Below are 144179 nucleotides of genomic sequence, written 5' to 3' on the forward strand. Positions count from 1 at the left end.
ATTGTTGTGGAGAGAGGTTTCTCTTTAGGTTGGAAAAAGATCATGTGTGATTCTGACTCACTGATTGTTGTTGATATGTTGAATAACTAGAGCTTGGAGAATGTTAATTGGCGATTAGCCTCTTTGGCCAGACAAATACTGAGTTTATGTAGTTCCTTGGACTCTATCTCCTTTTGTCATATCCCTCATGAATGGAACAGAGTTGCAGATTGTTTGGCGAAGTGGGCTTCAGAGAACGTGGATAGTTGGGATATTAATGGAAGGGATGAGTTACCTTGTGAATACCGTGAGATTGTTGATCAACTAATATTGGAAGATAGGAATATATAGTGTTGTTGTGGGCCTCTGGCCTTTGCTTTGTAATCTGGATTTGACTAAATAAATTTTTACCCCTTTTTTCAAAGAACGTGTTCTTTATTTTAAATCCATTAACAAGGTGGCACTTTTGGTAGTGTTCTAAGTCGTCTAACAAGGATACTCCTAACAGGTTAAAGCTCTTAACAAGGATAGAAGTAAATCCCTTAATGAGGTGTACTTAATAGTGTCTTTGTAAACTCCTAACAAGGTTAAGCTCCTCATAAGGAATACTTTAGAAGAGTGCACAATTTTATGGGTACTAATTCCCACCATTGTTCAACTAAGTTGGATTCCACGAGACCAAATTTTTGTGTCAACTATTTTATTATATTGTGGATGTTCTTATTTGTTTGAATTTTTCATCTATTGCTATTAAGTTGACCCTGTGATAGGGTTTGAAAGTTGATAAGTTGCTAAATTTTTAGATTATTGATTTACCCCTAGTGTCTTATCTCTTAAGAATAAAAGAGAACCCATTAATTGAGAAACTTTATTACGAATTGAGCCTCATTTTAGTGCTCTTCTTTCTCTTAGATATATTTGGCCTTGATTTTCCTAATTATTTGTCTACATCTCCCCAAAATTTCAAATGCTTCTCAGATCCCACACCTTTCAGCTTGAAATCAAAACTTCTTGGTATAGGTTGCCTTGAGGTGACCTATACCTTGAAGCTCTTATTTCAAAGGGTTTTAAGGCCTAATGCCAAGTATTTTTAATTTCCTACCTATTGCAATCGACCTTCCTAAAAATTGGCTTTGAAATCACTATAAACAGAGGTGTCCTCTCTTTATTTTCTTACACACAAAAACTACAAGTTATCCACTCTCAATCTATGTACATTCAAGGAGTTTGATAAAGAAAGAATTTATTGAGGGCGTTCATTCCATTCATTCTTCAAGCATTAAAGAATTTCCTTCTTTAGATATAGCTTCTCTCTCCACAAGAAGAAAAGGAGTTCGGCTATGAAGGGAAGAGATCTACATTGTTCTTCTTCCTTATTCATATTAAGAATTCATACATACATAATAACTGAATTAGACAAGTGTTGATTTATTTCATAAGTGAATACATCCTACATTCTACATTCCTACCTTCAACATACATACAAGAAAGTGAGCATATTTGTGGTGTAAAAGTCTTGGATCCATCCACAAGGGTTTGACAAGAAAGATATAATTACATTTATCTTGCTTTACATTATTTACTTACTTCTTTTCAAGGTCAATTCCTACGCAATGACTTGACCAAGGAAAGCCCCTTCCCCCCCAATAATTTCCCCCTTGTGTGCAGGTGAAAACTTGTGGAATTTTAGATCCAAAGAGTAGATTCAAAGCTAGAGTTTTAGATCATAGTACGAAGTCATCTATTTTCATCTCTCACATATGTCTCCCCAATTTGATCTATATAGGTACAAGTTGCCCCAAGTTTACTTGTTCCTGGCATCTTGATATTTTTCAATCGGAATTTCCAATTCTAAAAAATGACTATTCTAGTAATTCCATTGTGTTATGATGTGTACCTTTGTACGGTTAAATTGTTTTGATTAGAATTTTGGAAAATGTGTACAATCACATTACATGCATAGGATAAGATTATAACATCTATATCGATCCTTATCAGTATATCATCAATCTATTTAATTAAGCATGTGTATAACATTTTTAAACATCAAATCATGATGTCATATAAGATAATCTAATCATGCATGATAAAAGCATGAGGATACAAGATGATACATTCATTGCACCAAGCTGTCATCCTTATCCCCTAGCCATATTGGGGAAAGGGGGAAATTGAGTGGGCATCCCCCTATTGTCTCTAATACCTAATTAACCCTTTGAGAAAAAAGTTGTTTGCCTCTGCACCTCTATATGAAACTCAAAACAATATATTTAAATTACAAATGTATGAGAATTAAATTTATGAAAATCAAAACAACTATTCTAATTTCAAATGTATGAGAATCAAATGTAGTCAATGAAATACATATTAAAAGTTACATCTATTTAATTTTTTTAGTCGCACCAATTTTGAATCTTAATAGTATGCTTAAAATTTGTATTTTTGTGTTTTAAAATTAAATAAAGTTGTACAATTTTATTTATTTATATGATTGTACTTTATGTTTGAAACTATTATCAGAATTATTGATTGAGATTTACTATGTTGTTATACTATTCTCATGATTTATTTACATAGTGATATTGGTGTTTAAGCGCTCTCTCTCTCTCTCTCTCTCTCTCTCTCTATATATATATATATATATATATATATATATATATGTATGTATGTATGTATGTATGTATGTATGTATGTATGTCTAAGTGTGTGTGAGTATGTGTACGTGTACATGCATGTGCATGTGTATATGTGTGTGTGCCTAAACTAGTATACTATTTTCCACTAAAAATGACCCTCTAGGAAATGTCTTAGAAACATGTTCCCTATCTACATCCATCTCCATCCCTAAAATGTCATGAAACATAGTAAAAGCATCCATAACATATATGAAATCAAATGCTAATATCCACCAGAATTCATAACAATTGAATCAAAATATGTATATGTATATCATCAATGTAGAAGTATCAATATACATGTGTCACATCAATTTTAAAAATGTGATGTTTGTATAAATGTATGTAACTATAATTATCAAAAAGAATGTTATGCATAATTAGATATATAAAATATCACTCCATATCAAAAATGGGTATGCAATCTAATGATTTTCCTACTTTGTATTTCCCTAAGCCTATTAGTGTCATTTGATGTGGGTTTGGCAGTGTTTTCATATAGAGCTTAATCAGATGTATAGGTTATTGCCCCCACTTTTATTGGCGTAGTTTTCCTGAAAATTATTCAATGGGGTTTTTAGGGGCAGGGACCTTGAAAGCTTAATTAAATTTTATTATTTTACAAAGATGTTAACTTTCTATTGGCTAATGTATTCTAAACCTTTTTTTGTAACTAACACAAGTTACAATTAGAGTTTTTCCCGATTAGAATTGGGTCACATTGTAGTGGTATTGAGTTGCCAAGTTGTTGATTGTAATTGGTTTGATTTTATAGATAATAATATTAGACTCTATTTGGTGGATGTAATCCAAGATTGGGAGAGCCATGTTATATTATTTATAGCTTTTTTTCATTTCTCTTGTTGTGTTTTATTCTTTGATTTTATTGATTGAATCTACATTGAATTGTTAGATATGTCTTCTAGTCCTAACAAGTGGTATTAGAGTGAATTGTATTTAGTTATCCTCTATAAAATCTGATCATTGAAGGGGAGTCTCAAAGTTGAGTGGGAGTAATGGCAGACGAGGACAAGTTAAAGGATGAGAAGTTTAATGAAAATAATTCTCAATTATGGAAAATGCAAATGGAGGAATATCTGTATTAAAGGATTTATAGTAGTCATTGGAAGGAAAATTCAAGAGATTCACAACTATGACCAATAAGGAATTAAATATTTTGGACAGAAAGGCACTTGGAAGTATTTGTTTATGCTTGGAAAAATTGATGACATTTAATGTTACAAAAGAAAATACAACTCAGGAGTTGATGAAAAGTAGAGTGAAGTTATATGAAAATCCTCATGCTTCAAATAAGGTATGTCTTATGAAGTTATTATTTAATATTGTAATGTACAAAATGGTGAACAATCAAGTTGGATAGATCGCCTATCAAAGTACATTGGAAGTGTGTAGGAAGAATACCACTTGATTCCACGGCGAAGGAAATTTGATCAGCATGAGGGAAGTACTAATGTGTGATCTTATCAATGTAGAGGTCCCTTGGGTTTTATTCCACCTTTCCCTAAGAGAAGGAATCATAAAGATACGCAATATAATTTATGAAAGCAAGTGTTATGAAATGACAAAGAGAAGAACGTACTAACTTTGAGTGTTAGTAGAGGAAACATGATCAGATTTGAAAATGGACTATCAAACTACAAAAGAAATGGAAATTGAGCTAGATGTGGAACCTATAATATAGAATATGCTTGCTTTGAAAATCTAGAAGCCCTAGGAACAATTTGAATTTTGGAGTATAGGTCAACCTGTACCTACTCTACACAAAAACCTGAGATCCAAATGTCTAACAAAAATTGTAACCCTAGATCTACTAATGAGAATCCCAAAAACTTGTAGATCTGCTCCTAGACACAAGAAAGGGGAATTTTATTTTTATTTCTTCTCTTTTTTTTATTGAGGGGGAGGAGGGGCTTGCCTTGGTTAAGCCCTAGTTTAGGAATTAAACTTGAATCGAAATAGATGTAAACAAAATAATCATATCAATGTAATATTAATTGAATATAAATAATGGATTATATCGTCCAAATGTTGATGCAATTATGCTTGATATGTGATCAATTATGTTGATACGATAGCCTTGACTTAACACAAAACCAAAAGGAATTCATGTAAGGAAAAACCTCATGAATAGAGTGCTTGTAATTCACCTCAATGTAGGAAGAAATGAATGTGTGAAGGTGGATCTCTTTATTTGATGGCCAACTCCATCATCTCCAATGAATAAAGAAGCTAGATCTCGGAGAGGAAATCCATGATGAATGTTGAAGATCTTGAATGCTTGAATAATGAAAATGGTTTATCGATTGCTTGAAAACTCTTTGGGTGCACTTGCTTTATTGCTTGATACTGATTTCAGACATCAAAATTAAAATGGTCAACTACACTAGGTGGGAATAGGCCAATATTTTACATTAGGCATGAGAGCCAATGAAATTTTACCTCACAAGGTATAGGTCGAGGTTTACCTATACTAGGTGGTACAAGTTTTAATGGAAAAAGTCTTAAATCCAAGAAGTGTTAAAGATTTTAGGGGAAATATGGTGCCCTATGAAAGAACATCAATCATAAATGAATTTAAATCCCAAAATTTGTGATTGTCAAGATGAATGGAGAGTTATGCATAGAAATTAGAGCCAACTTGAATTTTGAGCAAGATTGGAAGAAGAAAAAGGACCTAGATTTAAGTAATTAAATGCAATAGGAGGTCTTAATCTACCAAACCACACTAAGCGGGGCTAAAAAGGTCTCATGAAGCAAGTTCTTACTTTTTAAAATGGTACGTTTGGCCCCCGCTTTCACAATAGTGTGAAGTAGGCTCATACTCACAATAAAGGAAGAGAAAGAAGAAAGAAGAGAGAAGAGAGAGATGGTTGCGACAATTAAAAAGAGATGGGACATGATTAAGTGTAAGGACATAATCCCCCATACTAAAAATCCTATGGAAGGGCACAAGGGCACAAAAAGTAAAAGTAATATCCAAGACAAAAGACACAAAAGGGTTTAGTACTAAAAAAACTCCAAATCAACTAGTGAAGGAGACCTTAGGTAGGAATGCCTCACCCACTAATATGACATCTAGAAATCTATTGTAAGAGAATAAATGATCACATAAGAAAAAAAGAGCACCACCAATGATGATATAAACTACATGATCTAATATAACTACCCAGAGAGAGAGAGAGAGAGAGAGAGAGTTGTTTGTCTTCCTATGAACTAGAGAAAAGATAGAACTGAATGGTCTAGTAGGTTTTCCATGCTAATCAATTCTAAATCATAATAAAATACTTTTTGGCAGCTTTATTTGTATGTGTATGTATTTTCCTCATGATAGGATTAGGATTCATTATCCATGAGAAAATTTGTGTGTGTACCCCACATATCAATCATTGTGGCATCATATGTTTGTGCTCTTTGTAGATGGAACAAGGTTTGTTATCCGTAGAGATAAGTGGATGTTAATGTGCATCCTAGAAATGGATAAGGATTACTTATACCCATTAGTTGCAAAAAAAAAAGTATAAATATTGTACAAGTGAGGTTGTATGTATGTCCCCCTCCTTATGATGGCCACATAGTAGACATTATAAGTAAAAGATTCAAGGATACCTACTTCTATCAACAAGGAGATATCCTTAAAACAACAATGTTTGCACAATATTAGCTAAGTGTGTCGCCTCTTATAAGATAAGAAAATATATAGTTTTGAAAGGATATGCTACTTGTGAGAAGAGACCTTCAAAAATGAGAGATCTTCTTTGCAAGACAGGAGGTGTGTCTGAGCAAAGACAACATCTTTGAGATAAAAGAGGGTGAGGAGAACAAGATGCACCCATTTATCCCTCTATTTCTAGGTGAAATAGGGATTCTTGATGAAGGAAGAGAAACATTGAATCACAAAGTATGTTTATAATGAACATAGTTTTGCAAATAAATAAGAGGTGATGATCAAGGACTCACACCTCTTGCAAAAGAGAGAATGTCAATCAAAATGGCCAAATTCCTTATAAGAGAAGAATGTCACACAAGAAGCAAATGTCACTGTACTAAGGAAAGTAGGTTCCTTGACAAAAAAGAGGAAGAATGTTCAAGGAATCTTGCCACCCAAGTGTGAAAGAAAGATAGAATATAATACACCATATTCTAAGGCAAGTATTGGTGCTATATGCAAAGGGATGAAGGTAGCTTTTAGGCTCATTGTCAGAAGAGTAGTTGGTGGCTCTATCTTGTAAGTAATAGTAATAATAATAATAATAATAAGGTCAATGGGGTTGTGCAAGTTATATTCAAGAATTTTGTAATGTCATTTCATTTCATTGAAAATAATAGAAAGCAAACATTTTTTGTTCTAGGAATTTTCTATTTATTTATCTCGTATTTTATGTGTTTCATTGAATAAGGAAAGTATCTTTCACTAGGTAAGTATATTGATTGCTACACCATGTTGCTTCTGCATAATGGTAGATGATGTGATTGACATGGGTTGCCTTCATATATGATCAATGCATGTAAGTATTCTCTTAACTTAGATAAAATCATGAATAGCTATTACAATAATTATGTATCCAATAAATGGGATGAAATTTATGATTGATATGTAGGAATGTTATTGGGTGAGTTGTCCATACTAATCCAATGTAATTAATGACTCTATATAACAACATTGATATCGAATTGCAATATTTGGTCCACCAAGGTTAATGATTGTTAAGGATCTTGGTTCTATTATTAATTTGTGATTTTGACAACTTGTTATTGCAATTCGCTACTTTGATGAGGACATCAAAGCATGTTTCTTTTGTTTAGAGTGATTAAATGCCCTTTTAATATTATGGCATGTGATGGTACAAATTAATTTATCAGCCAATTATTCAAGCCTTGAATGTAAGGGTGAATTACAAAGTGTGTTTGAATTAATCAAGGAAATGGAATGATCGTATAAGATTGTGGCATGTGGTGATACAATTTCATACACTCAATGTATGAAAACCTCCTTATAAGTAATATGCAATTTTGAAAAGTCTAAATTTAGGAAACCATGTTTTATGATATATTGCAAGAAAATACGTAAAAATAATTCTCTTGGTAATTGTAAGATCAAATATTATAATTTTGATGAAGTATTTTATACTTGTTTGAAGGTTCATTTTTAGATTGAATTTTCAATAGTAGTTTATTATGATTTTATTCTTACATAAAAAATGAATTCATTTAATACAAGAATATGTAAGACAACACATTTATTTTACACATATTTTGTCCTCTTAAAAAGAAATATTAAATTAGTATGTAATAATCAAAAGGAATTTTGGAGTTATATCTCACAATACCTCTTCTAATATCTAGCACATACTCATCCTCTAGCATGGGACACAAGGCGAAGAACTTTATTATTGGAGTTATATCTCACAATCCCTCCTCTGATATCTACAACATACTCATCCTCTAGCATGGGACACAAGGCAAACAACTTTAGGTAGGCCATAGTCATAATAAAGTTCTTTGGTAACTCTATTTTCCTCTATTAATACAACTTCCTCTCTTCTTAATTTTATTATACTTTATTTTAATAATGCGTACCTGAAATTCTTTCGAAGTAGCGTGGATCTCGTCTCAATACCCCGTTTCCAAAAAAGAAATTGAAGGATATCATTTTCCTTTACAATAGTGAATATAGCAATTAAGTACCCCTTCAACATCATAATGATGTCCTCAGTCACAGGATAAATCGAATTTCATCCTTTAAGTTCAAATTTCAGCGAATTTTTACTCTTCCTAAACTTCATTCAAATTTTATGATATTTAATATAATATTTGTTATTGAATATAATATTATTTTATTTTAAATTAATATTGAGTTATTTAGTTTAATTATTTAGCAATGTCAAACTATTTTGACAATTTTGTGGATTTATTACTTATATTTAAAAATTAATAAATTTACATGATGTAAATTTAGTATTTATTTATTTTTTGGACTTTTACCCTTGTCGAATTTCATCCAAATTTACGAACTCGAACTCAAATTCGAACCTTGTGGCTTAGATGATATCAAAAAAATTCATATCCTTCCAATGATCAAAAACACAAGAACCAAGAATTTTAGGAGTAAGAGATGCCCTCATGAATTCATAAAGCACGACTCCTTGGACATTTCCTCCATAAGGATGTGGATTTACAAAATTGGATCTATTTGTAGGTAACTAACATTTTTTATGCTATCTAATAATGAAGATTTCACCACAATCCTTTGGGCATAACTATGTGGAAACTAAACTAGCTCACCCTTGGAGGAAGCCAGATTCTCCTTTAAGGAAGTATTTTGAAGTTTGATAATTCTGCTAAAGAAGAGACTATAGCTCATCTGGACTCTTCGCCTTGTGCTAGAGATAGAAAATATCTATGATATATGCAAGAAATTATTATAAGTTGGTATTAGGAAGGACCGTTTACAAAATTTCTTCTTAACTAATCGGTCTGGCCAATATCAAATTTAATTAGGAATGAATCATTATAATGCTGTTTATATCAAAAGAGTCCATCATATGTAGTATATGAAAGGGTCTTGTCGGTTTGAATACACATAAATTTGGCTGGATAGGGATGTGTGCATTTTATAATACAAAGAATAAGTCCATGAGAGTGGGTTTATGGCTTTATGCAGAGAGATTGTAAGCTCATGTTAACGGTAGATCTTAGTTTTATCGGAAGGTTGGGCTTAGCAAAGGATTGTAGCTGATGGACTGTTGGACATGCTAAGTGTAGTAGCTGTCTCTGTCTAAATTAGGTTTGAGTTGCGAAAGGAAGGATTGATGTACTAATGTGCATTTACATTTATACAGTATAAGGAAGCTTCCTCGTATTTATATGAGTAATTTATGTGTCTCTTTTTTATATTATTTCATGTATGATTCCATTAAAAGAGCTTGCAAACCTAAAGCTAGAAGCAGACTTGGCTCGTCATTGAATTAATTAAGGGAGTGCTATTCTTATGCTGTTCAAGTGAACTTTGATTAATTGGAATTCCTCAATTAAAGGCTGATAAACCAGTGCATATTTTCCTAGGTTCAAGTGTCCCCTACATTACACATTATGGGTCAAGTGCAGTGCAGGCCTTGGGGTGGAAAATGCATCAACATAAATCACATGCTCAAGAAAATGCAATTTTAAAATACTTAAGGTTCGGATGGAGTAGAACATATAAGATACTATGCTGCAATGAAATACCAAAGGAAAACTGTATTTGTAAATAATATATTAAAAATTGGCATGCTTATCATGCATGCACTATTGAACTTGAAAGCGATTAAATATTACAAGTTCACAATTACAGACCTGAAAATTTCAAATCCCTTCACAACATCTCGTGACACTCAATATTCCAAACAAACGTTATTCTCAACATGTTTCTCAGCCATTATTTTGTAAACAACTGAGTGGTTGACTTCTCTGATATTATATACTATCCACAGAGAGAAGTTTCACATGTACTCTGATTGTTAAATTTACTTCCAATTGTATTTGTCTACTCATGTCCATTTCCGATAACTAATGTGCATGATGAATGAAATAACATTGGCCCTTCAGTGTGATAATTCTAACACTCAAGTTGCATAATTTTTGTATTGTTAATTCAGGTCTTCGAGTAAAGGTCACGTTGTTTGATTTGACAGAAAAATGCATTCCCTCCTCTAAATGGTAGAACAGAAGATAAGTAAACTGATTTGCCAGCTATTGAATGTGACAATGATTATATCTTTGTGTATTAATTTCATGATATCTAAAGACTGTTTGTACAAAATTTACTTTATTTATCCTTAATGTCAATGTTCCAATACTTGGTTGTGTTTATCATTTATACCCATCTATCTTGGAGAAATATTTCATTCCTAAATTCCAAGAAAGCTCCCAGTGCAGAGCTGCAGTAAATTGCAATTAATAAGTCTTGTATGGTTTTCCATAGTCGGTCAAGCATTAATTTTTTAGTTTTCATGCGAAACTTTGGCAAAAGGGATTTATTGAGGACAGACCCTTTTATTCCTGAGAAAGACAAACTCTATAAATTTGTCTAATAATAATATATTAATAATATTTATGAGTTTACCATAGGAATTACAAGTTGAAAGTTCAGTGATCAAATTTATGATTTCTCATATGCATTGGATATATTATTTTGGTACTTCCATTCATGCCAAGAAACAATATACATTTATATTTCCTTTGACAAGTCAAAACTCAGATTTCAATTTGCCATGCAAGCCTTAAGTTACTATCAAACCCATGTATTATGATGATGGATCATAAACTAAATAATATTAAATTAATGTGCACAATTGTGCGACAACAATTAATGGAAATGAAAAGCGCATTGTCTCAATCACATACAACATCCGAGTAAAATAAGAAAGTTCTGCGTTTACAATCTTGCACACTCACAAGTTCCACATCAAAAACCTCGAACTGCTTTGAACTGAAAAAGGTGGATGGTCCTACCTGCAACAGTTGTAACCCATCAAATAACACAATTTGGAACTGGTGCATAGAGGATAGCAGTGTAAATAAAAAATAATCCACTCAAAACAGCTAACATTCCTAGGTCAGAGAAGTTTATGCTTTGCTTCTATGATCAAGATATTCAACTATGGAACAATAATAGCATTAATATAAAAATTGCTACGCATCTTAAATTGAACTGGAGACAGCTATAGCAATCTGAGTGATTTGCAATGTATTAAAGGAACCAGAGTACCATTGTAATTGAATTAAACTTCTATCAGACTCTGTATCCTTTTAGTTTTATCAGTGTACACACACACACACACACACACACACACATGAGGATCTGATATGTGTCTTTTCTCCTGCAGGTATTGATTCAATAATGATTTGAATGCAATTATAATCTCCAATTCAAAAACCCGATCTTATACAAATGTTCAATCTCTTCTTATAGAGGTTGCGTGCTGTTTTTTAAATTATTTTTCCTTTTGATACCTTTTGGCATCCACTTATGGTCTTTTTTTCTTTTAGCCGGTACGTTGTGTTAAATTCAATTGCTTAAGTCATAAAATATCATTTTCTCGACAAATATTTCCAGTCCTGTGCTCATTTCCAAGGCAAAGAACTTACGTTAGTCATTTCACTATTAAAAACTCTAGAAGAATACTGTACATAAGAGTAAGTAATCATATATTTTCTTATTACTTAGTGTATTGGTTTAGTTTAGTTTCCACAAAGCTTCCTCTCATAATTTGAATAGAGGTTTTACCTAGCACACGATTTTATTTTGAGTACTTCTGAAAAACTAACTTAAAATGATAACAATCTTTAGAAAATAGAACAAGGCTCAAGCTATTAAAGTATGTAAATAAAAGAAATGAGTAACCACAACAGTAATATAAGAAAATACCGGCAACGATTTGGAGATTCCTCTAGAAGAGTGAGGTGTTGATTCTCCACAAGTCACTATCTCCTTTGAGTTGTTACGATGGCCTTCTTGCTTTAAAGAAATCTTTCAAGGGCTTCTTCCCGTAAAAGGAAATGCATTATTCAATATAAATTTCCAATGCTCTCACAAACTCCCTAAGCCCATGTGACACTCTCAAAGACTCAGACAGCCAGCAGCAAGACTTTACAGGCAATTTCCTAAAACAACACTAAGGAATACCTTTTAAGGACTTATCTTAGGAATTTTATAAGAAAAGAAACTGAAAGGAACCTTTCAGACACTTTTTGATGTACTCAGACCATAGAGAGGCCCTGTCTCTCATTTCTGCAAATGTTCAACCCATAGTCAAGCATGCTCTGCCCATCTAGCTTGTAAGAGGGACGATTTCAGCTAGTGTGCAACAACTACAACATGTTTGACTACAGTCAAACCTATCAATTTTTCTTTTACTTCTGTCAGGTCTGATTCTCCTGTCCGTGAAGACCTCTAGTACTTCTTCCTCTATCTTTTCTTACAATCAACTTCTGCAACTGGACTCATAGACTATGACGTGATTGAAATGTAAGGGTTAACGAAAACATAACTGAGTTACTTAGCCCACTTGACTAACTTAGCTAATCAAAATTTGGATCAAAAAATGAAAGAGCAAAGTGATCATAATGAGAGTGGCTTTGAGGAGGTAGTTGAAACTTGAGAATAGGAACGAGCAACAAAGGAATGCTGATGGAAACTAATCCTCATGAGTGAAGTAAGATCAAAGTTGGAAGTACTACTATATGTGTAAACATACATGTCTATGTATATATACACACACATCCTTCTCTGTGAAGTCCATCTGCTTCTCTGCAACTGGAACTGGGTAAGGCTCTCTACTAGCTGCTGGCAAGAAAGAAACTCGTTACTTCTGGAGATTAGAGCAGTTTGTATACCTAGTTGGAACCTTTTTATTGAGGGCAACAGTACGTAAGTGGCTTAGTACTACCTATATAGTGGTGAGTGCTGCAGATCAAATGAGATAATGAGATGCGACCAGTCATTCACAATGGATTAACTTGAATGCTGCAAAAAAAATGGCAACGGAGATAAAGATTCTGAGAAAATGTGTGAAAAGACAGATTCTGAACATATTGACAAAACAAAACCCATAGAAGACAGATTTAATTCAGAACGGGGAAGCCCCGCTCACTCTGGAGAAGGGATTATGGCGGTGACCAACCATTGAACATACCAGGGGAAACAGGAAGCTAAGAACATTTTTTGGAGGTCACGGAGGTGTGTGCCCTGTCTATCTAACTGGGGTTGGGCCCTACTATAACTATATTAGCAGCCGGAGCATCAAGTCCAGATGGTTTTTATGGGCTGCGCCATATATATCATAGTAGCATTACAATAAAAAAAGTCATAATTAATAAACAAGTAATCATAACATGTCACATTTGCTATGCCATTTCCAGAGTTCACCTAGTTATATATGTTTAGAAGTTAAAACATGAATGCATTATTCATGATTATTTCGCTACTGAAGTTGATAAGACAAAACAGAATGACTAATAGTTGGCATTGTCTGATTAAGAGATAACAGAGGTGACACTCTATATCTTTAGGAAAAAGTAAAATGATGTCAGATAATTAGAGATGGACATTAATTACACTGGATACTCCTTCTAACATATGACCATGCAATTTGAACCTTTTGGTTAATGCCCTACAATAATTATAATTTGTCAAGATGGCTATAAAAGAGAAGAGTACAATAGTGCACAAATAAATATGTTAACTCACTGGTGGACCAAGTTCTGGTGGAACAACTATTCTCCGCTTCCCACCTGGCCTCATTGATCGAATACCCTCTTCAAAACCTTAATGTCAAGAAGCAACATTTGCACAGTTGTCAATGTTATTCAAGATTGTAAAACAAATTTCTAAAACGCATTAAAATTACTGATTTCTTTCTTCTTAAACACCAATAAATAAGATTTCAAATATCGTATGCGTGAACTTTTGATAAGTAATAATATGCATCAATGTATAGATGCTTGCCTGGAACCAATCCATTGATGCCAACACGTGTCTTAGCTGGCCCACCTTGTTGATAGCTGCTATCTATTCGACGACCTGACTCATTATATCCTTGGTAATTAAAAACTATCTGTCAAACACAGCAATTTTTAAGTCAGCAGTCTGAACATTTATACATAATGTCATAAACTGATCTCCAGAGTAACCACACTTCCATATTAAAAGTATTGAAATACCAAAACAATAGGATGCTTAATCTCAGTAGCAGAAAAACAACAATTTGCAAATAAAAGCATGTGTCTTACAAAATAGCAATCTTAAAACCAAATGAAAAACTCGAGACAATCATCAAACTATGCTAAACTTCCAACCCAAGAAAATAAATTTCAGTAAAATGCTCAAAAAGCATAATGAGAAATGCCATTGGTGTTATACGACCAAGTGAGATTATGATTAGCATTTACATAGTCTGAGCCATTGGCCATCTTAACACACATGACAAAAGGATTGTTAGGCTGTTTCCAATAAAAATTATCTACTTTTCTAGAAATGTACAAAACTAACAAATATTGTTAGTGTTACTTAGAGGCAATAGTAAAATTTGAAGCCTACGAATTTGTTATTAAATAAAAAAGGAGATCAAAATATCCTACAATTCATATAATCAAAGCATAGAAACACAAGGACGTGTCCCCGTCGTTTTTCCCTGGCATCTCCAAGACGGGGACGCATCCAAGATGGGGGGACAGCATTCCCGCATCCCCAGCAGTGCCACCATTGGGTTGTCATTTTGTCAAGGACGGTGGGGGATCTCATCATCTCCTAGGGAGATAGGGAGACAGGGAAATGTCCCTCGACCCCTCCAAGGACAAACGAGTGTCCACTGTTTCTTGCAACCTAAAAAGTGAAAAAAATAAATAAATAAATAAATAATTGCAAGGCTTTATATTAATTTTTTATTATGTTTTTTGGCCCCAGGGTATGTGGGGCCCACTTAGAGGTTGAAATCCCATAAAACCTCTATGTTTTCTCATTTCTATTCATTTTATGGTTTTCCAATTTCTGCAACAGCAGCAAGAAGAAGAGTGAAGAGTTCATAAAAGGGTGTATGTTCGAGTGAAGAGAGTGAATGAGCAAGAAGAAGAGAAGGAAGACTTTTCAGCTTCTTCAAGAGATTTTTCAAGCAACAGGTAGGGTTTTTCATGGTTTTTTAATTTTATTTTCTGATTTTTCAAGTCAAGTTCATTGTTTTTCGTTTTTCGTTCGTATTTTTTAGTTTTTAGTTGAATTTCATTTTTAGATTTTAGTAGATGCTTATTGTTTCATTTCCAAATTTTTGTTTCCTAAATTTTAATCACAAAAACTGTGATTTTGAAACAGGGCATAGGCTGAAAGAATGTATTTATTTATTTATCATTTTGTTAAATGCAGTGTGAAAATGAGCTCCCACGGTCATGACTCAAGTCGCACTAATGATGAGGTAGAATTAGAGGCACATTCTCAAAGTAGCCAACAAAATTATAAATCTCAACATGATGAAGAGAATGAGCAAACTGAAACTCAATCCATAGATAATTGGCCACCTGGCCCACCATCTACAGATTGCCCCTCCACTCTTTTGGCAAAGTGGGCTAAGGGTAATTATGATCCTAAATCTCCTCTTAGACAGTTTGCAACAAGGATAAATGCACGAACACCATCAGGTGGTGGTACAAGGAAGTGGAAATGCAACATTTGTGGGATAGAATGGTTTGGTAGCATCACTAGAGTGAACGCACAGTTCCTCTTTTGGTCAGGAAAAGGTGTCAGTGCATGTGATTTCTTGAGGAAATAAAAATCTGCATTACAAAATTGAGTTCACCATGCTTTGGGGTGTTCCATATAACTTCGGAGTTAGGATGCCTACTACCTTACCTGGTAGGCAACAGATTCAGACTCTTCAGTAGGCTTATGACCAAGGGCAGCCACATATTCTCATTCCCGGACTGCAACAGAGAGCTACATCATTTGGAGGGGTAGCTTTAGGTCCTTCCACATGTAGTGCTATGGCTGAAGCACAATCGAACAGGGGGAATAAAGGTGTCATTTGAAAGTAACCCCATAGCTGATTTATTTAATGCCCACATGAAAGAGGAGATAGAGGATTCCATTGGTAGATTTCTTTTTTCCAATGGCATACCTCTTCATGTGACATGGGCTCCTTTTTGTAAGGAGATGATGCAATTGGTGGAAAGGGAGGAGAACCATCATTTGTGCCACCATGTGAGCACAAATTGTGGATTACAGCCTTGGATAAAGAGTATGCCAACATTGGTACACATATGGAGAACATGAGGCTAGTTTGAAAGAAGCATGGGTGCAACATCATCATGGATAGGTGGAAAAACATTAGAAACCATCCACTCATCAATATCATAGTTACATGCACAAAGGGGTCCCTTTTTCTTCGGGCTATTGACTACTTAGGGCATCGAAAGGAAGATAATTTTCAGCTTGACATCCTTTCGGCACTATTGAAGAGGTTGAGCCACAAAATGTGGTCTAAATAGTGATAGATGCAACACCTGTGTATAAAGCTATAAGAAGACTTGTCGAGGCAGCATACAAACATATTTGGTAGACTCTATGTTGAGTGCATGCCATGAACAATGCATTAAAGGACATGGGGAAGATTGCATGGATTAAGGGAGTAGTAAGCAATGGTAGAGATGTGCAAATATTTATTTGCAATCACCACACATCACATGCCCTTTTCAGGACCTTCGCAAAGGAGTTCCTGAAGCCAGTTGAGACCCAATATGCATCCTACTTAAATCTTTTGGAAAGAATGCTTGAGTTGCAAGAGTCATTGCAACTCATGGTTATGGCAAATGAGTGGAATAGGTGGGATGGGTCTCGGGCAAAGCAGGGGGCGAGGATGAAGGAGATAGTGAAGAGTGATGTATTTTGGAGTGATACCAAATATATAGTTGATATCATCACTCCATTTTTCCAGGTCATCAAATATAGGGATGGGGATGCACCTAGCCTTGGAGAGGTGTATGAGTGCATCGATTCTATGCTTGGCCAAATGAGGATACTTGTACAAGAGAGGGACCCTAGTTTAGCACTCTACAACGAGCACATTTGGCTTATTATTCAGCATAGATGGGACAGCCTCAACACTCCCTTACACATGGTTGCTTAAGCATTGAATTTGAAGTTGTATATGCCTAGGCTTGGGAGAGTTACACTACTGAATGATGATGAGGTAATCTATTATCAATTTATCATGTTATCATGCTACTCACTGTAACCCTAATCATGTTATGTCTTAGAACATAGAAGTTAGAAGTTAGCACACTTACACTTATGAATTTCAAATTTTTAAATTTCTTGATTTTAAAATTTGAATTTCTAGTGAATTGTTTAACAAATGCATTCATAGGATGTATGACACTGAGATGGCAAGGAAGGTTCGCACTAAGTGGACCAAGAGAAAAGGCGAGCATAAAAACAATGGTACAATAGGATCCAATTTTGTGGTGGAATTGTCATGGACCCAAATCAACAACTACCACTCTATCCATTCGTCTCCTATCTCAAGTTTCTTGATTTTCAACTATAGAACCTAAGTTCTACTTATTAAAATTTTATGTTTTCATTTTCAGTTTCACTTTAAATTATGAATTTCAATGTTTTGATTCTCATACTAGTCATTTGATTGCTATATTAAGTATCTAGTTCTTCAGCTTGTGAGAGGAACTAGTCTACTTATTGCTTCATCCACTCTCTTAAGAGGAACAAACTTACCTCTAAGAGAAAAGAGAAGCTAGTGGTTGTACATTGTGCCTTGCATATCAATAATTGCAAGACACGTGTGTACAAGGAGAGCCCTGCAACACGATGGGATGTAGAGCTAGAAAAGCCATCATCGATTGATGCGGATGAGAATACTTCCGATGCAGAGTTGGTTGGTGTTTCTCACATGGCTCTTACCCTTGGAGAGTCTAAGAGTTCGGATGATGATGAGTTTGTTGAGCTTGATAGGGATAATTAGAGGCCTCTAGGCTTCTGCATTTTGGTGGTCCTTAGGCCTTGACATTTTGATTTTGTACTTGTTTTTTGTCTTAGATATATGAACCATTGAACATTGAACATTGTGATCATATCATACTTGATGCTACTTGATGTAATTACCTTTATGATGACATTGATGAGATAGTGATACCCATAATTTTGATAAATTGGTATCTATGACTTGAATTTGAATCTTCGATTATTAAATTATTAACTTATTTGATAGAAGTTAGTAGTTAGAACTTAGATCTCTTTCATTTGTCAAATTTCAATGCAATGTAAAACTAGCAATAGCGGTCATGATGAATTTATACTTCATCTTTATGTCTTATATTGTTATACAACTTTTCATAATTAGCATTTTAAGTACCATATGTAAGTGTATACTATATACACCCCCTGTCCCCTGTTGTCATCCCCAATTTGAAGCCCCTCTATCCCCTCATCCCAGAAACCTATCCCCTAGTCTCCCCATCCCCTAAGTGGTGTAACTATGAATCAAAGTCGTCATAAGAGTACATGCAGCTATAATTGAAATATGTAGCAGTTTTGCGCATTAGTTTTTGAATTGGATCAATGACATGACTAAATCATAGGAAACCAATTGGTCTTGCCTAGATATTTATAGTAAGAATATGCCAAATCATCCAAAAATAGAAAATGGACAATTAATGTGCAATTTGTAAAAACAAATGCATTCATTGATATCTTAAAAATTTTAAATGCTTGCATTTCGTTGAGACCAAAGCTTCCAAATGGTTAAAGATTTTCAAACTAAATATGGAATCCCACACCCAAAAAGATAATGATATTCATAAATTTGTAGAACTTGATATTGCTTTGTATGTCCATAAACCTATGTAGCATTGATCAAAAGCAATGTCATTGGTTTACCCTACCTGGTTGCTAGATCCGTTTATAATTTGTATGGGTCTAGGAGTGGGTGCAATTCTGCAAGGAGTGCATCGAGAGACGCGCTAGGGACTATGGATTTGTCTAAAACAAACTTGGGTAATTCATAACAAATTCATTAGATCCATCCAACTAAATGAAACCCACAATTATTTATGCTTAGTTTTTTTCTATTTGGAAGACTTTACTAGGAGACACCGAAACAAATTCCTAACCCTAAAAGTGACTTAAAAAGAATTTTAAAGGCAATCAAACTAGTGTCACCTCATTATGAAATGGGTAGATGGACTACCCCCAAAGGAAAGTGGAACAACAACTCTCTTGTCTTTTGCGGCAAAGACGTTGAAATTGAGTGGTACTTCATCATACAGTGTGCAGCATATGAGTATATCTATAAGAAGTTTGAAGATACTTTGAAGTTGAGCAGTCTAAACGAGCTCTTTGAGGAGACAAGACCTCACAAGTTTGCACAAACTTCTTGGTCAAGATTCACAATAGAATAGATGACATAAAACCATTTATAGCTTGTGCAATTTTTAGCTTCCTCTAATTTTAGTGTTCTCTATGTTATCCCAATGTCAACTATTGTTAGATAATTTATCTATAGATCTTGTCATGCAAGATATGTGATTTTTTAGTGGAAGTTTGTAATACTTCCAACCAAAACTTTAACTAGAGATTGTCGAAGTTAACTTTTACTTTGCATAGAGCTTTTTCGAGCTAGAGTTGAAGTGTAGTTAGCTTCCCTCTTTATTTTCATGCAATGTCTTATAAACCTTATAAAAAGTGACATTTTGCATTCAGAATTTTATAGTGAAATAAGGGCATGCATCCTTACCCCAGACCCTCGTGTCCCTAGGGCACGGGAATGGGAATGAGGTGTCCCTTGCCATTTCCCAAGAGTCACCCAGCCATTGTCGAAATATGGGGATGACACTAAGTCCTCGAAAGGATAGAGGCACCTAGGTGTCCCTTGACCATTTCAAGGGTGTTCATGCATTCCTCGAAAACAAACTGTCTTAAGTGGATTTGCACACAAAAACATAAATAATTTGCATTCCCAAGGGAGTACAAGCACATCAATTTGGGGAGAAAAGTTCTTCAAAAATGAAGAATTTCAAAGGCCATGCAAGATGGAAAATGTGCTTGGCAGCAGGGAGTGCACCCTATGAACTTCCCTAGTACCACGCAAGGAGTGTTACTACTACTCATTCTAATCAACTTCATAATATTTTTGATATAATAGAAATCTTCCATTCACTAATTCGATAACTTCATTTGTCAAATAGAAAATTTATTTAGTAGCTTTCTAATATTCTATTGATATTCAAATTTCATTATTCAATGTTCAAGTATTTGTATTTAGTATTTGCAATTTTACTATTTTACTTCTTAATATATTTTCATAACCAGCATTTCAAGTACTATATGTATAGTATATAGTATACACAATACCCCACCCCCCGTCATCCCCAAATTTGTGCCCTTACCCCCTTGTCCCCCTACCCCTGATGCGCAGTGGCACACTAGATTTTTAATGGTAATTTTCACACCTACTTTTTGCTGAAAAAAAAATTTTGTTGAGTATATACAACTATTATCTACAATTCATTATTTGTTCAAATCAAATGTTTATTCTTCTTCTAAGTTGATATAGCGATGTTTCATCTCATTTTTTATGTATCTTAAGTAAGATTGAATTGTTTCTACTAGATTTGCAAGCTTGGTTTTGCAAGTCTACCCAAAGTTGGAGATTGTGGATTCATACCAATCCCTTCAATTAATCGACCAAAAGTGTTAGTGTATTTATGCTTCAATCCATTCGATCTTTATGTGTACTTAAATTGCTCAATCTCTTTTTTCAGCTCAATATAAGCATGTAGTAGTCATTAAGAAAGCATTAGAAATTTTTTTGCCTTGGGCTAAAGAGTGTCTCAGCTATTTTCCCAAGGTAAATCCATAATGACACTTTTAATTTTATTCCACATGATTATGATACACCCAAAATACCACTGTAAATATTCTACATAGCAAGTATTTCTTGTGTAGATTAGGTTAAATTTTATTTACAAAGAGCTTTGTAATGTCCCTAACTAGGACTTCATTTACCCTAAAATGCCCAACTAGGGTTTTGATTTCACTTGGAAATGGCAATTTACTTAGTCTTTGTAATGATCCCTACTAGGAGGCTACTGATTTCTACTGATTAACATCTATCATTATGTGTTTAAATCATATAAGTTACGAAACAGTTACTGATTCAGAATTGTAAGAATTTGCTTGTAGCAACAACCCAAGATTTAAAGGCCAAAGAAGGGCACAAAGACAAGAGAGACAAGAAGGACAAGAAAAACCTATATTATCATCGAAGATGCAATAACTGAATTGAACTGCAGTATATAGATAATGAATAAGCTAACTGAACTCAATTGATAAAGAATACTATATATAAGTGTCTGCTTACATAGGCAAGGCAATAATAGACAATGATAAGTAGGAGATAACTTATCACCCACAATAGGTGGAATCACATGTCAACCAAAGGTGGATCATCCTACATTATGCAATGAAGCATGTGCAACATGTGGAGGATGATAAATTGATAAGTGCACTAAAGGTGGAGACAATACATTAAGTGGAAATGTGATAACTACTATCAGCACCTAAAGTGGAGTTTCTTCTACACTATGTGCAACTACATATGCAAACTCCAATGTGTCTCAAATGCAAACTACCATGTACCCAAGATCCTAAGTAGGCTTAAGTAAAGTGTAATTAGCAATTATTTAATTACACTGACACCTCCCCTTAAGTTCAACTTAGAAGACTGCAGACTTAATCTCACAATGCAAGATGGGTCCTAGCCACTATGTCATGTTAGGTTCCCATGTACAATATGGAATGCAACCTCTCAGAAATAAAGAAAGGAAGAAGACCTAGTGGAACAAAACTCCCACACAAAAGAGAGACGAAGACATTAAAGAACCCGCACAGATGAATTAGAAGGACAAAACCATATGTGAGGAAAAGGTCTCCCCCATAAGAGAGAAGAAGAGAGACCAAGTACCCCCCAATGTAAAAGTACAGCAATAGTATATGCTTAGTTGGATGAAGTAACTACCCCTAATGTGGAATGTACACCAATGGTAAGTGCTCAATTGGATGAAGTAATTGCTCCATGATCATCAAACAATGTTCCTCCCTTTAGGAAGAAATAAATACAAAGGTGTATGTAAGATGGCTCCCCAATCTAAATACATAGATAGATGAAGGAAAACTTTTCAAAAAGTCTAGTCTCTAAAAGCTGCCCAAATTTCCTCATGTCAATGTTGAAGGTCCTTCCAAAACTGCTAGAAAGACAAGTTAGGATCTAATGACAAGGATTGCAGAACATGATCCAAAGACCAAAATATCTCCTCTGAAGGTAAAGAGACCTCCAAATGTTGTACATAAGGATCCGTAGTCACATCCAAATCGAAGAATGATCATGTGGAGAATGAACAAGAGTGTCGTAGTGTTCCCTTGCAACAACTGAAGAAGGATCAATTTCATTGAAGAGAAGATTAATATCATCAATAATTTGTAATGTAGGACTCCACAAACAAGCATTCAATGGCAAGCAAGTAATTATCCCATGAATCCATACCTAGCAGATAAGGTATCTCCAATTGTACAAAATCACAAGGAGCTAAAGTTGTAGCAATGAAAATATGCTAAAGAGATTGAGTTGTGGCTGTGTCATTCGAATGTCTGAAAGATCGCTCACAAGTGAACCTATTAAATCAAGAGTTTGTCGAGCCCAATGAGGTCTAGTAAAAGATGCAAAAGAAGTATCATCAATTGCAAGTGGACCTTGCAAAGGTGTAGACCTGTGTGTCAAAGTTGAGGTAGAATCGTCATCCAAGTCACTATCACACTTTCCACAGGGTGAAGGATGAGGAGTAGAGATTTAGCTAGAACAGATTTCCTCTAAGTATACACTCCTCTCAACAAATATCTCATGAGTCTCTGGATCAATAAGTCTATATGCCTTAACACCTTAAGGTGATCCAACAAATATGCAAGGCTTACTCTAAGGTTCCAATGCCTTGCATTTCTATGGAGGTATTTGTGCCCAAGCTAGACAATCAAAGACTCTAAAGTATCTCACAGTTGGTTTTCTACCACACCAAGCCTCAAAAGGAGTGATGGCCTTGAAAGCTTTATGAGGCGCCCAATTTTGAATGTGTGTGGCACAACTTATAACTTCTGCCCAAAAACCTGGACCAAAAGACTTGACATGAATCATGCAACTAGCCATCTTCTAAAGGAGATTCTATTCTTTCCCTCTACCACAACATTTTGTTGTGAAGTGTGTGCAACTATGTTGAAGATCATGCCCTCAAGCATTTTAAAGTTATCAAGTCTACTGTTAAAATATTCTCATCCATTGTCTGTGTCAAATCTTGACTTGTTTCCCTGATTTCTTCTCAACGTGATCCTTGAAGGCTAGAAATCTATCAAACACTCCACTCTTACAATCAAGAAAGTAGACGCATTTGAAGTGGGAGAAGTTGTCAATGAAAGTGAGGACATTGTGAGCCTTGTCAAATAATGGGATTGGAAATGGGCCTATTACATCACTGTAAACTAGTTGAAGAAATTTTGAAGCTCTTTGTGACTTTCCCTTGTTAACTTTATCTTCTAGATACTCTCTCATAGATACCCTGAACAAACACCATCTAAATAGTTGATAGGAGGTAGACTTGTGACCAAATCCTTGGAGCTAAGTTGTTGAAGATAGCAGTAAGTGAAATGTATAAAGCGCCCATGCCATAGCTTGCTTTAAGAATTTGAGTAAGAAAGGCAGTAGAAGGAGAATTAAGCACAGAGCAAGAGAATGGGCAAAGCCTTGTGTTACAATTGGCTTTCCCCAACTGCAACCAAAGTATCATCCTTAAGTTCTTTAACCACAATTGAGTCAAGTAGAAACTCTAACTCCCATTCCATTTCCATAGTGAATGATTTGGTAAATTGAAAGTGAATTGTTGCTCAAGTTAGGAACACAGATAACATCCTCAAATGATCCATCATCCATGGCAACTAGACCTTTTCCTTCAATATCTATTTCAGTATCATCTCCTATTAAGTTGTGAGGTACCTTTGTTGGCTGCAATGAAGAAAAAAGCTCCTTTGTAGAACCCATGAGATGAGTTGTACCCAAGTCAAGTATTCATTCATGTGATGAACTTGTAGTTGCCACAAACACTTTCCCTTTTTCTTTTGATTGTGAGGAAGTGGAAGGTATGGAATCCTTCTCATGGTAAGTTGATGGCAAATTGATGTTGTGGCAATGATGCTCGTCATGACCAAACTTCTTGCAATATGAACAAGTTGGCATCTCCTTCATATTTGAATTTCTCTTCTTGTTGGAGGACGAAGAATTGCCTTGATGTGGAGAGCAATATTGTAGTTTCTCTTTTTGTGTCCTTGGGTTTCACCATTTTTGCTTCTTGTAGGAACTCTTTCCTTGATTCCCTTATTCCCATGATTTGCTACCAAAGCCTTGGAAATTTAAGACTTGAGAATCTGTGTGCTCATCAATTTTGATTGCTCAAACATCCACCTCTATGAAGGTATCAAATATGGGCATAGTGTATGAAGTGCCCATTATCAACCGATGGATTTGGAAGCTAGAAAAAAGGCTTCACATTCCAATGGTAGCTTGCCCAATGAATTGTAGATCAAATATGCATCCGTTTTGTCAATTCCACAATCCTTGAGCTTTGCTCTTCGCTCATTTGCCTTAATAACAGTCCTAGATTGTATCAAAACTCTTGGGGTCCAAATTCATGAGATCATTTTCAAGTTGATAAACCCTAATCACATCAACTTGGCCATACAAAGTACCAAATTTATCCCAAGCCTCCTTGACTATTTTACATTTGCCAATATGGAAGATAAGGTCATCTTACTTACGCAAAGTTCCAAGAGCCATAGTATTTTTAAGAATCAATTATAATTAAGCATTTGGATCAGCTTTAGGACCACTTTAAGATACTATTATTCCATCAACATATTGAATTAACCCTTTTTTCGTCATCTTACTCCATGCTTTAAATTTCCATGATGCATAGTTATGTGAAGTTAAGAGTGGAAATTTAGTGGAACCCATAATGCAAAAATAAAAGAACCCATCATTTGTTCTATATGCAAACTATTATGTATGCATTATCCTAAGAAAGCTAAAGTGCAATTAGTAATTATTTAATTACACTAGCAATAATGCATATTTAAGCCTTAATTCCTTACTTGTAATCAATAACCTTAAGAAGGATGAGGACTTACTTGTCATAAGGCGCTTGATACCAATCTGCAAGTAAGCTCCCTCAATTCTTCAAGACCCCACCCTTATTCCATCTTGGGAGTTTACAGCTACATTGTGAGGTTTTACTCCACCAAGTGATATACATACATACATACATACATATATAGATAAAATTCTGATTTCATTATTATTACTATTATTATTATTATATAAGACCATATAAGAAATTCTCATACCCTATCAAAATTCAGACATAATATTTTGTAAAAAGTGCGTAACCAGTACATGCTTGTCAACAAAATGAATGATTCATTCCGTCTCTCCACTATTCCTTGAAGATTATCAAATATAGTTATAATTTGTTTCACAGATATAAACATATACCCTCTCATCTCTTTTATGGATGTTAGACATAATCTGATTCTCTGATCCTCCCCATTGATGCCCCCAAAATGATTTGGAAATGTCTTTACATACATATATATTTTACTTGGAATGACAAGCCACATTGCAAGATGTAATGTCCCCACTATTAGGGTTAGTTTGGGACAAGTAATACCTGCAAAATAATGGTTAGAATCACAACAATAACAAAACTAACTATATTATTCTACCCTCTAATTTAACCCCAATCTTAAGGACGTCTCCAAATCGAGCTTCTTAGCTCATAGCTACCTCGTCGTCTTCCTGAGAGCGCACCCCTTAAGAATATTTTGGCACATCAATTATCGGAAATGGCGGACAATGGAGATCTTAATATCTCCATGCTCCATGCTTTGATATCGATTCTCGACCATGGCGGACAATGAAGATCTTAATATCTCACATGCTCCATGCTTCGAGTTCACATTGATTCTTAGCCATAGGGGACAATGGAGGTCTTAATATCTCACATGCTCCATGCTTCGAGTTCACATTGATATCCATGGTGCTTACCCCATAGATTAACAAAATATTATCCACAAATATGATTTATTAATATAAATAAATTCATAAATATAATTAAACAAATATAATCCATAAACATACCTTTCATACCTTCTTCTTTTCTTAGTCAATGTGGCTCTATCCTTATTTGGCCCTTCAATGAATTATTCCTTCTAGAATTATCTCAACTCTATATTTACTTTTTAAAATTCTTCATTTCCTAATTATAAGGAAAGGACATGTAAAGTTCTTGTAATCTCTATATTAGTATTTCTCTCGTCAATAATGTCAAACGATGGGGCAATTGCAAAGGCCATAGGGTCTGCTTGGGAGGTAGTACGGTTAGAATAGGTCGTATGATCAGTTAGGTGCAGGGCCAAGTTGGATGATGTACGGTAAGAGCAAGAGGTCGTACGGTTGCAAGCCAATTTGGATGGTTGACTGACAGGAACAGAGGCTGTACGGTGTGATTCTGGATGGACGGAAGGGTGTCTGTATGGTAGACTCAGGATGTCGTACAGTGGCCATACGGTGGTAATGTATAGTGGAACAAACTTGACCGTATGTTGTGTGAAGGGAGGTATGAGGGTCGTATGGTATAGGGAGATAGTGATGTATGGTTTGATGTGCAGAGGAAAATGGAGGGGGGTCGTACAGGCTAGGAGCAGGGGCAGGAGCGTACTTGTATATGGAAACACACAGATTTGACTCCGAGATATTATTAATATTGAATATAATCAAAGTAACTGGATCACGACAAACCAAAGGCAATTCTAGAAGACAACAATATTAGTAAACAAGATTAATGCTCTAATTCGCCAGATCCAAGCCAAGTAGTACATAAACGGAATAGGGTGAGGGTTGAATCCCACAGAAACCTAAAAGCCAAGTAGGGAAGATCTTTCGCTTCTGAAATGGCGAACAACAGAGAATCCCAAGTGGAATTCGCAATACAAAGAAGAAGAAAACAAATCGCATACCAACTACTACCTACATGTCGTGCCTATATACCCTTAAGAGAAACTTTCTGAGAGTTTAAAAAGATAGCCAACGGCCACACCTACTAATGGAAACAATTAAATAAAAATGGGTCTGAGATAATACTAAATCTATTGGCCCATTAATAAAGGTTTGATTAATTATTTATTTTATGACGAGAACATTACAGTCCTCCCGTCTCAAAATTTGCTTGTCCTCAAGCAAATGCAATGCCGGATGCTACAGAATGTGTTCACTTTCCCAAGTCGCGTCGTCCAAGGGCAAGTGTTTCTAGTGTACCAAGTATTCCCTCAAGGTATGGTTTCGCAAAGCCTTTTCATGTACATCAATGATCTCGACTGGTTCCAATATGAGCTTCTCTTCTTCATTGAGCGATGGAAGATCTATCGTTACTGTGATGTTCTGTCCCATAGCTTTCTTCAGGCAAGAGACATGAAAGACATTATGGATGTGGCTTCCTTCTAAAAGTTCCAGCTCATAGGCAACTTCATTGATGTGGCGAGCTACACAATAAGGACCATAAAACCGTGTATTCAATTTTTCTTTCCCTTTTTGCCTTCAATAAGGACTATTTGTATGGCTGGAGTTTGAGGTAGACCAAGTCTCCCACTTCGAAACTTCTCTCGATCCAATGTTTGTCAGCGTACATCTTTTGTTGATTATGCGCCCTTTGTAAGTTCTCTTTCAAGAATCTCAAGATGTCTTGCCCTTCCTAAGCCAATCCCTCGCCCTTGGTGCACAACTGTCACCTAGCACCATGTCGATAAATGAAAGGGGTTCATACCTGTATAGTGCCTTGAAGGGTGCCATCCTAATGCACATGTGATAAGCGGTATTGTTACAATACTCCCCCAGATGCATCCATTTGACTTATGCCAGTTGTTGTGCCAAAACGTAGTTCTGGAGGTAGCCTTCTATCCACTTGTTCACAATCTTCGTCTATCTGTTTATCTAAGAGTGGTAGCTAGTACTTGGCGAAAATTATGTTCCTGCCAACCGAAACAATTATGTCCTGAAAATACTGATAAACCGACCATCCTTGTCACTAACAATGTTTCGGGGTAACCCATGCAGACAAAAAACTTCTCTAAAAAATAAATTTGCTACTTGCACGGCCTAAAAGTCTACGAGGATGGTGAAGAAGTGTGCATACTTCGTCAGTTTGTCCACCACCACAAAGATACAATCCTTTCCGCTTACTTTAGGAAGTTCGGTAATGAAGTCCATAGAGATACTTTCCCACTTCCGTTCTAGTATAGGCAAGGGCTACTGTAACCTAGCAGGTAAAGTGTGTTCAGATTTGTTTTGTTGACAAACTGCACATTCCCGTACATACTGCAATACTTCTCATTTAAGTCCCTTCCATGAAAACCTCTCCTTGAGCTGTCTATAGGTTTTGAGAAACCCTTGGTGTACGGCCAAGGGTGAGTCATGTATTTCCTTTAGGATTTCCTCCTTCAGTTTGGATCCGGGCACTAAGTATACCCGATCCTATAGTAAATGATGTCATCCGCCACCTTGTATCATTCATCCTGCATGTCATCGTCCATTAGCTTACATGCAAATGTGTTTTTGGAATATTCCACCAATAAGTGTGCTTTCCAGTCAACTGAGATTTGGGATAGTAAACAGATGGCAAGTTTTCTTGACAGGGCATCTGCAACCACATTGTTCTTCCCCTTCACATTTTCAATGTCAAAATCAAAAGCCCGAATCTTACTTACCCATTTTTGTTGCCTTTCGTTTAGATCTCGTTGCTCCAAAAAATACCTCAAACTATTATGATCAGTACGAACGACAAACTTGGCACCTACCAAAAACTGTCGGAATTTGGTTAGTGCATGCATGATAGCCAACATCTCTTTGTCATAAATGGAATATAGACGCTCTACTTGTATAAGCTTCCAACTCTTATAGGCTATAGGGTGTCTATCTTGCAATAATACTGCGCCAATTCCCTCTTTGGATGCATCAAACTCTAGAATGAAAGGTTGTGTGAAATTGAGTAAGGTGAGAACCGAACAAGTGCTCATTGCTTCTTTTAACTTATCAAAAGTGTGTTGCGCTCTTTCATTCCACTGGAATGAGTCTTTCTTAGTCGGATCTGTTAATGGTGCACTGAGCTAAGAGAACCCATTTACAAACATCCAATAGTAACTACACAGTCCTAAGAACCCTCACAACTCAAAGAGCAATTTTGGTGGAGGCCAATCCAGGATAGCTTGAATCTTCTCTTGATGGACCTGCACTCCGTATTTACTAACAACGTGCCCTAGTTATACTATTTCTGTCATTCTGAATTCACACTTGGATTGTTTGGCGAACAAGGAAAGGGCCTTCATGATCCCTAGGACTTCATTTAAGTGTTTCAAGTGTTCCTCCCAAGTTTTGTTGTAAATAAGAATATCATCAAAGAATACCAGCAAGTACTTATATAGTTGTTTTTTGAAGATGTGATTCATGCAAGACTGAAAAGTAGCTGGTGCATTCGATAATCCAAACGGAATGACTAAGAACTCATAATGCCCGTAGTGACAACGAAAAGCCGTCTTCTCCACATCTTCCCGCATGTGGATCTGATGGTATTCGGAATGGAGATCTATTTTAAAAAAATAAACCGCACAATGCAGCTCATCCAACAATTCATCAATCCTAGGAATAGGGTATTTGTTTTTTAGTGTCTTGTTATTCAGTGCATGGTAGTTCACACACATGTACATCGTCCCATCCTTCTTTTTTACCAAAACCACTGATGATGCAAAAGGGCTAGAGTTGGGACTGATCCATCCTTTCTCGATCAGCTCCTGAATTGTCTTTTTGATCTCATCTTTGAATTTTTTGGGATGACGGTATGGCGTGGTGATAACAGGTTTGGCACCAGCTTCCAACTCGATGGTATGTTCAAACCCATGATGGGGGGGTATGCAGGGAGGAATGTCTATAATAAAATTATCATAAGTACTCAAGATATTTTGAAGATCATCATTCCGGTATGGTGTCTGTTGCCCTTTTATAGGTTCCACCGAAACAAAACAATGTGCAACCCATGCAATGTGATCATGCCAAAAGATTGCCTCCATCCATTGTGCGGAAACTTCCTTCGATCCCTTATTGGCCATCCCACGGAAAACAACCTTCTTCCCATCGACAACAAAAGTGAAGTCAATCCGTTTGAAGCTATGGGTGTATTCATCAAGTGTCTCCATCCACTATATGCCCAAAATAATCTCCATGTCTCTAAGTCCACTATAAAGAAATCCTCCATCATAGTGTGGTTAGCCATGGTAATACTCAGTTGGGGAACAAGGTGCATACAGGGAAAAAGTGTCCCTGTGGCAACCTTGACCTAGACCTCTTCTTTTCACCAAAGACGAGTTTATGAAGTTTAGATTGGCTTCGCTATCGAGCATCACAATGGCCCTTTGTCCTTGAAAGGTCCCCCGTACACGAAATAGCATACTTCTCAGGCTCCCAACTAAGGTGATGGTTCCTCCACGCCGTACCAATGCAGCGGTTCTCTCTGTATGGATCAGATTAACCATTTTGCTCCCGATTGTCCTCATCATCGGATACAACTTCAATGTAGTGAATTTCCCTTTACTAAAACATTTGTGCCCAAGTTCCCACAATCCCTTGCAATTGAAACATAATTTATTCCATCAAAGCTCCTGTCTAGTAGCTTCGTCCAACAAAGGCTTCTTCGACATAGATATGTCATTTTTGTCTCTTGGAAATACTAGCAGTTTGGAGTGTGAGTAACCTCGAGGATGATGTCGATGATACTACCATGCTTCGCATCTTTTTTATAGCCTCCGAAAAGGGTGGTAGGGTTGAAACATTTTACCCAACCCCTCAATGGTTTCGTCAGTCCGTCCATGAAGAGCACTATATGTCTCCTTTCGGAAATGTCTGTGACCAAAACAAAGAGTTTCTGAAATTTTGTGATGTACAGGTCGACCGATCCAGTTTGCCTCACCTGTGCCAAGTCTTTGAAATTAAATTTTGGATCTTTACAATCGAATCAATCTATCAATCTTTTAGTGAAATCCGCATAAGTATTTATTTGGTCGTGCTCCACTGTGATGGTGCCATGATGTCACCATTCATGTGCCACTCCCTCCAAGTGTAGTGCTACAAATTTGATTGCTTCTTCTTCTGGCATTGGATTAAGTTGGAAGTATCAACCTTCATTACCCATGCTTGGGCAGATATGGATCCGGATCCGTCAAATGGTGACGGATTTACCTTACTCAACTTTCTTCTGAGATCATCGCTAAAATATCCTCGATTTCCACCTCCGGAATATCTCATTCTCAATTCTACGTAATCTTTGTAGGATATATCCTCCAAATTTGCATTCTTCCAGTCTTCTCTCAACTGTTCTTGAACTTCCTCAAAGGTTGTCTACTTTCCTCCGTGTGGTACCTCCATCCGCAGAGGGAAAAACAACATGGAAGGTCAAGAGCGTGTTGGATGAGGGTTTGCCTTACCTGACATCGAGTTCGTGCTATGACCATTTTGTTCACCAGATATTTTATTGTCTACCAATTTCCTAAGAGTTTCTTCCATAAGTCATTGAGTATGATTGATCTGAGCCTGATTCCTCGAAAGATCCCTTAGTAGCGCCATGAGTTCGGCAGGAGTGGATTCTTGATCCACCATTCTATCAACTGAATGGGATCTTCTCTTTCAGCTATAAACTTTCATTCACTGTCCACAAGCTAGGAGAATCGTTTGCTCTGATACCACTATAAAGTTCTCGTTCCCCTACGTCTTCTCTGTATCAATATTTCTCCCGTCAATAACTGATAATGTCAAACGATGGGGCAATTGCAAAGGTCATACAATCTGATTGGGAGGCAATACGGTTAGAATAGGTTGTACGGTCAGTTAGGTGTAGGACCAAGTTGCACAATGTACGATCGGAGCAAGAGGTCGTACGGTGTGTGGACGGAAGGGTGTTCATACTGTAGATTGAAGATGTACAGTGGTACTGTATAGTGGAATAGACTTCACCGTATGTGTGTGAAGGAAGGTATGAGGGTCGTACAGTAAAGGGAGATAGTCATGTACAATTTGATGTGGAGGGAAAAATGGAGAGGGGTCATATGAACTGGGAGCAGGGGCATAGTTGCATACAAAAAACATAGATTCGACTCCAAGATATTATTAATATTGAATATAATCAAAGTAACTGGATCACCACAAACAGAATGTAACTCCAAAAGACTAATATTAGCAAACAAAATTAATGCGCCGATTTGCCAAGTCCGAGCCAAGTAGTACACAGATGAAATAGGGTGAGGGTTGAATCCCACTGAAACCAGAATAGCCAAGTAGGGAAGATTTTTCACTTCCAAAATGGCGAACAACAGAGAATCCCAACTGGAATTCGCAATACAAAGAAGAAAACAAATTGCATACCAACTACTACCTATGTGTCGTGCTTAAATATCCTTCGGAGAAACTTTCTGAGGGTTTACAAAGATAGCTGATGGCCACACCTACCTACAGAAACAATTAAATAAAAATGGGTCTGAGATATACTAAATCAACCGGCCCATTAACAAAAGTTTGATTAATTATTTATTTTATAACGGGAACATTACAAGACAAAATATACTTTTTTGTTTCTTCTTTTCCAAGAGTCGCAACCTTTCATAATACAAATCCTTTGAAAAGTCACAACACTTCATAGTTATAATTCTTTTGAAAAGTCACAACACTTCATAAATAAAATCCTTTGGAAAAGTCTCAATACTTTAAAATCACAATATTTTTGAAGAGTCACAACTATTCATAACTATAACCCTTTCAAAAGTTCACATCCTTTCAATATCATTGATACCTTTTCAGAAAGTCACTTCTTTATTTTCATCATATTACTTTCCTCTTCCATTTTTCCTTTTTGAACTCCTCTTTTTCCCCTCTCTAAAATAAACTCTCCTCCCTTTTATACCTTAATTTTACATCTCTTGACTTTTCATTAGATTTAGTTAATTTATATTATTCTATGTTATATTATTTATTTACTTACTTATTTGAGTTTATTATTATTTATTATTAAATTCGATTTAGAAAGTTAACATACTTTCTACAATATTGTCTCTTATATTTAATTTTATTTGTTTATTTACTCATTGAGATTTTACTATTTTTTCATTACTTAAAATATCTGTTGAGTTGTCATTTTGCACAATGCTTAACGGCAAGAATCCTTTCGAACTCCTCCCTTAAAAAGCTAATCTAGGATCAACTTTAAGGTTTCGGGCGATCTTACGACCTATTGGGATCCGCTCAATTGAAGATAAATGTGTATGTTCATGAGGAGGCCTTTGCTGATTCCAACCAATTTCGCATAAAATGTTTGATCTACTGTATTGAAAAGTAACCACAAAAGATATATTTTTAGTATTTTTTGTTTTACAATGAATGAAATTTATCGATGCAACTATATGAATTCCTATTTTAACCAAGTGTTAGCAAAGCAAATAACAAAGATAAGGTAACGAGAGATTAAAGCAAATAACTTGAAATGGAAATTCCTAACGAACATAAACTACGAGAACAACATGTCTACGAGTTAAATCGTCGAAAAGATCGGGTAGGAAACCAATGAAAATAGAAGCAGCGCTTACTCAATTCCACTAATGCAATCGTCAATGGGAACTCAATAATAATTGAAAGATGTTCCACTTCTCATCAAATCGCAAGGCCACGGAAAGTGCGCTCATACGAGACAAGAAGCTATGCAGGAACAATAGGTGATCTTTTCTCCAACTCAATACGTCAATGGAATTCCTTACCATGAGGCAAACACCAGAACTAAAAGGTCGCACAATCATAACAACACAATAAAACCATTGGCTCCATTATTATTCATGAACATGCATTCACAAAGTAACAAACTCCAACAAGATTAACTACACTCAGAATAAAAGCACCAATAGAATATATTATTGCATCAAAATAACGGCTTGGAGTACATATTACATCCATGTATTTATAAGAAATCATCTCCTCCCTTTGTGCTAGGGGAGAGAGTTCTTAAAATGCAAGTCATGCTAAAAACTAATAAACAAATCTAATTATATATAAATTGACTCTCTAAATGGTGCTAAGTAGGTCTCCACCCTTGTTTATATCAATTAATGCGTACATGAGCCTTTACATGACTTAAAACAATCAAAGAAGTAGATAAGAAGAAAGAAGTTGCAAGAGGATCTGAGAGTCACTAAAAGCTCTAAAAATGGAAGCTTGACCTTCTCTGAATGTTTCTGGGAGTTGACCTGTCGTCAAAATGTGTTTATGGTGCATGGAATGCTCTTAAAATAGCAACTAGTAGTTAACTGTCGACACACTACTGCTTCTTCAAAATTGTCAGCGCACCTTTGAAAATAGCGCACCTACACACCTTGATGACAGGTTCCAAAAAAAGCAAAATTTTCCCAAATGTCAAAAATTGAATTTCCAACATCTGCGTTTTCTTCCCCTTTACACCAAAACAATGTCTAAATGTTTCCCTTTGAATTTCTTGATTATCTCCGTTACTCAAATCCAAAGTTCCATATTTATCCTTAACAGCCTACCAATAATTACTAAATTCTATCCTGGTTGCCACAAAATCCTCAAGTTTGGTGTCCAGCTCCAACAATACCTCCTCAATCTTGAATTCTTGCCTAATATCTTCATCTAACGAAGCATTTTCGAAGGTTCTTCGGAATTGTCGGACCACTGATTGCATCGAGTTGAGTTTGGTTTTTGACTTGTCTTCAAAAATCTCAAGGCAAGCAGCGTTATAATACCTTTCTACTTCCATAATTTGCTCTTCAATTTGATCCCTTATCCTTTGAATATCCTCATGCAGTCCCTCCATGACTTTATTACCAGTAGATATTTTCTCTATCCAATCATCAAGCTTATCAAGCTCCTTTGCTATATAAACTTCCATGAGCGTACAATACCTTTGACCTTTTATTGATGTCAAAGCCTATAGGTCTTTTGCCCAAGTATGTACCTCATCCATGATCCCAAAATCCTAGTTCACTATGGACACCAATGTATCCGCACTCGACTAAATATGGTGTAACAAGTTCAAATTGCCTTGTATTATCTGTACACCTTTCTCCTCAAAATTGTCACACCATTGTTGACATGCATCCAAAAATGAATCCAACTATAGATTACCCTTCTCTTTTCTCTCTAGTGCCGCAGCAAGAGTGATCTCAGGATAATCTAGGTCTGTTGGGCCCACAACTCCATGCAAAAAGCCTCTTAGAAGCTCGTTTTGTTTCCTCAACATAAACAGCTTAGACTCATCTCGATCTATGTGCCTAAACACCTCCTTCATGCCCGTAGTAATCATTATTTTTGGAGTATCTACTGTGGGCCTTCCTAACATGACCTCCTTGATTTGGTAATCTTTAGGAGTCAATTCCTTTGTGTCAACGTGTGGAGGAGGGATAGCTATGTGTGCAAGCAAGTCCTGATCTTGATTTTTCATAATGAAGGCCATTGGTCGTGCATCACCCATGGGTGGCTCAGGCTTCTTGATAGCTTTAATCAGCTCTCCCATTCCCTCATCGGCAGTTAGATCTAGCTGCTTCTTTTTCCGAAACAAAACCTCCCTCTTCAACCATGCCAGTGTGGTGCCCATTGGAGACATGTATTTGACTGAAGAGATGGTTTCTACTATAGGTCCCTTTCCCTTATCAGTCCTCTCTGGAGTCTTCTCCCTTTGAGATAGATCAATAGTTGGAGCCTCTGTATCTGCTTGGGCTAAGGTCCTAGCCTCTATATCATGAGGAGTTTGCTGAGGCTCTTCAAGTATTCGCCCCTCCTCCAATACTTCATTGGCTTGCAGTTGTTGGGGCTCTGCTTCCTCCGCTACTTGTTCTTCTATTTCCGTAGTGAGAGGAAGTGGTGTTGTTGAGCCTTTATTCAAGAAAGACAAATCTTGAGATTATGGTGTTGGTATTCCCAAAGGTCCTTGGGATAGAGGCGGCATTTGATTCCAGTCCTCTCCTAGGGATTCATTGGTGGGAGTGTCTCTTATCTTCTCACCCACCATCTCAGTGCCTACTAGCATGAAATCGAAATCAAAGAGGTCAAAGACATCTGTTTCTTGCCCTTGCATATCCTCAATCCATTGTTGCTCATCCTCTAATGTAGACACATGAATAGGCTTTCAAAGCAAAAGGAGGCGTAATAGTTGAACTTCTTCTCCTTTCCTCTTCTATAGCTCGAGCAGCACGAGTCCTTTGACTCAAGGGGACATATTCGATCTCCTTCCCTTCTTCTTCCACCTCAGCTTCGGGGATTGTCTCAGGCACTTGTGGGGGTGGAGTTTTTTCCTTCTTCAATCTTCTCCTTCGTGTCCCCACCATAGTGGGCTTAATCCTAGCCTTTTTAGAAACTAAGGGGGACGCTTCTTCCTCTATACCTATTGGTGATACCCTCTGTTCTTCCTCTTCTTGTCCCCCCTGCACCTATTCTTCCTGTGCCTATTCTTCCTGTGGGGGCACTTGCGGTTCTTGGCCAATTTCTTGTTCAAGCTCTTGAGCATCATGCTCAGCTTGTTCTTTGCTAGACACCCTCTTCCTTTTATTCTTTCCCTTATCCGCCCTAAAGTACTCAACCACCCTCTCATGTTGATGTACCGTTTCCAACCTCATAGGGGATTGAGCAGGGAAGATTGGTACTGTAACTTTGCACCTTTACCCTTCACCAAGCATGCTATGGCACTGGATCAAGTTTGAAAGGTTTCTTGACCCAATCCTTCGTTAGTTGAACTATATGCCTGGCTCTATGATTAATGTCTACATTTTCATCTCTTCCTATCTCCACATTCATAATAGGCCTGTGTAAATCTTGTCCCTATTGTATACATGTCTTTTGTGTCTTTCTCGACAACCTTTAACAGGATCTTCATCTTGAGTGCCTTTTCTGCCAAATATAGTCATCCTACAATGATCCCTTATGCGGATATCATAGTCATCTACTGCATTCATCCAATGGTCTTCCAATGCATCTTCATGTACAAACTGCTTCCCTACCAGATGTTGCACCATCCCTATGTTGTCAAAATAGGGGCGAGGGGAGTTGCACTCTTCTAAGGGATATTGATCCCATTCTCAATCAAGCGTGGCAATATCTTGCTTTTGTTTGACTTCAAAAGCACTGATGCTCATGGGCCATACCCAAGTCTTCTTATGTTGTTTTCTCACTCTATCGCATGCAAATGTGAGTTGCCTGACAATCTTCAACAAAATGAGCCTATCCGATGGATACCTTGGGAGTTTCTTTGGGTTCTCCAATGTATCAAAAACCCTTAGGTAGGTGAATATTTTGAACTGGATGTAGTACACACCGATCTCTATGATCCTAGCCGCTGCTTCTACTAACATCCTTTTGGCATAATCACCCTCTATGAATTGGATGAATGCACCCTAGGTTTATATGGACCCCGGGCCCAAGGTGCGTACCCTTCGGAGGAATGCACACTGAGCACACCTACACAGCCTGATGGGGTGCGCATGTGCACTAGTGCACATTTTTGCATTAAAAGACACAAAAGTCTCACTTTTCTCTCCAATTCTAACACCTAGACTTCCTTAGTCAGAGACTAAGCCTTGACTTGGACTCTTAGGGAATCCAAAAATGAGCTAGGCCCCGGACTAGGGGTCTCGGAGACAAAAATTTACTAAGGGGCCCCTATTTTGTAGGAGAAATGGGGCGTGTGTTGTGAAACCACAACAATACCATACTAAATATTATTTCAATAATAACATAGATTAAATAATTATTATTTCCTAGTTTTATATTTTAGTATTAGTTTTAATATAACTTTATTATTATTATTTATTTAATAACATTTTATTATCTACTTATTATTAAAATTCTATCTTAAAATGGGGATATGACAGTCCGCCCTTCTTCAAATTGCTTGTCCTCAAGCAGTTAGTTAATCTCTTCTGTTGAGTTGAAATATATATTTCTTTTAGTCCAAATTCTTAGGTTGCTATCATGGATATGTTTGTATCTTTTCTATTCGTCATTAACTTTCTACATTAGTCTTTCATATAAATTAATTTTCTAGATCTCCTTTAACCCTTCAAGATGGCAAGATCATGCTCTAAGACCACTGTAATGTCCCCACCATTAGGTTAGTTTGAGACAAGTAATACTTGCAAAATAATGGTTAGAATCACAACAATAACAAAACCAACTATATTATTCTACCCTCTAATTTAACCCCAATCTTAAGGACGTATCCAAATTGGGCTTCCTAGCTTATAGCTACCTTGTCTTCTTCTTGGGAGCGCACCCCTTAAGATTCTTCTTGGGCATCCTCTATCCAAGGCTAATCACATATGCATATGTTAAAAACATCAAAATATTTTGGCACATCAATTATTGGCCATGGTGGACAATGGAGATCTTAATATCTCCATGCTCCATGCTCCATGCTTCGATATCAATTCTTGGCCATGGCGGACAATGGAGATCATAATATCTCACATGCTCCATGCTTCAAGTTCACATTGATTCTCGGCCATGGCGGACAATGGAGATCTTAATATATCGCATGCTCCATGCTTCAAGTTCACATTGATATCCATGGTGCTTACCCCATAGGTTAACAAAATATTATCCACAAGTATGATTCATTAATATAAATAAATTCATAAATATAATTAAACAAATATAATTCATAAACATACCTTTCTTACCTTCTTCTTTTCTTGGTCCATGTGGTTTTATCCGTATTTGGCCCTCCAATGAATTATTCCTTCTAGAGTTATCTCAACTCTATATTTACTTTCTAAAATTCTTCCTTTTCTAATTACAAGGAAAGAACAAAATATGTTTTTTTGTTTCTTCTTTTCCAAGAGTTGCAACCTTTCATAATACAAATCCTTTGAAAAGTCACAACACTTCATAGTTGATGAATATAGAGCAGCAATGCATAGATTCTATGACAAGGTTAGAGCCAAAAACAAAAATAGTGAAGGAATGTCTGAATGTTTTGGTGGAGCCTTGTTGTTAAACAAGGACATCATTTATCCCTAACCTTGTTTGGCTTATACATTGATAAAAATTAGAAACTTGGTTAAACAAAATGGATGGAGAAGGTGTTCAATTGGTAAGGGATGTGGTAGAAATAGTACAAATCCTTGATAAGTCCACTAGAAAGAAGACCTAGCAAAGTGAGTACAAAGAATCTTATTGGTTTGAAAAGTGAGGAGCAAAAAGCAATTTAATAGATTAGTGAAGTTGAAACAAGTTGTCTAGGGTGGCCAAATCAATCATATGAAATTTATTTTCTGAGCACCAATCCTGCAAACTTTTCAATTATTGTGCATGATTCAAAAGCATCTTGAGGGTTGAGTAATCTTGAACCACCCAAAAAGAATTTCCTTCCTTTCATTTGCTCCCTTTTGGTTAGTCTACATGATAGACTCACTTATATTGTAGTCTGAAGTGTGGTTTAATTTTTGGTGAACAAATTTACTTGTGTATTTGGGAGCATGTATAATCTACCACATCATTGCAATGGCTATTAGTTGTACCATTGGTGTCAAACGGGGCACACAGGCAAAAGAAATTATTTTTCCTTACCAAAGATAGAGTGAACCCTCACAAAACTACACAGACTAAAAAGTTGTCAAGGTGTCAAATCTTACCACAAACTCAAGAAAGCCATGTAGGATCCAGCCTGTGCATTAGAAGTGAGCTATGTTAAGAAGCCACTCTCTAGATGAAAGGTGAATAATGATACTCTTTTTGTTGATTTTCTTAGGCTCTCTAGAATGGTCAAAAATGTTCAAGTTGCATTTAGAGGCATATAGGAATGGCTATCAAACTGAAAATTTGCAGTGTCAAAGCTGAAGTGATAGGTTTCTAGGTAGTTAAACTACAAACAAGTGCAGAAAAAACCTTTTAGTTCTTGCATATATGGGAAACATCAAGTGTCACTTCCTTCTGTAGAGGATTCTAAAGTTGAGCCATTGTCATAGTTGAAGACATGTTGAGGTTCTATAGACATGAGAATTGGAGTAAAAGGGAAGAGTAAGAACAGTATGGTTCACAAGAATAGTTGGCTTACAAAATGGGTTAGCTTGTACCACAAAGAGTCTATATGTAGGCTGAATATTCATTGAGCTAGGTAGCGTTTCATGGAATTTTAAAGTGACTGATAGGGTGTACAAATCTTCCGCGAATATTACAGATTCAATTTTCCTGATAATTCATTGTTCTTTCATGTTCTTGTGTAGTCATGGTGTAACTCAAGGCGAATGTTGGCCAATTGTTCATTGACCCACTTGCATTTGCAACTTTCTTCCCTCCCTCCTCTCATTGTCACATCTTAACTACTAATTCTTACGAAGTTAATCAGTATTGATGAGTAAGGTAATATATTCTCCCACAATCCTTGTGCCTATAAAGAGGCTAATGGGAGGTTTACTCAATCCAAATGGTCGGGAATACCTAGGGATGACATCAAGGAAGGGACAAGTTTCAGGATATGATTAAAGGACTAGTCATTCCGAAATAGTAATTTGATTCTATCCTATTTGTTCTTCATTAAATATCCATAGTGGAAGCACTTGATGATCGTATGAAAGATTCTATCTCCTGACCATATCTCAAATTGATCATGTCTACATTTTAGACAAAAGCCTTCCAATAAGTGGCAGGAGTATCTTGTCTTTCCATGTGAATGATTTCAGGAAGAATATGGAAGTGCCATGAATGTTGTTTCAACTCTGTGATGAGTATTTTGGGATAACATGCAGCTTTGTCAAGAGCTGTGGAAAATTATTTTTGCTTCCGGTGGTTGAATGAGGCCTAAACATTCCTCCAGAGTTGAGCACCCAGACAAGAAATACAAATGTTTTCATGGTTTGGTTCATAGTTCCCAGACTTGTCATGAGTCACCCCAGTCAACGAGTCGGGTCACCCATGCCAAGTCAAAACAACTTGTGACCCTAACCCTCCAAGTCACGATGGCTGACTAGCTTGACTCTGTTGACTCGCTTGGGTGACTTGGCTGACTTGGCTGACTCATCTAACTCACCTGATTTTTAATTGCAGTTTTTTAATTTTTCTTAATACATCTAAAATTTACCTAACTTACATAATCGATGTATATTTATGTATGTGATCAAATTACCTTCTATTTCATGATGTTATTTTGTCTTTAAGCTTTATTCAATAATGGGTGCATGGAATGTTCTTTAAATCCTAAAACAATTCTAAATTTCAAGGGTTTTGTCGCTTTGTCGAGTCCAAGCCAGTTCATGAGTTGAGTTACCCTTGCTGAGTCAGGTTTGGGTCCGAATCTAGTAATTATGGTTTGGTTTTTCTGTATGTTTCAGATATCATAAACTCTTGGTATGTTTTGTTTCCTCTGTCCATGACAGCATACTATGAGTTTGTTAGAAAGATAATTAAATGTTGTAGCCAAACTACATGGTAATATAGATCCATTTAGTAATGTTAGACGCAGTCCAAGTCATTGCATGAAGATGAACACTTTGGACAATCAATTGTGTAAACCTAGGACCTAAAAGATTAGAGAGAAAACCAAGAAAGAAGAAGAATAAAAAGCAAAAATAAAAAATGTTTTATACAGGTATTACATCCCAATTTTCAACCCAATTTAAAATGTTCATATAGCTGTTGAGGTTCACATGAAGTCAACTGACAGTTAAATTTGTTATAATCTTGTGAAATGGTAAGATGGCTAATCGTTATAATTTCATATGAAGATAACTTGCTAGTTGATTATTTATCATGAATTCATGGAATTGAAAAGGCGGTTAGTCATTATGATCATTTATGATTAATAACTTGTTATGGTAATATGATTAAACTGCGGATAATGTTCTTGTAGGAACACGTCAAAGGGGTGGAAGCATTGTCAGAAAAGAATTGGGCACAGGAGCATCACCATCACTAGGCAAATGGGTATGAATCATGAATCATCATGGTTGAGGACCTAGAGACTACATAACAGGATACACACATTAGACACGTATGAGCTATTAAATAAACATTTAAAATAATAATCATTTTAACTTAATGCGTACCTCGAATGGCTTTAGGTCAAGTTTTCCACCATATCATTATAATACATATTTATGTACATACACAGATATAAATTAAAGGTGATATCATAGTCTTATTTTTATACAAGATTTTATCTAATATGTACATTTAAATGCATGTACACGAAGATAAAATAAATCTTCTACGATGAAACATGTATTTAGATATACATATTTAAAAGGTACGACCTTGGATAAACAATTACCATGTGCCATCTTAATAAGATATATTTACGTGCAAGTAAATAAATATGTTTATAATATTCTTTTGACTTATAACCTTCAAATTCTTTTCCTTATTTATTCAATTCTTTGCTAGAAACTGAATCGCACACTTGGCATATTATATCGACGTCCAAGAAGCCAAGACATTCTTTAAGAGTTACGGCTTCTTGAAAGCCTTGAGATATTGAATGCCTCTATATATATTTGGGAGCCGTGAGAAATGAAAAAGGAGAAATTGATTTTCTCTCCCCAATCTATTTCTGCTATCTCTCCGCATTTTTCTTCACATTCTTTCCCTCTACATATTTCCTTGCCACGATATTCCCATTTCATTGAATACTTTTGCTGAAAAACGTGATTGGTAATCACACTGAGCTTTGTGTTTGGAGTTATTTCCAAGAAGGAACTGGTTAATAGTGTCCAGCCAAGGCTCCAATACATTCCGAACTTACCAAAGTTGTGCGTTCAAAATTACTCCAATGGAAGAACTGGATTGTTGGCGCCCAGTCAAGGCTCTTCCTTCTTCCAACAAATCAAGTTATGTGGTCAACTTTCCTTAATCGATTGATATTTATATATATTTTCTTTATCAAATTACTACTGCATTTGTACTTACAGCAGTAAGGTACATTTCTATGAAATATTGAACTTCATCTTTGTTTGGTGTCACCGAATAGTTTCTCAGAAAGCCAGTTATTTCCTTGCTGAGTTGAGATCAATTATTCATGACAAGTCTATACATCTTTAACTTTTACTGTTGTATGATAGAATTGAATTGTATTGCTACAATTCTTAAGATTATTTTCCAAGTTATAAAAGCTGATTATATACTGGAACATGTAATTTCCATACACTAGCTGAGGATCAGCAAAATGAGTTGGTTTACTTTGAGATATAAACCCTAGGGACTCACCCGGCTGAATGGCCAAGGAAGAGGTGAAAAGGTGATAAAGGAATCTGCATTAGTATGAAAACAAAATCAGATGTGACATAACAATTATTTATTATTTTAAAAGGAATCATTTGATAGCTCATGCATGTTCAAATTCATTCTCTGTTGTCAAGTCGAGTGGTGTGATTAAGTACCAGGATGCTCAGTGGCTGACAAGGTGTTCCATGTCTATTCCGGGTAGGGAGGGTCTTTCTAGTTAGAGAAAGTGTTGGGATAAGTTTGAGGTCCGAGATTGGGAGCTTAAGCCCCTGACAATGTTTCCCCTCTCCACAAGATGTCAGGACGTGCATCAGATAAAGATAAGTTGAGTATTTCAAACATTTATTGGTAACAAGTATTTTTACTTTTATGATATTTATACAAGTAGAAGATATGATCGATTAATTTATATTGTTGAATTCAGTTATTTCCTTTAATGAAAGCAACATTTCTTGTCAATGCAATTGGTAACCATTTAGATCGGTTGACCTTCCAACTAAATATGGAATATATCTATAGGATTGTTATTTCAATCTTTCATTTATAAGAATAATGATTATGAGCATATCTTCTAATCTTATGTTATTGCCACAGTTAGCAATAGGAAGAAAAGGAATGAAACAGAGATATTTGACACCCAAAATGATACAGTGGTATCTAATGTCCTAAATGATACAATGGTATTTGATGCTCTAAATGATACAGTGGTATCTGACGCCCCAAATGATACAGTGGTATCTACTGCCCTAAATGATCCAATAGTAAATGATGCCCTAAATGATCAATTGATAATAGATGCCCTAATTGATACAGTGGTATGCGATGCCCTAAATGATTCAATGGCAATCGATGCCCTAATTGATATAGTGGTATTTGATAGTAATCGTCATTTGATTTTGATATAGTGGTATTGGATGGTAATTGTCATTTGATCCTAAGTGGTATTTGTGGACTAACTTGGGCGTTGCAGAAGCATTCCTAGATTGATTTCGATTTCAAATTCCATGGTATGTAGATTTTTAATTTCCATAGTAAATTAATTGATGGTGTTTTCAATTGTTAGTTATGAAATTTTTGTTTAACTCATTGTAACTGTTAATCTCATTCACATGAACATAATTGATATAACTATCTTCCTATGAATATGATATAATCGTTGTATATCTTTGATATGATAATTGTTAGTTAGGACCTGGAAAAAGCGGTTGTTACATATGGTATCAGAGCATTGGGTTCAACGCTGAAACCTTGGGCCCAAAACCATTTTTGAGAAACTGAGAATGTAATCTTGAAAAAGATTTATGTTACATAATTGAATATTTTACAAGCAAGCTGGAAAAATCACACCGAGAAATCATCCAGAATAGCCGGGGAAGGGCTGAGATGATGGTGTGGTTCATATGAAATGGACAAATGGATAAACTACAATATCATAAAGATGAATCAGAACTAAGAAAAATGACATGATTGGCAAGTTGAGTGTTGGTGATCAAGACTGTTCATTTTGCCCATCTAATCCTTGACCAAGGTTGTTTAGAGGCATGCTTGCCTAATTTGATCACAAGATGTCAGTAGTGCTAGTTAATTAGACATGTCCACCTATTACTGAGTGGACATTCTAAACACTAGTATGCTCGGGTGGCAGGATGAGAATGGTACATGTGCCTTATCCCAAGAGGGAGGGTCATTCTCAATAGAGAATGAGAAGATTAACCTAGGTCCAAACGCCGAGGCTTGCACAATACAAACTAGCTGCTATAACCTTGATGAGATGTTATCTAAACCCTGATGATGGCTAGATATTTCTTTTTAGTTACATGTTTCCAGCGATATACTTTAAGCAATTATATTCCTATTCATATGAAATGGTAGTAATATTTTGTTATCTATTTTGTACTCGAATTGAAAGAAAAATAAAAATAAAAATTGTGAGTCATGAATTTGAGAACTCTTTTTTTTAACAATGATAATTCTTTCTAATGTTGATTAAATGACAAGAAGGCCATTTTGTGCTCTAGTAGGGAGTAAGCACACTTGCATAATTGAAACTATCAATGCTTATTTATAGATGTAACTTTTGTTTGGCTTAAGTTTTTCCTTGAAACATTACACTGGCAAGACGGCCATGGAAGCCTCAGTCACATTAATGGAAAATATAAAATTTCAAATATTTGCAGGTGAATGATGAGCATGCTCAAATGAGCTACTCAATATGAACCCTATGTAAAATTATTTTAGATGCTTATGATCAATCTATGACCCAAGGATGGGTTGAGCTAAGAAAATTCAGCATGATAGGTAGAGTTCCATGGAAATGTAAGAGTTTTTGTGGACTCAAATTCTAAGCCACAAACAGAATATGGTAGACAAAACATTCAAGCATCAAGCTGCACCTCATCTCAGGAATTGCGTGTGGGCATGTAGTCCAAGTGTTAAGAGATTGGAACACCTATAGTGTGGTACCTTGTTAAACATAACCTCTATGATTTTGATTGATGATCTTTCATAATATATCATGTTTCTACCTTTTGACATACTGCTATACATGTATAATACACATGCAATGTTGACTTTACATACTGAGCTATTGTCTATTGTTTTGTAGATGAAGTGTATATCCTATCATGAGATGATTATTATAATGAAATGTTATTGTGATAAGATGGGCATGAAGGCCGAGGTTACATAAATGGAAAAACATGGATTCACTAACCTTTTTTTAGGTGATCTATGAAGAATGATTTACTCATTATGAGTACCATACGCCAGACGATATGCATGAGTGATTTAAATTATATGATCAAGTTATGATCTAGACCATGTTAGCTGAGGAATTACAAATTTTGAATACTTATCTTACTCTTAATTATTGAAGGCTGAAAATTCTCTTATGAAATAATTGAACTTACGATATGGTGAGTGTCTACATGAGTAGGACAGGAATATGAAACAGAATATCCTAAAAACATGATCAACTCAAGTGATGTTGAAATGACCAGTGTATGATACAGTAAACTCAGGTGAGTGTGTGTTTCATTTTTTATTTTATGATATCATGGAGGCGTTTCTCTGGAAGCATTGAGGTAAAGGAATAATAGACTTTGAATTTTGATCATGACTTAGATTTTGATTCAATTTTGAAAAGAAATGATATCATGATGCTATATATACATCTTGTATTTGGAATACTCTTTTAGTGTGTAAAAATTTCAGAGATCATCGAGGACGATGAAACACAAAAGGGAACGGTACGTTACATTCCAAATGTTGGCCCCATTTAAAATACTCCTTTATAATGTTAGTTACAATTTCAAGTTCATCGAGGACGATGAAACACAAGGGGAATGAAGTCAGTTGACAGTTAAAATGTTCAACCCAATTTAAAATGTTCATATAGCCGTTGAGGTTCACATGAAGTCAGTTGACAGTTAAATTTGTTATAATCCTGTGAAATGGTAAGATGGTTAGTTGTTATAATTTTATATGAAAATAACATGCTAGTTGATTATTTATCATGAATTCATGGAATTGAAAAGGCAATTAGCCGTTATGATCATTTATGATTAATAACTTGTTATAATAATATGATTTAACTGCAGAGAATTTCGTTGTAGGGAGCACGTCAAAAGGGTGGAAGCATTGTCAAAAAAGAATTGGGCACAGGAGCATCACCATCACTAGGAAAATGGGTATGAATCATGAATCACCATGGTTGAGGACCTAGCGACTGCATAACAAGATACACACATTAGACACGCATGAACTATTAAATAAACATTTAAAATATTAATCATTTTAACTTAATTAATGCATACCTCAAATGGCTTTAGGTCAACTTTTCCACCACATCATTCTAATACATAGTTATGTACATACACAAATATAAATTAAAGGTGACATCATAGTATTATTTTTATACAAGATTTTATCTATTTAATATGTACATTTAAATGCATGTACATGAAGATAAAATAAATCTTCTAAGATGAAACATGTATTTAGATATACATATTTAAAAGATACGACCTTGGATAAACAATTACCATGTGCCATCTTAATAAGATATATTTATGTGCAAGTAAATAAATATGTTTATAATATTCTTTTGACTTATAACCTTTAAATTCTTTTCCTTATTTATTCAATTCTTTGTTAGAAACCAAATTGGACACTTGGCATATTATATCCGCGTCCAAGAAGGCAAGACATTCTTTAAGAGTTACGGCTTCTTGAAAGCCTTGAGATATTGAATGCCTCTATATATATTTGGGAGCCGTGAGAAACGAAAAAGGAGGAACTGATTTTCTCTCCCCAATCTATTTCCAATATCTCTCTGCATTTTTCCTCACATTCTTTCCCTCTACATATTTCCTTGCCACAATATTCCCATTTCATTGAATACTTTTGCTGAAAAACGTGATTGGTAATCACACTGAGGTTTGTGTTTGGAGTTATTTCCGTCAAGGAACTGGTTAATAGCGTCCAACCAAGGCTCCAATACTTTACGAACTTACCAGAGTTGTGCGTTCGGAAATACTCTAGTGGAAGAACTAGATCGTTAGTGCCTAGTCAAGGCTCTTCTTCCAACACATTAGGTTATGTGGTCAACTTTCCTTAATCGATTGCTATTTATATTTTATTATTTTATCAAATTACTACTGCATTTGAACTTACAACAGTAAGGTACATTTCCATGAAATATTGAACTTCATCTTTGTTTGGTGTCACCGAATAGTTTCTCAGAAAACCAGTTATTTCCTTGCTGAGTCGAGATCAATTATTCATGACAAGTCTATACATCTTTAATTTTTATTGTTGTATGACAAAATCGAATTGTATTGCTACAAGTCTTAAGATTATTTTCCTCAAGATATAAAAGCTAATTATATACTAGAACATGTAATTTCCATACACTAGTTGAGGATCAACAAAATGAGTTGGTTTACTCTGAGATATAAATACCAGGGACTCACCCTGCTGAATGGCCAAGGAAGAGGTGAAGAGGTGATAAAGGAATCTGCATTAGCATGAAAACAGATCAGATGTGACATAACAATTATTTATTATTTTAAAAGGAATCATTTGATAGCTCATGCATGTTCAAATCCATTCTCTGTTGTCAAGTCGAGTGGTGTGATTAAGTACCAAGATGCTTAGTGCCTGACAAGGTGTTAAATGTCTATTCCAAGTAGGGAGGGCCTTTCTAGTTAGAGAAAGTGTGGGGATAAGTTTGAGGTCCGAGGTTGGGAGGTTAAGCTCCTGACAATGTTTCCCCTCTCCACGAGATGTCAAGATGTGCATCAGATAAAGATAAGTTGAGCATTTCAAACATGGATTGGTAACAGGTAATTTTACTTTTATGATATTTATACAAGTAGAAGATATGATGGATTAATTTATATCGTCGAATTCAGTTATTTCCTTTAATGAAAGCAACCTTTCTTGTCAATGGAATTGGTAACCATTTAGATCGGTTGACCTTCCAACTAAATATGGAATATATCTATAGGATTGTTATTTCAATCTTTCATTTGTAAAAATAATGATTATAAGCATATCTTCTAATTTTATGTTATTGCCATAATTAGCAATAGGAAGAAAAGGAATGAAATAGAGGTATCTGATGCCCCAAATGATACAGTGGTATCTAATGTCCTGAATGATACAATGGTATCTGATGTCCTAAATGATACAGTGGTATCTGACGCCCCAAATGATACAGTGGTATCTGCTGCCCTAAATGATCCAATAGTTAATGATGCCCTAAATGATCCATTGATAATAGATGCCCTAATTGATACAGTGGTATGCAATGCCTTAAATGATCCAATGGTAATCAATGCCCTAATTGATATAGTGGTATTTGATAGTATGATTTGATATAGTGGTATTGGATGGTAATTGTCATTTGATACTAAGTGGTATTTGTGGACTAACTTGGGCGTTTGCAAAAGCATTCCTAGATTGATTTCAGTTTCGAATTCTATGGTATGTAAATTTTTTATTTCCATAGTAAATTCATTGATGGTGTTTTCAATTGTTAGTTATGAAATTTCCGTTTAACTGATTGTAACTGTTAATCTCATTCACATGAATGTAACTGATATAATTGTCTTCCTATGAATATGATATAATAATTGTATATCTTTGATATGATAGTTGTTAGTTAAAACCTGGAAAAAGTGATTGTTACAACAGGTCACAGGGATTTTCATGAAAGGACTAACAAACAAAATGAAAGAAATAGTTCAAATCACAATAGTCCTGGAAATGAGGAAGAAAATTTCAACTTGTTTTTTCAGATCCATAGAGTTGATGAGGAACCGCACTACAAAATAACTCAAATAGATGATGAGGAAGATAAAGATGAGTTACAACAATGGGATGCAATCATAAAGAAAATGGTTGAAACAGCTAACAATGGAAATGCAATATTAGCAAAGATTTGTAAGATTCAGCCGGATAATATCTTGGAAAAGATATGATTATCAAGAAATAATATTATCTCTCCACAAAGAAAAGAAAACAATGAAGAAAGGCTGGATGGGTGGAGATAGGAAAGAGCAGAGCAAATCCAAGAGGAGGCGAACACATTATCAAAATATAACCCACCTCATAGGAAAAACTTGGACTCACAATTCGCTACCAGCCATGCTAACCCATTGTATGATTATAGACAAAGTAAAAATCAGAATAGTAATTTTGCAAGGCGTCACAACAATCAATATGTTGGGATTTCAGGACAGCGTACTAGAGGTATCCCACAAAACACTGCAAATCTCAGGCAGCCCTATGGTGTAAATCAGAACAATAGAAATATCAACCAGAATAACCAGGGTTATTCAGCACAAAATCAAGGGATGAGAAATTAGGTTATGAGACAACCTACGGTCATTGAAAGGTATCGACAGCTTGATTTTGATGGAATAAGAGGATATCCCAATCCAATCTCCAATGATTTGAGAACTGCTATTCCAAAGTTTTCTGGGAATGAAGTAGAATCTGTTGAGCAACATGTCATTAACTTGAAAAATGCAATTGACGATTTTGATGAAGATCATGAGGATGTCTTCATGAAGCTTCTTGTCCAATCCTTGATAGAGGACGCAACTGAATGGTATAGGAGTCTCCCAGATGTGTCTATAACTGGATGGTGCGACTATTGATCAGTTCCTAGAACAATTCAAAGACCATAATGATACATCTTTTGCTTCGCACGAATTAAGGAGTATCAATAAAAATGCAAATGAATCGATTTTTTAGTTTAACAAAAGATTTAATAAAGTATTAAATAGAATTCCAAGAGAAACTAGGCCAATTGATTCTTTTTTAATTGATTTCTATCTAAGTGTGTTTGATAGCAAGACTCACTATGAGATAAGATCTCATAGACCAAGTTCCTTACCACATGCTTTCAAAGTGGCTATGACAATACAAAACAACAGAAAAGTGGCTGGCAAGATAAACAAGAGAGATGATGTGAAGTTATATAATCCTAAAGCACCTAAGAAGAATGAATTAAAAGAAATTATGGATATGTTTAAGGACATAAAGATGAAACAAAGTAGAAATGACAGATGACCTTTTCAAAGAAATGATAGACCAAGACTGCAAGATATGCCATATAATACGAACTAGAAAGATGGAAAGCCAAAAAGACAGAATCATATCAAAGATACTCCAGATCCTCTCAAGAAGGTTAATATGATTGATGATGGGCTGTGATGTGAAATTTGCAGGTTGCCCCATGTTCCTAAACATTGTGTCGTAGCACAATCCATCCTAGAAGAGAATCAAGAAGGAGAAGAGCAACATGCTATTAATGCTCTATCATCTTAACCTTTGTGGGGCAAAGATGATGATGACTTTTCAGAAGAAGATCAGAATTCAGATTATCATTTCAAGAGAATAAATCAACATCACATCCAAAAAGTATTTTCAAATGAGGAGACACCTACTCTTCAAAGATTGACGACTAAGGAAAGAAAAAAATATACTATTGCAATCGTCAATCAAGCCAAACAAACATACCAGCAAAGAAACAAAACTTCAGGTACAAATCAAGGTAATCCTACCAATATGTTCACAAAGAATTTACAACACGGAGAGGTGTCTAAGAAGAATGGTAATCAGAATCAAGCTAAACAAACAGAGATTAATCAGCCTCCTAAATTGACCAAACAGCAAACTAAGCATAACAGTAAGCAAGTATCTAATTGTCATGCTTTTTTTAATCATGCATTATCTCAGTTGAAAATTGTTGTTCCATTGATGGAGATGATGAAATTTCCTAACTACAACGAGGAAACTATGAAGATTTTATCTAGCATAGAAGATGTTAGTAATGAGAATGATACAAGAAATAGTGAAGATCCTCCAGTTGTATATTTTGGAACAACATTAAATAAGAATTCAAATGAAGTTGATTCATTCTATTCAACTTTATTGATTAATAACAAGTTAGTTAAAAATTGTATGATTGATTTTGATGTGGCAGTTAATATTATGTTTGTCGATGTTATGAAAAAAATTGGTCTTGAAGTGGATACACCTTATGGAAAATGTTATGCTATGGACAATAGATCTATTCCAGTAGTAGGTATTATAAAAAATGTTGAATTTTGTTTTCCTACATTTCCTCAAATATCATATAAGACTAACATTACTGTAGCTGAGATTTCAGCGAGTTATGGTATGGTATTATCTCGATAATGGTCGAACTTGGTAGGTGGTCATGTGCAGCTCAATTTATCTTATGCTACTATACCAATAGGATGTAAGGAAATCATGATTGAAAGAGAACCATGGTCTTACTGCCCCATTGAAGATTATAATCCAGATTCTGAAGTTAACTTCTACCAATCCGACATGAGCAATCTTCAGGTAAGCATATCCAAACCAGTTTTTGAGGTTACCGATCCCATTAAGATGCATGTTCAGGAAGGTTATGACAGGGTTTGGCAAATGTACTTCGATGGGGCCTATAGTAAAGAGGGTAATGGAGCTGGTGTTATATTTGTTTCACATTAAATATTCATTTTTGCTTAACTTTGAATGCACAAACAATATTGCAGAATATGAAGCTTTAATTATTGGCCTGAATATTGCTAGAGTTGATGGGATTAAGTTGCTTTCCGTTTTAGGGGATTCTTACTTGGTCGTAGCTCAAATCAGACATAAATTTGCAACTAGAAAATCAAATTTGAAACAATACAAATATTGTGTGGGACTTAATAGGATATTTCAACACATTTTCTATTAAATGCGTAGATAGATCAAATAACTATTTGGCTGATATAATGGCTAATCTTGCAATCAGGGAAATTGATCTCCTGCTTGATGAGGTTGTGCAGGTGGAAATGAAGAATAGACCATTGATACCCGACAATGTGCAGAACTGGCAAGTTTTTGAAGACAATAAGGATCTTATCAAGTTTTTTACTTGCGAAGAGGATTACGAGAATCAAAACATCGACTAGAATGCATGTATAGAGGAAAAGGACAGGAAAGAAACATTATTGGTAAGGAAATAGTTCAATTGAAAACTAATAAAAATTTTAAAGGTTTGGTAGAGCTTTAAAGAGGTTTTGATGAAAGAGAAAGTTTAAAACCTAGCAAGTCGGCTAAAATTCAAAATAACATCGAAGAAATTAACTTAGTAAATGAACACTCTCCTAAAAATGTTTACATAGGAAAGAAACTATCCAAAATTAGGTCTGATTTGATTTCCCTATTAAGAAAATATAGGCATGTTTTTCGCCTGGAGCTATGACAAGTTGAAAGCTTATCGGGAAGATTTATTCCAACATGAGATACCCTTGAAGTCCAATGCTAAACCCTTTAGGCAGAGGCAGAGACCTATTAACCCAACTTTAGCCCCAAAAATGAAGGAGTTGATTAAGTTGAGGGATGTCGATATCATTAAACCCATCAGACATTCAACTTGGGTTTCTAACCTAGTTCCAGTTAGAAAGAAGAACAATGATATTAGGTTGTGTAGATTTTAGAAACTTAAATATATCATCTTTGAAAGACGATTATGCTTTGCCGAATATGGAAATCCTATTACAAAAGGTAACTAGAAAACAAATATTGTCTACGATGGATAGATTCTTCGAGCATAATCAAGCTAAAGTCAGAAAATCTAAACAGTATAAAACAACATTCACAACTCCTTAGGGTACATATGTCTATGCTAGAATGCCCTCTGGTTTAACCAACGTTAGGGCTACTTTTCAAAGAGCAATGGATGTTGCTTTTGATGGATTAATTGATTTGATTATGGTAGTTTATCAAGATGATCTTACTGCTTACTCTAAAAGGGCAGAAGACCATTGCAAAAACTTGGAGAAAATTTTTATAAGAGCCCTTGAGTATGGAATTTCCCTTAATCCTAAGAAATGTCATTTTGGAGTCACAGAAGGAAAACTCTTAGGACATATTGTCTCTAAAGAAGGCGTAAGGATAGATCTCGAAAGAGTAGCCGCCATTGACAACATTCAAATCCCTAAAATAGTTAAGGGCATCTAATCTTTTTTCGGACAGATTAATTTTGTGAGAAGGTTTGTTTCTAACTTCGCTGAAATTATTAAACCAATCACTAAAATGCTTAAGAAAGGAGCAAAAATAGCATGGAATAATAAACCTATAGAGGCATTTGCAAAAATAAAGACAGCTATCAAGGAAGCTCCCATTCTTAAATCTCTTGATTTTAAGAAACCCCTCTAAATCTTCTCATTTGCCTCTTATCATACCATAGCTACTGTGATGCTACAAAAGAATGAAGAAGGTCATGAGGAGCCAATTGCTTTTTTTAGTAAAAGCTTACAGGCCACCGAACTTAATTACAATATCAATGAGAAGCAAGCCTATGCCCTTGTTAAAGCGGTCAAGTCTTTTAGACCTTACTTGGTTCGAGCTGAAATCATTGCCTATGTGCCTAATGCAGCTATCAAAGATATCTTTAGACAATCTGAGACTACAAGAAGAAGATATAGATGGATGAACCAAATTCAAGAATTCAACATAGAAATTAAAATTACAAAACTGGTTAGAGGACAAGGAATAGCTAAGCTCATGGCATAATCGAATTTAGAAGCTGTACAAGTTAATCAGATCACTAGTGACCACACTGAGTAGTATCGAAAAGTGTCCTTGGTACACTAATATAGTTTATTATCTAAGGCATATGAACTGTAAATTTTATAATCTAAATGATAATTAGAAAAGGACCATTAAGTTACAAGCCGCAAAGTATGTTCTTATTCAACGAGATTTGTATTGGAAGAACCAAGATGGTGTTCTACTTTTTTGTTTAGATATATCTCAATCTGAAGTCATTCTTAAAGATATGCATGAAGGAGTATGTGGTGGTCACTTAACAGCAAGAACCATGGCACATAAAATTTTGCGAGCACGTTATTGCTGGCCCCAACTTTTTAAGGACTGTCATGCAAATGTATGAAAATGTGAAGCATGTCAAATATTTTCAGGCAAACTAAAATATGATGGTGCCCTTCCATTAAGGACGTTACAAGCAAAGGAACCATTCCAAATGTGGGGAATTGACTTCATTGGGGAAATTGGTGACAAATCAAGTGGAGGTCATAGTTAGATCCTAGTAGCGACTGACTATTTCACCAAATGGGTAAAGGCCATACCTAACCAGCAATCTATGAGAAAAGTCGTGATCAAGTTCCTTATAGAGAATATTCTAACCAAGTTCAGGGTCCCTCGGAAGATTATAGCGGATAATGGGATGTGTTTTTGATCTAACAAATTTACTGACTTTTGCAGAAAATATGGTATAACCATGTCATATTCATCTCCTTACCATCCTAAAGGGAAACGGACAAGCTAAGTCCAGCAACAAAAATATTCTAAAGATTATCAAAAGGATGTTGAACAACAACAAGCATGCTTGGGACTCTAAGTTAAATTTGGCATTATGGGTGGACAAGATCACTGTGAAAAAGTCTACCAGTCTCTCCTTTTAATTTAGTCTATGGCAAGGAAGCAAGACTTCCTCTTAACAATTTACTTCTAGTTTACAAGTTCATTACTGAAGAACAATTAGATGATATTGATTTTATGAAAAATAGATTGAATGCGCTGGTTGAACTAGATGGAATCAGGAGGATGCACAAGAGAAAAATATTAATAAACAACAACAAGTAAAGTCTCTTCATGGCAAAAGAACTCAGAAAAGGTCTTTCAAAGTGGGAGATTGGGTTCTAAAATGGAATGCCAAGGATCAGGAAAAAGGCAAACATGGAAAGTTTGAGGCCTTGTGGTTAGGACCGTTTATCATTTTTGAAAAGGCTGGAGAACATTCTTATTTTTTGTAGGATGCGGATGGACGCATGCAGGATTTCCCAGTACACAGACAGCACTTGAAGCCATTTTTCCAATACAGCTTTCACAGGGTTTTCTTTTTCTTACCCATTTTCTTTCATACTTATTTTTAAATTTCTATTGATATTATTGTGTGAACTATTTATTGTTGTTTGTTTTGTTTTCACTGGTCTGCTTCACCCAGAGATAGCTGGGATACTCATCATACCCCACAAGGGGCATGTGTCACCAGCAAGAGCCACTGATGGATCTAGAATTTCCAAAATTTTGAGCCCCCATTTGTATATCTTTTCTGATGTTCTTATCATGCATCTCATTTTATACTTTTATTTAGATTAGAGTTAATATATGATTCCCATATCCTTGAGTTATGTTGTTCATCATATGTAAGCCTTAATCACTATTTGAGATATTACATTCCATGAGATAATTCTACGGTCCATACTGTTTTAACATTTAAATAGCTCAATTTGATTCACCTATCTGCAGATACCATTACTTCATTTTTCTAAAAACTATAAGGAATGGATAAATATGCATCTGATGTGGAACTCGCTGAAATATACAGCAGAGGCAGGGGACATTAAGTTTTCGAAATATAGGCACAGTGTGTGATAGGGGCATTTCATTGGCAAGATTTCATCAGACAGGTAAGATCTGGAAATGATTCAGGCGTTCTTGAGCATACTTATGGCAGAATCCCCAGACTATTTTTAATGATGATACTTGTTTACATGTAAAAACTGATATCAGGCTACCATATTTTTGCATCTACTTTATGGATTACACAAGATGAGACTACAGAAATTTGTACAGTGTTAACCATGCATAGATGGATATACAGATTTCATCAAAGGGAGATGAAATGTTTTTTCCTTGTAACATCTGCAGCAAGTCTGATTATCAATTTTCTGGCATGGGATTCAGAAAATATTCTAACGAATCTGTATGCAGAGCAGAAAGATATCATTCAAAGTCGACATATCATCTTGAACAAACAGCCAATAAAGATGAAATCAAAAAATTTGGAAAGAAAGATTGCCATCTAAAATCTATTCGTAAAAAGTTAAAAACCCAGATAAGACAAGCAGCGAACGAAGCAATTCACATCACAGGGCATATAGTAAGAGGCGTCAGGCGTTGAAGAAGATGGGAGTAATTATCGCCATCTAATATGACAGGATGTTTTTTATTTTATTTTTTTTCAAAAGTCTTAATAATCGCTTCATGATAACAAGATTTCAGTGATGTCCTCCATGCCCTCACGATGTAAAATACTTCCATTATAGAAGAGTATTGCATCTTCTATATTTAACTTTGAAAAAATGAAATCATCAAAGTAATAGATTTTATACAGCAGTGGCACCTTTTCACGATGAAGTTATTTATATGGTGACATCTCCAAGTGTCTGTTTGGAGACTATTATTCATCCATCAGGAAAGAGTACAAGAAGATTTACGGCTTTCATTTCCTTTTAATTATGTGTCTGATTGGTGATTGTGTGTTTGTCGCAGGTTTGGAGACAAGCATGGAGTCGGTGGATTGAATGAAATCAAACATCTCCCGATTTCACAACGTTAAAAGCTTCTGCTCTAATACGGTGATCTGCAGGGGAAGATGGAGGCGTCAGCAATTAAGAATATTATTAAAGGGTTGAAGAACAATATCTTGGAAAAGGAGGAGGATATACGAGCAATCTCCAGATTTCCACAAACTAACTGCGTGTCCCTCCTCAAGGCCGTCACGTAATTTAATACCCAAGACTGGATGAGTTGGGTGACATTTCTAATAATGTGTTTGACAAACCATGTTATAAAGTTTGTCCATAAGCATAACTTAGCATAGATTTTCCAATTAGTTATTTGTTATAGAAGGGTGTGATGCTTGGACAAGCAACCGACACCCTTCATCCTCTTATAAATACAAATTGAAAATCAAGGGAAGGATACAATTCATCTACAATATTTTCTAAATTTTGGGCATTCTTAAATTTCTTAAGCACTTGTGATATACTATTTTCCTAAGTTGCCGATGCTGGTTCTAATGCTGATGCAAGTGCGGGGTGCTGATGCGCAGATGCGCGGATTTTTTTTGGGGGGATTTTGGATGCATTTGGGTGCGTCCATACATAAATATATATTTCTATATATATATACTCTAATTTATGTATGCAAAGAAATACAAGAAATATTAAAAAATAAACCATTCTGTAGCAATTAGCATAATCAAATTGAAATAACAGCAATATGAGAATGAATGGCAATGAATGGCCTCTTATGGGGTCGTTTTAGGGTTGTGAGGTAAATAGGAGAAAAAATATAATAATAAAAACCTATTAAACACATGTTTTAATAAGTCACTTAAGTGATTGGGCACTCAAAATGGTTGGATGCTCACGGGATGCTCCTGGATGCTCAACGGATTCTCTCTGGATGCTCTCCCAAGCATCCCGTGCACATCCGTAGGAGGGGAGCAAGATTCCTGGCAGCATCCTAATGCATCTGCACCCACATCTGCCCTATTTCCAAATGCATCGGTAACTTAGCTAATTTTTGATTGGCAAAAATCAAATGATTGAACCAAGTTGCTAGGTGTTGCATTATTGGGCAAAATTTTAATGCTGTTTGGGATTGAATTGCAACGAATAGGGCACCATCACTGAGTGTTTTCAATGCAATTTTATCTAATCAGTAAGAGTTTTTATTTTATTTAAAGCTTTAGAATCAAAATATTATATAGTTCATTCTTTGTGATCAATTTTTTATTTTCTGTAAATAATTTATTATCAGAATAAGTGGACAGAATCAATTATAGCTTTTCAAACTTGATGATCACAGATATTGTGAAATACTAAATTGTTTCCATCTTTGTGTCTATTTTGTCTCCGTGTGAGTTAAAAAGCAATTTACACTAGTTTGAATATGCCTAAGTATAATTGATTCATCATATCTTGGTAATTAGATTGTTTATAATTTAAATATATAAGAAATCATAAACTTGTACATTAAAATTTGTAATATTGACTCTATCACTTTCTTCGAATTCTGGCACTGGTCATTAATTTGCTCATAGTTTCTAATCCATATGCTGGCAACCATTCTGTATTTGTCCTTTGAAAGTTGATATATCCACTCATTTTTTACAATTCATAATATCTTTTCATTCCAAATACTTTAACAAGTTATACAATCATTAATTGTGTTCTTAAGTCAGGACCTACAAGTTCGAAGTATTCATATTTTAAAGTTATCATTAAAAGTTGTACTTATTTGAGGAAGTCAAAAAAATTCTATAATCCTTGCCACTTGGGAAACTTTCATTGCATTCACATTCTAACCAATATGCTATAAGTATCTTGGACTCAAGTGATTTGTTCAGGATTAGGTACACCCACCTTGGCCTTGCAGAGCTAGAAGTGTAGGGGATTTGGTTTTATCGATCAATCCCATCATGTTGGCCATAACCAGTTGGATATTCCAGCATTGAGTTGGCAAGACTCGTAGGATTCCAAACTGCAGTTTTGGGAAAAAACACCCCCAGTGCATAATGTAATCTCCCTTTATAACTATATCCTAAAGTTCCACAATACATATTTGATATTGACAAATCTCTAGTACATAAATAGCCTACTACAAATTTATAACAGCAATTGCAGGGGACTATAGATCTACGAACAATGAATCCACCCATCCTATAATGCATTTTAAAACCTAAAAGAAGTCACACGAACAAAAACGTCTCCAAAATTGCTTACATCACTATTGACTCAATCCATGCAATGAGACAGAGACAAATGCCTATAAAATAACAATAAGCTTAAAAAAGAAAAAATCATGAAAATTCTGAAAACCCTAATTAAAATCATACTTTTAATTATTGTAATTGAAAAAATCTTATGCCCTTTCCCATTTGAATTTCATACCGAACTGAGATGATATTTTGGGTGTTCTTTAAATTTGCTAGATTTTTAACTTTTTGTTCGAAATTTTGGTGAGCCCTACATTATATGTACACAGGAAAAACAACTCAGAAATCTTCTTGCAAGCAAACGCCCATAATCCATAAGTTAGGAAGGAAAGCACCTATTAATGAATGTAAAACAATATAAAACTAAGGTGGTAAGTGGTAAGTGGTAGAGATTAGGACTAAGGATTAAATTTCCTAACACTGAAGGTGTATATCTTGAAACTAGATTTAATTAAGTTTGACCTGAAATATAGGAAACAAGTGATTGGAAAAAATAAAAAGAAGTCCAATAAAAAGTGCAGTACTGGAAAATCAAATAATGGACCTGCTGACCGGACTTGGGGAAGTCACCTTCACCTTCTTGAATGTCCCAATAGATAAGCCCTGAGTCGCACTTGACATAGTTATCAGATGTTACAACCTTCACATCAAAACCTGAATTTAATCCAATGAAACTTTGCAATCAGCCTCTAATGCCATAAGCAGAACTCTCTCATCCTTATAAGTTAACTAGAAGAAAAACACCAACAGTTGATAATGTAAATCAAGAAACATGTTTCTTAAAGGGGAGAAGATGAATATACAGAAAAGGTCATCATAATCTTAGCATAAGTACAAATCAGAATGATGTAGTTCTCAATAAATGCAACCAGCATAAGTCAGTTTCATAGCTACTATTTAGTGTTAAAGTTAAGCCATGGATAACCTGAATGCTGAAATCCATTCAACTACAAGAGTGAATAATTTCTACAACAAGTTTCAACAAGTTGTAGAAACACAATGGATACCAAAGACATATAATCATGACTCTGGGAGTGCTACCAACAAATCATACCAACGTTTTGCCAACATATTTCATCATGCTTGGTTTAAAGACTGGTCTAAATTATTTAATTAGCTACACACTGCACATGATAGATGGTCTATGTGTCCATATATACTGGCAACAGCATAAGGTTATGTACAAAAAAATATGTATGAAATATGGATCCAGAGATTCACATTTTTTAACCTTTTGCAATAAGCTGCCGGGCTGTACCATCTATGGGAGTGGAAGATCTTTTTTTATTTCTCCCCCACTCATTTGTAACAGATTGAGAAAGGATAGACGAGACTTTACTTTCCTTTTCCATAGATATCACAAACAAGTACAGGAATATATTTCCTTTTCTCTTCACTCAGATTTCATCTCACATAAACAGTAAAATCTTTTCTAATAACAAAACCAGTTCTCTTTCTGAAATTTAATCTAATACAATGCTTTGTAAAATAGATATAAAATTTGAGCATCAGATTTTAAAAGAACTTCACACATCTTAATTCAGTTTGATTTCTTTCTTCTCAAGAACGCAGAGAGAAACAACAGTCTGTTTCTCTGTGTCGAGTTAGTGCCACCAGTCAAATCATGGGTATTATTGAGCATTACCTTCTCTGATAAAGTTTGGAAAGTCTTGAGGAGCACCGTTTGCATTTTGAATGCGCTTATTTTGCTCAAGTAAACGTCTTTCATCATAAGAGGGCTTTTGATCTATTTTAGCTGATGCAGCATTTGCACATACTGTAAGCAGTGAAGATAAGCATAATGAAGATAATGATAGAAAAATCCTTCGCCCTGCCATGTTTGCACAAATTTGACCCATAGATCTCTCCCATAAATCATCCTTGCTTGCATCCAAATATTTGCTCAACAAAAAAGAGTTGCTAGAATGTCTTTCCATCTCAGATGGCTGCCTCTTTTCTGCATTATAATTTAAAGAGGTGAGAGACACAAAATCCACCCCATGCTGTTCACCTTTTCTTAGCCCACAATTGGTACACTGATTGTCTCTTCTATGAAGCTTGAACTCTTGTAGATAACAAGTCGAACTGAGAAAAGAAAAAACATTCTTCTTATGGCTCTTGGACAAGGGACTCCATAAATGTGTTGTAGGTTGTACAAACCGATTACATGATATGTGCAACCTATAATGACCAGCTGCAAACAACAGAAAGTTAGAACCAGTGATTTTTCTTAATCCGTCAAGATGAACAAAAATAGTTCTGAAGCACCTTGGTTATAGACAAAAGTCATGAAGAAGCATTACAGAAAATCTTAGAAATATGCTTTACAATGATTCCATTACAAAATTACAATATGCTTTTAAACGGAGAAAATTATATTCCTGATAGACCTTGGAAGGTTTTACAAGGAAATGAAAAGCAATAAGTAATCAAAACCTATAATAAGGATTACTACAAATATAATGATAATTCAAGCGAAATTATTTCTGTAAGGGAAAGCAATTACAGTTTCTCCTAATAAGATTAAAGTTGAACTCATAAAGGAAATGATAAATGTTACGAACGTTTTTAAGTTTCAAGATATTTGAACAAATATCATGTCAATGCTAGTTTGGCTAGTTGAAAGCTGTACCCGCTGTGCTGTCAAAAAATTTGAACACAATTTATTTTGAAACAAATTACCACATAAAAGATGACATACAATGTGTTATATGACCATGAGTGTGGTGTATGCGTGTTGTTTGTAACGAAAATTTTAGTTTAAATTTTAACTACAAGTATATTATGAAAAGCGAAAGATTCTGTCATGGTATAATGTTCTAGGTTATCTACATAAGTTTTTACCTTACAAGGGAACTTCCCCATCTAATTTGAAGGAAGGTTTTAGCTTGCAATACATTTTTTGCAAGGTTGCATGGAGACAAGGGCACTTGGGTACTTTGGAGACAGGAACAGGTACAGGTACAGCTATTTTATCAAAATAGAAGATAGGGTAATTTTGGTCCACCATTTCTTAATACAATTTAATATTTTATAGAAAATCTGAAAATATCATGACATTGAGTTTTCAAAACAAGAACACTGATAAAGTTTACTGCCAAACATTAACTTTGAAGATTAAGTACACATATTGAAGTGTCATACAATCATTTGATTAAAGTTTCAAATTGATTAGTGATTACATACTGAAATGAGCTTGATATGCAGTAAGTTGATACATAAACAATAAACTGAATCAAAAATCTTAATCAAGGTCCTTAGCTTTGATGCTCTCCACTGAGTATCCCACTAAGTACTCGATGTGAGATATGCATGCCAGTACCTGGTATACGTCCCAGGGGTATGGGTACAAGTACCCATGCAACTATGATTTTTTGGTATCCCAAAGGGAGCAAATTAAAGGCCAATGGATTTTAGCCACCATTATGGGGCAAAAGAAGCATCAATTCATTTTCTACAAATAAAAGACCATATGTGTCAATGATCCTATTTTACAATCAAGTTTGAATTGGTTAGAAGTTGATCAAAGGACATTGTAAGTAGCTTGAGAAAAAATATTTTTTATTAAAAGGTAAGCCCAAAATATTGGAGAGAAATTGCTACTATTAAGATGAGGATGAAAGAAAAGTTGGCATTGCTTCTACGAGACTGATACTCCTCATCCCCACAATCAACATTGTAGAACTGAGCAATTCTAGTGAAAAGCATTTACAAAAAGTTCACAAAGAAAAGCAACTGAAATGTATCCTTTTATGAATTCTTAATGTCATCATATAACTATACTTATACTCTCCCCAAGAGCAAAAGGGCTTCCAATTCTTTAATATAGAAAAGGATATTCTTCAAGCTTTGGACAGTTGCACATCATCAAAAGCGTGCCAAACTTCACCATGCCTACCTTATGGAAACTGTATTGGCCCTTGGCCCTAGCTGCAAATAATGATTCTTGAACAAATCAAGCAAGGATTTTCCCCTGATTTTAAACTAGCAATACCTAGCATCCAGATGAACATTTGTTAACCTTCATGATTATATGCAAGATTTTGGGTTGGTAGGAACTGCACGCAAAGATATAGCAATCCAACATTTTGTCAAAACTTAGGTTGCAACTGTTGCAGATTGGTTCCATCATCTTGAGAGTGGTTGAATTACCAATTGGAAACCGCATATACCAAGTTTTTAGTCAAGGTTCAAACATGTAGAGGATGGTTATACTTTGCTAGCTCAAATCTCAAATAGCAAGAAAAAATACTATGGGCCAATGGGAAAGTTCATTGCCAGGTTTAGTCGCCTTATAAATAGTATTCCTCCTGTTTCAGAGCCTACTCTCGAATTATATAGTGCCAGGGGCTTGGCTCATTAAATAATAATAGGGACCCTCTCACCCCCTGTATCTGACACTCCTATGTATTGGGTCTTCGGTATGGAGAGCATACTAAATCAATGAGCAACCGACCACAATCACTGCCCACTTCTCTTCAAAAATTGGATTCTAGATAGTTCCACTTTATTCTGGTTTCGGCACTTTCTTTTCCCAGAATTCATTGCCTTCAACCAGAATTCATTGTTGGCTTCGGTTTCATGCCTCTATACTACACATGCCTTTAGTTCTAAGTAACTTGTTATATTTTTTCATCAATGCTCTTCCAAAAATACTTATTTCCTTAACAAGACAAGTTTGTAGACTTATTTGTCTGAATCACAAGATCAAGCTATTGAGTAAGAAGACAATATGATCAAATGTGAGGAAGATTAAGATTAAAGGGGATTCAATCAGCCTCTCGTGCAGAGTTCGATTGATCTATCTTGTAGATTGTAGCAAATGACATGACTATTATAAAGAGAAATGCCCAAGGGTGTTCTAACTCAATAGTGCCAAGCTCCTCAAAAAAGAAATTATGTTCCTAAAAATAATAATAGCAAGCCTGGTTTTCCACCTCCTCTAGCTCAGATACTGAAGCATCTCCTCTTGTCTATATTTAGTCTATATTTCATGAAAATCATAATCATAACTGTATGGCAACTCTAGAATACTAGATGTTGAATACAACTTTGACTATGATGAGATACTGAATGATCTAAACAATCACTCACTCATTTTCATGTATATGTAGAACCAAAAAAACAAGAAAGAAATGGAAAAAGTTGAAGGAAAAGAGAAAGTTGTGACTGAACCAATTTCATATCCTTTGAGCTCTAAAGCAATTCTTTTTAAATCTAGTCCTATGGCTTCTCAAGCAGCTCCTCCTAAATTTGATTAAGTTGCTAAGCCATTTCAAGTGGTGAAAATACAGAACACTTAAGCAATTATATTCTACCCACGTTTGATATTCCTACTGGATGATGGAGACAAAAGTGCAGATTTCTTATTTGGAATATTTTCGAGAACATCCTACCAACTTGACTGAATAGTAAGCTATGCAAGAAAGAAACCTACTTAGATTTCGTCTTTGCCAAATACTTTAGTTGGGCCATCAATGAGAAAGAAATAAATCATATTCATGTACACAGATGACTAAAAGTAGGTCAATGGTATCAAAATATGCCATACAGCATATAATTTGTATCAAGATGAAGATATTTATATATGTAAAATATCACAAGCCTAGAACTCTTTAAGTTCCATAAATACACAAACAAACAAACAACAAACACTAACCTAAATAACAAACCCCAAGATATAGAATCTGATCCCAAGAACAAAACAAATTCTAATGTAGATTCTCAATCATCGATAGATGTTACATAATCTACATTTGTATACCCTATTCAGATTAATTGATCATTTTTTTAATATTCCAAAGCATGACTCATTGTAATATGGATATATCGCAGTACCCTCTTTGCTACTTTCCAACGACACATCCTTGATTCTTGCATGAACCGTAAAAGATAACTGACAGAGAAACTAATATGTAATGTCCCCTCTTCTAGCTTAAGGAATGAATGCTGGAACCTGCAACGAATCGTTAGTACATTTGAAATATATATATTAAAATCCAAAGCATGTTAGAAATTTTGAGCTAATTGTATATCAATCTAAATATTATCCTTTACTAACCGCTCCTAACCCGTCGAAAGGGACTCTTCTCAAATCACCTAACCCTCTAAGAGCATTACTTCTCGATTAGGCAATCGTCCTATAAAGAACGCCCCTCCTAAGGTCTCTTTGGGATCTATGATTATGCTCTTTGCAACACTACTTGGTAGAGATCCCACCTCTAACCAAGTCTCTTATCTTTGGCATGCATATGATTGACCACTAGATTTTATATATATATATATATATATATTGTCTCTAGAGATTCATAACAGATCTCTCTCTAGATTCCAAGTTAGAATATCGACATCCATATAGAATGCCCTCTTAGTCTCTGAGGCCTCCTTTAGAGAGACTCGACATTCAAACGAATGTCCTCTGATCTTTGAATTCTTAATTAAAGAACCCAACACCCATAGTAGATGTTCTCTACCAGTATTACTTTGGTCTCCACAAAAATATAAAATTCTTACTATGATTTATTTTGTGTCATTATAATGGAAGGATCATATAACTTATAGTGTCCCGTTGATTGCCATGTCTCTTTACTCTGTTTTTAGCCTTACTTTCTTATATATTTATAAAATTCAGGGGGATATGAAACTGTTATATATAGTGACTAGCCGTTATGGTCAATATGTCTCCATTCTTTATTGGCACTTACTTTATGATCATATATTTATTAATCACAGTATAGAGTAGTGACGGCTGCCTTTGTTTATATGTATAAATAATGTTGATTCTAGATAATTATTCTAACCTGAAAATATATAAATAATATTTACTGATTATTGTTCCTGATATGAATTTGTGTGCATATACGAATAGTAATTATTAGTGATCTGAGATTATAATTTATATATGAGTAATTTTTTATAAGATGTGTAAATTACGCTGTCATTGATTAACCAAGTTTGACTGCTTATCTGATGTAGAATTTGCAATGTCTATTATATGTTATTGGCTATTGACTGAAATATAAATCTTGTTCTAAACCTCTGTTATTGCTGACTGTATATGTATTTCGAATCTTAAGGCTCCGGTTGATGATTGATTGCTAGTGCAAGAATGGCAATACTCTTTCAATAATGGCACAGCACCAAGAAGGTAGGAAACACTCTTATGTATATTGATATTTCTCTATTCTGGACCAATCAACCTCCTGCATGTCACTCTATTTAAATATAATTCCATTCTCTTCATTTTTCTTCTTATTACATCCTTCCCTCCCATCGGTGGTCTGCTTTTATATCTCTGAAAGACAATGAAGAGACACATTACACCAAGTGTTGCTGCCCCTTAGTAATGATCATGTCTTCTTAATTAATCATCATAGTCACTACTACTTTTAAGGAAATGATTGTTTATTTAGTTGATAATCACACATCTGATTATTTGCAATGAGAATGTTTCATTGTATGAGCATGCGTAGTTAATAAACAATCCAGGTATAGTATATTTGCTATTTAATATTTAGTGGCTTATACCTTAGAGAACTCCATCTAATTGTCAAGTCCATCTTAATTATTTCATTTCGAATCAATAAATATTCATAATTTAGTAGTGTTCATGAGCACTGCTAACATTGTGATTGCTAGTTACTTATAGAACTTCATGTCACATTTTCTAATTATAACTTTTTATATTATATTTCATTGTCTTAATATCCTTATGTCAACAGTTTAATGCTCTTATATCTGCCTCTAACAAGCATTGTCTTCTCAACTCAAGTTGTATAATAAGTGTGATTGATTGCACCTTGATATAATTTTATGCATGTGGAGTTAGTTGTTCTTTCCAATCTTGTGTAGATTCTTATAGTTATTATTTTATGTTTGTATCTTATTAAAATGTATTTATTATTTATTCTTATGTAATCATTATTATTTGTTTAATTTATTTCAGAATGGGGACATGACAGTCCACCCTTCCCAACTATTGCTTGTCCTCAAGCAATTATATATTTTCTTCTTATTGTTTACTAATTGAATTGTATGTTTTGATTTTGGACAAGATCTTCTCTAGACTTCATTGACTTGGTCTTGGATCATTTCATGGTGGTATCATTTTAGATTCTATCAAACGAAAATTTGATGATAGCATGTCTCACTTTTTTTTCTTTTTTTCTTATGTTCTTATTCCAACCAAGGTTAAATTGCATATTGTTAGATACATTATTATCAGTTAGGTCCAATATATTTTTCTTTGCCTCTAGGATGACAAGATCATGCTCTGCTACCACTGTGATGTCCCCTCTTCTAGCTTAAGGAATGAATGCCAGAACCTGCAACAAATCGTTAATACATCATAGAAAAATATATATTAAAATCCAAAACATGCTAGAAATATTAAGCTAATTGTATATCAATCTAAATATTACCCCTTACTAACCCCTCCTAATCCCTCAAAAGGAACTCTTCTCAAATCACCTACCCTCTAAGAGAATAATTTCTTGATTAGGCAATTGTCATATGAAGAACGCCCTTCCTAAGGCCTCTTTGGGATCTCTGGTTATGTTCTTTGCAACACTACTTGGGAGAGATCCCACCTCTAACCAAGTCTCTTATCTCTAACATTTGCATATGATTGACCACTACAGTATATATATTGTCTCTAGAGATTCATAACGAATCTCTCACTAGATTCCAAGTTAGAATCTCAACATTCATATAGAATTCCCTCTTAGTCTCTAAGTCCTCCTTTAGAGAGACTTGAAATTCAAATGAATGTCATCTGATCTTTGAATTCTTAATTAAAGAACCCAACACCCATAGTAGATGTTCTCTACAAGTATTACCTTGGTCTCCACAAAAATATAAAATTCTTATCATGATTTATTTTGTGTCATAAATATGAAAAGATCATATAACTTATATTGTCCCTTTTTTGGGTAAATATTTTGCAACCGATAGTTTGTTAAAATCCAATCGCAAAACAGGTAGACCAGCCACAGGGTATGAGACAAACTCTCCTACCTTAATGGGAAGGCTCCCCGTTCTCACCATTCCTTGGATCAATTCAAGGTAAGCAAGAAGTTGAGAGATTTTGAAAGCGTATTACCAATATTCTTTCCTCTTAACTTTCAGGAAAGAATCCACTTACCTACGGAGCGAGTAATGGGAAAGATGAAATATCTAACTACACTTCTATCTAATAGCTGGAAATGATGATACCAATAAACCAACACCAACTCAAAGGCTGATTGAAAGCATATCAGTTTAGCTCTAGATCCCATTTTAATCTATTCTATAAGAATAACCTCTATCATTGGGGTGCAAAGACTTCTAGAAGTAGGAATTCTAATTATTTTTGTGAATTAAGATGACAATACAAGCTACAATCAAAGCTTCTAGACTATGTATTACCACAACCACTCCCATTCAAAGCTCCAGCTCTAATTGTTTCTCAACTCACTATGATCTATGATTAAACACACAATAATAACATGTATCAAAGACAATAGGCACAAATTAAGTCAAAGCTTCTGGTTTTCTCTATCACAATTGCTTCCATTCAAAGCTTTGAATGCAATTGCTTCTTTTATTCACTTTTCTCCCAAATTGGTACTACACAATCAAAGTTATGCTTGCACAAGTTTGGCAAAGCTTTCTTGCATACTACAAAAGATGATTTTTGCAATGAAAGGGCACTCTTTTATATAGGCAAAGGAGTTGAGAAAAAAGTGGAGGAAAAAGTGGGTGGAACTCAACCAACGTTGACCTGATTAAACTAGGTGAGAGAAATTATTGGATTGCATGTCATAAGGAGATGTAATCGAATTACATATAATTACATATTTTCATGCAATTCATTCTCTCCAACTACAAACATGAAAACTAAAGAAGGAAGAAGACGGAAGAGAGTTGAAACAATCCTAGGTATTGCTCTGAAGGGCCTTGTACTTGGCGATGCTTGCGAGATCGGGGATTCTTGTATTCTGCACCATTGCATCCTCTTAGATGAGTTTCTAGTTGTCATTTGAAAACCTGATGTGATCAAGTTTTTTCTCGTTCGAGTTGTCGTGAATTCTCGTTTGTAGATTGGCACATTCTGGAATCTCTGACACTTTGAAAACCTTCTTGATAGTGTCCGGATGTAAACTCAGAACAACTTTCCATTAGCACCTTTAACTCTCTTTTTTTTTTTTTTTTGAAGCAAAGTGTTTGGCGAATTCCCACACGAACTCAAGTTGTAGGCCAGCCACTGGGAAAGTGGAGACCAAATGAATTACTGCTTCCTTGGATTTGAAGCATATCTTCTCGACGAATGTCTCTATCCTTCAAAGAAGTTCTAACATAACTTGAAGAGTGCGCCGCAACATGAAGATGAAAACATCTTCCAATGATATTGGATCCATGAAAAATTTGGGATTTGAGTTACAATGACAAATCCATCATGTAATAACCCTGCCTGGCTATAGCTCTAACAAATACTAATATTTCTAACTTTTGACATTATGTCATAACATTTAGCATACAATGCCAATACTGCTGAGAAGAACTCCAGGGCTGACTTAATCACATTCACCAAGATTAGGCAATTTTTGAACAACACTGATGATGACCAAGCTCAATTCAATGGCATTTGATTTACCATGCCATGTAACTTAAAAAAAACTGAACTCCTCCATATTTATCTCTCAATTCAATTTACATCAGCATTGAATCAAATTACATCTCAAAATTTCCCATACTTTCTTCCAAGCAACAGTAATGATGAAAATGGAAGATGCAAACCTGAAGAAATTGATCCACAATACCTCAACTGCAGGATCATTTACATCAGCATTGAATCAAATTACATCTCACAATTTCACACACTTTCTTCCAAGCAACAGTAATGACAGAAATGGAAGATGCAAACATGATGAAATTGATCCACAATACCTCAGCTGCAAGATCAATGCTCAATTCTAAAACTCCAAACCCTTAGCCAGATGCTTCAATAAGTATATAATAATCAAGATTATTCTCCTTAGCTACAGCAAATATAGTAGGAGATGTTGGCCAATTGTATACTTCAACACAATTGCCAAGAACTTCTCAAACTCAACCCTTATACTTCAGCAAGGGCCACAAAATATTAGAACACAAAAAAAGCCACAAAGGCATCAAAAGAAAATAAAATATCCAAGCATTGTTTTTCTCAACAAATGGGCTTGTATTTATAACCTTCACATTCCCTTTTGTTGCCATAATGTAACTTCACTCAGGAAGCTTCACCACACAACATTCATTAGAAGCTTCTATTAGATTCTCTCACTTGACTTGGCTTAACTAATTAATAAATGGCACTTTCGACTAATAACTCAACCTTCAACTTAAGTGAAATTATAACTTTATAATAAGTCATTTAATTATTTAATAATCATTTGGCCACTAAAAATATAATAACTCCCAAAATACTCATCATTTAAATATGTCATCTGAAATAGGAGTCATACCTATTATTTCTCCATGTGACCAAATGCACTTTCCAAAAATAGAAAAGGTCCATCTCGATCAACACCAACTTACCACAAATAGTAAGTAAACAAAACTAAGCCCAAATGAAGTCCAATCTGAGCCAAATGAAGACCAACCCGTAACTTACTGAATTTTGGAGAAGATAAGACCCTCTCAAGTCAAGCCACTACCTCAAAAGACCCTGTATCCACAATAATTAACCTACAAGGATCACATTAATAAGCTAATCCATGAAACTCTGATTGTAACAACCGGTTTCCTACTAACTAAATTTCAATATTGAACTAAACTAATTTCTATTCCTTATTCACATGATTAAGATTTTCCAACGGTTATATAAACTAAAATAATTCTATATTAGAATGTTGTAATATCAAGAATACAATTTGAAAACATTTACAACTAATTCAGCTAAAAGTAAATATTTAACTACCTCTAGTTTTAACTGAAATAAATGGCAAATGATCTTGAAAAGAAATTCAAAATGAAATGAACGTTTAACTATCTCAAAGTGTTAACTATTTTTAAAATAAACAACTTTCCAACTTGAATATAAATACTAAACTTACAGGATTAAGGGATCATACAGATTAATTTGTAAAGCTTCCTCAATAGGTTGTTCAAGCTCTGGCTTTGGTGAGAGGAGAAGCATTGGCATAGGCTTAACCTCCCAGTCCCGGACCATTACTTATCCCCACAGGTTCTAATTAAATAGAACTGCCCTCCCTACCCCGAGGTCGGGCTTGGGATGTTCATTGATCCAACCATTAGAGTATCCAAGTGGGTTGAGGTCCCAACAGTTATTCGACAAAATAACTGAAGCGTATGGACAACAACAAGATCAATTGTTCTCACAAATCTGCCTATTTCCACCTTGGCCAAGGATTTCATAATGTGAGTTTACAACCCGATCTCCACCACTCAGCTTGACAACTTATTTCAGAAGGGGAAACTTGCATGAGCTAATGCATTAGTTTAATTAGGTATGTATTGTTTACTGATAACATTCTTGTATTTTCTTTTTACAGGTTCATCTACACCTCCTCAACATAATTAGGCGATCAAGCCGATGATTCCTTGGTGCCATCAAATTAGCTTTACTTAGAGACTTTTCACCATATTCTGGCATTTTCCTGTTGATTACCTTGGTGCTTACAGTTCATTATCTCAATCTCTGTTAATAATTTTTATAGCAGGATGTATGTGATTTGAACTTGAGGGCAAGACATCATTCTGAAAAGAAAAGAAATACAAGTAAATGTACATTCGATCAGTATGAGAGATGTTTGATTTAATATATGTTAATGGTAATGATAATGAAGTAATCAGTTGGCAGATTGGAAACAAAATAGCTCCATTGTTTATAACTGGAATATTCATACTTCAATTTGAAGATACAAGGAAAAGATTAACTGGTTCTAAAATGCAGTATCATATATTCCAAGCGGTATTTCTCATAAAGGACTGTCGACCCAAGATAGCAGGCATGATAACATGGAAGTATAAATAAAAGAAAATTAAGAATGATATAAGAGTTGGATCTCTTACTCGACTCTCTCTAAAAACCAATCCTAAGATGAGTGTGCACTTGATTAACTGCCTACCCTAGCTCTGCGGATTGTAAATGGATTCGATCTAACTTCAAGCGGATTGCAAGCAAGGCCAATCATAATCTCTGCAAACAGCTAACATAAAGCTTCGGGTTGCCAACGAAAGAACACTGATAAGGAATATAGATGCAAGACACCAAAACAGGATGATTGTCGAGAATGAATAAAGGTTTAGCCCAACCTTACGACTACCATCAATTTCAAGATCAAATTTGAATCTTTATCAATTCGGCTAAAAGAAAGAAATTAGAAAGGAGGGAAGATGGAAAAAGAAAAGGAAGATGAAGAGTTTTTAAAATAATTCATATTATTTATATCTGTTTTATTTTCTTGATTAAGCTTGTAGGTACGTAATGGTAAGGTGACATTATTGGATTAATAATTTTAATGTAATGGTGTCACTTTATAATTATTTATTTATGATCATAGTTAAGAGAATAAAATAATATAAATGTTATTATTATTTAATATATTCTCAAAGTTAAGAATTTATGTTTATTTTGTATTGCTTTTAATATATTGTTTTTACTTATAGCTCATGCAGTTACACCATGAAATATGTTGCCAAGCCCTAATGACCTTGCCAGGATGGTTTTTAGGTCAAACCTGTCATTTCTGATGACTGAACCTTATAACCATCCCATTCCGATGACCTCGTTTCACAATGCTTCCCCTCTCTCTCCGTTCTTCATCCTGCAATCATTCAAAATGACATTCTCGCCAAAACATCAATTCAAGATTTATAAGTTGTTAATTAAAATCATCATAATAACTGACTTGTTCATTATATATGTACAACGGCTACCATTAACTGTCTCTATTTCACATGATCATGAATAAGTTAATACAACGGCTAGAATTAACTAACACAATTTCATATGATGATTAGATCGATACAACGGCTATAATTAACTAATTCAATTTCACATGAACATGAAGGATTAAGTAATGACTTATAACTAACATGTTATAACAACGGCTACAATTAACTGATTCAAATTCACATGAATATGAAGAAATAAATTGGGTTCAACAGCTATAATCAGCTTAAAATTTTAAGACAAAAATTGGGATGTAACACTGATACTAACAAAAATGGGGACATTACAGTACTCCCTCTTCGAGATTGCTTGTCCTCAAGCAATCTGGCAACATAGTGAACTCCAACCTCCACCTGGATCCCAAATGAAGAAGTGTGTGACATCCCTGTCGACACTGAACCAACTGCAAACCAGCATTATCAAGACCAACCATATGTCTTGCAGCATAGCACCCAAAACTTGTGTTGATGATGTAGAAGTCAAAAATGTCACCAGAAGGCAACTCCATAAAAGATCTATGCATCCTCTTCTTCCTTGTTTCCACCCACATAATAAAAATTGGACTGGAATCCTGATCATCACCAACAATCCCTATAAAATACATATCTACAAGAGAACCATATGCACTCGTGCCAATTGTATCAACAATAGGTGTAGCCACATCAAAATAGTTGTCACAGGAACATCACCAACTACCGCAACAGAAAAGTGAACTGAATCTGCACATGGTGAAAACTGAGTCCAACTCCACTCAGGTGAGTGATCAATATCAACCTCAAACAGCGGATTGTCATAAGACAATGTTGCATCCATGTCAAATATAGGATTATCCACGAAGTGAACCTCACCACTGTGTTGATCTGAATTATAACATGACTCTACCTCGACACCACTCACCTCATCATCATTGACATGTGTGCTATCATCAGGGCACACATCTACAACCACTGCATGCATATTGCTAAACTCCTTGCTAGATGACTCAACTGACACAAAAGTGAAATCTGATATGATAGTATCCTCGCATGCTTCTACTCCCACTATCATTGCATCGCTATCAAATACACAATCCTAGGAACTCATGCCAACAACTGCATCATCTGACTCAACCTGACATGAATTCTCATCACATTCCACCACAACTGTGCCCAACTCATGCGGTGTCTCATAAGAAATGAGAAAGTCCCGTGCATTTGTAGCCGCAACTATATCATCACATTTCGCTCTTCGAAAAAGCGATATCATGCTTTGCTCAAATCTTGGATTTGAAATCAGTTGGGTCATCCGTTTGTGATTTTGATTCAACTCATTCACCAACACATCCGACTATATCACAATACCCTGTATCTTAGATTCTCCATCCCTAGGCGGAGAAGTACACAGAAGTATGCCCTTTGTCAATATAATGAATACAAAACCTCCTGTCACTATCCCTAACACTGAAAACCAAATCACAAAATCAATCTGACAATCTATGAAGTAAGCACTAATCAAAATAATAACTGAGCCCAATTCCTATAGGCTGGCAGGAAACCACTCTGATACCACTGTAATAACCCTACCTGGCTATAGCTCTAACAAATACTAATATTTCTGACTTTTGACATTACGTCATAACATTTAGCATACAATGCCAATACTATTGAAAAGAACTCCAAGGCTGACTAAATCACATTCACCAAGATTAGGCAATTTTTTAACAACACTGATGATGACCAAGCTCAATTCAATGGCAATGATAGATTTGCATTTGATTTACTATGCCATGTAACTTAAAAAAAACTGAACTACTCCATATTTATCTCTCAATTCAATTTACATCAGCAATGAATCAAATTACATCTTAGAATTTCACACACTTTCTACCAAGCAATAGTAATGACAAAACTGGAAGATGCAAACCTTAAAAAATTGATCCACAATACCTCAACTACAGGATCAATGCACAATTCTAAAACTCCAAACCCTTAGCTAGAGGCTTCAATAAGTATATAATAATCAAGATTATTCTCCTTAGCTACAGCAAATACAATAGGAGATGTTGGCCAATTGTATACTTCAGCACAATTGCCAAGAACTTCTCAAACTCAACCCTTATACTTCAGCAAAGGCCACAAAATATCAAAACTCGGAATAAGCCACAAAGGCATCAAAAGAAAATAAAATATCCAAGCATTGCTTTTCTCAATAAATGGGCTTGTATTTATAACCTCCAGATTCCCTTTCAAAATGTAACTTCACTCAAGAAGCTTCACCACACAACATTAATTAGAAGCTTTCATTAGATTCTCTCACTTGACTTGGCTTAACTAATTAATAAATAGCACTTTCCACTGATAACTCAACCTTCAACTTAAGTGAAATTATAAAATTAAACTATAACTTTATAATAAGCCATTTAATTATTTAATAATAGTTTGGCCACTAAAAATTTAATAACTCCCAAAATACTCATCATTAAAAATGTCGTCTGAAATAGGAGTCATACCTATTATTTCTCCATGTGACCAAATGCACTTTCCAAAAATAGAAAGGGTCCATCTCGATCAACACCAACTTACCACAAATATTAAGTATACAAAACTGAGCCCAAATGAAGTCCAATCTAAGCCAAACGAAGACCAACCTATAGCTTAGTGAATTGCGGAGAAGATAAGACCCTATCAAGTCAAGACACTACCCCAAAAGACCCTCTATCCACAATAATTAGCCTACAAGAATCACATTAATAAGCTAATCCATGAAACTTTGATACTGACAAAAATGGGGACATTACACATGAGGGATGAGTGTTCAAAGTATGGATTAGAAACTTATGAAACAACATATGATGACTGGAAATGAACTGGAAAGCATATGTATTTAGGCAAAAAGGGCCAAAATCAGATTCTCAAGGGTGGATTACACGTGGGCAAAGATGGGCTTTTAAAGGTATGGCCAAGAATGCAAGTTGGAATGCGTATGGATGTGCGCAAATGGCGACTTTGGTGTTTAAAGAGTAACCTACCAAAGTCGGATTCTCCGGATGCAATTACATGTAAAGTGATTTACATGTAATCATGACTTGATGTAAACACGTAAGACGGAATTACATGTAAGTGGGTGTGGAGGTACTTACATTTAAATGCGGATGGAGGATGAGATTACATGTAAATGCTCTTGGAATGTAATTGCATATATTGGGAAAGGGATGTAATATGCTTTGACATGTGTTGGTGAAATATGGAAAGATATGATACATTTGCATGGAAAGGTGGAAAGTGAAAAGGTGTGATATGCTCTTGCATTCTTGGGAAAAATCCTTAACCTTTCTGAAAAAAGGAAATCAAAATAAAAAGCAAAAACATGCACAAAACAAAAACATACATTTGGTTTTTTATTCAAACATGACAAATACCAAGTTGCTTTCCTATGCAAATTCGAAATTGGAATTTGGAGAAATTCCAAGCACTTGAAAATGAAAATTTTCATCTTATTTAAAGAAGATCTGCAAAATACATGGCATATCTTTGGAAAAATGTACAAGGATAAACCAAAATATGCAATGAAATAGAAAAGGACTAAAAAATTCAACTTACTTGGTGATCAAAAAGCCAAATGTGGAAGATTAATAGGTTTGAAAGAATGTTTCTCCTCCAAATTTGAATCTTCAAACAACTACTTGACCTTTCCAAGACTTGCAAATGATGATCTCCATGCTCAAATACTTGGGCGTTTTCGCATGTAGAAGGTAAAATGCAAGTTTAAAACCCATGTAATACAAAAGCCTTTTCATGTGATGCAGTCAAAAGGATGTTTTTGGGCAAAAACGTGCCCTCCAAATGCACAAGTTTGGGTCGTTTTGATGTCCTTGGTAAAAAACGCGATTCCCATATGCCAAATCTTACATCAAAACTCCAAAACGCCTTCTCCATTTGCAAACACATGGGTTGGAAGTGCAAATTTCTGAGCATTTTTGACAACAAACGTGCCCTACAAATGCAAATACATGAAACGCTTTTTCTGGAAATGATGAAAAACATTGGTCTCTTATGCATATACATGCATTCAAATGCCAAATCGTAACCTCCAAATGCAAATGCATGGGCTGGAAATGCAATTTTCTGGTCGTTTTTAACACAAAGGTGGCTCCAAAATGCATATATATTGATCGTTTTTTACTTCTAAATGCAAAAACGTCTTCCCCAAATGATAAAACATGGATCCAAATGCAAAAACATGGAGAAAACTCCAGTTTTCTGGGAGTTTTAGCAAACACGTGGCCAAAAATTGGAAGTGTTTGAAGTGTTTTTGACATAGGGAAGCAACAATAGGTTCCTCAAATGCATTTGCATGTGTTGGAATGCAAAATCAGGGTCTATGGATGCATTTACATGTTTCAAATGTATTCATATGATTGCCAAAAGTGCAAATTGCACTCTCAAGGAGCCATTACATGTTTTGGGAAATATGCATTTGGAGGTTGAGAAGGCAAATTCCATTCTCAATGCCCAAACGCATGTATTAAATTGCATGTATTTGGCTAACAATGCAAATCACACTCTCCATGTGCTATTGCATATTTTAAAAACTTGTAAACATGTAAATGGGTTGAAAGTTGTATTTGCGCAACTTAAGTGATCAATTAAGCACTGTTTAGTTGATTTTTAAGGAAACATCACTTAATTGGATCAAAAATAACATTTACACTATATAATTAATAATATCATGTGCAAATATTATTTCAAAAAGCAATATTTAACTTAGATATTTTAAATAAGACCTAAAGTAACTCAAAAATTAATCAAACTATATAGTTAATCAAGTCACCTAAGTGAAAATTTTAAAAAGCAACTTGACATGAAAATATAATATAAAGTGCTCTATAGTCACTTAAGTGATAAAGTCACTTAAAAACATAACATAAAGTGAATTTCTATTATATTTTTCAAAAAGTGAATGTCAACATTAAAATATAACATGATATTTTAAATATGCAATTGCATCTAGAGAGTCCACCTTTTGGGCACTTAAATGATTATATCTTTTCACTGTCAAGTCCGATTAAGCCCTAAGATATACCAAATCGAAGGGAAAACTGAAATAAATGGATTGAACAAAACTAAAAAACCTAAAGCAAACAAACACACATTCAAAAATGCATAAAAAGATGTTGAAGGCTGTGAAAATCAAGCATAGGCTTAATAAAATGAAAAAAAAAAAAAGAACTTGACAAAAGCCTTTAGTAAATGATTCATTAAACAAATTAAGGTCGATTGATTGATCAATGTTTAGCCAATTAAATAATGAACTATCTCAAAGAAATACAAAAATAAGTTGAAAAAGTTTCATATTGTTACCTACATTTTGTGGTGAAAAAATACAGGGCAACACCTTTGATTGTCATGTCTCTTTACTTTGTCTGTTTTTAGCCTTACTTTCTTATATCTTTATATAATTAAGGGGAATATGGAACTGTTATATATAGTGACTAGCCGCTATGGTCAATATGTCTCCATTCTTTATTGGCGCCTACTTTATGATCATATATTTATTAACCACAGTATAGGGTAGTGACGGCTTCTTTATTTATATGTATAAGTAATGTTGATTCTAGATAATTATTCTGATCTGAAATTATATAAATAATATTTACTGACTATTGTTCTTGATATGAATGGGTGTGCATATACTAATAGTAATTTTTAGTGATCTGAGAGTATAATTTATATATGAGTAATTTCTTATAAGATGTGCAAATTATGCTGTCATTGATTAACCGAGTTTAACTGCTTATCTGATGTAGAATTTGTAATGTCCATTATATGTTGTTGGCTATTGTTGCTCCAGCTGTATGTTTTAATGCTTATGCGATATTGGACCATCGGCTCTGGTTGGCTACTCTATTCTTACCTGCTTTGTCCTTAATCTCATAGTTGATTCCCATAAGGAAACCCAGATAATTCATATCTGACGCTGAGTATGGTGTTCAATGAGAAAGGGAATTAACTGGAACATAAATCTTGTTCTAACCCTCTGTTATTGCTGACTGTATATGCATGAATCTTAAGGCTCCGGTTGATGATTGATTGCTAGTGCAAGAATGGCAATACTCTTTCAATAACTGCACAACACCAAGAAGGTAGGAAACACTCTTATGTATATTGATATTTCTCTATTCTGGACCAATCAACCTCCTGCCTGTCACACTATTTAAATATAATTCCATTCTCTTCATTTTTCATCCTATTATATCCTTCCTTCCCATCGGTGGTCTGCTTTTAGATCTTTGAAAGATAATGAAGAGACACGTTACACCAAGTGTTGCCGCCCCTTAGTAATGATCATGTCTTCTTAATTAATCATCGTAGTCACTACTATTGTTAAAGGAAATGATTGTTTATAAAGTTGATAATATAACATCTGATTATTTGCAGTGACAATGTTTCATTGTATGTGCATAAGTAGTTAATAAACAATCCCGGTATAGTATATGTGCTATTTAATATTTAGGAGCTTATACCTTAAATAACTCCATCTAATGTCAAGTCTATCTTAATTATTTCATGTGGAATCAATAAATATTCATAATTTAGTAATGTTCATAAACACCACTAGCATTGTAATTGCTAGTTACTTATAGAACTTCATGCCACATTTTCGAATTATAACTTTTTGTATTATATTTCATTGTCAGGAAATGATTGTTTATAAAGTTGATAATATAACATCTGATTATTTGCAGTGACAATGTTTCATTGTATGTGCATAAGTAGTTAATAAACAATCCCGGTATAGTATATGTGCTATTTAATATTTAGGAGCTTATACCTTAAATAACTCCATCTAATGTCAAGTCTATCTTAATTATTTCATGTGGAATCAATAAATATTCATAATTTAGTAATGTTAATAAACACCACTAGCATTGTAATTGCTAGTTACTTATAGAACTTCATGCCACATTTTCGAATTATAACTTTTTGTATTATATTTCATTGTCTTAATATCCTTATCTCAACAGTTTGATGCTCTTATATCTGCCTCTAACAAGCATAGTCTTCTCAACTCGCATTGTATAATAAGTGCGATTGATTGTACCTTGATATAATTTTATGTATTGTGGAGGGAGTTGTTCTTTCCAATCTTGTGTAGATTCTTATAGTTGTTATTTTATGATTATATTTTATTGAAATTTATTTGTTTATTTATTATTTATTCTTATGTGTTGTCTTGCATTTTGTCACCACAAAATGCAAATAACAACACGAAACTTTTTCAAACTAGTTTCACATTTCTCTAAGCTTGAATTTGATATTCAATTGCTTAATTTTGATCGATCCATCCATTTCAATTCATTTATCAAATCATTTTACTGAAGGCCTTTGTCAAGTCTTTTTCGTATTGTTTTCTATCGAGCCTTTACTTGATTTTTGAAGCCTTCATTGTCTTTTTGTTTTCTTTCGAGTTTTCTTTTGTTGGTTTTTAGTCCTTTGGTTTTGCTCATGTCATGTCTTTCGCTCTTCCCTTTGATTTGGTCTAACCTAGAGCTCAATCAGAGTTGTCAGTCAAGAGATGCCCGTTTTAGTGCCTCAAAAGTGGACATTTTTGGTGCAACAACACGAATTAAAAATATGATGTTATATTTTTAATTTGACTTTCACTTTTTGATAAATATATCTTAAATTCATTTTTTCTTATGTTTTAAAGTTACTTTAACTTTAAATTTTTCACTTAAAGTGACTATAGTGCACTTTATGTTATAATTTTAAGTTGAGTTACTTTTTTAATTTTTCACTTAAAGTGACTATATAACTATATATAGTTTCAATTTAATTTTTTATTTTTAAATCAAATGCTTGTTTAAATGTTACTTTTTAAATGATCTTTAAATGTTATATTTTTAAATATGATAGATAAATATTGTTTATGACCCATTTAGTAACATTTTTATAAATTTAAGTGGATTAAATGACTTAAAGTTATCAAAAGTGGACATGTTATATGCAATTACATGTAAAATTCATCAAAAGTGGACATTTTACATGTCACTGCATATAAAGTTCATTTTGATAGACCTTTTTGATGTCATTACATCAAAAGTCTATCATAAGTGGACCTTTTTGATGCCACTGCATCAAAAGTGAAGTTTTTATGTCTTTACATCCAAAATGTGAGATGTATTTTAAAACATGCATCCTCCTCCAAAAGGTCAAATTTTGCTTGTATGCACATTTTAAAACATGCTCTTGACTCCAAAAAGTCTGATTTTATACTAAAGCATGTTTTAATATATGTCTTGGCCTCCAAAAAGTCCGCTTTTGAAGAACTTCATGTCTTTGACCTCCAAGAATCCGAGTTTGATCAAAAGTGAAGATTTTCTTGATGGATTTACATAAAATCTTTTCCATTTGAGGCATTTTTGATGGGCAATGAGTTTTCTTGCATTCAAAATGGATTCAACAAGCTAAAAAACATTTTTGGAAGCTCCAAACTAGGGCACTTTTTGAAGAAATCAGCAAATAACTCCATTTTTTGTCCATGTTTTTGCTCCATTCCAAATCGATTTGACTTTATTTGGTGTTTGCATGGCATGTTGGTGCATTATTTTAAGTATAAACATCAAAACAATTTGCTCATGCACCATGGTGAAAAACGTCTTTTGCTAAAAACATCCCAAGCACATGCATTTTGAAAACATTGGATTTTGGAGCAATTTTAGGACATGTTTTGGCATCTTTCAACAACTATTTCTTGTTTGCTGCCCTTTCCTATTCGAATTTGTAAAAGGTTGAAAGATTCAAACGTTTTTGGAGAATTTTTCAGCATTGGAGCATCTTTTTCCTTTATTTTTGGCACTTGATCCTCATGTAAGTTGACTTTCTTCTTTCTTGCTATTTAATTTGTGCTTATCTTGTTGATTTTATGCACATAATTGCTTGATGATTGCCACTTGTTGAAATCTATGCCATGGAAGTGCATTTTGCCTTTAAAAATGAAGAAATGGTTCATTTTTATGTTTTTGGTTTTTCCCCAGACTCCAAATTCGAATTTGCATGTTGAAGTGCATTGCATCTTGACATGTTTGAGTCACTCTCCAAAGGTATGTTTTTCTTCTGAGTTTTTGTGTTATGTGCTTGCTTGCCGGTTTTCTCCACTTTGGAGAAATTACAAGTTCTTTTGCAAGAACTTGTTGTTGCTTCACTTCATGCAAAAGCATCATCACATTCCACATTCCGTTTTTGTGTCACGACACCTCACCTCTCATTTGACGAACACGACTACATGTTTTCCATCTCATTCACCATCCGCACATGCATGTAATCCCATTTTCCGCTTCCATTTTCACTCATCTCACTTTTTGCATCCATTCCCACGATACGATTACATGAAATGTCTTACATGTAATTACATCCAAAAGGTCTGATTTTGATTAAAAGTCACTTTTTGAAAAGTCAAAAAGATGTCATTTTCATCTTCCATGTACTTTGACTTCTCCTTTTCACCAAAGATGACTATAAAGTTCATTATCCATCTTCCATTTTCCATTTCCATCCCTCCATATGCATTCGCGCCTTTATGAGAAATTACATGTTTCCGCATCTTTCCATGCTTTCCATCTCATTCGTCATTCGCATTTACATATAAAGTGTATCTTCCATCTGCATTCGCATCTCAACTCATCTTTTATTCCCTATTACATGTTGCACTTACATGTAATCATTTTTCATACAATAACATCTTGAAAACCCTAAGTCATGTTTGAAAATCAGCAATCTCCATTTGCACACATTCCCATGCGCCAAACACTTTACTTAAAAAAGAAAAAAGAAAAAAAGAAGATAAGAGTGCTGATGGAAAGTTGTTCCGAGTTTACATCTAGACATCGTTGAAAAGGTTTTCAAAGTGTCAAAGAATTCAGAATGTGCCCATCTACAAAAGGAAAATTCACAACTTGAGTGAGGAAAGCTTGAACATGTCAAATTTTTCAAATGACAACGGACAATTCATCAAAGAGAGTCAAAGGTTATCAAAAGAAGCAAGACCATGGTTATCAAGGTGAATGCAGTGGCAAGGCAAGAGCCTACAACACAACGATAACTTGTGAACCTCTCATGTGGGAGGTCTTGGGTTCGAATTCGCTTAACACATAAAATAAATAATTGCAACAAATAACAATAATGAATCTAGGCTTCGGCCATTTTTCGATCAAAAAAAAGGGTGAATGCAGTGGCACAAAATACAGGAACTCCTAATCCAATTATCATCTGGGATAGCATCGCCAAGGACAAGGCTCTTCAGAACAATCCCTAGGATTGTTTCATTTCTCTTTTGTCTTTCTTCTTCTTCTTGTTTCATGTTTGTAATTGAAGAGGATGTATTACATGAAAATGTGTAATTACATGTAATGCGAGTTGCATGTACATAAGAAGGTGTAATGCAAGTTGCATGTAACACTATAGTTTCTTTTTTAGTTAGACTACGTCAAAGTTGGTTGAGTTGCTCCCACTTTTTCCTCCACTTTTTTCTCAACTCCTGTGCCTATATAAAAGAGTGCCCCCTCATTGTAAAATCATCTTTTGTTGTATGCAAGAAAGCTCTACCACATTTGTGCAAGCATAACCTTGATTGTGTAGTACAAATTTGGGAGAAAAGTGAATAAAAGAAGCAATTGGATTCAAAGCTTTGACTGGAAGCAATTGTGATAGAGCAAATTAGAAGATTTGACTGTAATTTGTGTTACAAATGTAAAAGGCGGAATACTTGAATGAATTAATCAGAGATCAAATTGATCTATATATACAAAGAGGAGAGTCGAATAGAATAGAAACATTCTATTCTAGAGTACACCTAAATATTAGAAACATTCTAATATTTACAGAGATATAATAAGATACAATAGTGAGCATTAAAAAGAAACATGAAGGTTATTTTAATACCCCCCCTTAATGCTCAATCTATTAACTACACCAATAGATCCCCTGAATTTAATAAACTTGTCAGGACCAAGGGGTTTTGTGAAAATATCTACTGATTGCTCTAAGGTAGGAACATAGCGTAACTGAATAGATCCATCTTCTACTAATTGTCAGAGGTAATGGCAATGAAGCTCTATGTGCTTGGTTCGTTCATGAAACATTGGGTTCTTGGCAAGTTTGAGTACGCCCTGATTGTCTAAAAACAAAGAAGTTGGACCTGCTTGAGGAATATGCATATCTGCAAGCATTTGTCGGAGCCAAACTACTTCACAAGCTGCCTTGACAGCTCCTCTATATTCTGCTTCTGTAGAGGAGAGTGTATGTGCCTATTGCTTCTTACTGGTCCAAGTAACTGCTGCAGATCCAATACTAAACACATAGCCAGAAGTAGATTTCTTGTCATCAACTGAGCCGACCCAATCATAATTGGTGAATCCACTGAGCTAAGGAGTAGTACTCCTTGTGTAAAGAAGACCATAATTTGAAGTACCATGTACATAGCGTAACACACGTTTCGCTGCAATCCAATGATCGGTCGTGGGGTTTGTCATGAACCGTGAGATGTAGTTGATTGCAAAACTAAGATCAAGTCTAGTAGTAGTATGGTAGATGAGACTACCTACTAGCTGCCTGAAGATTGTTTCATCTACAGGAGGAGAAACAGATTGTGCGAACAATTTCAGACCAGTCTCCATAGGAGTGGAGGCAGATTTGCAATCCTGCATTCGAAACTTCTGGCATACTTGGACTGAGACAAAAAAATACTATTGTCAGTCTGCCAAACCTCAATACCTAAACAATAATGAAGCAATCCGAGTTCTATCATATCAAAAGTTCTGCATAGATCCTGTTTGATTTCTAAAATCAAATGTTCTGAATTTCCAGTAATGATCAAATCATCCACATAGACAACAAGAAAAAGAATATCATTACCAGAGTGTTTAATATACAGATTACTGTCTGACGGACTACGCTGAAATCCTTGAGCAACCAAGTAATGATCAATCTTTATGTACCAAGCCCTAGGGGCCTGTTTAAGACCATAGAGGGCCTTCTGGAGTCTACATACTTTGTGTTCTGAACCGGCAACCTTAAAACCTAAGGGCTGCGTCATGTAGACTTCTTCCTGTAATTCACCATTGAGAAAGGCACTCTTCACATCCATCTGATGAACTTTCCAACCATACTGAGCTGCAATTGCAAGAAGAATGCGAATAGTGCTCATCTTGGCTATCGGTGCAAATGTCTCCTCATAATCAATGCCTTTGCGCTGGGTGAATCCTCAAGCAACAAGTCTGGCTTTGTATTTGTCCAAGGTACCATCTGCATGGTACTTGACCTTATAGACCCATTTACAGCTAATGGGTTTCTTCCCAAGAGGGAGATCTGAAAGAACCCAAGTGTGGTTCTTTTGAAGACTCTGAAGCTCAGCATCTATTGCTTGTTCTCATTCTGGAATTCCTTTGGCCTCTGCATATATCTGGGGCTCAGGGATACTGTGGATGTTGGCCATAAGAGCTATATTAACTGTGTTGTGCTGAAGGCTCTTATTTCTGGAGGTTCTACCCTCAATGAGTTCATCAGGACGAAGATCACTACTCATTTGAGCCCACCATTTTGGCCGAAGAGTCGAGGAGCCAATATCAGATGTTGTCGGAATAGTTGGATGAGAAGCAGGAGCAGGAGTTGTATTATCTGGAAGTGACTGAGGTGGTGTATCAGTAGCATCAGATGACTCATATAAAATAGAAGAACCCAAATCAGAGATTGCTGAAGACTGAATCTCGGAATGTGGTGGGGAGTCAGAGAGCGGAAATGGTCCAAATTCCTCATCAAACACAATATCACGACTGAAGATTAAACGATCAGTATTTACATCAATCAGTCTGCAGGCCTTATGTGTGTGACTGTATCCTGTAAACATAAGTTTTTGGCTTTTGGAATCCAATTTAGTGCGTTTGGCATTAGGAATCCATACATATGCCAGAGAGCCAAAAACTTTCAAATGGTTGATCCTAGGTTTGCGACCAGACCAGGCTTCTTCAGGAGTCTTATGATTAATTGCAAGGGTGGGTGACCGGTTAAGAAGGTAGACAGCTGTGGATACTGCTTCTGCCCAATATTTTCTAGGAACATTTCTATGTTCTAGCATAGCCCTAGCCATTTCTGTGATGGTACGGTTTCAATGCTCTACAACACCATTTCGCTGAGGGGTGTGAGGTGTGGTGAACTGACGTCTAATGCCATGAGTAGTACAGAAGGCAGAGAAAGCAGAAGAATAGAATTCCCCCCCATTATCGATCCTAAGAGTACGGATGGAGGAACCAAACTCTTTTTCTACTAGAGCTTTAAACTGCTGAAATACAAGAAAGGCATTTGATTTTTGCTTAAGAAAATATACCCACATTTTGCGACTAAAATCATCCACAAAGAGTAAAAAATACCTGTTCCCAGTAATAGAAGGAGTATTCATAGGACCACATACATCAGCATGGACTAGTTGGAGTACTTTGTATGCCCGCCATGATTCACCATTCTCAAATGGTGTCCTCTGTTGCTTCCCTGCTTGGCAAGCTCCGCAAATGCAATGGTTCTAGGTCTGAATATTAGGTAGGCCATGGACTAAATTATCTCAAACAAGTTGTGCTAGATATTGAATGTTCAGATGACCGTATCGCTGATGCCAGAGACTGCTAAGAGCGGATGATTCGGCGATGAAGGCATGCTCAAGGGAATCGCTTGAATCTACAAGCCTATAAATACCATGATCCTCAAGACCGAAAGCAAGGGTAGTGCGAGAAGCACGATCAATAATCGAACACTTATTTCCACTGAAAACAACATCCAACTGAGGAGAGTGCTTCATAATCTAACAGACAGAAGATTATGTTTCATGCCAGGAACATAACATACATTGAGAAACATGAGTTTTCTTCCTCCAGACTGAATCTGAACATTGCCCTTGCCGACAATATTGTATTCTTCGCCGCCTCCAAAGATTACTGAGTCAGAATAGGGAGTGAATTCAACAAACCAATCACTCCTATGAGTGAAATGTCGAGAGGCACCAGAATCGATGTACCAGGCAGAAGATTTCACATGATTTGCAGCTATGTTGGCCATAAAGGCATGGTAGATAGATTCTTTCTGCTCTGAGTGTTGGGCAGCATTGACGTGCTGTTTAATTGAGTCCGACTTCTAATGCTGCTGATACAGATGCTTATAATATGTGAATATTTCAAATGGCACAAACTTTGAGGTGAGAAAATGAAAGACCCAGAAAAATTGGAGTACCCAGAAAAGAGCTCGAAAAATCCAAAAATAAAATGTTGTCAAAATTCGGATCCGTTGGCTCAAAAATCGAGGCACAAAAAACGAGGCACCCACAAAAATCTGATGAAGACCCATTTGAGATTTCAAAAAACCCACCAAGAATATGTGATCAGAAAATTTTTCCGAAGTCAAAAAACTAGGGTTTTGAGCAGAATAACAATCGACGGCCAAAAAGGTCAAAAAGGCAGAAAAATGATGTTTGCAGGTAAAAAAAAAAACAAAACCCAGCAGCTAAAATGCGAGAAAAATATCCAACAGGGATAGACAGACCCGTTTTTGAAAAAAAAAACCAAAAAATCCCACTTTTTGAGATGTGGATGTAGACAGATTTGAAAAAACGACCTCCAGATTTGAAAAAACGCCCTTCAGATTTGTGATTTATAGACTAAGCCACGGGTTTCCAAGAACGCCAATAGCTGAAGACACAATTTTTCAGTCGATTTGCACAGAGGATTTAAACCTTAGCTCTGATACCATGTTACAAATGTAAATGGCGGAATACTTGAATGAATTAATCAGAGATCAAACTGATCTATATATACAAAGAGGAGAGTCGAATAGAATAGAAACATTCTATTCTAGACTACACCTAAATATTAGAAACATTCTAATATTTACAGAGATATAATAAGATAATAGTGAGCATTAAAAAGAAACATGAAGGTTATTTTAATAATTTGTGCATATTTTCTTGATTCATGTTATTATTGTGTGTTAAAAAATAGAGCATAGTGATTTAAGAAGCAATCGGAGCCAAAGCTTTGACTGGGAGCGGTTGTGGAAATATATAGCTAGAAGCTTTGTCTGTAGCTTATACTTCTTTCTTAATTCGCAAAATAGTTAAGTTATTATTATTACTTTTAGGAGTTTGTGTGCTAGTTGTAAAGCTTTTCCATATAGAAATACGACCGGACTTAGAGCCAAACAGGTACATTTTCAGCTAACCTTTGAGTTAGTGAAGGTTTATCGATATCACTGTTTCTAGCTATTGATATAAGTATAGTTAGAGATCCACCCTGCCCATTACTCACTCCACGAGTAAGTGGATTCTTTCTTGAAAGATAAGAAGAAAGGATATTGGTAACAGCCATTTTATAAAATCTCTCAACTTCTTGCTTACCTTTTATAAAATCTCTCGAATTCTTGCTTACCTTGAGTTGATCCAAGGAACAGTGAGAAGGGAGAGCCTTCCCTTTAAGGTAGAAGAGACTTTGTCTCACACGTTGTGGCTGGTCATCCTATTTTGCGACTGGATTTTTGCCCAAAACTGTCGGTTGCAAAATATCCACCCAACATTATCTAATCATTATTATTTTATTTTTTTTATTTTAGAATGGAGACATGATATAATACCAAGTCTGGTATAAGTAGAGCAAATTAAATTTCAACTATTAATAGAGAGTAGCATCTATCTTTTCTAAGCTACAAGTGATGACCAAGTCATCAACATATGCATTAAGAATACAAATATCCCCCCTTGATCCTTGAGGTAAAAATTTGGATCATACTGATGTCAACTAAAACAATGTAGCAAATGTTCATGAATTTTAACCAGGAGATAGACTTTTTGCATACCCTTTCTTCTTTACCAGGTGCAATATATCCTTTTCGTTGGTTCACAAGTGCTCTTCCTTAAGGTCTCCATTAAGAAAGGTGTTCTTCACATCCATTTGGTATAGGTTCCCTCCATGCTATGAAAATGATTTCTTGATCATTTCTAAGGGAGAAGTTTCTCCATAATCAATCCCTTCCTTGTGGGCATGACCTTAACCACAAGTCTAGCCTTATACTTATCTATAAAAAAACAAGTCTAGCCTTAAGACTTTAGACTTAGTGATCCTGAATGGGCCTTCCTGCTCTCTTGGCTCTAGTCTTTTCACCTGCTAGCCTCACTACAGCAGCATGAACATTGTTGACTATGTTCTTTCTGGTACTTCCTCATCCCCTCCATCAATCGCTTCACCATCTCTTGCCTCCACCAAGCAAATCAGTTCCTCCTTGGCTTTACCCTAAGGGTCTCCCCTCCCCCCACCCCTCCTCCCCCTCTCCCCGAACCAAGGTGACTCCCCCCACCCGTACCTCCTTTTGCTTCACTAAGTGTGATCATGACCTCTTTTACATCCACCTTAGATGGCACCTCCCCTAGAATTCCTTCACCAATTTCAGGGATCTTCCCTCCATTTTTGATTTTTTGGCAATCGCAATTTGGGAGTTTCTCCCCCTCTTCATTCCCCACCGCACCTCCTCCCTTTCTCATAGTCCCCAGCATAGGATCACTTGCCCCACGAATCAATGGTTTGACGAGGACTGTTGTAATACCCCCTCTAATAACGAAATTTAATGATTGATATCCATATTTGGAAAAACTGATTATTACTAATTAATCAATAAATCACCATATTTTAATTGAATAATATTATTAACAATTACATAGATAACATCATTAATATTTAAATAACCAAATATAATGAGGAAAATCCAAGTTAAACTAATTAATAAATTTACCAAGAAAGTTATGAACTAAGTAGATCAATAATAATAAAGATTGACATGTCAGTCCTCACATATCAAACCACATGGCCCTTGCACAGGAGTAGGGAAGATATATAGAACAGAAAGAAAAAGGAAAAAGAGATAACCGAAAAACAAGGAGAAAATAAAGGACAAAGTTTAATCAGCACAATCTTGGGAAATAGAAATAACTTCTGCCATTGTATTAATAAATTTCAGCACACATAATATTTAAAATGGTAAAGATATTACAGAAATCAGGTGGGAAGTATGGAGCATGTCAAATAAATTAATGTATCTTCTTTCTCATAGAAAGGTATGTAACTTAATATTTATTTGGCTTTATGCAACTCAAGTTTTTTTTTATGAATAAGAATATTTTGACTATAATAATTCATTTAATGTTTTAACCTTGATAAGTAATAAGTTCTTAGTTATAAAAAATATGAAATTAATTAAATGGATGATTGATAGAGGTAAATATACTCATTATTTCCTTTCACTTTTAGATATTTTTCTATGTAATTATAATAAAGATAATTAAAAATAATATAAGTCGATACTAGTTATATATATGGACTTATTATGTATACTAATTATATAATTCTATGAATAGAAAATTTGAAATTATATATATGTATATAAAAAATATATTTTAATCTCGTGTTGTATATGTATGAATATATATAATTTGTAATGCAAAGGAATTAGAGTGTTTATAGTCAATCCCTTTATTCTCTCGCTATAATCTTGGGAGTTGATAGTTGGTGTTGTGTAGGGAAAGGCAAAGTAAATCTAGAGAGTATACTGGTGTCAAGCACCCTACAATAAGTAAATCCACACTCTCCTTAGGATGAGTTTAGGAGGGAAGTAAGGAATAAAGGCTTAAACATACTAGCTCCGAAATACATTACAAAATATATTATTTCCTTAAATCAAATTAGTTGATCACAAAATGAGTGTTTAACATTGGCTAATAACATCCTTTGAGAAAGGGTCATTAGAATTGCAAATCCTTTCACTGTTCAATTCACTCAACCTTCTCCACTCCCCCCCCCCCCCATTTGTCCAATTGAGGCCCACTTACCATCCCTTTCTTCGGCATAAGAAGCGAACTTTCTTCATGATGCATTGTAGATCCATTTGTGCCTCTCTCCTATAGTCTTTGAAGCTCTTCTAGTGCACCATGTTCCCTCGCCACCTCCCCTCCCTCCACCCTAGATCACACCTCCACCCTCTATGATATCCCCGACAAGCAACCTCTCCACCTCACCCCCTACCACATCACCACCTCTTCACATTCTCCAATGTCAGTGAGGCTATTAGATGTATGAACACTAGCAGGACACCGGATAAGGAAGCATTCCAAGCGAAGCTCTTCAAGCTTTGTATTACTGTTTTGGGCTCCTTTCTCATAGTGGTCTTTAACAAAGTAGTTTGCATTGGTTTTTGTGACTATTGGTCGTCGCATATTATATATCCAATCCATAAGACCGGGTCAGTCTCAGACCCCGACAACTACAGGACCGTCGTGGTCAAGGATATGTGTACCAAACTTCACGCCATTGTGTTGAACACTATCTTATCCAAGGAGCTTGACTCGTGGCAATATCAGCCTAGGGGACAAGTTGGCTTTCATACAAATTTTCAGCCTATGGACCATATTTTAACTTTGCAGACTATCATTAAGGAGGTGTCACACTACTCAGTGGAAGTCTACAATTGCTTTATAAACTTCCACAAAGCCTTTGATTATGTTGCTTGAACAATTCTCTCCCAAAGGCTTAGGGACCTTGGGATTTCAAAGACCCACTTGACGACTATCGTGAGATTATATGAGAGCATGATGGACAGGATTCGGACTCCTCAAGGTTTTCAGATCCTATCCCGAGCATCACCAGGTGAAGCAAGAATATCCTCTCTCCCCTACTCTATAGTATTTATATTGATGATCTAGAGACTTTCCTCTGGGACTTCTCACTCCATGGTGATGCCTACTATTTACACTAGGGTTTGATCTCCATTTTACTGTTTGTTAACGATGTTCTTTTGGCTTCATCCCCAAATGGACTCCAGCAGCTTCTTGATGGATTGACCTCCTTTTGTGACTTGCAACAATTAGCTATAAACCTGGGCAAGACCCACGTGATGGCCTTCAATTGCCCAAACACCTCGCATCTCCATTTCCACTTTCAAGGTGCAGATCACATCCTCCTACACTTATCTAGAGGTTAAGTTCTCTAGTCCCCGTTTCAGTTTGAGACTTATCATGCATCCTTGGGTTAATAAGAGGCTCGGCTCCCTAGCTATTCTTGAGAGAGAGTGCTTCAAACATCACTTCCAGGATACCACGACCAAAATGTTCCTTTTGAACTCTTTAGTGAAGTTGACCGTCCTCTATAGCTCTATGGTGTGGGGGCCCTCTCTCTTGGACTCTGATTAGGCTTCGATTGAGAGAGTCCAGACCCTTCTTCGATGCATTATCAAATGTCATTGGCCCACCCCCCACAATATCATCTTGGTTGAGTTTTGGGCTCATCCTTTCAGGCTTGGGACCATCTTTGATTTGGTTTGGTTTCTCCACCAGCTCCAAAGCTTCACATACTCTACCGAGGGTTGTCACAAATATTCCTACTTGGCCTATTGCTCTTTTGAGGTGGTGGCGGGCTCCGATTCTACTAGCAGAGCTCCCTATTGGTTTGCCCGGGTTTTTGCTCTTCTTGGCTTGTTTTGGATTGTAATGAATCACCTTCCCTCCTTTTAGTTGTCCTTGGATGCCCCAGCTCATCTCCTTCCCTCTCAATAGGAATTGTATGAGCACGTCAGGCTCAACATCTACAGATAGTATATTATCACGACATGGAGTAACCCTTAAGGGGGCTCCACCAAAGGATGGCTTTCTATGTTGAGCAATACATGGATATCCAAGATGGGGTTATTGTATGCCCTTGGTACCTCACTCACCATTGGACTCATGCCCTTCCAATCTCATTGGGGCCTTTCAGAGTGGGCTTCCACGAGATATGTATACAGACCAACCGCCGGATCAACAAAGAGGATAGGATATGTTGCCTTCGTCCCCTTGGGGAGGCAAAATCTAAGACCCATTTTGTCTTTTGTCACCCCATTTAGTATGAGATTAGGGGTGGGCTCTACTGCTTGTTCAAAGAGTGCACGTCCATTTCTTCATTCTTCAAGTATACTTATCAGCAGTGTCTTGCACTTTATCTCCAAGAGATTATGCAACTTCATGATTCCACTTTGCAGCTTTAGCTTCCATTGAGATAAACTTCAGACCAGCTCATCACCTCTTTCTTCACACCTATGTCTCTTGCCCAGGGGACGAAGTAATTGCTCAGCCCTTCTTTTGAACATACTAGGTTTGTGAGACCTCGTAGAGACCCACCCAGAAGCATCAACATACCCCCAACGAAACCTTGAGACAGTTTGGGGAATGTCCTCAACCCAAACCATATCCTTCGTTGTTGGGCTAATTCTCGTCTATGAGGAGTATTTAGTCTTTCTTTGTTCTGTTTCCTTTCCTTTACTTTCCTACTTGTTCTTTGTGGGGATACCGTTTGGTGCTCCCGTTGCTGGTTGTAGTCTTGTACGTTTTTCAGTCCCTTAGACCCTTGTGGTCTCTTGTTGGACATAAATAAATTTATCTATCTTATCTTATCTACCCCATTATGGTCTTGAAGACCCATTTATGCCCACTAAATTTCTTTCTTTATGCCCACTAAATTTCTTTCTTTCTTCGTGGAAGATCAACAAGCTCCCAAGTCTTGTTTTTCTTCAAGGATTAATATCCTGCATCCATAGCTTCCTTCCAAGGCTTTGATTTTGGTGCTTCAACAATTAACTCAATTGTGCTAGATTCACCTTATTATAGATCATGCTTCAAGTCCTTAGTGCTAAAGTTGAAGTGTCTAAGGCACCATCTAGCTTAGCATCATGAATATTACTAGTACAACACATGGACATAGGTCATGTGATATTTGTGGAGGTTGAGTCAAATCGATTATCAACATATCCATTACTTTTCTCATCCCAGTTGAAGATAAGAGCACTATTAGAGAAAGTGAAGATGTGGAAGGTAAGCTTAAACTCAGACTTCTCATCAAATATAAAATCTTTGTTGATGTATATCTTCTTTGTGGTAGAAACCATAAGTTAATAGGTCTTGTACTCATTGCTATACCCAAGAATACATTTCATGAATTTCTCATCAAGATTCTCTCTTTTTCTTAATAACATGTAAATTTGTTAGGAAAACAAATACATAAGATGAGAGATGGGTGGATTAACTCTTTTCCACAACTCTTTCAATGTGATGCCACCAAGTGCTTGGGTTGGTGCACAATTCAAAAGATAACCATTATATGCACACCTTTAGCCCAAAATGCATAACAAAAATAGAAATCCTTCATCATGCTACATATCATCTCCATGATGATGCAATTATGTCATTCAAAAACTACATTTCGTTGAAGGGTATAAGTTGCAATCAATTGGCGATGGATTCCATTTTCCTTCAAGCAAGTGGAAAATTCTATGATAGTGAATTTCCCCCTTTCATTTGAGTAAAGCACAAAAATATGATGATACATCCCCTTATCCACGAGAATTCTAAACTCTTTTAAGTAGGAAAAAGATTCATCTTGTGTTAAATTCATGGAACTTCTGCAGATGTTTACATTCCTATAGATGATTCTATTTGGGCAGATTGCTAGAAGAGCAGACTTATAGATTTCAGTGTGTCTTCTAACCTTCAATCTAGCCCTCCCTTATACCTAACTCAAGGGGCATGTTCATTGAATGGATGGACATGTCCCTCTCTAGGTTGGCCTATTTAACAACATAATTGTTTCCTCAAGATTGAATGCGCATCTACAAGGAAAATGTCGATCTGTCTAGAGGGGACAATATGTTCTAGTGACCAATACTTAAGGGAACTCATGCATCCAGATCAGACTAATCTGAAAATAAGAACACTTGTCTTGTCAAAGTTACCAGGAATTAACACTCCCTCTTAACTTGATAAGATAAGTGATAGAAACATATCTAGCAACATCAATAGAGATGACTAAGCATAGATATACAGTCTATACCTTTCTGAATTTCAAGCATGATGTATCATTAGACAAATGATACCTAAAAACACATCATATTACAAATCTTGTAATATAAGTTATCAACAGAGCTTGTGATCAAATCACTAAGCATCGTTTGTAATACAAACTATCAAATCACCTAGGCTTGTAACACAGAGTGTTTGACAAGGCTTGTGATATGAAGTATTACCTGAATTTGTGATAACAATATTGCATAGAATGCAATACTCAGGATAAAGACTAGAGAATAATTAAATTCTCCCTTTACCCAAGTTGTGACGTCTGGAGTTCTAAAAAAATGTCACTGTCACAACATGATCTTGATTTCGTCCAAGATCTAGATTCTACCAGCAATCCATTACTAGAATGCCTTACACAGGATAAAATCCAGAGAATAATTAAATTCTTCCTTAATCCAAGTTGTGACTCATAGGCACACAACATTATCATGAATTAAGATCTGCCAATACACTAGATAAAATCTGGAGAATAATTAAATTCTTCCTTTATCCAAGCTGTGATTCATAGACATAGAAATGCCTTCATCGCAACATGATCTTAAATTCATCCAAATCTACCAGTAGTTCTCTACTGGTCAGAACATTATCTCAGAGATCGTCACCTCTTATAATGTCTTTATACAAGTGTTCATTATTTCAGAGATCGTCACCTCTTAAATAACAAACACAAATGGTGAAGCCCCATAACAATCAATATGCTGACAATAATATAAATTATCATAAAAACAATTCAATCATTCTTGGATCTTTCCTGAGATGATCACTCTCAAAGAGGTTTGATAAGAATACCTACTTTCTAATTTCCAGTACTTAAGGATAAAGTCTAGAGAATAATTAAATTCTCTCTTTATCCAAGTTGTGATTCATAGACATCGAAATGTCTCTTTCATTGCCAGTAGTCCTCTATTGATTTAAAACACCATACGATCATTTGCTATCACTGCAAATTCATGTTGGAAGATTGTTTTCTATTACTGCAAACTGATGCTGCAAGACTGTTTGCTGAGGAATGCTTCCACACCATGATGTTTATAAAGGTAGGCCCATCAAATGGTTGCTCACTTTAGATTTTCCAGACTCCTACTGGATATCAAATCTTTCGAGCTCCTTATTCAAGGTTGCTTTGATGAGATGTCAGACTCCCTCTGAATCCAAAAATTCTTTCCTACAAAAACATTCTTCAAAAAATCAAGGCATATACTCTTCTTATAAAAAAAATACACATGAAAGATATTATAGACATAAGGTAAAAGAACTCAAGTATAATAGATACTTATCTTTCCATCATAACCTTGATGAAAGCTTTTGTACTTTATGAGTATACACCAACTTGACATGGTACACTCAGTCTGAGTTTGTATGACCTAGATCCTGGGGAGTCAACTCGATCTTCTAGGTAGTCTCTCTGACATATAACCTTCTTATAAGATGATACTTATGATTCTCTACTACAAATTCTTTATTACTCGGGAATCAATAAAGCATGGTCTACTCCCTCTGAGTCAAGATTCACCATTGCAGATCATTTAGCTTCTCCTTCTGTCAGGAAGGCGTACCATGCTAATATCCATGATCTTAGTGTCACAACATGATGTCACTTTATTCCATCCTTTCTAAGAGAACCATAATCTGAATAGTCATAAGATTATATAAAATGCATCTTTTCTAAATCCACAATCATTAACACTCCCTCTTGGACTTGAGGGAAGATCAAAAATGCCTTGAGTAAAATGATTTGTAGTCTCATGATGTAATCTTTATCCATGTGCATCTCATCAGTGATTCTATCCACGAGTTATCTTCAATGATGAACTCCCTCTCAAACAAAATGATCGAGTTTGCCTAAGATGATAGAATCATTAGTTCTTATTCCAAGGTTCCCTTTTATAGTGGATCAAACTTATTCTGAATGGGAGTTTCCTTTCAGTAGAGCGGCATTCGGCTTACTCGCTGTAAATTCTCCAAATATCTCCATATCTTATGATTAAAAAAAATCGAACTCTCTCTGATTCTAAGTCTTGACGGGTGCCAAGAAAACTTTCTAACTTAATGCCATCTCCCCTTCTGGAAGAACACATAAGCAATTACCAGGAACTGACAAACAATTCCATATACTACTGATCATAGAATGGAATTCATCAATCAACCTGGTACGTCAATTAATCATTTGCATTACCACTTATCCTCTTAATTTGGTTATGTTTTGTTGGTTTTTCTATGGGTGTCGATTAAATGAGACCATTCCCACAAGTCTCACCATTTCACATATCAAAAGTGGTTCTCCTCTTTGCTAGTTTAGCCCGACATATAGCATTCAATATTTTCCTTAATGGAAATGCCATGTCAGATGTTTGCCACATACGTTGCTAACTGGGAGTAGTTTTTCCTTGATTTGTTCGCAGTCTGATATTATCTCCTCATATCATAGTCTTGATCCCAAGAATAAAGCGCAATCGATCCAATTCTTTAGAAATAGCATTGCAGACTTTGATCCACACGACATTGCCATTGCTAAATTGCTATGCCCCACTAATTTGATCTATTTTTGTATTCCTTGTCATGGTATCCACGTGGGATTCAAGCGCTTTATACATGACGACACTTTCTTGTCCATGTGTCAATTCGACCATCTAACATTTGGGAAGTTTGGTGTCATCCAACCTATATTCTAAACAAAAATTGATGATCTCTCACATTAAAGTAATCGCAGATTTGTAAGGAGGTGACTTTCCTTAATATAATTGCCACCCTTGAGAAAATCGTTACAGGACAAGTTAATATGAGTCATCTCTTGTTCTCTGTTTTCATTTGATGTGTTAGAGCAGGAGTGTAGAAGTGTTGATTAAATTTGGCAGATAATCACTACATATTCCATGTTTTCATATCCCAATGCTCCTTCCTTACGAAAGGCATGACCATTCATATCCTCTAACGGTGGCCTTCTATGCACGCAGATGTGAATTCAAGAATAATTTGTCCAGACTGGCAAGCACATAACCATTTCTGATCATAACCATCTCCGATTAATAACCTTTTTTTTATGTATATCTCCCTATATTCCTTTCTTTCATTTGCAATTTTCAATCTTGACTCCTCAAACATATTCCATTATTACATAGCTTATGGTGATGGATCTGTATTCCAAACATAGCCACAGTTCCAAACAACTCCACCCACATGCCTCAATAATACTAACGCTGGTATTAGATAATGCTCACGCTAGAACCAGGATGCCCACTGGCGCTGCTATGAATGTACTTGCACCCAATTCAACCTAGAATGTCAAGAAAGATCAGCAAACAAAATGAAGTCCGCCTCAATACGATCTAGAGGTTCTTGATTATCTGTGTAATGTTGCACGATTTCCAGCAGGAGTCTATCATTTACTTCCCATGCCAATGCACAAACAACTATTCTCTTTAAATGTAGGTCTATAGTGATTGCGCTTCTTAATACCAGGCAATCACAGGTTCAAATAACAAAGCTAGATGACACTAGTAACGATGTTTCAGGCAAACAACTAGCTATCGTATTGAAGGAACACACTGCAGGTCATAATGGCCAGTTATAACCCCAAATCACAGTCCTGTTAGCAGGGTTTAACTGCCGTCCAATCCTCCAACAATGCAACGTCTAAGAAGCCAGGTAAATCACATCCAGATATAGGGTCTTTGCATGCTGAAAACAATATTACTTACGCATCTTTCTCAGGGATTTGCAATGCCTGAAATCTACAATGATGACCGCCCAACTTTGAAAGATAATTATTATCAATCTACAGCTCAGAATATCATTGTAGTCCCACACAATGACAATCTCTTGAATTGCCAAATTCTTCATCAAGCAATAGCTTCTCATCCATAGTAGAAACACTACAAATAGTCACAACAATCTTTAGAAACCTCAAATTAAACCCAATGAATTTGAATGGATCTACCTTCAAGCGGTTAAGCTTCCCACAAAGGAACTAGCTCTGATACCATGTTAAATTCATGGAATTTCTACAGATGTTTACATTCCTATAGATGATTCTATTTGGGCAGATTGCTAGAAGAGCAGACTTATAGATTTTGATGTGTCTTCTAATCTGCAATCTAGCCCTCCCTTATACCTAACTCAAGGGGCATGTTCATTGAATGGATATGTCCCTCTCTAGGTTGGCTTATTTAACAACATAATTGTCTCCTCAAGATTGAATGCGCATCTACAAGGAAAATGTTGATCTGTCTAGAGGGGACAATATGTTCTAGTGACCAATACTTAAGGGAACTCATGCATCCAGATCAGACTGATTTGAAAATCAAAACACTTGTCTTGTCAAAATTACAAGGAATTAACATCTTGGGTCTACAAGCAATAGAACCATATTTTTCTTGTTTGATCATCAACAAAAAGATGAAAGTACCTAAAACCATTGCAACTATGTGCCACAAATTTTCACAAGATGAAATGCAGCAGTAGCAAAGGCTAACTTGCACGATGCTAGTATTGAAGGGTGATCAATGTTTTTTTTCTAGCAACACAATTGGAACAACTAGCACTCATCTTTTTAAATGAAATCCTTTGACGACTCTACACTACTAAGAGTAAGAAAATAACTAGTGCTTCAATGACCAATTGGGGATGTCATAACATTGCGAGACCATAACTCCAAGCCACCAAGGCTTGAATATAGTTGATGGTATCCAGCCTAAATATTTTACTAATTTCATAAGCGCTTGCAACAATCCTTGAGCTTCTAGATTTATCATGAATGAAGCATGCCCTTTTCTCATCACTTTTATTGAACACAATCCTTAAGCTGTGGTTGAATAATTGATTGACATATAGGAAATTTTTGGAATGTCCTAGCACATATAGGACCTTAGTGAGCCTACAAATGATTTCTGCCAAATTGCAAGGAGATTTCACCAATACCTTGGAAGTTATAGGTGTTATCATTTCCAAGAGAAACTTTAGCATGTTGACATTTCAATGTGAGAAACTACTCCTTTTCTCCAACCATCTTCTTCAGCACCTGAGGTTACATACCAAACTGAATTTAATTAGGAACTATATTCAAAAATGATGGTAGAAAACATAGCAAGCTTATCGAGATTCATCGTCTTGAGCAAGATTGTCATATTGCTATTGTTTATTCTTTTGATCCCATCGTGCATTGTCACTTTGAAAGGTTTCTTTTGATGCATTTGATTGTTGGATGATCCTTTTCCCAAAGTGATGTATCAAAAATTTCTAACATTGTGTTGAATCCTCCCACAAATTAGACACTTCTAAGATTGAACGTAATTATCAGTTTTGGGAATTCTATAATGCAGCTTCTCAAGCCTCTTGCTTTTATAGTCTGTAGTCATTTAAAGTTCCTCCTCACTATATTTATGAGTTATACACTCTTCTTTTCGAAGTAGATTTGCTATTTTCTCAAGATTGGGTTTTTGTTCCAAGACATTTAATGTTGTCACAAATACTTTGTATTTTGAGGGAAAAGCTCATAAAATAATGGATACCAAGGTACTATCCTCAATTGTTCCATGCAAGGCTTCAACTCAACAATCCTTTCGAAAAAGGATTCCAATTGTTCTCCACTCTTCATCTTCAAGCTATGTAGTTGACTCTAGAAATTGAAGATTGATTTTGATTTTTCACCTCATACACTATCCTAAGTTGGCCCAGTACATCTTTGACTATGGACAAGTCCTTTAAAGGATTAAACTTCATCAAACACAGTAAAAATGATGATCAATTTTGCCTTCCTATTGGCTTGATCACATTTCTTTTGTTTATCAGCCACTGACAGTGTTACCAGGAGATGGGGAGACTTGGAGATCTCTGGCACAGGTACTGGTACTGGTATTGGTACCCATACGGCTATTTTTCAAAAATAGGATACAGGGGGGTACTTGGAGACAAGATTTCATTTTTTATATAATTTAATAATTCCTAAGAAATACCATAGATTCATAACATAGTGCTTTGAAAACAAGAACAATGAAAAATTATAAATATAAACATTGAACCTTAAAAGCTAAAGAGTCTAATACTAAATACAAAATAGTAAAACAGTAAAAGTAAATACTAATAGTAATGTCATATTAGTATGAAGTCAAATAATTCAAAATTCACATAACATATCTCATAATTGTTTCTGATTTTTGAATATCTCATATGATCATCATCATATCAGATTAATAATTGTTAAGATTGTCATTACATATTCAAATTTGAAATTCAAATATATATAGTTTGATACTAAATTGTTGATATGCAATAATGCAATTAGAAAACTTAGAACTATAAACAAAATTCAGAAATATATCTACTATCTAGTATGATGATGATCCTATCATCTACTCCACAAGGTTGTGATCACCTATCTCAAGGTCTTCAACTATCATGTTGTCTAGAAAATCATCTCTCCAACTCAGGTTCCTCTGATGGCAATACAATTAGGGGCAGTTCATTGGGGCCATCTAGTTCAACTGTTTCTTCCACCATGGTTGCAGCATCTCCATCATGTGCAATTTGGTCCCATTTTGTTTAAGGACACTCCATATATGCAGGATCAACATGAGAGAGAAGGCAAGTGTGCTATGAATGTACACCAAGTTCTCAGCTTTCTTTGACCCCAGTCAATTCCTCTTCAATGAATGAATAAAACCATAAATTACTCCAATTCCTCTTTGATTTCTAATGATTGTTGGTGGGGTCGGAATAAAAATGAAAAATGTTTGTAATGTTTTTTAAGTTATTAGATAGAATGACTTGAATGATTAATTCCTTTAAATTGTCATTTGTTTTACATTAAAATGAGGGCTAAAATACATAAAATAATTCAAAATTATATTTTAAATTTATTTTTTTAATCAGAGACATCGGGGAGACTTCACTTTTTGAATTCAGAGACTCAGAATGTTTAGTAGACTTTTCCATGGAGTCTTCAACCTTTTTTGAGGCCTCTGGAGACACAAAAAGTCTCTAAGACGTGTCTTCGTCTCCAAGGGGGACGCAACTCCCGGTTACATGGGCCACTGACATGTCGTTTAGTGGTACCATCAACCACATTCCAAATTTCTTCAAACTCAAGTTTTACTTTGGTTTTCCATGCATGGTAATTATTCTCACATAGCAATTGTGAATCTAGAAGGAACTTCGAAGAACTAGTTTCCATCATATAAGCAAGATATCGATGTTATAAATCCTTTTTCTCATCACTCATATCAATGTTTTACCTTAGAGGAGAATTAAGAATAAAGGTGACACTCATATAAATATAACTAAGTTAATAAAAAATAACGCAACACTTGACTACCTTATTTTTGGAGATTTGCTAGGCAACAACAATTATGTTTCCATCACTACTAGAGCAGAGTTGTTGTATCCCTATGGGATACATGGTGCAGGACTACCTAGGCTAACTCCACCTAGTGGACAAGGAAGTGGGTATGCTGAAGACTTTGCACATTCCATGAGGGAGATCCATGAAACAGTGAGGAAGACTCTAACTGAAAACAATGAGAAACTTAAGCACAGAGTGGATGACAGTAAGAGGGAAATACAGTTCAAGGTTGGGGACCTTGTGATGGTCCATTTATAGAAAGCAAGGTTGCAAAAGGGAGTCCCTCACAAACTTCAAATGAGGAGGTTGGAAGCATGCAAGATTCTGGCCAAATATGGCAACAATGCCTACAAGGTAGAGCTTCCTAAGGAAGTTGGCTTGTTACCTATCTTCAATGTGGCAGATCTGATTATGTATAAAGGTCCAGTTCCAAATGCTGATCAGAGACTTAAAGAAGTTACCCAAGCAGTTGAAGACTTGAATTTGACTCCTCCACCACCTAAGAGAGCAAACAAGGTCCTTGACTCAAGACCTTACAAGCAGACTAGGACAAAGACCTACTTGGATATCTTGTCAAGTGGCATGGCCAAGCAGATGCAGAGGCTACTTGGATCAAGGAAGCAAACTTCAAGAAGTTGGGCATTGACTCCAGCTTGCTCAATCCAAGGGTGGATTAAACCTTTTTGTTTTCAAGGGAGTATGGTGCAAGAGCACCTAGGCTAACTCCTAGTCCTGACTCTTTTTGGCTTGTACTGACCCTAGCCAAGTCAGTTAGGTGTGTTTGTGTTTGGACCTTAGAAGGTCATGGTTGGGTTTGTTCCTAGGTGGATTTAACTAGGTTATCAATCAACTCTAGTTGGTTTGAATTTTCTTGCTTTAGGTTGCTTGTGTTTTAGTGTTAGGAAGCTAACCTAGGGTTATGGGCTTATACCCTAGCAACCTGAGAAAGGTATAGTTTTAAGTTATCTTGTTCTCTATGATGATTTATACATCTTTGTGCATAGGTTAAAGGCTATACCCAAGTCATTTGGAAAAAGTTAGGGGAAGATGTCAAAAAGATGTCAAATAGGCCAGAATGGCTAAAATCATGTAAATTGATGTCCTGAAGACTAAAGCATGCCTAGACATCATTACTAGATCATAATGGGCAGGTTTGGAAGTTCCCAAGTGAAAGAAGTCGAAGTTGCTCAAAATTGCAAAAAGTTGTAAAAGTTGTCAACAATTTTGAAAAATTACTTGACAACTTTTTGACAAAAAAGTTGCATAACGCAAAAAAGAGGTTAGTGGTTATTCTAACTTTCTGCAACCTCTTGAGGAACTTATAAAACCACGAAGTAAATCCATCCCAAGGGTTGGAGGTTGTAATAAGCAGAATTTTATAAGTGGATCCACGAAATACAGTCCAGATTTTGACAGTTTTTAAGTTTCTTGGCTGTGCGTAAAGACTAATGGGTTGAAAGACCAATTTTTATGTTGGATTCTTATTGCTCATGTCATTACAGTACTTTTCATTTTAGATTGCAACTTGTTTAGAGTTCATTTGTGTGTAGTTAGGAAATGATTTGTACATCGACTGTTTACTGTTCTTGCATTGGCAGTATTTGGGAAAATGGCTCCTCCGTGAATCCTCGTCGTAAAATCATCATGGTTTTTGGGGACATGGAAGAGGAGCCCTTGTACATTGTACATAGCAATGGAGAAGCCTGGAAAGGCATGGCAGTTGTTTTTAATGAGATGCCCTAGACGAGCCTTTAGTGCGTGGCCAGGTGATCACAGAGCTAACAAGTGGGTGTGAGCAGGTTGAATGTATCAGTTGGTTCAATCTTTAGTATGAACCCCTCACTCCTGGTAGAAGGTGGAAAGGTCAAGTTTGGTGAAAATGGAAGACTGGGAGGCTTGTTTAAGTGACCCATTGGAAAAAGCAAGTAGAAAATACATTGGTGTAATTGGATAGGAAGGTGTAGGGGATAAAATAGCAATCCTCTAAGAGTAGGGTGATAAAGGGGAACCCTAATAGGCTAGAAGAGAAGCCTAGGAGGTCCTTATTGAAGATAAGAACTAGTTGGAAGCAATTCTATTACATCAATACATTACCCCACTCGTAGACTAAAAATACTCTTTTATTGTGGACTTGACAAAATAGACCTTGATTGAATAAAATTTAAACAATATTCAAACATTTATGCAAAAGAATTATCAATGATGAAATGAAATTCGGCAATCATATCCACGCAAGAAAACCTCAATAGTTTTAAGCCTATAGATGCCCTCCTCTTGAAATTTTTGTAGACATTCTCAAAGCCCTCAAAGCGAAAATTCAATAACAAGTGTGGGTGTGGATTCAAACTCGGGGCTTGCACGCGAGCGGTAATGGAGAACAAGGAGATGTATGATCAAGCCATTAAAATATTAATGGTATCTCATTTTCCAATTACTTTAACCAAGCAATTTGCTTTCTCGCATGTGGCTTGTCCTGAGAAAGTAAAAATCACAACTGATTGTATGTGAAAACTTGAAAACTCTTCATGAAACTCTAGCATAAACATTTTCAGAAAGAAAAAAAAAACCACTTGCTTGGCAGTTTGGAGCATCTACCAGTGGATGTAAGAACAAAATTCTAAGAGCTAAGGAGGGAAAGAATGCTGAAACGCCAAAGGAAGCCCTCAAATGCCACCAAGTTCTCTTGGCAAAGAAAGGCATTGGAGAAATTCACTTCCACCAGCCAATCTAACCTCTATACTATATCCTGTGATTTCAAATGTTACAGCAGCTTTAACCTCTTCTTTCTTCCATTACCTATTTTATCTACATTCTGGTATCCTTGATTGTGGCTCCTTCAAAACGTGTAATTTTTATTACAATGAATATATTTATACATGTAAAATAAGCATGAACCTAGAGCTCATAAGTTCCATAAAAATGTAACACAAACATTAACGGGAATAACAAATCTAAAACAAACTAGCTACAGGAAACTAATGATAGAATAATCCAAAAAATGGGACTACAAGAAACATAAAACATTTTTATGTATCTCAGTACATGGAAGGTTTCAAATTGTGCGATTGAATTATAAATTCTGCTGTAATAATGTAATCTTTGAGGCAGTCCTGCACTAAAACTTTTGGCAAGTTTTATTCATCGGAATCCAAGTCAGTGTCATTACAGGTATTGTTAAAAGGATATATGGGTCACTCTTGCAACCTATCCAAAGCAGAGAATGAGGATGACAATTACAGTGGCAGAGACTCCAACAAATTACGGAATGTTATTAAATCACAGCTTTTGCAAGAATTTAGGGGGATAAATTCATCTAGATTGGTCTTTAGTTACAATCCTTGTCAAAGGAAAGAACATCTTGGTGTAACATGCACAAAAATTGAAGTTTATAGAGGAGAAACCAAACGATCCTAGGACCACCATATCATATTCAGAAACAAGCCTGCGAACTTACAAGATGATATCAACAAAAGAGGTGAACAATAAGGAAATGCATTGTTCCAAAACAAGTTCAGAAAGAAGAAGAAAAGATATTGGACGCTACCAAATTGATTGCAATTGTTCAACTACAATTTACTCATTTCTCTTGAAGGTGAGTTACATCCTTTTGGTTATCATTTGCATCTTGAGTGCAAAAACTACAAGAAGATATGAAGCATTACTCCTTGGACTTTAGAATGCTAGAGATACGAGCATTCAATTGTTGAGGCTAATGGGAGATCCTAAATTTATTGTAAATCTAAAATGGTATTTCCAAACATAGCGCTGGGATAAATTGAGTTGCGGATGTTCTAGCCATTTTGCATCCTTCTTCATTCTGCCTCCAAAGTTGTACCCATAGTTTGCCGATTCAAACTCGGAGAGTACTCGACAAGCCCAAAAATTCAAAATTTTGGCAACTTAGAAAATGCTAAAAACTAAACCTTCTTAAAAAACATACTTTTTTTGCAAAATTCAATTACAAAATTTATTAAAGTAAAAATTAACATCTCAAAAGAGAAAACACAGAGTTTCATAACCAAAAGAACATGTGAAACACTTGTTTTGTTTTACATGTGTTGGCACTTTTAAAAACCCATGATCTTCATGTGTCTATAAAAACTCACAAGTTAAAACTTGCTGAGCAAAAAGAACAGAGTACTCGCAGAGTTTTCAAACTATGGTTGTACCCACATAAAACTCAGTGTTCATACTACTTTGTGTTTGTTTTGCTGTAAATTATTTATTATTTGCATGTCACTTGCAATCAGCTATATTTTTCTTCCATCAAGTTGCAAAGTTGTCATGTCATGGTCATGTTTTTCAACCAACAATTCTTGCAAGATGATCCAGGTGTCAGCTGTTCCAAGATGAAATAATAAGCTACCAGGGTGGCAATTGTTCCAATGTTACTGTACCCTAACTTTCATTAAAAAATCATCATCTACAGTTATGTCATAACACACTTTATTTCAGATAACTACAAAAAGTGAAGAGATATTATTAATAGTTACTTGTGTTTCTGGATTTGATTGTGTATAAGTTTTTACACCAATGTTTTGGATCTTTCATGCTCTTTATGCTCTCTTTCACCCTGATGATGGATCATGGTGTCTGACCTGAATCGTTGGTGCAAAAACTCATACACAATCAAATCCAAAAACGTGAGTAACTACTTTATGGATTGACGAAATCTGATGGAGTTAATGTTATTAATTTTCTGAATTATAGTTGCAAAGATCATGAATTTAAATGCTTGAGGCTTGACGAGCATGATATGCAGTAGTGAGAGCCATTAGAAACTTTGACTTCTATATTTTAAATATCGCACGAATAGGATGCTTCAAAATTCATTAGTCAAAACAATTTAAACATAGCAAAAGTTAGGATCTAAACAAGGAAATTGTATCACTAAGGTGCAATAATATGGTTTAGAAGTTGCAACAACGAAGCTTGTTCAAAGTAGAGGATTTTTTAAGCTGATAATTGATATGAAGATAAACGAGATGACAAAGAACCACTGCTGTTTATTTATTGATTCACATTTCAAATGATAAATAGTACGTTGCTATTGCTTCCTACCAAGCTTACAAAGATTGTCCAAAATTCCAAATCATATAAATAACAAGCGCAAAAGAGTCTAGAAGTTAAGGGCACTCTACTATGTTGTATGGAAAGACATTCTGTATAAATGAAAGTCAACTGGTACATTTCTTAGATGTGTGAATAAAGAGCAAAAATCAAATGTGCTAGAAGCTTTTCACAATAAGGCTTGTGATGGTCAGTTTTATTCAAGGATAAAAGCATTTAAGGTGTTGAGATTACACTTCAACAAACCTACAGTGTTCAAAAATTGCTCATGATTGTGTTCATAAGTACCAAGCATGTCAAAAATATGTTAGGAAGTTGATGCTTGCAGCAGCTCCTCTCAAGTCTGTAATTATCGAAGCCCCCTTTCAGTAAAGAAGATTGGATTTCATTGGACCACTCAATCCAAATTGAAGCAAAGGCATGTATATGTCATGATGAATGTGTCGAAACTGATGTTCCACTTACTGGTGTAAAAATGGCAGAATTTGATACAAACAATGTTGTAAATGATGTTTTGAACGGCTTTTAAGTGCATAAAAACAAGGTTGTTTATCCAATTACGAACTTGTTTGCGAAGCGGGGACTAAAGAGTATTACTGAACTATGCAATATAAAAGATAGCTGTTATATGTAGTTTAGCTTGGTGCTGAAGCTTGGAGAATATACCTAATTCAAATTTCAAAAAGCCTAAAAAAGAGAACGAAAAAACTATTCTCACAGTTTTCTGTAATATGAACAAAGTCTAGCCTTTATAGTATTAGACAAGTGAGGGTTAAAGATAGCCATTGCAGCTGTAAACAACACTAGCATGGAGGAAACTGCAACCACCATGAATTAGTTTCTTCACTGGACATTTAGACAATTCAACAGTAATTAGCAGGCAACTTCAACCAGAAGTGGAACAATGTAAATGACGGTGTTCGAAAACTTACAGGAATGTGGAAGAACTAGGTGAGGCAGGGAAGCCATGACCCAGATGATTGTATGCCTTATCTTCCTCTCCGCATTTCAAATTTACCAACACGGTGATAGGACTATGCAAAATTATACATACTAAGAGTCCTAAAATCGGTCTCCATTTGGTCTTTAGTTATTACACTTACCTTCCTCTCCGCATTTCAAATTTACCAACACGGTGATAGGACCATGCAAAATTATACATACAAAGAGTCCTAAAATCGATCTCCATTTGGTCTTTAGTTATTACATTTACTATTATTTCACATTTACTATTATTTCACATTTGGTTTATATAGTGAAAACGAAAAGATAACAATAATATTAACAAGAGTTTTGTAGAGCTAAAGTCCTGTCTAATGTCAAAAAACAAGGTTACGAAGCATGCTAAATGTTGTAGCATGTGTGTAATTTGTGCATCATCATTCATTGTATAGATCAACCAGTTGTTACAAGTATAAAATTTGTCAAGGGTCATTCAATTATGTAATATATATATAGGGTAAAATAATTGTGTAGAGTGCTATGAATGATGAATGAATGAATGAAACAAGATTTTGTTATTCCTCTTAGTAAGCACGTGGGCCTTTTTCTTTAACAACTACTAAGGAGACAAAGAAAGAAACATAAATAGAAAGACTGACATAGAAAAAATTTAGTGTGCACGAAAGAAGTTGTTTATGTTTGCTAGTTGGAGATAACAATAAAAGAAATTCAGAATCTATGTCTATCTTATTGTGTAACAAGAATTTATTAATTCTTATATAATTTCAAAGGAAGAATCTAAAATTTAAGAGTATTCAATGTGAAGTTTGTACTTGCAAGCTTCTTGAGTAGCTTAAACATACACATTACTAATTATAATTTCAATATTAAAAAAATTAATATTAAATTATTTTCAAACTTTTGTAAACAAAATATCAGTATTTTTTTTATGTTCGAAGTTTTAAGACAACAAATTATTAGGAACAATTTATGTTGAGTAAATATTATGACAAATTGAACTTGTACTTTAATGAACGAAAGAAATGTGAAACAAATTGATCCTCCTAAACAATTGGCCCTATAAAATATTTTCATTGGTGTAAAAAAGGTGAAATAAATTGGTCCTCCTAAAAAATTGGTCCTATAAAATATTTTCACTTTGTGTAAAATAAAAATAAAGGAATGCAATAGAGAAGTACAATAATCGTATTTTCAAAATTAAAAAATCAATTAAGCCACTAGCTAAAATAGGGATTACCAATCACAAATCAAGAAATAGAAAATATATTAATACAATAAAATTATTAGAAACCATAGATTAAAAAAAAGTATATTATTTTCAAACAAGAATGGTGTGAAAACATATTATTTTCAAAAAAGATCATATCTTTTAATGTTTTAATGGTAATCCTTAATGTTGTCATTCTTTTACATAATGTTGCTCTTTTATCCTTTCCTCAAGCAAAGAGTGGTTTTAGCGAATAAAGTAAAAAAGAAGGTGTTAATATGGAGAAGAATAAAATAAAATAAAACAAAAGAGTTTTATAAAACCCAAAAAAAAGCACGGTGCAATTTCAAAATACCACGAAAGCTGCCAAAGTAGGAAACACGTGGGCCGAATTAAAATAAACGAAAAAATGCCAAACCAACGAAAATTGGGAAAACATAAATAGTCGTCAGAATTTCGTGAGGGAGGGTACTTATTTAGCAAATTGCCTTAGATGTGTGCTTATTGGAAAAATGTTTTTTTCTGAATGAAAAAAAAATTAAAACCCTAGCAAAAATATTAATAGCCAATCAAAAAAACGAAATAATCTTCCAATAAATAAAAATGAAAATATAAGTACTATTAACCATAGCAAACTTTAGGAAAATGTTTTATACTACACAAATTTCAAAGGAAACTAATGCGTATAACTTCAACGAAAACAATAGTTCCCGCCTATATATAGGCAAGACTAATAATAATAATAATAACTAACAATGGCACCTTAAGGTGCAATAGGTATGCCGAAAAGACATTTAAGGTTAATTAGGGTTAAAAGTTTGTTCTAACTTATTTTTCATATCTTTGTGGAACTAATAAGGCCAGTAGGCAAACTATTTAGTCAATAATATTTGTAAACTAATAAATTAGACACAAGTGTAAATCTAACATGAAAGCTAACCTAGACTCTTACCCTAAACAAAATCCTAACTATAATACTGACCATTATGTAACCCCCTACCTTAACCATAATTGTAACCCCAAACTCTAAAATCCTAGTCACAACTCTAATCCAAACTTAATTCTAACCATAATCATAATTATCATTATTAACCATAATCCCAACCCTAATAATATGAAAAGAATGAGGTAAGCCTCAACTAATAATGATTGTATCTATACTACTAATCATAAACTCTAAACCTAATCAAAACATGTATTCCAACCACTATATCATGATACTAACAAGTCATATGAAACATTCTAATACAAACCATAACTCTAAAATGGATCATGGTCTACTCTAAAATGGATCATGGAGTACAATCTCAAATGTTGATTAAGAAAATGATCCACAATAATTAAACAAGAGAAAGGCCAATAGAAAATTCAATATATGAAAAAATAAATTAAAATACTAAATAAAATAATATTTTGACCATATAGTTTTTTATCATATCCAACTTTCATGTTTATAATGTACATATTATTGATTTTTTTTTTTAAATTAAGATAATTTTTAAAATAAAATATTTATAATAATAATTTATTTTAAAATATTAACAATCATAATAAAAAATATTATGTAAATCAACAATTTTTTTCATATTTTCTAAAAACGTAATTAAAGATTAAAATTTAAAATCAATCTTTCTTGAAACAAAATAATGAAGATATCAGTTTTTAATAATTGAAATTATTTAATTTAAAGTAAAATATTTAAAATATTATTCAATTATTTATAAAATTTTATAGTTTGAAAATTTGAAAATTATTTTTAAAATTTTATTTAAATTTATTTTATTTCAATATATTTTAATATCATTCTATTTTTTAAATATATTCATTTCTCCTACTCATATTTTTATAAATTAATAAATAATAATATAAAATATATCAAAAAAAAATTTGAGGAACACTTCTCACGAAGTATGTAAAAAAATAAAGGGAGTAAAATATGTGGTGAGTGCCAAAAAAAACAAATAAACAAATAAACTAAGATGATAATAATGGACACTATTTATACTCTTCCAATACAAAGCGAGAATGAGAAAATGGAAAAGAAATACTAATTAAAAAAAAGATTGGCCAAAAATAATAAAATTTGTTTACATTTGCTTGGATGTGAAACAACACTTGCCAAAATTGAGATAAATGAATTGACGTGTAGGAAAAAAAGGCCCCTAACAAAAAGAAATCTAATAGTTATGGGCTATGACGTGTTGAACAATTAGTTGCAAACAATGGATGGACTGGATATATTTGATTGTCTTGCATTGAGCTCCTTCGTTTTGAACCGTCAATTTCACATTTGAAGTTGGACAACCTCAGTATAGGTACGCCTTCAACATAATAAAAAAGGTAAGTTAAGGTAAGAGGTACACCTACGAGAAAGGGTGAGTGGTAGAAGGCACACCCTCAAAATTGATATAAGGTAAAGTTCAAATAATAACATGAAGCCTTATCAAGCTAAGGTCAGACAATAATGATTAGGAAAATTCATAAATGATAGAGAGTTGTATCATCAAGGGAGATCATGATCATCTAGTTTATGTTAATATTAATGGAGATGACCATTAACAATGAGGCTTCAGTAAAACACCTTCTTCTTCTAGATCATCTACATATTATTGGAGCAAACAAGAGAAATTTTGAGATCTAAACAATGAAATTTGTCAAAAGTGTCACATTTATGTAATGAGCTTGATGGTGAGGAAGAAGGTTGAGATCATCCATGGGAAGCATGATCCATAGCTTGTCTAGAAGGTGGTTGAGAGTCATGTAATTGGGAGTCATGATCTCTTCTAGCAAGTTGACTACATCCACTTCTATATCCATGTAGAGGAAAGTGACCGTAATGGGAAGCAAAGGGAAATGAGACTCTAATAATAAGTTAGATTTATAGGGCTTGAAGAAGTTGTGTATGCAAGTCCAAGCTTTCTAGGCTCTAGGATAGAACAAGATAGGTGCTTACAAGTCTTAAAAAATTTATTATTTTTAAAAGCATCATAAGAAAAGGGAAATAGGTAAAAGTGGGATGGAATTGTTCCAAGGCTTTTTAGACCTCATGCACAAATACTACTATTTTCCCTGACAATGAATTACTATATCTTCTCATATTTATGGAAAGTTTATTTCTTTCTCACCTTGGGATAAATGCAGTTTTATTGTTATGCTTCTCGAGAAGATTATGTATGTAAGTTTTTTAGCATCAACATTTTGAATTATACTCAATGATCCATCATCAAGATGAGAGAGATCCAGCATGCCAAAAAAAATAGGAAGCAACTCAAGACTCAATAAAAGAAGAGAGAGGACAAAGAGAGGAGATACGCAACCCAAAAGAAATAAATAAAGAAAAGAAAACAAGAAATTCAAAAGAAAGAATAATAAGAGAAGAGAAGAACACAAAAAACTAAAGGATATACAAATGATGATAATAACATTAAAAGACACCAAAATACTTAAATAAAAGAAAAAATGTAAATAATATATGAATATATGAGAGAGAGAGAGAGAGAGAGAGAGAGAGAGAGAGAGAGAGAGAGAGAGAGAGTGTGTGTGTGTGTGTGTGCGCACGAGCACGCATGTGTTTGTGTGTGCATGTGTAATTGTGTCTGTATACATACTTATTTGTATAGTTTTAGTTTTACTTTTGTTCTTGTTTATCTTTTTTGTTTTGTATACTTTGTATTTGTTGTCTTCTAATTATTGTTTTTATAATTTCTTTCTTTTAATTGTGTGTATGCAATTTGGTGGACACTTTCCTAATGTATGGGCAATGTTTCACTTCATAAATATTAAGTTGGTTTTCTCTATAAGTAAAACTATGTTGATTTGTGTGCAATATTGTTGTTTGTGTTAGTATATGGTCTATTCATCTGATTGTGTTGATTTGATTTATGACTTATTGGTCCATACATGCTTTGGAGGAAGATTTAAGAGGTATTGTTGTAGTATGTTGTACTTTGAATGGACTTATATGCAGCAAGCATTATTTATGTATTGATCGGTTGATGTGTTTCTATGCTTTTCTATATTTCATGTTCAATTCCAACTTTGGAGAGTGTTTCTGGTTCTTGAGCTTTGACTAAATATTTTATAAGAGGTGTGTTATGATTTAATTGGGTTACTTTTATCTATTATTGTGGACCATAGTAAGTTCATGCATTCAAGGTGGTCACCTTTTATAAATGATGCTTATCTCTACCATGAAAAATCCAATTGTAATTTTCATGGATCAAATTGATATATGTAAATGTGTGATTGGTTGATTTGATATGAGGATTGGCTTGTATAACTTTCAAATCATATTTGAAGTTGGTATGATCCAAATGTGAAAGATTAAAGATTGGAAAGTGCTAGTTTTATAGAGTTGTTGTAGAGGTCAGGAGTTCCTACATCTTTTTAATTCATTAATTTTGTGTTCCTTCTAGAAGACTACATGGTCTTTTGGCATCTTGTGCAAATTTGTATCTGCAATTAACAAAATTATTCATCTCAATGATTTGTAACTACTTGGTGTATTGAAGTTTAAGCTTGGTGCCTTACTCTAGGGTTGATGCCTTAGTCTTTTAGGTGCATTGCATTCCTTGGCCCATTGCATAAAATCTTTGTAATTAGTGATATATTGCAAGTATATTTCTCACTATAGTTTTTCCCACATAGGGTTTCCACATAAAAATATTACATCCATGTGTTTATGTTGCAATTTCAATATCGTTCTTCATGTTTAAGGTGGATAAAGATAATTAACAAGCATGTGTGATTGAAAAGTTTTAAGATCTAGTAAAAAATTATTCACCCTCGTGCTCTCTCAATTTTGTTGTGTGTTCAACAATTGGTATCAAAGCTACGTTTCTCTAGAATAAGCTTAACCGCTCGAGGAAGATCCAAGATGGAAAATGAAAGTGGAAACAAAATACCCAAGTTTGATGGAGAAAACCATTCTTTTTGGAAGATAATGATGGAATCACATATGCTATCTATGTTGTTCAACATTTGGGAAAAAAATAAGAAATCTTATACTCCTCCAACTAATGGTCATACTATACCAAATGAAATCAAGTTTTATGAGAACAATACAAAGGCCAAAAATATTATTATTGGTTGATTTTGAGCAGAATAAAATCATGTCCTACATGACTATAAATGTGATTCAAGAGAAGTTGAACAACATATATGAAGAAGACAAGAATATCAAGAAAATTAAGTCTTGTGACCTAATACAAACATTTGAAAACCTAAAGGATGACATATGATGAAAATAGTGAAGGTTTCCTATGATAAGTAAATGAAGTTGTGATCTCAATTAGAGGCATTGATGAACCTATAGAAGACAATGATGTTGTATAGAAATTAATGAGAACTATAAGCATGAATTGAAAATCATTGTTGTTGGTCATTCAAAAAAGTTAAGAATTAGATAAGTACACATTGGATCAACTCTATGGGGCTTCCACTTCTTATAAATTAAATGAGCTTGGAAATTATAAGAGTGATAGAAGGCATGTTGCATTCAAAGCAATAAAGAAGGTTGTTAGTATCCTGATTCAAACTATGAGAGACACTTTATGGACTCAAGGAAAATCCTAGGGCTTGGTATGCCAAGTTGAATAGGTATCTCCTACAATAAAAGTTCAAGAAAGGTACAACATATAGAGATATATACTTTAAAGTTAAAAATAATACAATTTTGATAGTGGTAGTATAAGTTGATGACATCATATCTCAAGATGATGATGATGTGTATAGTAAATTTGTTAAGGAAATACAAAACAAGTTTGAAATGTCTATGATTGGTGAATTAAATTTATTTCTTGGTCTTTGATTTTCTCAAATAAAAGATGGCACCTTTATTTCTTAGACCAAGTATGTCAAGGAGATGTTAGCAAATTATTTAATAGAGAACTATAGACTAGTTGGACCCCTCTAGCAACTAACAAACACTTAAGAAGGGATTTTGAATCTCCAAACAGTGATAAAAAATTATATAGATCTATGATTGGTGGATTGTTGTATTTGATTTCTCTAAGGCTAGACATTATTCATGCAATCATTTGGTTGCAAGATATCAAACTAGTCCTCAGAAATCACATGAGAAGGTGCTAAAAAGAATATTCAAATATTTGAAAGGGACTTTGGACTTCGAATTATGGTAAAAGATAGATAATTATTTTCTTTAAAATATCTTAAAGTGATGCCAATTTTTTTAGTGTTAGATGACATAAATTTAATAGTTACATGCAAATATGGCCAATAATGCAAAGAAATAAAGCACACAAAAGTATAACATAAGACACAAAGATTTATGATCTTGTTTCAAGCAGTATATTTCAAAATTTGTAAACTATAAATGTGAGAGAAATTTTGAAATAACAATAATGATTTCCATATAATGTTTATAGAGAGAGAGAGAGAGAGAGAGAGAGAGAGAGAGAGAGAGAGAGAGAGAGAGAGAGAGAGAGAGAGAGAGAGAGAGAGAGAGAGAGAGAGAGAGAGAGAGAAATTTATACAACTATTTAGCACTCAAATTTCAAAAGAATAGAAAAGCATATTAATAAGACGACAAAAGATGTACCTAGGAGAACCCTTTCAAGGGAAAATAATCTCAAAAAAATTTAAGACACTCAATATTATCTCATTAAAGGAAATTAAAACATACGTGTAAAATCTCTATATAACTATTTTAAAATATTATGCTTCTCTAACTACGGTCCATGTGAATAAGAAAATGAGAATTGTGTAACTACACATCTCAATCCACTCCTCTCCTCGCATGTGGAAATTAAAAGGGATGCTCAATCAATCTTATCCAACAACACAAACTTTGCAAGAGAGAGTCTCAACAACTACTCATAGGATTTATTTCCTTTAGCAATCTTGCACAAACCTGTCAAGTTTTATACATAATCCACGTTCCTCTTAAACCATGAATTTACAAAACTATGTCCCCCTCATTTACTTTTTGGTACTACCTTTTCCTTTTAAGCACTTTTTTCCACTGTCACATTTTTTCCTAATGTGCATTGTGTTAGGTATCAAAATCATTATAGTACTTCCTAAAATAGGATTTTAGTCATAATGGTTTCAATCATTTAGGTGAGATCTATAGTTTTATGAAATGCTTTACAATTTAAAAGTTTAGCTCATTTTGGAATTCACTCTTCTCACTTGCAACATATTTAATCATTCGACATCCATGGTTTCATTAAAATGGTGAAGCCATTAATAGGTGTATGGGTTTCATGCTTTTTCTTTAGTCGTTGTGTTAGCAAGAATGATTGTTGGCTTTAAATCCATGCCCATTTTCATTAGTTATTATTCACCAACTTCTTGTAAGACTAAGGATCCAATTTTCATTTACTATATAGAATTGGATGAACATTTAGGATAGTAAATGAAAATTTAGGTATGGGAACCAAACACATTTAGGCAATAGTAAATATTTACATTTCTTAATATAATCTTTTTGGAACATCGTTAAGTCTTATATATAACTCTACTTTTATGTAAAAAATCGATTATGAAATAATCCTCCAACTTTTCTTTCTGTGACACATATTTTTCTATTTGAAGTTAATTTTAAATATTAATGGCCTCATAGGTGAAATAACACACTTGAAATAATTCAATGAATTCTTTTTCGTACAACAAATACCAGTTTGATCATTACAACTTTAATTGAAGTATATATAGCTATAAAATCTCAACATGATCATATAACAATAGTGTTACTATTTGGAGGATTCAATATCACCAAAGATATGCCATCCTCTCAACTTGATTAGATAAGAACAATATTTGTTCAAAATTTCCTACTTCAACATTTTATTTTCTTTGCGGATAGCATTTTCATGCGGTTGATACGGGGTTATTGGTGTTATCTGCTAATGTGCCCATAAACTTCCTTTCTTTCAAATGATATGGTTAAGCCCAGGTAGAATAAATAAGGTTTCAATTGATAATGACTATATATTAAATGTTGCAGCAATTTAGTTGTGTGAATAATAAAATAGCAACTCAGAGGTGAATCAAAAGGGATGGTAAATGTAACTAACTAGTGCATTGATTATAACACATGATTGTTACTAGATATATATAACTAATTGAAAGAATGGGATTTAAATAACTATTTATAAATTTAAATTAATTCGTAATATTGGGTTTACTTTGAATTATAGAGTACAAATTATTCTTTAAAATTAGGCCTTGGTGTGATTGAAAGGTGTAACATCAAACCTGAAGCATACTTGTATTGGATATGAGTTGTTGATCAATTGAGATTTTTAATGCTCTTCAATAATTTATTAATAATTTAATTTTTTGGTCAGTAATAATAAGTATTTTATTAAAAAGAAAAAAGAAAATATCACATCAAAAGGCCAATAATAGATAAGGCCCAAAACATGCATCTAACATCTAAAGTTTTACCCCTTACATTTCAAATAAACTTTACTTGGCACCAAGTCACCATAACAACAAAACCACACTTATGTAAAATCGCTCCATTTTTCCACTTTATTCAGTTATTCACAAGCCAAACCTTAAACCATAAACTAGCCTTCCAAAACCGTCATCAAGCTTTATCCTTGCTTCATCCCTTCCTACCATCATCAAATATTGTAGAAATCATAAATGTGGCCCCTTTCCATCACAACAAAATAACTTTGTTCGTCCTTCTTTTACCCACCTGCCTCGTAGGGAAACCACTTAAATCCTTCTTCCACTACTTCCTCCCTCATAATCCCATCCTTCAAAGTCATTTTCACTTGGAGAAAAAAAGATTAAAAACTAGTTTTTATGTAAATTATATTCTTTTAATACAATTTCCCTTCACAGATCAAATATCTCATTTTTTTCCTTCAGCACTTCTCCACAATTCTCTGATTTGATTGCCCATTGATCCCTTTTATTTTCCTTTATTTTTCTTCATATTTTTCCATCCATTATATATATATATATATACACACACACATATATATATATAGTTTTTTAATTCTAAGAGTTGTGTCTTTTCATTTAGTATATAATTATATTATATATTGATATTATAATTACATTAATGATTAGATTATAGCATATATTATATTATTAATATATCATGCACTATTATATTATGATACTATATGATTATTAATATTATATTGATTATTATTTAATGTTCAATATCATACTTATCAATAATAGTAATAAGGAATTTAAATAAAGTGTATGTATTTATTTAAATATATATTTGTATTGTTCATGCCAATTAGGGCTCATGACATTTTACTTCTATTGATCACACCCATTGTTTATTAATCACACTTCAATTCTTCAAAACAAAACCACATTTATTTCAAAATACCAAAATCTCCACCCATCAAAATCATCCTCATACCCATGGAAACTGCACATGGACCACCATCCTTTGTCTAAACACATTTGCCAACCGACAATGTTGTAGGCAAGCTATTGGAGATCCCCTAACCCTTCTTGTTTGCAAATCTTGAAAGAGATGAATTTCCTCTTTTAACTTCCTCCACTCAACAACAATTTGCTCCTTGTAAGACCCTTGGTCAAATCTTTTAGGCCACTACAGAAAAGAAAAATGACCCACCTCATTCCCCTCCTCTTCATTTTCAAAATACTCACTATAGTTAAAACCATACTCTGAGAAATCCCATTCTAATAGGGAATCTAAACCAACTATTAACTCATTTGTAAACAAAGACTTCATGACCCATTTAACTTCATCCTCCCTATCATTTAACTCGAAGCCTCACACCATTATCATCGTTGTAATATCAACATTTTCCTTCTAATGATGCTTGGACTCCTGGAAAAAACTCCCCAATGTTCCTTGCACCACTCAAATTACACTAGGAGAAGGACATTGTAGGATCATCTTCAACCTATGGTTCACTACAGGACCAAACAAAACCTTCTGTTGTTTCAACATTTTAAAAATAAAGGTTGGCTCCATCTCCACACCACAAACTACAAGTTTCTACAAATAACAAACTTTTTCCAAGTTTACAATGAAAAAATCACTTCCCCTCGCAATCATTAATAGCCTGCACACACACAAAAGAAAGCTTAGGCCATCCTTTCATCTTTGTAGATCTAACTCATTGATAATAGACATCGTCACATGATCTAAAGACCTATCACTCGTATATGATGACATCATCAAATTAATAATGCCAATAGTCTCCCACTTCCCCATAAACCAAAATATTACATAAAAAGAATTTTATGTACTACCAATCATGAGGAGAAAGAGAGAGAGTGAGAGAGGGAGAGAGAGAGAGAGAGAGAGAGAGAGAGAGAGAGAGAGAGAGAGAGAGAGAGAGAGAGAGAGAGAGAGAGAGAGAGAGAGAGAGAGAGAGAGAGAGAGACATCAAATCTCCACTTCCGCCAGAACTTGCCAATAGTCACAAATTTCAAATTGTAACCAAACATTTTCTTTAAAACATGTTTCCCACTTAGATAACTTGTTCGCTTCACAATTGCCTTCCCTCTTGGCATGGCTAACCTGAAAGTCATCAAACTCACCAAGTACCTCCCTTATCTTCAAAACATAATTTTCTAAATGCCAAGCACTAATCCTATTATGCCTAATAGCTTCAATAATCACCACTAAATCTCCCTCCAAATGAATTTTTGATGCACCTAAGGCTTGAGCACATTTAACTGCTACTAGAGAAACTTTAACTTGATCTACAATAGTGTTTGTCTTTTCCTTCAACTTTTGTGTTACATAAGCAATCATCTCACCTTTATGATCCCTTAAGATCACCTATGCCCCTTTTTGGGTGGATATTTTGCAACTGATAATTTTGGGTAAATCCCAGTCATAAAATAGGATGACCTACCACAATGTGTGAGACAAAGTCTCTCCTACCGTAAAGGGAAGGCTCCCCCTTCTCATTGTTTCTTGGATCAACTCTGTTAGAAATAATAGTCCACCAAGATAACTAAGCAGGGGGGGTGAATCAGTTATCCAATTAAAACATTTATCAACCTTAATTAGTCTTAACCATTCAATCAAAGTAAACAACAACCATAACAAGATGCACATACATAATTACACCAAATTTTTTAACTAGGGAAACCCTTGATCAGAGGGAAAACCTTGGTGGGAATGATGTCCACAAAGATACATACATATACACATACACATACACATAAACACACACACACACACACACACACACACACACACACACACACACACACACACACATATTCCTTGTTAGAGGATGGACCCTTTTAGGAGTCTATAAACACATTCAGTAATAAAAGTCCCTATTATGAGACTTTGAATCCTTGTTAGGAGTTGTAGAAGGTAAAAGGACCCATTATCCAAACATCTTCTGGGGCAAGACCACTGATCTTCATTCTCCAACTAATCTCTCAACTATTCCTTGCAGAATAATTGTTCATACTATGCTTTGACCTCTTTCATTTGTCCTATCAACTAGACCAATCACTATTAGACCTTGTAGACCAGGTCATGAACCTCAGATCTAAATATCAAACCTTAGATCTTAAAATAAAACCTCGACAACAAATTTTTCTCCAACTTCTCTCTTCTCTTCTTATCCTCGTATATCAACTTGTTTCTCTTCTATTCCACTCTTCGTGCTTCATGTAATCATTTATACATAACAAAGGAAAATGTCCTTCCTTAATACCAAATCCATAAAACAATTCCTTGAGTTGGCTATTATAGGATCTCATTAAGAACATGTTCTCAATTAATTATTATAGGATCTCATTAAGAACAAGTTATACTTAGCGATAACATCAATTTGCCGCCTTGTAATTTGAATAACTTTTCATACGTGTAATATTATGATGAGAAAGCTTAGCCATATCGTCTCCAACATGTTTTCTACACAGCTTTAACCTTGCTTCTTAGAATAACAACTCTACTAAGAGATATAACAAGTTTACCATAACATGCTTCTGTAAACTCTATCTCAAAATAGTCTTTACCAAAACTTGTATAACTTCTTCCAACTTAATAACTTTTGTTCCTGAGGTTAGCTGCATATACTAGACACTTAGTAGTATCTCCCTTTGACCTCACTAGTGAAAATACTCAGCGACCTGTCTATACCAACTTGATCTTTACCGTTGTTCTTCTATCAGATACCACATAAAACTACTATGTTAACATCAATGACAAACACAGTCATGAATGCAACATATCATCATGATAATGATCTAATTAGTTTTCTACAATACTCCCCCATTGGAGTATCATCAACATTCATGCTTCCAACAAACTCAAGGTAAGCAAGAAGTTGAGAGATTTTTGTAAAAAGGGTGTTACCAATATTCTTTGCTCTTATCTTTCACGAAAGAATCCACTTACCTATGGAGTGAGTAATGGACAGGGTAAAATCTCTAAGTACATGTCTATCTAAAAGCTAAAAAATGGTGATACCGATAAACCAATACTAACTCAAAGGCTAGCTAAAAGTGTACCAATTTGGCTCTAAGTTCGATCGTATTTCCATATGAATAAGCTTTACTAATAGTGCACAAAGACTTCCAAAAGTAAATGTATATTAACTATTTTTTGAATCAAGAAAGAGATATAAGCTACAAACAAAGATTCTAACTATATATCTCTATAATTGCTCCTAGTAAAATCTTTGGCTCCAATTACTTCTTAACTCTTTTTACACTCAATTATCAAGACCACAAGATTACATTAATCAAAGATAACATGTACAAATCGTAGACAAAGCTTCCAATTCACATAAGTAACAATTGCACTAAATTAAATCTCAATTGCAATTACTCCTCTGTATTCACTTTTCTATCAAAATAGTGCTACACAAACAAAGTTCTCCTGGCACAATTTCTTTAGAGCTATCTTGCATATAATAAAAGATGATTTTACAATAATAGGGCACTCCTTTATATAGGCAAAAGAGTTGAGAAAAAAATGGAGGAAAAATTGGGAGCAACTCAACCAACTTTGATCAAGTCTAACTATAAGAGAAATTATTAGGTTGCATGAAACTGCACATGTAATTACATCTTTTCATGGAATGCATCCTCTTTGATCTACAAATAGAAATAAAATAAAAATAACAATCTTAAATATTTTTCTTTAGTGCCTTGAATTTGATGAAAACATCACACACTGTAGGAAGATCAAAAATCTCCATCATATTTGATATTGCTTCTCTCTTTACTACATCTTCATATGTTGATTTCACGACACTGGAATTTGTCACTAGAGAAACTTGCAAGTGTTTTGCCAAAGATTTATGCAAAGCAAATTTTTCCATTGTGTGAGAACCAAAATCCTCATAATCTAAATAATTTATTGATCCTGATTGTATATTCTAAAGACATCATTTTAATCGCAATCAGATTACCAAGTTCATTAAGAATCTGACATCCCATTTGCTCTGAGTCACATATGATCCCTATTTCTATTGCTTAGCAATCCCCAAGATCTAACTACAACTTTGTTATCAATTTTCTCAATGCTTCTTCTTTGTAGCCTATAAGTCCTTGATATTTGAAAAATATTTCACATGACAGAAGAATGTCACATCAAACCATGATCACATCTAAATCAAATTTAACAATCTCATCCCAGTCATTGATAATCTTTTTCAAATCATCTACTTCTTGAGTCAAAGAGAAAATCAACCTTTGCTCAATTTCATTCATATCTTTGATACGTTTAAGGACTTTAATTGTATTTGTAATAGCTTGGACTCCTTCATTAATGAATTCTCCTATCCAACTTGGCAGCTTCAATTAACTTTCTTCCTTGGATGTCTGAGACATAACAACAACATTTTGAGAAGATTGTTGTTGAATAACTTGATTTAGGTGAACGACTTCATGCTTGAGCTGATTTTTCTTTTCCCATAACTCATGGTTGCTCTTTGATACATTGGCAAGTGCATCTTGAGCATCTTGTAAGCAACTAAGTTGTGACTATTTTCTGACCTCTACCCTGGTGAACTTGTAATCAGAATGAGTAAGCTCTTCAACAGGTTTGTCCACTAGCGGCTCAACAACCTCTACAAAATTAGTTTTCTCTTAATCAATTAAGATCCTTGAAACAATCTTATCTTTCAAAGATTTGGACTTATTTTTCTTTACAAGAAGGTTATATGGGGATACAACCACTTTCCTTCTCTTCATTGTGATCTTGCTCAACCATGTAGGCAAGATGAAAATTTCATCTATGGAAGTAGGTATAGTGGAGACCATTGGCATTGATTTTGATTGTATCTTTATTGTAATTGAGAAAGATTCAGTTTGTATAGTTGAATTCATAGGTGCATGATGAGAAGATTCAGTCATGAACGACTCAAAACCTATTAGAGATGTATCGAGTTGAGAAACTTGAACCTCTGTGAGAGTTGGAAAATATTCAAATACACTTCCCAAATGTTTTAAAATGGGACAAGTTGTTGAAGATATAGGAAGAACCAATGTGTTGACTTCTAAAGTCAGGATGGAAGGTGTGAAAACAGTGAAAAATGAATCCTCATCATCATCTATCTCATCCAAAAAAGATGCTTCATGCATGGATGGTGCATGATTTTGTGCAGGTCTTAGGGGAGATATGATCATAACTTCCATGTCTTCTTCCTCATCTTCTCCATTTGATTCTTCTTCTTATTGTTCCTATGATTCCTCTTTTGACTTCTAAATTTATTCATGGATCTAACATGATTTAGATCTCTTTCCTCCCTTCAACTTTGATTTAAGAGACTTCTTCACATCAGAAGAAGATGCTCCATCTTTACCTATAATTTATAGTTGTGACTTCCTTCCAGAAGGACTAAAACTTCCACAATCCAAACCCAATTTTGGATTAACCCTTTTTAGGCCTTTAATTTTCAGCCACTTGTTAGCGTTTGCTAAAATAGATTGAAATCTATCAAGGATAAATGTACTTTCCTTCTATTTCCATTGAATGGGAAAAGAGCACCTTTTATCAAAACCAACCTGATGATATTCGAGATCAAGAATATTGTCATCATCTACAATTTGGAAATCTGACAAGATCTCAAGCATGTTAAGATCAATGATTTGTTGCAAAGTTAATATGCAGTAATCCATCTTCATTATATCCAATTTTGTCTGCATGCCAATCCAAACATCTTTAATATGATGAACATGTGTAAAAGCCCTCTTGATTTGAGAATTTATTTCTCTGTAATCAAAGTCAAATCTGGCTTTGAATTTCTTCAAAGTGATCAGCTATAGTTTTGCTTCCATATTTTTTGCTTTATGTACAAAATTGATCATATAATTACCAATTACTAGGGGTTTGGCAAAATAAATACCAAAACCTAGCCTATGCAAAGAATGATGATCAGATTGAACTTCCATGAGTTTTCTAGATAATTCCATCAAAATGATCCTATCAATAACATACCTAGATAAGTTATGTGGCTCACATTTAAAGTACCCAACCCTCAAGTAAGTAAAGGTTGGAAACTAGATAAAGATACAACCATACTGATTTACCTTCTCCCAAGCTTCATCAAATACCCTTTTGATGAATAACTGTTTATCAAACAAACACCAGAAATGCCCAAAGAAAGCATCCTGAACACTTTTGTAATGGAACTTACTATTAGCTAGAGTGATCTAATCATGGTAATCTCAAACTCGAATTTGAAGAGGATCTCCTTTTTTTGATAGTCCAAAAAAATATCCCATGGCAGCAACAATATAAACAATGCAAGAATGCATGTAGAAAGGCACTAAAGTCCCTACATTGGGCAACTATTGACAAAGTGCAATGCTGATTAGTTCTCCCCTAAAGATATGTTCTTTATTCTCTATGATCTAGAAGATGAATTTATACATCCATGGTTCAAAATCAGTGGAATCTTTAAGACCACAAATCTTGCTGAGAAGAATAATAAGGTGTTTGTACTCCTGCTTAAAATTAGATTTGTGAACGGTCTTTGGCCATCTCGAGAAGTTGTTTCTCTTGGTATCCAACCAATATTGATTCACATACTTATGATAATCTCTCTTTTTCTCATTCCATATTTCCAAAGATGATTCTTTGGTCAGATCTACACATTTTGCATTATGTGGCACTTTGAAAATTTGCTCGATAACTTTTGGATCAAGACTAATAATAAATTTTCCATCAACATCCTTAATTGTCTTTGACTTTGGGATGAAACACTTCATACATCCAAGAACAAACTCAATTTCCATGGTAGCCTTGGGAAATGTAGACACCAAATGAATTTGACTTCTCTTGATACGTTTCATTTCATGACCAATAGGAGTTTCTACTCTTCATAGAAAATCAATCATATCTACATGTCTGATCTTTGTGTCTAACACATTGTTAACAATAGATGTGATATGAGATTGAGTTGCATGAGGAAAGTCTTTATCAAACTGTTATTTCATTTTCCCTTATATTTTGATAGTGAGGGCATCTCTTGCACTTGTGATGATGATTGTGTGCCAAAAAATGAGGGAGAAAGAAGCTCCAATGTTGAAAAATTCTCAAACAAACTTGGATATTTTCAAACTTTGCAAGGAGGAATTTGAATGAGTAGTAGAAGAGGTGTTTTCCATGCACAATGAAAAAACGTGCCCTAAAATGCTCAAACTTCCAACATTTTTGTTAAATGCAAGTTCTTATAATGTTTTTGGGTAAAAATGTGATTCACATCTGCACTTTTGCAAGTCATTTTTGTCATTGAGGAGCAAAAATGTACTTTCCAATGACCAAGACATTCATTCAAAACACCAAACACTTCTTCTTTGCCCAAATGTTATAAATAATACTAAAAAATGTGGGTCTAAAAGGGAATGAAAAATAACATTTTTTGCAAGGAGATTCAATGTTTTTAGCATGAGAATACTTGGATTTGCAAAAATAACCCTAGAGGAGAATATTTGAAGACATTTCACAAAAGATTCCAAGCAAAATCATAAAAAATGTGCTCTTGGAGGCCAAATGCATGAAGTTTTATCTTCAAACTCCAAAAATGGGTTTTAAAGGGGAAAATACATGTGTTTGAAAGAAAAAAACACCTTTTGGAGGTGTTTGCATATGTTAAAACATGCATACAAGACCAAAACACACCTTTTAGAGGCCATTACATGTTTTAGAAACATGTAATGGGCTCTCCCAAGGCAAAACACACCTTTTTAGTGCATATGCATGTTTTAAAAGCATGTTTTTTGCCCAAAAGTGGGTTTTAGAAATGTGATTACATTTCTTTGGTGCAAAACGCACCTTTTTGGTGCAATTACATGTTTTAGTTACTTGCATATGCAACCAAGGCAAAAACACACCTTTTAGAGGCATATGCATATAACATATGTAACTCAAATTTTTGATGGCATTGTACATTCAAGTTGATTTTACATGCATTTGCATAAAAAATGCACCTTTTTTATGCTATTGCATATTTTTCTCATTTACATGTTGCACACAACTTAAGTAATCAAATTGAGCACATGTCAATTTAATTTCGATAAAATATTACTTAAGTGGGACATAAATTAATATTTACATTATCATATTAACAATATAATGTATAAATATCATTTAATAAGTAATATTTATTAGAGAATTTGATTTGATTATCAAAAATTAAATTGAACTATATAGTTAATATATTCACTAAGTGAAAAATCAAAAAGAAAACTCAACTTTAAAATATAACATAAAGTGCACTATAGTTACTTTAAGTAAAAATTAAATGATAAAGTAACTTATGAACATAACATAAAGTGAATTAAAGTTATAGTTTTAAAAAACTAAATGTCAAATTAAAAATATAACATGATATTTTTAATTCGTGCAGTTGCATCAAAAAGGTCCACTTTTTGGGCACTATTGCCAACTCGGATTAAGCCCTAAGATAGATCAAATCAAAGAGAAAACTAAAATAAATGACTTGAGCAAAACCAAAGGACTAAAAACCAAGAAACACACACTCAAAAAGGAAAGAAAGGACGATGAAGGCCAAAAAAATCAAGTATAATCTCGACAAGAAGAAAAATGAAAAAGACTTGACGAAAGCCTTCGATAAAAGAATTTTCTACATGAATTGGAGTTGATTAATCAATCAACATTAACCAATTTGAATAAAAAATTCAACTTAGAGAAATACGAAACTAGTTTGAAAAAATTTCATATTTTTACCTACATTTTGTGGTGACAAAATACATGACAACACTCGTAAGGAACCCAAATTTCCATGAGCAACCCCATCAATTTTTGTTTTGATTCATACTTGTTTTGGAGTCTCCCACTGAACTTCCTCCACCCTCACATCCTTCTTGAGTTGCATCACCCCACAACTATCATTTCTAATCTTAATAGCTTGCCTTTTTTTTAGTAAAGCTATCGACCTCTGAAAAAGAAAGTTTGGCCAAACTACCTTTGCAAGTTGCAATGCTCCTCACTTCTTCAATCAAATGATCAATTCATTATTGTGGCATGGGAAATGTGACTCAAGGATACAAACCCTAAGTTATTCACATAACCCACTTACATATGCACGTGTGTGATACAGAAAGGGGTAAATAAGGAAGAGAAGCATTTCAGTCCCAATAGATTAGTGCTAACTAAAAAAATAAGAAGCACTAATACAAATTAAGTCTAGGAAGAATAAGGGAATGATGTCTAAAATCCTTAGGGACCTTTAATATGTGTAAATATGCTAGATATAGATGTTTTGAATTGATAAAGAAGGAAAGGGAACTCACGTTTGAAATCTATTTTGTGCTCACTGTAGTGATCAAAATGGGAGGAAATATTTATATCTGGGCCTGAAACTATGCGACAAATAAAACCCAGAAAAAAATCTTTCGACGATCTATCAGGGTTGAACTAGTGCATTAGGGGTGTAGTATGACCCTGTTTGACTATGACTAATGATGATTCTATTTTTTTAGTTTTGAAGAAAGTTGATAAGGGTATGTCAATATGCAACTTGTTCATCAATTTGGTATCTGTAACCTATGATAAAAGGGGTTTTTATTGTTGAAGGGGGGTTTTCCTTGGTCAAACCTCAATTTAGGAATTATCCTTGAATTAAACTAATTAAAATAGCATGAACGTAAAGTAAATGTACAAATTTACCTTACAAAGTCGGATCTCTTGAATCAAATGCAATGTGCTTGACTTCACCAATGAATTTCAACCAAGAAGATGAAGTTGAATGAATGTAGAAGATGTGCCAAAGGATCTTGAATAGATTTAAGAAGGTCTTGAAGATAAACTCCTTTAATTTCTTGAATGCTTGAATCCTTTATCTTCAATGGAGGAATTCTTGAATGGATGCTTGAAGGACTAAAACTTGAACGCTTGAATGTTTGAATAATAGGATGCTTGAGACCAAGATGATGTGATATTAAAAATAGAGAAAATGAAAAGGTTTATATATAGATTGGAATCAACTAACTCCTGTAGGCTGACTATTGTAGAAATTAACATGTGATTATCTAAAACACAAGACCCAAAGAAAAAGGGCCAAAATAGGGCCTCATCAGTGATGTAATGAACCCTTGATTGACCCATCAGGGATTCAGTGCACCCCCGATGCATCAAGGTGCAATTTTCCCATGATTTCTAGGTGCACAAACCTGAGGACAATCTAGGGAACCCCAAAATAGGTCTCAGAATCCAGAAATCGTGTCCAATTTCTAAGGAAACCCTATTTCAATATCAAGAATAGGTTCTAAGTAGAAATGTGGATGGAAAGGAAGGACCTAAAGGGAATAGATCCCATCTCGAGCTTATCACCATGAAAATAGGAGCTTTAAAGAGAATCTATTAGGTTTTACCCATATTCCACCTAGAAGAAAGGAAATAAAAGGGAAGTAGTAATGAAAGAGGGAGGAAAAATAATGATCTCACATTAAATAGTTGGTAACCTTTATTAAATTGGAGTGCTTCCAATTTAAGATGGTATAACCATAACAACCTCTCAAATGAATCCTATTTATCCTGAAATATGTACCTCCTTCACTACTATAGTAAGAGGTTACCTTGTTAAGGCTATAATAAGATGTCACTTCTGGTGACTTAATCTGCTAGGAGAAATAAAATCAGATCTGTAAGTATCTACCTTTTGCAAGGATTTTATAACACTATCCTAAGTGTATATTTTGTAAGGATGTTTATGATAAGACTGTGAGGTCTACCTCGTGAAGGATTTAGTTTTCTGCAATGATTAAACAATAGTAGTAAATGATCTATACAATGCAACTTCCTTTGCCAATCAGATATTTGTCCCTATCCAATGTATTATTACCTCTTGTGACTGATATCTCTAACTTGGTTCCTTAGCAATCAATGACACTACAATAGCTTATCCAAACTTCTCACCTCTAGCTTATCCTCTTCAATCAACTTTCAACACTAGTAGCATCAATAGTAACTCTTCAAATTTTCAATAACTTTGATCTATCCCTTGTCGGTCCTTTTATAGTAATATTTTTCCTCTTCAATATTTAACCTAATTAGGATTTAGGAAGTCTCAAGAGTATGTTTGTAGATTGAAATCAATGATCTAGAATAATCCTTGCTTCATTCTTTCCTTTTATATTATTCCATTGGCCTTTATTCCAACTTGGAATCATAAACAAACAAATCACATTACCAATAAATCTTTCCAAATCTTTACCTCAATTTGTTCAAATCTTGTTTCCCACTCATTGTTATTATTACACATCAAATTCTATGCCATTTTAGACTTGTTTGAGCTTCTTGTATAACTCCATTTATATTGTTTTACTTCTGTATAGTTATGTTGCCACTCAGTGTCTTTGTCTTCTTAGTAACAATTTTTCTTGGTGAGTATAGAATGCTCGATGAGTACTGAGCTTAGTTTTGACTACACAAACTTAGACTTCTTCCTTCATCTTTTCCTAAGCACTATAATATGGCTCGGTGACTATGTCTACCGACCAATATCTACTTCACTCATCAACTTACTTTTGACTCTAATTGAAAACATGAATGTCCATATGAGTAACACCTATTCCTCTCCTTCCATATCTCCCAAATAACAATAGAAGGGATAACCAACCATGTATTTAAAAGAACCAACTTCATCTTTGGTCTCAGCCAGCTAACAAAAAAATCCTTTAAAAATGACACCCAAGGACCCTTCCAATCAAATTTACCAACTACCATCTCCCAATATGCCTTATCTACAAGAAAATTTAGAAAAAAATTATCCACAAATTCCTCATTCTCCACATCATACATCTACTAGGCCCACAAAAATCCAACCTTCTTCTACATTCCCTTGTTAAGATTCTACCTTGCACTTCTAACCAAGAAAAGGAACCTACTTTAGGGAGGCAATCCCTGTGCCAACATAAATCTCCCAATTAAAAACTAGAAACACCTTGTCTTGAAACTAAACTATATCCTAGTTTCATCGAGTAATCCCCTAGAGAAAAAGCACATCATAAAATTTTGTCTTCACAATTAATACTGCACACTACCCTACTGTTAAATATATTCTAAGTTTCTCTTGTTGTAAATCTAAAAACCCTCCACCACATGAATTTTCCATCTCAAAATTCCTCCTAAGGACCCTTCCCCATTCCATATAATCAATCACCTTATCCCCCCATAATTTATAAATGGTACTTTTTAGATATCCATATTGTTGAGAGTCCACAAGAGTAGAGTAACTATTCCTAGAATCTTCTTAGAGATTTGCCTTTCTACCATCCCCCACCTTCTAGGAAACATGATCTATGACCACAAACCTACAAGACATAAAGAAATTCCATATAGTTGAATCCAATAGGGGGTTTCTAATAGTCAAAAATCTATATTCATCCTACAAGTCTAAATAATTATCTCTCAATAGTTTGACCCATAATTGATTAGATCTCTTATAAAGATTCTAAACAAGCTTTGCACCAAGGGCCTTATTCATATGACTCCACTCCCATAACCCAGTAGCACCTATATATTTAGTTAATAGATCCTCTCCTAAGCCAAAAAATGGAGCTCCTCATCCTCCCCATTCTCATTCCAAAAAAAACTGCATCTTCTACCTTATCACATTGGACAACTTTCTAGGAATATCTTAACATATCATAGAAAAGATAGGAATGATTAAAACAATCATACTCAACATTAAAATGCACCCTACCAAGGTCAACCATCTACCTTTCCATCCCTTTATTTTCCACAAATATTTATCAACCAAACCTTACCACAAATTAGCCTTATTGCACCCTTGGAATGAAGGAATTCCAAGATAACAACTCAGGAGAGAACGTGTTCTAATGTCTCTATGTTTACTCAAAGGAACATTAAAAACGAACACTTCCAACTTATACTAGTTTATATTTTCACCTTAAACCCTTCCATACAAATCTAAAGTTTGTTTCATGATCCTTGCATCTTGTTCAGAGGCTTCACCCACCAAAAAAAGTATCAATTAGAAATTACAGATGAGAGATAGCCTCAACACCCTCAACAACTTTCACTCATTTCCAATGACCCTTGAATCTTCTACTTCCACTCAACCAACCCAAAGCTTTAGTCATAATGATAAAAATAAAAGGGACAAGGGATCCCCTGGATGAATTTCTTTCTCCAATTCAAAGAAACCTTGTGGGTTTCACTAACCAAAACTAAAAAATGAGGAGTGGAGATGTAAGTCTTCACCTAATCCACCCATCTACCATCATAACCAAACTTCTTGAGGACCAATAGCAAAAAAAAATCTATCCACTTCATCATAGGCCCACTTGATATCAAGTTTCACCATCATTTTTTACAATTTCTCTAACTTGATGGAGTGGATCATCTCATGGTCTATGATCTCCCTTTCATAAATTGATCGACTTGGAGAGAAATCACCCTACTATGAAGGTATCAAAACATCTAAAAATTGTTTCAATATACTAGCCATCACCTTATAAATAAGCTTATAAATAGTGTTGCATAGATAAATGGGTCTAAAATCTACAAAGGATGATGCATCCACTTGTTTTGGAACTAAAGATGTAAAGGTGTCATTTAAGTCCTTTAAAATAAAGCCACCACTTTTAGACTTCTCTACAACTTCCCAAATTTATATGTTTAGCAAATCCTAGAAGCACTAAAATAAATGAGTTGAAAAACCATATGGGCCTAACACCTTATCTCTTCCCCAAACCCCATAAATCCTTCTTAACTTCCTAAAAAGAAACTTGTTCCATCAACATCTTGTTTTGCCTCTTTTATAAGAGTTTCTAAATAACATTTAACACCCTTTCCACCTCTTCCTAATCCAACTCCTCCTTCGATCCCCTTCTCTTAAAAACTTCTACATCATCTCTATTAATTTCCCCCATATCATGTAACTCTCTTCTTGTATCATCTTGGATAGAGTAAATGTGCATCATCCTCAATTTTAAAGAGTAATGAAAAAACTTGGTATTCCTATCCCCTTCCTGCAACCATGTTTCCCTGGATTTTTGTCTCCAAAATATTTCCTCCCCAGCTATCACTTCAACATATTATTTACTTAAGATCAGCTTTTCCTTCTCAAAATCTTCGTCAACCATTTCAAATTTTATGACATTATCATTTAGCATCATTAGAGAGTTTTCCAAATTTAGTTTCTTCTAAAAAATGTTTTTAAAATTCTCTCAATTCCAAATCTTCATTTGCTCCGTTAATAATTACAATTTTTTTGAAAAAATGAAAGCTTTTCTACTTTCAAATGTGGGAGCATTTAGCCACTAATCCTCAACCCAATCCTTAAAACCTTCCTCTCTAAATTGCATAGCCTCAAGCTTAAAGGTACATCTATCTAGAGAAGACTCCTCTTGTAGACACAAACTGATAGGAAAATTATCTGAACCATGTAGAAGCACAATCTCAACATCACTTCCATTGAAAATTTGCCCAATCCTCTGCAGTAAAAAACCTATCCAATTTCTCAACAATACTAACAAACCCCTTCCTTCTATTTGTCCACATGAACTCCTATCGCTTAAGGGCATGTCAAATAAACCATTCTCCACTACAAAGTTGTTGAAATCAACCTGACTAGGAGATATCCACCATCTTCATCCCCTCTTTTTAGTTAGGTTAAGGATAGAATTAAAATCCCCCCAAGAAAGACAACTTCCTACTCCAAGGCTTGTAACACTCTCGTTAGAGATTGCCAAATATCTCTCTTATTCCTATCTTAAGTCAGTCCATACACATTCATGCCATGAAAACCAACTTGCAATTGCTTAGAGACCAACTTAAACCACTACTAATTTTGATCTTGTTGCATCAACTCAACATTAACAACATCATCCTTCCATAACACCCCATGCCCACTTAATGCTCCTATAGCCTCCACCCAAGAATACTTCCATCTACTAAAACATATATTAATAATAAAAAAGTCCTTAATTTTAATCTCAGTCTATTGCACCAAAACCACATTCGACCTCAAGATCAAGACCTCTCTTAATCAATTGAATCTTGTTATGGGCATTGCAATCCCTAACATTCCACTAAGGAACTTTATTTCTTCTGAGAAGAGGCATAATCTCTTCCCAATCTTAATTTCTATTCCCAATTGCATTGTCTTCCTGTTGTAATAGTCTTGTTAGATTTCCTCCCTTGCTTCGTTTTTCCCCCGCTTTCACTTTTGGATCCTCTCTGTTTGAGATAGAGATCTCTTCTGACATAGAATGTAGACATCCTCCATACCCAAAAATTCATCCTTGCCTTCCTCCTCCAACTCCTCCTCTTAGTTAGTTTCAATAATATGACCACAAGTTTCAACAATATGACCACTTGAGTCCTTTACTAAACCAAAATAATTTTCTAAATTCCTCAAATGTGAGATTTGAATATCCCATACCTCACCCTCATCCACTGATTCCTCCTCTATTAATCATCCATCCCCATCATTTTCACATCTAGAACCCCTTTTCACATGTCTTTGATACGGTTTCTCCAATCTATTGGACCATTTAGCTATGGTCATCTATCCATCTCACATCAGAAAAATAGACCCCTTGGGGATTTGACTTGCACATTTTTCCTCCAATCCTTTTTCACTCTCCCCTTGGTTTGCAAAATTCTATCTATGATCTACTCCACATGCATTATATGATCAACCATCAACTTACTATTTATATTAATTCCTCCACGTGAGTCATCCTAGCCCTTATTCCTGATAATTTGTGTCTCAAGGAAACCTATCCCCATTTCCAACTCCTCTATGCACCAAATCTCATCTAGCCATTTACCTCTCTTTTGTTGTGACCCTAGCAGTTAGGTGTCTTGTATGATAGCGCGCTGCCATTTTTAGAGGCTCCTTACAAAAAAATTCATCTTTTGTAACTAAGAATTAAAGAATAGCATCACTCTCCTTAATAAGATAGTGTCTTCATGAGCTTTGTCTTTTCCTGAAATAACACAACACTCCAACTTATGATTGTCACTAAGACATGCCTCACACACCATCAAATTTTGTTCTATTGAGTGGGCTTATTACCAAACACCTTCCAATGAATGCAGTTCCAGAAGCTTTGGCATCAGATGATAGGCATTTGATCCAATGAAAATGTGGGGGAACATTTGAAAGGTAAGTTTAGCCACCATTTCAACCATTTTGATGTAGTGGCTTACCTTATTCCCAACAAGCATGTAAGACTCCTTATTGCAATATTCTTGTGGAAGGTTTCATAAACCTACCCAATTGGGATAATTTTGAACATTCTCCTTTGTTGGGTCAAATTAGGCTCCCACTATTTCAAATTAAAACATTTCCTTCCAAAATATAGAGGCCACTATTTAAAATCAAATCCCTATTGTGAGAGCTATCCATGATGACCAGATAAAAACCATTTTATAGAGTTTTAAAACATCTAACATGTCCACATTTCTTATCATACGATCTCTTTATCTTACCAACTACATGCCACCGCCCCTGCCATGCCCCCCCCCGCTAAAAAAAAAAAAAAACAACAAAAAAAAGGTTAAAAAGCATGGCTATTTCAGAAAACTTACCAACTCCAACCAACCCTAGCATGTCATCACCACACCAACTACTGAACATATTGTCTTGGAAGGTTTATCAACCAAAGCCTTCTCCTATTTGACTACAATCTTTGGTCTCCAAAATTTCTACACAATCATGGTAAAATCAATCTTACTACCTAGCCTTGTTGAGGTAAAATGTTGCATCAAATGATCTTTGCTCTGATCTTTTTGTTGGCTCCCAGGCCCTTCTTGAGTTTTTTCATGGTCAAATTTCTCCTTAGTCGAACCTAAAAATGATCGATTTTGTTTGTTATTTGAAAACCATTTGCTTCCTTGATTGTTATAGGGCCATTGCAATTTTTTGGGTTCACCATATTGAAAACCTATGTTATTTCTAAAGCTATTCCATCTATTTTCCCATGGAAATTACCTGAAAGAATCTTACCAGTGCTAATATTTCCTCTACAATAACCCTAAACCCTGCCAATCTATCATTCTATAATTTATTAACAATTTTACTTACATACCAAAACTATGATTTAATTCATTATTTTATTATTTTCTCAATTTAATTTATAATTTTTATTTTGATTTTTTTATCAATAAACAACCAAAGCCTTTATATTAAATTTAGATGTTAAAAAGATAGTTACAATGTTCTCCGTTCAAACAGGCACTGATAGGAAAGAACAAAGTAAGAAAACCTCCAATCTTGCTTGGGATCGAGGTCCTAAGTTATACATAGTTTAAAAGGGGCATTCCCCAGTATATTCCTAATTAATGAAATCTTGCAGTGTCCAATTGTTAGATCTAATATTGATAGTAATAGTTTCCTTTGCATTCTTCAATTTATCTTCCAAATTCAGACTTATGATGCTATTCACAACTGCTTACACCTCCTGAGATAATCTTTCTACTAACCTGCATATCAAAGATGTCTTTCTTTCCACAAGTATTAGTAGTATTAGACCAACAAGAATAAATGAAGAAATTCAACAAGATTGGATAGAACCTTTTCTATAACAAATTTAACACTTTTCTCCTTAGCTATATATAGTTTATTATAAGTTGGTAGACTACCATCTAATTTTTAAATTTTTTAATGTTTGTGTCCTTTTAATGTTTATACGCGCTTGTATTGTCCATATTAGTGAATAATTCATGCATGTTATAATGTACTATATTGGAAAAGATTAGGAGTGATAGACATTTTCCATTAATTATTTTATTGCCTTTTTAATTTAATTTATAATTTATGTTTTTTAGCACCAGACTACATAAAACATCTCCACAAAAAATGGAAAAGGAACATGTAATAGTGTTTTTCTTTCTTTTCTCTTTTAAAAAATGTTCTTGGAAGAGGAGTTCAATCAAAACAAAATCATTTTTATAGGTTTTGACAATTAGGCATAACCATATCTAGCTTCTTCCTCCTCCCCTCCTCTTCCTACTCCTTCATAACTTCCAACCTACCATGTACTTGGGAAGAACTATGCTACGCTACAACTCTTGTCAAAAAATGTGTGATCCTTAGATGAAAATGTATTTATAGAGATTAAAATTCATGTGGCAAAGACAAAGACAAACTAAACACATAATCTAGTTCAAGAGAGATTTATATGAAGATTATTTCGAATTTGACATGAAGTATATGCAAAGTGTGTGGATAATTTTTAAGAGGGGTGTGATTTTATGATCATATTGTAGAAAGGAATTTTTGCGATTTTGAAAATAAATATGATAGTGAATCCATCTTTCTTTGGAGAAACAATCTTTTTTGGGTAGAAAATTAAACAAGGGATCAATGCTTCTAATAGAGTAGTATTCATGGAATGAATGAGGGGTTGGTGCCTCAAAATTTGTAAAGTAAACCAAGATAAATGACACAAGGAAACATAAGATTCACTTATATATCATTCACAGGCCAGAAGAGATACAATCATGCAGATTACAGACTTTCAAAAAACAATGGCGAAGGCAAAGAGTTCTTGCACTTTCATACCAATGGCTGAAGGAGATAAAGTAGAGGATCATACAGTTCAGAGGCACAGAGAATTTTTTACATTGAAATTGCAGAGCAATAACAGAGCAAAGTCAGAGAAGGATCGATGTTAACAAAATCTACAAAATTTGCCTTTATAGTTCAGGCATAACTGAGATGCTCTCTAACTGTAATTATTCTACAACCACTGCATTAAAGTCCTGCAAAGAACAATCATGGGGATCTGAAGAAAATCTGATCTTTTGGCAGATCCAGACGCAATGATTTGGAATAGGGCCTCGAGGAGACAAAAATGATACCATAACTGTGCTTTGACCAAGTAGATAGATAGATCAGGATGGTAGAGTGTTCTTCTTTGTTTCGCATTCACTTCTGGTGGTTGGAAATGATCATGAAGATCAGATCGCACAAGAAACCCTTGACTTCCCTAGTTCCTGTCTCATGAATCAGCAAGTCAACCTAGTCGACCTATCTTTGGTACCAGGGCGAGCCACGTGGACCAATAATCTTTTATCTTGTTTGCACCCTGCAAAGTCTTCCCGAGTTGACCACCTCTTTCTTTACTAACCGCGCCACCTTGCAACCCTTGACTGCGACGGCCTACAACATAACCGCCAGCCTTTAACTATTACTACTTGCACTAGACTCACTGAGACACATGTCACTTAGACGCTATGTCGCTATGGTTATCTTTCAAGCACTTTCTCATAGCGAGATAGCGCCTGCCGTAGATCTTCCTTAATTTGATGATCATGAAGACTTGTCATTTCCTGCGCTTGCCTTTAAGACTTTTGGGCCCACGGACCACTGTTAGTACACCTGGCACAACCTGGCATTTGACTCAGCCCGAACTAGTGATTCACAAAGAAACTTGTCCCATAGACACACGTGGCGTCAAAGCATTATGTCGCTATGGAAAAACAACGTGCAACTTTCAATAGAGACATAATGCCAACCATGGATCAAATTCACATCTACGGTGCTCAAACTCTTTTCAGGACTGCATACCTAGTCAACTGGATGGGCCAATGAGATTTGCCTTCGTACTCTAACCTGCCTGACAGCTGCCACGGAAGACAAGCCACCTGTTGATACCTTATGAGAAAGTGGGCCCATGACGTCAACTATGCCACGCGTCGCCGAGGCATTATCTCGCTATGGGTATATATCGTGCAACTCTCAATGGCACAATAACACCTACCATAGATGTTCCTTGATCTGGCGATGAGCAAGATGGGTTTGTCCTACCAATATACTGACTAACAGAAATTGGCCATGCGTCAACCTGTCTGACAACCCTTGTTTGCGGCCCACCAAGTGAAATAGGACCCACATTCTGCACAGTCATCTTTAGCCAATGAAAACTGACCAACTACCAATGCGTCTGACAAATCACATCACGATATCTGACGAGGCACACTTGGGACCCACCGTATTTCCAAACTTTGTCGCAGGATCACTTTCTGTCTGGGCGCTATGTCGCTAACGACTAGAAGCTCAAATTTTTTGATATCGCCATGGCGCCCACCGTGGAACTGGCAAAACCTAGCGCCAAAGAAATAATTAGGGAAAAGGGGACCCACCTGACACGCGACAGAAGGGTGCTATGTCGCTAATGCAAAACATTGTGCAACTTTCAAAAGTGAAATAGCGTCAACTGTTGATCCAGATTGATCCAACAATGAGGAACTTGCGGGCCCGCAGAAACATATCATAAGTTTGATTTTTTAATTTTTTCGATGTTTCTCAGGCATTAAAATAATATTAACTCTGGGAACTAGTCGTTGATAGGTAAGCATTTAAAATTTGAATATTGGCGGGGCTCAAAAATGAGCAACAAACACCAAATGAATTTGACTTCTCTTGATACATTTCATTTCATGACTAATAGGAGTTTCTACTCTTTGTAGAAAATCAATCATATCTACATGTCTGATCTTTGTGTCTAACACATTGTCAAGAATAGACGTGACATGAGATTGAGTTGCATAAGGAAATTCTTTATCAAATTGGTAATTCATTTTGCCCTTAGATTTTGATGGTGAGGGCATGTCTTGTACTTATGATGATGATTGTGTGCCAAAAATGAAAGAGAAAGAAGCTCCAATGTTGAAAAATTCTCAAACAAACTTGGATATTTTCACACTTTGCAAGGAGGAATTTCAAAGAGCAACAAAAGAGGAGTTTTCCATGCACAATGCAAAAACGTGCTTTAAAAATGCTCAAACTTCCAACATTTTTGTTAAATGCAAGTTCTTGAAACATTTTTGGGTAAAAATTGATTCACATCTGCAGTTTTACAAGTCATTTTTGTCATTGAGGAGAAAAAATGTACTTTCCAATGACCAAGACATTCATTCAAAACACCAAACACTTCTTCTTTGCCCCAAAATGTGATAAAAAATACTCAAAAAATAGACGTTTTCTCAAAAATGTGGGTCTAAAAGGACATGCAAAATAAAAAATTTTATAAGGAGATTCAATTTTTTTAGCATGAGAATACTTGGATTTGCAAAAAAACCCTAGAGGAGAATATTCGAAGACATTTCACAAAAGATTCCAAGAAAAATCATCAAATACGTGTTCTTGGAGGCCACTCCAAAAAAAGGTTTTAGAAGGGAAAATACATGTGTTTGAAAGAAAAACACAACTTTTGGAGGTGTTTGCATATATTAAAACATGCATACAAGACCAAAATACACCTTTTAGAGGCCATTACATGTTTTAAAAACATGTAATGGGCTCTCCCAAGGCAAAACACACCTTTTTAGTGCATATGCATGTTTTAAAAGCATGTTTTTTGCCAAAAAAATGGGTTTTAGAAATATGATTGCATGTCTTTGGTGCAAAACACACCTTTTTGGTGCAATTACATGTTTTAGTTACTTGCATATGCAACCCAAGGCAAAAACATACCTTTTAGAGGCATATGCATTTAACGTATGTAACTCAAATTTTTGATGGCATTGCACATTTAAGTTGATTTTACATGCATTTGCATAAAAAAATGCCCCTTTTTGATGCTATTGCATATTTTTCTCATTTACATGTTGCACACAACTTTAGTAATCAAATTAAGTACATGTTAATTTAATTTTGCTAAAATATTACTTAAGTGGGACATAAATTATATTTACATTATCATATTAACAATATAATGTGTAAATACAAGTTAATAAGTAATATTTATTAGAGCATTTGATTTAATTATCAAAAATTAAATTGAACTATATAGTTAATATATTCACTTAAGTGAAAAAATCAAAAAGAAAACTCAAGTTTAAAATATAACATAAAGTGCACTATAGTTACTTTATGTATAAATTTAAATGATAAAGTAACTTATGAACATAACATAAAGTGAATTTAAGTTATATTTTTCAAAAACTGAATGTCAAATTAAAAATATAACATGATATTTTTAATTCGTGCAGTTGCATCAAAAAGGTCCACATTTTGGGCACTATTGCCAACTTGGATTAAGCCCTAAGATAGATCAAATCAAAGCGAAAACCAAAAGCAACAACTTGAGCAAAACCAATGGACTAAAATCCAAGAAACACGCACTCAAAAATGAAAGAAAGGATGATGAAGGCCTAAAAAATCAAGTATAAGCTCGACAAGAAGAAAAACAAAAAAGACTTGATGAAAGCCTTCAGCAAAAGAATTTGCTATGTGAATTGGACTTGATTGATCAATCAACATTAACCAATTTGAATAACAAATTCAACTTAGAGAAATGTGAAACTAGTTTGAAAAAGTTTCATATTTTTACCTACATTTTGTGGTGACAAAATATAGGACAACACTCCTAAGGAACCTGAATTTCCACGAGCAACCCCATCAATTTTTTTTTATTCATGCTTATTTTGGAGTCTCCCACCGAACTTCCTCCACCCTTGCATCCTTCTTGAGTTGCATCACTCCACAACTTTCATTTATAATCTTAATATCTGGCCTTTTTTTTAGTAAAGCTATCAACCTTTGAAAAAGAAAGTTTGGCCAAACTACCTTTGCAAGTTGCAACGCTCATCACTTCTTCAATAAAATGATCAATTTGCTACTGTGGCATGGGAAAAGTGACTCAAGGATATAAACCCTAAGTTATTCACATAGCCCACTTACATACATGCAAGTGTGTGATATAGAAAGGGGTAAATAAGGAAGAGAAACCTTTCAATCCCAAAAGATTAGTTCTAATTGAAAAAAATAAGAAGCACTAATGCAAATTAAGTCTAAGAAGAATAGGGGAAAGATGTCTAAAATCCCTAAGGACCTTTAATATGTGTGTAGATGCTAGATATAGATATGTTGAATTGATAAAGAAGGAAAAGGAAACTCACCTTTGAAATCTATTTTGTGCTCATTGTAGTGATCAAAATGGGAGGAAATATTTATATCTAGGCCTGAAACTATGCAACAAATAAAACCCAAAAAGAAATCTTTCGATGATCTATTAAGGTTGAACTAGTGCATCAGGGTTGTAGTACAACCCTATCTGACTATATCTGATGATGATTCTATTTCTTTAGTTTTGAAGAAAGCCAATAAGGGTACTCCAATATGCAACGTATTCATCAATTTGATATTTGTAACCTATGATAAAAGGGGTTTTTGTTTTTGAAGGAGGGTTTTCCTTGATCAAACCTTAGTTTAGGAATTATCCTTGAATTAAAATAGCATGAATGTAAAGTAAATGTACAAATTCACCTTACAAAGTTGGATCTCTTGAATTGGATGCAATGTGCTTAACTTCACCAACAAATTTGAACCAAGAAGATGAAGTTGAATGAATGTAGAAGATGTGCCAAGGGATCTTGAATAGATTTAAGAAGGTCTTGAAGATAAACTTCTTCAATTTCTTGAATGCTTGACTCCTTTATCTTCAATGGAGGAATTCTTGAATGGATGCTTGAAGGATTAAAACTTGAACACTTGAATGTTTGAATGATAGGATGTTTGAGAGAAAGATGATGTGATATTAAAAATAGAGAAAATGGAGAGGTTTATATAGAGATTGGAATCAACTAACTCATGTAGGTTGACTATCATAGAAGTTAACACGTGATTATCTAAAATACAAGACCCAAAGAAAAAGGGCCAAAATAGGGCATCATCAGTGATGCAATGCACCCTTGATTGGCCCATCAGGGGTTTAATGCACCCTTGATGCATCAGGGTGCAATTTTCCCATGATTTACAAGTGCACAAACCTGAGGACAATCTAGGGACCCCAAAATAGATCTCAAAATCCAGAAATCATGTCCACATTCTAAGGAAACCCTATCTCAATATCAGGAATAGATTCTAAGTTCAAATATGGATGGAAAGGAAGGACCGAGGGGAAATAGATCCCATCTTGAGCTTATCACCATGAAAATAGGAGCTTTAAAGAGAATCTATTAGGTCTTACCCATATTCCACCTAGAAGAAAGGAAAGAAAAGGGCAGTAGTAATGAAAGAGGGAGGAAAAATAATGACCTCACATTAAATAGGTGGTAAACCTTTATTAAATTGGAGTGCTTCCAATTTAAGATAGTACAACCATAAAAACCTCTCAAATGAATCCTCTTTATCCTGAAATATGTAGCTCCTTCACTATTATAGTAAGAGTTTACCTTGTTAGGGCTACAATAAGATGTCACTTCTGGTGACCTAATCTACTAGGATTAATATAATCAGATCTGTAAGTATCTACCTTTTGCAAGGATTTGTTAACACTATCCTAAGTGTGTACTTCGTAAGGATATTTATGATAAGACTGTGAGGTCTACCTTGTGAAAGGATTTAGTTTTCTACAATGGTAAAATGGTAGTAGTAAATGATCTATACAATGCAACTTCCTTTGCCAATCAGATCTTTATTCCTATCCAATGTATTATTACCTCTTATGAGTGATATCTCTGACTTGGTTCCTTAGTAATTAGTGATACTACAATATCTTATCTAGACTTCTCCCCTCTAGCTTATCCTCTTCAATAAACTTTCAACACTAGTAGCATCAATAGTAACTCTTCAAATTGTCAACAACTTTGATATGTCCCTCATTGGTCCT

General features: G+C 34.8%; 1 protein-coding gene across 2 annotated transcripts; it reads right to left on the minus strand.

Annotated features, from left to right (window-relative positions):
- Positions 1-10857: 10857 nt before the first annotated feature.
- Positions 10858-109164, minus strand: LOC149566615 (FKBP-like peptidyl-prolyl cis-trans isomerase family protein). Of its 2 annotated transcripts, none has more exons than XM_089819912.1 (6): positions 108925-109164; positions 61360-61908; positions 60259-60368; positions 14161-14269; positions 13903-13979; positions 10858-11165 (listed from the first exon to the last, which is right to left on the minus strand). In XM_089819912.1, the coding sequence occupies exons 1-6, from the start codon at positions 108959-108961 to the stop codon at positions 11046-11048; spliced, it is 1002 nt and encodes a 333-aa protein (XP_089676038.1). In that variant the 5' UTR covers positions 108962-109164; the 3' UTR covers positions 10858-11045. The 2 variants fall into 2 exon arrangements, with proteins under 2 accessions (XP_089676038.1, XP_089676039.1); XM_089819913.1 differs by lacking the exon at positions 10858-11165 and adding an exon at positions 11378-11771 and having other exon boundaries at positions 108925-109098.
- Between the last annotated feature and the right edge of the window lie 35015 nt (positions 109165-144179).

The sequence above is a fragment of the Cupressus sempervirens genome, chromosome 3 (genome assembly GCF_028749045.1).
Source record: "Cupressus sempervirens isolate cs-2001-9-10 chromosome 3, ASM2874904v1, whole genome shotgun sequence".
In the NCBI taxonomy this organism is placed as follows: Eukaryota; Viridiplantae; Streptophyta; class Pinopsida; order Cupressales; family Cupressaceae; genus Cupressus; species Cupressus sempervirens.

Excerpts from the sequence above, each read along its gene's own strand:
- LOC149566615 (XM_089819912.1), bottom strand. The coding sequence starts at position 108,961 with ATGGCTTCCCTGCCTCACCTAGTTCTTCCACATTCCT. Across the intron at positions 61,909-108,924 it reads CCTAGTTCTTCCACATTCCT|CTGGTCATTATAGGTTGCAC; the intron begins GTAAGTTTTCGA and ends TGTTGTTTGCAG. Across the intron at positions 14,270-60,258 it reads TCCCCAAGTCCGGTCAGCAG|ATAGTTTTTAATTACCAAGG; the intron begins GTCCATTATTTG and ends TGTGTTTGACAG.